Source organism: Corvus cornix, chromosome 6 (assembly GCF_000738735.6).
Source record: "Corvus cornix cornix isolate S_Up_H32 chromosome 6, ASM73873v5, whole genome shotgun sequence".
In the NCBI taxonomy this organism is placed as follows: Eukaryota; Metazoa; Chordata; class Aves; order Passeriformes; family Corvidae; genus Corvus; species Corvus cornix.
In genome coordinates this window covers 853,844-996,880 of record NC_046336.1, presented here as the reverse complement: position 1 = coordinate 996,880, position 143,037 = coordinate 853,844, and the positions used below count along the sequence as shown (strand labels likewise).

At 51.7% G+C, this 143,037-nt stretch overlaps 1 protein-coding gene across 1 annotated transcript; it reads right to left on the bottom strand.

Annotated features, from left to right (window-relative positions):
• Window positions 1–78,195: 78,195 nt before the first annotated feature.
• TCERG1L (transcription elongation regulator 1 like) lies at window positions 78,196–127,752 on the bottom strand (the record flags this gene model as incomplete). Its single annotated transcript, XM_039553973.1, has 13 exons — window positions 78,196–79,136; window positions 80,583–80,701; window positions 82,839–82,928; window positions 85,850–85,985; window positions 86,789–86,858; window positions 89,973–90,127; window positions 92,416–92,504; window positions 93,576–93,670; window positions 97,701–97,826; window positions 116,070–116,234; window positions 124,931–125,111; window positions 125,973–126,119; window positions 127,663–127,752. Coding segments are annotated over 13 exons (1,620 nt in total), but the record flags the coding sequence as incomplete, so codon positions are not given.
• Window positions 127,753–143,037: the final 15,285 nt, after the last annotated feature.

Here is a 143,037-nt window from a genome sequence, read left to right as displayed (position 1 = left end):
TGGAAACTGGAAATGGAACCTGTGCAATCCAGGGAATTGTGAGTGGAACCTGTGCAATCCAGGGACTATTTTTCACGGAAAGGGTTCCTCAGGCACTGGATCAGAGTGCAGGGGTGGAGTCAGCACCCCTGGAAGGGTTCAGGGGATGTGTGGATGTGGCTCTTGGGGCTGTAGTTGGTGGTGACCATGGGGGTGCTGCTGGTTGGCCTGGGTGACCTTGAAGGGCTTTTCCAACCTTAACTACTCCAGGATTCTGTGATTCCATCTGCTGGAATGCCAGTGATCTCCCAACAGAGCTAAACCACCCCAGTGTGCTGTGTACTATCCAGGGCAGGGGTTCTGGGCAGCGTTTTTGGCATCCCCAGGGGCTGTGGGAGCTCTGTGGTTTAACCCCAAACCAGTGAAGCCTCGTTCCCTTCATAAACACAATTCCAGCAATGAATTCCTCATATTCCATGCTGAAGTGTTTCCATGAATTCACAGGAGATGAAAGGATATCCAGAGTCTCTCTGGAGACATTTTAGAACATTTATGAAAACAATTAATGAAATTAAATCCCATTAGTTCTGGATTGGCCCTTGACATTTGTCACACTGAGAACTCCTCTGAGCTGGGGGGACACCCTGACTTTCAATAATGTCTGATGGCTTTTCTCCCTGACTTCTTTGTGTTATTCCTCCTTGTACAAGTGGCACTGAGCTGGCAGGTTGTGTTTTTATCTGGGATGCAGTCTTTGCTCTGGGATGCAATTTTCAACCTGCCCTCTGCAGCCATCTCTCCACATGCCCCCCTGTCACTGGCACCTGTCAGCACATGGTTTGTGTGCTCAGCCATCAGCTCCAACACCACAATTCACCCCTTTAACAACAGCACAATCACAGAGCTTGATTTCAGTGCTGCTCAGTGGCTCCCTGCATGTGTGGAGGGAAGGCTGGCCTGGTGTGTTTAATACATCCCAAAGTTTCTCAGCTCTCTGCTGGACTCTCACCCCCAGCACCAGGGACAATTGTTATGGAGCTTTCTTGGGATACAGACCTTATTTCTCCAGGCAAACAAAATTCAGGGAGCAATAACAAAACTGCATTGGCCAAGGGGGTTTTCCCAGCTGATGGAGTATTGGAACAGAGCAAGTGTCCCACTGAGCAGGTGGGAGAGACCTCTGGGGCCTGAGGGTGTATCAGTACGAGATGTTCTTCAAAATGACACCAAGCTTTATTAGAGAGCTGGACATGAGGATTGGAGAAGGGTCTCTGTACCCAGACCTGGCACAGGGTGCCCAGAGCAGCTGGGGCTGCCCCTGGATCCCTGGCAGTGCCCAAGGCCAGGCTGGACATTGGGGCTGGGAGCAGCCTGGGACAGTGGGAGGTGTCCCTGCCATGGCAGGGGTGGCACTGGGTGGCCTTTAAGGTCCGTCCCAACCCAAACCGTTCCATGATTCCCTGATTCTCTGACCTTCCCTGCACTGAGGTCAGATCTGTAATTCCCTGGATCCTCCTTCCAGCCCTTCTGGCAGAGTTTGCCCCCCTGGCCACCCTTCAGTCCCTGGTGAGCCAGGACTGCTGGGAAATGATTGATTGAAGATGATTACAGACAACATAAAAGTCTGACTTTTCTTGAAGAACCAAAACAGAAAATGTGTCTTATCTCCTACTTCTGCAGCCTCCTCCGGGTCAGGGCTCAGCTCAAAGCTTTTTGTGGAGATTTTCCTGTGATCCCAGGATTCTTCTCCTTTTTTTTTGTCTGTCTCCAACTTCAAACCCAGCAGCCTGCACATGTCCTTTCCACATGCCTTTGTTTTTGGGGTAAGCCTGTTTATCTCCAGACTGGAAAACATGATTAGCACCACTCTCCTGCTCCATAATGGAACACGATGAATCAAACCCACTGATTTAAGGGCAAGACAGTGGGACTTTGAGGGAGGAGGAAGTTTTTCAGTAGGTTAGGGGGGGAAAAAAGGCTGGGAAAGAATAAAGAGGATAAATCGTGGTAGATAAATTAAAATGAAAAAGATCAGCTATTATGCAAAACTCTCCTGGTGCACATCATAAACGTTTGCTTTTTTATGGAGTCCCCACCACTGCAAATGCACTGCTGGCTACGAGAACATTTTAATAAAGGCCATTAAAACTCATTTCTCTGATATATATTCTAAAGGGTAAGAAATGCTGAAATCATTTATAATGCTTATTACCACTGCTGGAACAATCCTTAAAGGTCTCTGGCAGGGAGTTCCTCTTTGGGAGGCTTTTATTGGGGGAAAAAACATTCCCTGGAGCCTTTGGTGGGGATTTGAGCTGGGCTTGGGGGGCTAAGCAGGCTGGGACTTGGGGAGTGCAGGTTGGGCAGAGCTGGGGCTGGGGCTCCACTGGAATATTCTCCCTCGGGAATGTTTAGGATGTCCTGGCTCTGCAAAGCTCCAGGAGCATCCAGTGGAACACAGAGAGGAGGAAAAAGCAGGATAACCTAGGGAATATTCCCTGATTTCCCACGGGGCTGTGGGATGTCAGTGGGGGGGCATTTCACCCCCAGTTTCCTGGGTATCACATGTTAATTAGTGTTAATTAGTGGAGGGGCAGCTTTGGCTTCGAGTGCAAACACTTCCTGAGGAGCTGAGGGATCCCCCAGGAGCTCCCATGGCGGGCACTGGTCGTTCCCTCATCCTTGTGCCATCTGTGCCAGATTTTATTCCACATTGATCCTCCCTGGGTGGGAACGCTGGGATTTCCTGCGGCACAAACCCCTGGAGAGGTGCAGCAGGATGGGATGGGGGTTGGAGCTAATCAGGGTGAGACAAAGAGCAGTTTAATCCCATTAAATAATGTGTTTGTGTTTGAGAGATCCCATGGGAGCAGCGAGGAACTGAAGGAGACTAAACCCAGCTTTACCTTGAGGAATTGTATAAATGTGTCTGCTGTTGGGTTATTCCTGCACCTTTTCATGCTTCCTCACATATTTCTCCTGGGGAAAAGGCACATTGTTTGTTCCCAGGGATATAAAAAATCAGGGATATCTCAGGAAAAACTTCCAGGGGTCACTGCAGGCGGGTTGGTAAATATTGCACGGCTGCTGAATGCTCATTTGCTGTAATTAAAGCTGAGGGGCAGCTCGCAATTAGTGATGGGGAGAGGGGAATCAGAAGGGGCAAAACCACTCAAATTATTTATTGCAGATATTTAGACCTTGATCACGCAGAGCCTGGGGTGTCTAAGGGGTGTTTGACAGCGAGCTGGGGTGGGCTTGGCTGTCAGCTGCGAGATTTACCCTTTTTTTGAAAGTTTGAGTTTAGAGGTGCATTGTTTGTGAGCAAAGGAGGATCCCCCCAGCCTTTGGGGCTGCTGGTGGGGGAGAACAGGGTTTGGGGATGGGCTTGGCTGAACAGTTGGCCTTGATGGTCTTGGAGGCCTTTTACAGCCTAAATGAGCCTGTGACTCTTTAATTACAGCTCGAGCCTGTCCTGACGTGGATCTGAGTGGGGATTTGGGAGCTGTGGTGTGTGGAGACCATCCCTGGGTGACACCAGTGCCTCTCGAGAGCCCAGCGCAGGGACAGCACCAGAGTTCAGCTTGTGCAGCTCCACCTTCCCCAGGAACCTTGAGCCGTTTGCAATTCCAGCAACAATCCTGGCTGTTAATTTGGAATAAATCCATTTTTTTGGGATACTGTGCAACCTGAGTGCCTTGAGCTGTGACAGCCTCACCAGCCTCTGCCAAACCTTGTTCCAGGTGCTTTGTCAGCGTTTCCTGCACTGCCCTTCCACAGCCTCTCCCAAACCAGACCCCAAATCTCAGCTTAGGCCCACAAAAAAGATGAGGAAAAATATCCATTATTGCCACCCTGAACTTTAATTTTCTCTAATAAGCCCCACAGTTCTGGCCATGTGAATTTAACTCCCCCTCTGTTGGAAGCCCAGAAGGAGAAATAATCATGGATGTAGAGACAGATCTTGTTCTGTGCTGGAGGGATGCCAGAGCAAACAAAAGGATGGGTTTAGCCTGGAGGCGTTGGCTGCTGCAAGGTGAGAACCCCTTGTGTTTGCTGAGCACCACGAGAGCCCCAGCAGCTCATTTCCTCTCAGCCAGTGCACAAATCCGGGATTCAGCAGGCAGGAAAGCAGCGCTGGGTGCTGGAGTTTGGGATGGAGCCGGGTGATCTGCCAGAGTGGAAATAGAGGGAGGAACTGGAACTTCTTCCTGACACAGCACAGCAGGCTGGGCCAGAAATGCTGAGCAAAATTATTTAAATTAATTCAGTTTCTCAAAATGAACCCAGGATTTTTGCATTAGATTGAGTTCAGACTCAACACAATATTCCAGGAGGATCTTTAAGGTCCCTTCCAGCCTGAACCATTCTGGGATTTGATGATTCTGTGATTTCCTTTTGTTCATGTCTCCACCAGAGACCCACCCACTCGGGAACCTGACCTGGCTTCAAGGAGCCCTGGAAACTCCCTTAGGAAACGGAGCCCTGGGGTCCTGTGCCACCCCCACGGCTCTGACAGGCTCATCTCTGCCTGTGATCCCACTCTGTAGGATTTACAGCCTGGATGGGAGAAGGGAAATGAGATGCCAGTGACATGGAAATGAAGGCAATGAACTGCAGAGAAATGTCAGGTGAATTATTTCAGAAATTTCCTCCGTTTCACCGTGTCTTATTCCCAAAGTGTTATTCCAAAGTGTTGCACCAGGCTGACCCTTTAGGCACTGATGTTATCTCAGCTTCCATCTGCCAGGAGCGACATGGCCAGGCTGGAGTGCAGCAGGAGGGGAGCTGGATTGAAATCGTGGATGTGTGCAGGAAGCAGTGCAGAGAACAGGCTGAGAGCCTCTTGTAGCACCCCTGCTCCGAGCTTTGGGATCAGCTGTGTTAATAACTCACCCAGCAGTGCTCTGAGCCAGGAGATCCAGGCTCTGCATGAGCCTCCTGCTCCTCCAGGATCGCTCCCCTCCCTGCCAGGAGCTGCTTTGGGCTGTGTGATCCCCTGGGATCCCAGAGGTGATCAGGGCTTTAACACTGACCTCGGCGTGCAGGGCATGGGCCCAGGATCCCAGCGGTGCCTCAGGGGGATGGCCCTGCTCCCGAAATCCAGAACTGCTCCGTGTTTCAGAGCTGCAGCACAGCTTTGGTGTCTCCAGAAGAGCAGCAGGGGAATTCTTGCACCTTGGCTCCTCCCGGTGTGGATCAGCAGGACACACATCCCATCCCATCCCATCCCATCCCATCCCATCCCATCCCCTCTCTCTCCCAGGCAATGGGAATTGTATGCCCTTAGTGGGTTTTTTTATCAGAGGTAGAGAGTCCTTTATTTAGGGCAAAACCACTACTGAGCAGATGTTTTAGAGAGAAGGTGAAGCTTTCCTGGACTCACAACTCCCTTCTTCCCCCAGGGTCTGGCTGGTGACTTTAAACCAAAATAATTCCAGGTTCTGCATCCCTGAGCCCTCTTCCCTCCCCCAGGCTCTTGCTGTACATCCCAGTGATGTTTGAGGGCACTGCAGCTGCTTTGGGAGAGCACCCTGAGCTGTTCCAGGCTCCCTGAGCTCTTCCAGGATGGCCCCTCAGCCCTTTCCTGGCCACTCAGTTGTTTTCCAGCAGGTCCATGGGTTTTGGTGCTGGTCTGGGTGGCCCCAGCAGCGCTGAAGTGCTGCTGTGGAGTGAGGCTGCCCCGTCTCATCCCTACTGCCTGCTCAGAACTCAGGGATGCAGGTGAAAAGCCAGGGGATGATGTTATTGTAGCTCCTGATGCTGAAATCCCATTTTAAATGCCATTATCTTTGGTTTTATTGCTCCAAGATTATTACAGCAGTCTCGGATTGTAACGGCCAAGTGGGAAAATAAACTGTGGGAACAAAAGCATGGAGGGAATGTCCAACAGCGCTTTGCAAGGATGGGCTTGGGCAGCTCTGGCTTCCACTGCTCTGTTCAAGAGCCATAAACCACAGTCCAGATTCCCAAAAAAACCCTTTAAATGTGGCACAAAGAACACCAGGCTGGGGTTTACAAGATTTCTTTAGCTGAGGGAGGAAGGAAGGAATGAAACCACGCTCTGAAAACTCTTAATGAGCTTCAGAATTAGCAGCAGATAACGAGGCTGGGTTCTACCTCCTTCCCAGCAGGTGTTAAGCAGCAACAGGACCCCACTGCTGAGCCCATTTGCAGGGAGTTTGTGCCCCCAGTGCCCAGGTTTCATCCACACCAATAACAAGGGACTCACCTGGAAGCTTCTGTGTGACTGAGGAAGGAGGAACACAGAGCCTGTGCAGAAATACTGCTCCTCTGGGGCAGCAAGGGGCACAGCTCAGGAGTTTGCTCCCTGCTGGTCTCTCCTGCTCTCCTCCATTGGGATGTTCCTGGGTACTTTGTAAAGCCTCATGATCAAGAAGTCTTAAACTAAAATAACTTTTTTTTTTTTTTGGATGTTTCACATTTAAAATTTGTCTCTGTTGCACCAAGGGATGATGGGTTATGTAATTTGGGACTAATTTAGGACTAATTTTTTGGGCTGACCAGAGTTAGTTTAGGACTAACTAATTTTAGGGCCAACATTTTAGGATTAATATTTTAGAACCACCTTCAGGACTGCTTAGGTCTTTGTTGCAGAATGCTTTTGGAGGAGACTGAGTTTTATGTGATCAAAGTTTCAGGATGATCTTGGAGGCCTTTTCCAGCCTTCCTGACTCCATGACTCTGGATCAAAGGACATGGTGACCTTTTTCCAAGAGTGGTTTTCAGTCCCAGTTTAAAACTTGGAGCTCTTTGTCTTTGGGATTTTTACACAGATTTTTTTCCTCTCCTTCTTAGATCTGTTTATTCTTGTTCATTTGAGGGTTTATGGGATGTTTGCCCCCAGTTTTCCTGTTCCAGCCAAAGCCAAAAGCTTTAATTCTGTTTGGGTTGCTATCTCCTGCTCTGAGTTCCTGGGACAGCTTCCACGGCCAAGAGCTGCACCTGCTCTTTATTTGCTCTCTGTGGTGAAGCCCCACTGCTCCACACAGAATTCCCATCATTCTGAAGTGAATTTAGTTGTGCAGGGAAATATCAACACATGGATCAGCTCCAGGGACGTCAGTGGGACGGAAAAAAACCGTGGATTGTCCAGGCAGAGCCTGCTTCCACGGAAAATGGATGAGCACTCCCTCCTGCACCTGTCTGCTGGGCATTTCTTGATGGAGGTATCAAAGCAGAATCCCCTTCCACGGGAGAGGCTTCCCTTGGGACAGAACCCATCCGCCTGTGAGTCAGTGAGAGCAGGAGCACAACAAACAGCCCCGCAGGCCTGAGCAGGGGTGCAAGTGTGGAGCGAGGCTGTTTACTCCTACTCAATTCTGCTTTTTGCCCTGGCAGGCCCAGCCAGGAGGGAACCCAGCCCAGATGGATTTGTGGAACAACACAGCCAGGAGAAACACGGCTGAAAATCTGCTTTATAGACCTGCTTGGGTCCTCAGCTCCTCAGGGCTCGACTGCGCCGAGGTGGCAGCAAATAACCAGCGTTTCCCCTTCTAATCCCTCAGGATTTAAAAAAGGTACTGAAATCCTTGGTTTGCACAGTTTCTATGGGTTTTATTTTATTTTCCCCTAGACAAGACTACCTGTGTCGAAAAACTCAAACAGCATTGGACAGATCATCCGCTGGACAGATCATCATCCCCCAGCTGGGCTGGAATTGCTGTGTCCCTTCTGGGATTTTGGGATTCCCTTCTGGCCATCCCTACCTGTGTTCCCAACACCTCCCGGGCACGGAACCCCCTCGTGCTGGGAAGACCCCTCCATCCCAAGGAATTTTTTGCAGGGTTAAAAGCACAGCACTGGGACAAATCCCAATGTTTTAGGGACGCATGGAAAAGGGCTGCAAAGAAAGGCACAAAGGAAAGGAAATTCCTACATGTCCCTTCTGTTGGAAATGTTGCTCTTCCCCAGCTTCCCTGCCTGCCCATGAATTTCCTGAAGCTGCTCCCCTTTTCCCAGGTTGCTGGCTCTGCCCCAGAGCAGGAAGGTTGCTGCAGGTGTCAGCTGCAGGTCAGGGCCCTCCAGAGCTGCCACAGCCTTGGGAAGGCTGCGCTGGAAGGAATTTTTTGGATTGTAAAGGCAAGCCCTTGGAGGTCAAATTCATATTTGTCCCTGCACCCTTCCTTCTTGTCCATCCATTCCCTTCCTGGGCATCGAGTGGAAAAGATCCCCTGTGAGCTGTAATTACAGAGTATTATGGGATAATAACTCCCCTGCCAGACAGCTAAAGACAGGCACAGGGCTAATCCATCCCAAAGCAATATCCCAGCGCAGCCTGGACCTGGGCCAGCCTGGGAGCCAGGCCCAGCCTCCCTGACACTGATTAACGGGGTTTGGCTGCTGCTGGATGGAGAGCAGACACTGCTTTATCCTCCCAGGCCACCCTGGCACCCCAGCCTGGGCACGGTCCTGCTGGAGGGAAGGGAGAGCTGGGACAGACACACCAGCACCTCTGGAGGCTGCTTCCCAGGAAGTGGAGGCACAAAATTGCATTTCTGTGGTTAGAGCTGAGCCTGGAGCTTGGCAGGACTGAGCTCAGCCCAGGCTGGAGGCAGAGCTTGGATCCCCCAAGTGCCAAATTTACCCTGGGACAGGGCTAAAACTGTGGGGATTGGGGTAGGACAACAGGAATGGGCTCAGATGGCACCAGGGGAGGGTCAGGCTGGATATTAGGAAAAATTTCCCTGTGAAAAAGGTGCTCAGGCATTGGCAGGTGCTGCCCAGGGAGGTTTGGTGTCCCCATCCCTGGAGGTGTCCCAGGAAGGCCTGGAGGGGCACTCAGAGCTCTGGGCTGGGGACAAGGTGGGGATGGGGCACAGCTTGGGCTCAGTGGGCTGGGAGGGCTTTTCCAGCCTTTATTCTGGGATTCCCTCTGTCCTGGGGGAGGATCTGCTCCCAGCCCTAAGGACAGCACCGGGGTCAGGCAGCGGGAGCTGCAGCTGCAACCTAAGGACAAACTGGGAAGAGTTCCGCTTTCTTTACTAAAATCACCATCATCACCATCATCATCACCATGATCACCATCATCATCACCATGATCACCATCATCATCACCATCATCACCATCACCACCATCATCACCATCACCATGATCACCATCATCATCACCATCACCATCCTCATTACCATCACCACCATCACAGTAACAACCGTGTTAGACGGGCACAGCAGCCCCGTCCTGCCGCTGGTCCCCAGCTCCCCACAGACACCGCTGAGAGGCAGAACGCAGCAATTTGGGACAATTGATGGCTCAGGCCGAGCTGCAGGGGTGGGAGGGGACAGGGGACAGGGGACAGGGGACGGGGGGAGGGACATCCCCAAGTGCCCGGCTTTGTTCTCCCCGTTTGAACCCCGCGTGCAGCAATGGCTTTAAGGGCTCTTTGTCACCCCCACCCAGCACCGGGAATTGTCCTGATGGAATGTGGGAAGGAGTGGAAGAGGAAATGCTCCTTCTGCAATTCCCAACATCCCAGACCATCCAACCCCATCCAGAGCAGCTCTGGGACTGCTCGGGTACTTTTGGAATAAGTGGATATTGCTGTTATATTTCTGTCTGCTGGATCGGCCGAGTGACAGGCAAACAGAAAATCCATTAGAAAATTTATCTGTGTACTGCTGTTGGGAAGTGGGAAGAAAACATCTTTTGATGCTTAGATACAAGGAGTGTGATGTTCAGGGAGGAGATAATCCCCCAGGACACGGCTCCTGCTCAGTCCATCATGCAAGGACCCGCAGCTCCGGGCTCTGCTCTCATTTCCTGCTGAGCTCGTGCTCGTATTTACTGTGCAGACAAAAGGGAGGGCACCAGTGAACCTTTATGCCAGAAAGGGAAGGATTTCTTAATAACTGATAGGGCATAAATCCAGGGATGGGAGGGGCTGGAGCACATATTGAAAGGTCCAAGCAGGCAGTGTTTGGTTATAATTTCTGATTAGGAAGGAGGGCAGAAAATGAGTGTTACAGTCACGGTTCGTTTTTATAGGATGGAAAAGGAGGGGTTGTGAGACACTGATCTGCAAGGATTTCCACCCAGCAGGGCTGCTGCAAATCAGATCCTCTGCCACTGCCAGAGGGGCCATGGAGTGATCCCAGGGCTGGAGCCTCTCTGGAGCCAGGCTGGGAGAGCTGGGAATGTTCAGCCTGGAGAGGAGAAGGCTCCAGGGAGAGCTCAGAGCCCCTTGCAGGGCCTAAAGGGGCCCCAGGAGAGCTGGAGAGGGACTGGGGACAAGGGCTGGAGGGACAGGACCCAGGGAATGGCTTCCCAGTGCCAGAGGGCAGGGCTGGGTGGGAGATTGGGCAGGAATTGTTCCCTGGGAGGGTGGGCAGGCCCTGGCACAGGGTGCCCAGAGCAGCTGGGGCTGCCCCTGGATCCCTGGCAGTGCCCAAGGCCAGGCTGGACATTGGGGCTGGGAGCAGCCTGGGACAGTGGGAGGTGTCCCTGCCATGGCAGGGGTGGAATGGGATGGGCCCCATCCAGCCTGACCTTGGGCACTGCCAGGGATCCAGGGGCAGCCCCAGCTGCTCTGGGCACCCTGTGCCAGGGCCTGCCCACCCTCAATGTGGAGCTGATCCTGCTTTGATCAAAGAATCAGGGAATGGTTTGGATTGGGGGGGACTTTTCAATGTCATTTCTCACACCCCCAAAGCAGGGACACCTTCAGCTGAGCAGGCAAGGTGGGGACGGATGGGCAGGAGAGGTTGGGCAGGGACATCTCCTCACCCACTGCCACCACCCCAGCAGGAGTCTGCTGATGCCTCAGGAGGTGCCCAGGTGTCCATGCTGGGCTCTGTGGGAATGCTGGATATGGCTCCCACCCCTCCTTGCTCCCATCCCTCAAATCATGTCCTTGAACCCTTGAGAATTCTGAGGTTGGGCTGTGGGGCCCTCACTGCCACCCCCTCCCAACCCAACAGCCACCAGGGCGGCTTGAAGCAAGGAAACCCCAAACCAATGCTGGCAACTCCCCTCTGCTCTCTGTTCCACCTGCAGCTTTTTCCCTGGAAAAATGAACGGATTGTGAGGCAGAATAACATGATAAATCAAGCTGCATTTCTGTCCTAGTGGCAAAGGGAGAACACGCTTTCTATATGCTGAATATATTCATGGCTTCTATTACAGTAACGTTCCTTAAATTGATGATATTTATCAGTTGGGGAAAACAAATTGTTATATACAGGAGAAAATAATTAAAGGGGAGGGAAGAGCGATGGTGGCATCCCAGCAGTGGGGTGTGGAATGTCTGAACAGAAATATGGATGTGCTTTGGGTGCGTGTCAAGGAGAAAGGGAGAGAGAGGGGGGTGTTTCCTGCTCCAGTTCTAGCTCCAAACTCTCTTTGACCACAGTCACACACGGCCAGGATGAAATTCCATCTCCAGCAGCCTGCCCGGCCTTTACTTCCTCTGACTGGGAGAAGAAAAACTGCTCACAGGAGAGTTTCTGTCTCTCTCTGCAAACCGTGAGTGCCATCCACGCTGTGCTCCAGCTCTGTGCCACTGGGAAAAGGGGAGAACACAGCCTGCAACTTGAAGGGATCACTACAGCGAGGCCCAGGGAGGCTCTTCCATTTATTTAAGGGCCCCATCAGCTTTTCCAGCATTTCCCCTCCTTTTCCCAGCTCAGAGAAGTTGTCTGTGTTTCCCCAGGGTGAGAATTCCCGTGGAAATGCACAGGTTGGGAGCTGCCTGCTTCCATCGAAATGGGTTGGATCCCATTCCATATTCCTACAGCAAGGGGGTTTCAAGGCAAGGAGAGCACATCTGGCAACATCTGGAGTGCAGGAGGTGTTGCAGCATCCCTGTAGGAGTCCAGAAGGTGGCTCATGGAATGATTTGGGTGGAAAGGGACCTTAAATCCCAACCCAGTGCCAGCCCTGCCATGGCAGGGGACACCTCCCACTGGTCCCAGGGCTGCTCCCAGGCCCCAATGTCCAGCCTGGCCTTGGACACTGACAGGGATCCAGGGGCTTCTCTGGGAAATGTGTTCCACACCCTCTGGGTAAAGACTTTCTTCCTGATTGAAACCTACACCAAAAAAAATGGGAATGTTTAGAAAACTTCTCTCCAGCTTCTCCAAACTCTCCGTGCTTATTTTTCACTCGAGTTCCTTTGCAGATGTTCCTCTGCACAGAAAACAGCTTGTAAACAGGGGAAAAATGGAAATTTCCTCAGTGCAACATAAATGGGAGTGATCTACAGCTCTGGATAGAAAATATTCCGTGTAAAACTCCACTATTTGCAAAAGCAGATGTGACTCTGTGTTCTACATGGAACTCACACATTCCATTAAGGAATATATAATGTTGGCATCACCTGAAGGGAAAGAAGGGTTTGCTTGAGTTAATAGAGCTGGGGAAACAGGTGAATGGGTTTTTGCAGCTGATGGAGCTGCTCTGGAGGAGAATAATTCCTGGGCACGCCGTGCAATCCATCACCAGCTCGGGGAGAGAATGGGAATTGGGGAAAAACATCCATCCACGAGGAGAGCTTTTGTTGGAGCTCGGCACAAATGGCTTTGTTCCCTCGTGACAGCAGCACAGGGGCAGCCCTGGGTTTGCAGGGGCTGGCTGGGGTCACCCCGGCAGGGATGGCTAAGGGATGTGTGGCACTGGGAGCACAGGAATGTGCGTTTTCCTCACTTTTCCCAATTGTTTGCATGTGCAGCTGCAGTAACTCCTTGAAGTATTTGGGATGTTCAGCCTGGAGAAAGGAAGCTTTGGGGTGAACTAATTTCCAGTGCCTGAGGGGAGCCTGGGAGAACAATGGAGAGGGACTGGGGACAAGGCATGGAGGGACAGGACACAGGGAATGGCTTCCCTGTGCCAGAGGGCAGGGCTGGATGGGAGATTGGGCAGGAATTGTTCCCTGGGAGGGTGGGCAGGCCCTGGCACAGGGTGCCCAGAGCAGCTGGGGCTGCCCCTGGATCCCTGGCAGTGCCCAAGGCCAGGCTGGACATTGGGGCTGGGAGCAGCCTGGGACAGTGGGAGGTGTCCCTGCCATGGCAGGGCTGGGATGGGATTCCATTAATGTCCCTTCCCACCCCAACCCTCTGGAATTCTCTGATTCTCTGCTTCCACGATTTCTCTTTTTGGTGAAATCACATTTTAATTGTCCTTCTGCTGCCCAGGCCCATCTCATACAGAAATCCCAGCAAGTGCTGACTTGCTCTTACCAAACAGGAAGTTGTTATCAGGATCCCAAATGTAAGGGAAGGATAATGGGTCAGAAAGGAGATATTTATGGACTTGAGTGTTTCTAGTGCAGCACTTTGCACACAATTGAAAAATGATCAGCCTGACATTAAAGCAAGCCTGGTATTAAGGCAAGGAAGGCAATAATTTTTAACTAATGGATTGTTCCATTTCATTTACATATCTTTTCCCAACAATTTTATGCTTAAAAAATCATTGCCCTTTTGAATTATGTGAGACTCTTTTGACTGTGAGGCTCCAGCAATTTGCCAGCCTCATGTGTGTAATTAGTTTAATTAGCACTACAGCTTTAATGAGAGGATCAGTGTCTGCTGTGTGCTCTGTTCTTTCCTGGACAAAGTGAAAAATTGGGTTTCTTAATCAGTTGCATCTGAAGAACTCTGGGCCTCGCAGTTTTCAGAGAGCGCCTGGAGACAGGGAATGTGTTTGGGGTTTTCTCCGGGTTCTTTGCTTTCAGTCCTGTCTAATTCCTCCAGTTCTGCTTAATGCCATTATTGATGATGTGGGCAGGGGATGCAGGGCACCCTCAGGGAGCCCGTGGGGGATTTCAGCGGGCTGGGATGTGGATCTGCTGAGGGCAGGGAGCTCTGCAGGGGATGTGGGCAGGCTGGGTCCATGGGCTGAGCCCCGAGGGGTGAGGGCCACCAGGGGCAAGTCCCGCACGGGGGTCACACCAACCCCATGAATGCTCCAGGCTGGGGCAGAGGGGCCGGAGAGCTGGGCAAGGCCCTGGGGGCTGGACACGAGCCCAGGGGTGCCCAGGGGCACAAGAGGCCGATGGCCCCTGGGCTGTGCCAGCCCCAGTGTGGGCACAGCCCCAGGGCAGGGACTGTCCCCTGTGCCAGCCCCAGCAAGGGACCCCTGGGATCCTGGGGCAGCTCTGGGCACATCCCACCAGGAGAGCCCTGGAGGGGCTGGAGCGTGTCCAGGGCAGGGAACGGAGCTGGGAAGGGGCTGGAGCCCCAGGAGCGGCTGAGGGAGCTGGGAAAGGGGCTCAGGCTGGAGCAAAGGAGGCTCAGGGGGGGACCTTGTGGCTCTGCACAAGTCCCTGACAGGAGGGGCAGCCGGGGGGGTCGGGCTCTGCTGGCAGGGAACAGGGACAGGAGGAGAGGGAACGGCCTCAGGCTCAGCCAGGGCAGGCTCAGGGTGGGCAGCAGCAGGAATTTCCCATGGAAAGGGTGCTCAGGATTGGCAGGGGCTGCCCAGGGAGGTTTGGAGTGCCCATCCCTGGAGTGTCCCAGGAATTCCTGGAGGTGGCACTCAGGGCTCTGGGCTGGGGACAAGGTGGGGATGGGGCACAGCTTGGACTCGGTGATTCTGGTGGGCTTTTCCAGCCTCAGGGATTCAGGGATTCTGTGAGAGCATCACGCTCTGGTTTTTGGCTCAAATATCTGCATCCACCTGGGCTGTAGTCAGGAAATGTTCACTGGACTGAATCTCTCAGCTGTTAAAGTCTCTTCCCTTGGCCTTTCCAGGCCTCCCCTAATTATTAATTGTCCTCCAAATAAACAGTGTTCTTTTCTCCCGTGAACAGTGGTGCGTAATGGATGTGGAGAAGGAGGTGCAATGAATCTTCTGAAGGCAGGGAAGGATATTTCAGCAGCCCTGTGAAAGCCTGACATTGAGAACAACTCCTGGGGAGCTGTCAGGGGGACAATAGGAGAAGCATTAAGGATTTTTCAGGGTGTCATTAGCTCTGCTCTTAGCCCTGATGAGGCCCCGGTCTGGACATCGTTGTTCTGTTCCACAATAGAGGAATTGGAGTGGCACTGCAGGCGTGGGACCTCCCAGCTCCATTAAAGCAGCGTTAAGGCAAAGATCATTGTCTAAAAGGCAGGAAATGATAATAATTCTGCCGGAGCCTTTTGGGTTTGTTTGTTCTTCTGTCACTTGGTTTTCAAAGGGAGAAACACTCAGCAGAACCTCACAGCTCAGGCACGACGTTAAGAAAGGACCACTCCCCCAGAACGAACATTGTCATTTCTACAGCAAATTGTGCCTTTCTTCGTGCACCACACTCCTCTTTCCTAGGTGGTTGTGGCACCTTTGAATTCAGGTTTGCCCTTGTCAGAAAAACTATTTAATGTCCTCAAAATGTTTTATGAGAAACAATTTTAAGCAACCACAACACACAGAGAGAGACAAAAATCAGCGTTCTTCTCCAGTTCTTTTAGAAGGAAACTTTCAGAAGGGAAGGTGTGGCTGCCCCTGGATCCCTGGCAGTGCCCAAGGCCAGGCTGGACATTGGGGCTGGGAGCAGCCTGGCACAGTGGGAGGTGTCCCTGCCATGGCAGGGCTGGCACTGGGTGGGCTTTGAGGTCCCTTCCCACCCAAACCATTCTGGGAGTAATTTCAGCTGTTTTGGTTCAGAGGACCCTGGTTTTCTCACCTAGCCAACCCCACAAGTGTTTAATCTCCACGCCTTGACTGCACACAGCACCCTCTGCGCGGAGTCTGCGATCGTCTGCTCCAGAAAGAACCCTTTTAATGGCAGGAGGAAACGGTGCCCATCAGAGCAGGGTGAGTGCCTCATTTCCCGGCTGAGGGCCAGGCTGCTGGGGCAGGTGAGCTTTTACCTGCAGGTATCTGCAATAAAGAGGCACCAAGTGCCGCTCACGTTCCTGTGCTGGCAGAACTCATCGAGTGCTTAATGTGCTGCTGCTGCTGCTGGTCTGGGAGGCTCTGCAGCGGGATCTCACTGCTGGCCTCGCTGCCCTGGCACTGAGGGGCTCTGTGCTGCTCACAGAGAAATGGGGAAGGATGTCTGAGCCCCAGGAGCGGCTCCCCAGGCACCCCTGCTCCCCAGCACTGCCCACTGGTTTGGTTTTCACCTCGCTGCCTGCGTTACCCCTCTGCATGCTGAGGCCTCAGTGATGCCGTGAAGATTTTTTGCCTTTTCTTTTATACCCCTGTTATACCTTTTTACAACTTCTGTATTCTCAGTGCTTTTTGCCTACATTCTTGGGCTTGTTTGTCAAGCTGAGAGACTCAACATTTTAGAAGCTTCGTAGCCAGGGATCAGTATGCCCCAGAGCCCAAGGTCCTCTCCAGAACACATTCTGTAAACCAAGATAGAACCATCCAGGGGAAGGCTCCTTGGGGAGGGGGGCACACTTGAGCCTCTCATTGGGGAATCTTTGATAAATCTGCTAATTAGTAACACCTATAATGTCATACCCGATCTTTTGGGGTGGGCATTTGGCGGGGTGCATTTCGATGCATATGACCTGGACGTGTGCCGCTAAGGATCCTTAAAATAAATACCAAGGTAAAATCCCTTTTCCCCTTCCAACCGTGTATGACTCTTGATTTTAAGACCAGGAAAAGGCATCACCAGCACCCGTTTTATTGATGTGGGCCAGAGAAGCTGGCAGAGGAATGCAGCAGTAGCAGAATGCAGCAGCCAGAGCTCATGGTTTCGCTTGGCTGTGGAGCATCCTGCTCTGGGAGGGAGCAGAAATTCACCCACAGCTCTGCCCTCCACCAGCCCCAGCCTGCTCTGGGAGGGAGCAGAAATTCACCCACAGCTCTGCCCTCCACCAGCCCCAGCCTGCTCTGGGACGGAGCAGAAATTCAACCCACAGCTCTGCCCTCCACCAGCCCCAGCCTGCTCTGGGACGGAGCAGAAATTCACCCACAGCTCTGCCCTCCACCAGCCCCAGCCTGCTCTGGGAGGGAGCAGAAATTCACCCACAGCTCTGCCCTCCACCAGCCCCAGCCTGGCACAGAATCCACTTCTACAGCGGAGTTTGGGGCTGATTCTCACTAAACTCCAGCTCCTGTAAATTCCAGCTGGGAGGGTCCTCCCCCAGTCAATCACGGAGTGTCTAAAAGGGAAACCAAAGGGAAATAGAACATCAGGGCTACTCCCAGATGGAAATGTTATGGAAAAAGCAGGAAAAGTTCCCAGACACTTCTGAATTAAGGTGGTGGAGAACAACCAAGGAGAGGAAACCTATTCGAAAGCTTGTTTTTGCCTGATCAAAACTCAAAAGAAGGGTTTTTCCTCATTTAATATGTTTTTCCTCACTGCATATTCCAGAGCCAGGCCCAGACTTTCCTAAACCTTCAATAAGAATATTCCAGATGTGCCTTTGCCATTTTACACAGAGATGCAGAACACAGGTAAGGAGAGCTGTTATTCTTTTCTAGCTTCAATAATGCCATTAAAACTTTGTAACAGGATTGAGTAAATGAAATTAACTCTTATTGAATGGAAAGCAACAATCTTAGGGCACGTGCAGTCCAGTGAGTATTTGAAATCAAGTGAGATCTACAAGAGACCATATAATTTCATATTTTAAAACTATTTATACTCTAATTGTAATCAAATGGAAATTAAATTGAAAACAAAATGTTGGTGCTTTGGTGACCAGGTGAGCAAGGCTGGGGGCCTTGGAGAAGCCAGGAGCTGTGGTGGATTGGGTGCTCTGAGCCTTCTGACCTGGGACGTATTTGTCCAATTTCTTATCTAAAAAACTCTGCTCATTTCTCTAAACTAAACATTTAATTGCTATGCAGGAAATCCAGCCATTCATGGCCTTTCCTGAACAAAACCAAAGGAAAACATTTCAGTTTCCTTTTTTCAGGATTAATGTTTGCTGCACAGGTATTTTACTAACCCAGGAGCTGTCCTTCACCAGGGGATCAGAGGGAGCAAAGGTTTTGTGTCAGTGGGGTTTGTTGAACCAGCTCAAGTTATTTGTGAGACAGTTGCGGTTCTGAGCCCCTCAGAGTAATTAAGTGCCCAATTAAATTAAGATGAAAACTTCCTTGATAACCCCCAAATCATCAAATCCTTCTGTCAGCAACATCCCCAAATAATTCACACTGACTTTGGGGAAAGTTTGTCCGAATTGCAGGTTTAGCAGGAGGCACAACTCTCCTGGTTGGAGGACATTTAATTTCCAAGTTAAAGAATTGTTCGGTAAATTTCCAATTAGATAATTGTTCAGTTAATTTCCAAGTTAAAGAATTGTTGTCTTTTGCAGAGATCTTTCCTCAAGGTCTTTGGACAGCAAAACCTGGGCACCAAGCGCTGAATAAAACCCTGCCTCCCACCCTCTCAGTGCTGCTGAGTAACACCTGAACCCTTCCAGCAGCAAAACCTGCATTTTGTAGTGGGTTTTCTCTCAAAGCTTTAATTGCTGGGGGTAAGGAATATTGGAAAATTCAGGAATGCTGCACAAACAGGATGCCCAGGGGAGCGTGGAAGCAGCAGGGAGCTGTGCTGGGTTAAAGCCCAAAGTGGGGCTCCTTTGCTGCCTCTTCACTGATTGCCCCAAACAGACCCAGATGGATTTTCTCCCCTTTTGCCTTCAGGGATCCTTTGGCAGAGCAGGATGCTCGGGAGTATCGGGTATTTCACATGTACAAACCCATTTTAATCAAATATCTGAAACTCCTGGAGCACTTTTGTGTTGGGAGCAGCTCGGGCTGTAAATAATTGGAGCATTAAGGAGAATTTACACCCCTGGGACGAACCCTGGAGGATTAAAACCTCCTGGAACCATTTACCTTGAGGAAAATGATAAAACTTCCCAGGGCTGATGGTTCCTTGAGAGGAGATTGGAAGCAGAGGCTGCACTTGGCGTGTCCTTATCCGGTATCAATTCCAGTTCCTCCAAAGACATCTGCTTCCATTATTATGATATCCCTGCCCTTTCCTGCCCTTGGAGTATTGGAATTGTGGCTCTGGAGACAGATTCAATTAACAAAGCAGAGGGATGCTGACCTTTCCCAGGTTGTTATTCTAGCCTTGATTTCCTTAAGGGGGAAATATTTCTTTCTTCCCTGTATAAATATGAAATAACAAATAAATAACCAACAATTGATTTTAGTTTGGGAAAAAAAAGACAAAAAAGAAGGAGAGGAAGGAATGAAGTGGTGGAGCTCAGACCCTGCCTTGGCTGAGTGGCTTCAGGAGTCTGCTCCGAGTAAGTTGCCATCTGTCACCATTAGAGAGGTGCTGGAGGATTTCTGGAGCAGTTTTTCCAGGGAATTATCTTTACTCAGTGCCTGCCATGGGTTTTCTAACTCTGGGGTTGGTTTCCTGCAGGGAGAGGAGAAAATGTCCTTTCTGTGGCTCTTCCACACGTGACAGACCAGGGCCTGGCACTGGCACAGCTCCTGCCAGGCTGGGGATGCAGGATGGGATCTGGGAGCAGCACAGGAGGGTTTGGATTTGAGAGATTGGGCTGGGAGGTCACTGGGGCTGGGGCACAGCCCAGGCTCCTGTCCCTGCCCAGGCTCCTGTCCCAGCTCAGGCTCCTGTCCCAGCTCAGGCTCCTGTCCCAGCCCAGGCTCCTCTCCCAGCCCAGGCTCCTGTCCCAGCTCAGGCTCCTGTCCCTGCCCAGGCTCCTGTCCCAGCTGAGGCTCCTGTCCCTGCCCAGGCTCCTGTCCCTGCTCAGGCTCCTGTCCCAGCCCAGGCTCCTGTCCCAGCCCAGGCTCCTGTCCCTGCCCAGGCTCCTCTCCCTGCCCAGGCTCCTCCCCTGCCCAGGCTCCTGTCCCAGCTCAGGCTCCTCTCCCAGCCCAGGCTCCTCTCCCTGCCCAGGCTCCTGTCCCAGCTCAGGCTCCTCTCCCAGCCCAGGCTCCTGTCCCAGCTCAGGCTCCTGTCCCTGCCCAGGCTCCTGTCCCTGCCCAGGCTCCTGTCCCTGCCCAGGCTCCTCTCCCTGCCCAGGCTCCTCTCCCTGCCCAGGCTCCTGTCCCAGCTCAGGCTCCTCTCCCAGCCCAGGCTCCTCTCCCTGCCCAGGCTCCTGTCCCAGCTCAGGCCTCCTCTCCCAGCTCAGGCTCCTGTCCCTGCCCAGGCTCCTGTCCCTGCCAGGCTCCTGTCCCTGCCCAGGCTCCTGTCCCAGCTTCAGGCTCCTGTCCCTGCCCAGGCTCCTGTCCCAGCTCAGCCCTGTCCCAGCCAGGCTCCTGTCCCAGCTCAGGCTCCTCTCCCAGCCCAGGCTCCTCTCCCTGCCCAGGCTCCTGTCCCAGCTCAGGCTCCTCTCCCAGCCCAGGCTCCTGTCCAGCTCAGGCTCCTGTCCCTGCCCAGGCTCCTGTCCCTGCCCAGGCTCCTGTCCCAGCTCAGGCTCCTGTCCCAGCTTCAGGCTCCTCTCCCTGCCCAGGCTCCTGTCCCAGCCCAGGCTCCTGTCCCAGCTCAGGCTCCTGTCCCTGCCCAGGCTCCTCTCCCAGCCCAGGCAACGGGACCCTCCGGGGTCGTTATCAGCCTTCCTTATCAGCCAGCCCAGGACAAGATGATCTCAATTCCTTCCCATCTTCCCCCCAAATCAGGGAACGGTTCCCATCTCTTTCCCTGGGGTTTCTGCAGCTCTCCAAAGCAGGGAGTTGGGGATTGATGGAAATCAGACACAGAAATAATGACAACAACAACAACGTGTATTATTTATAGATCACAGAGTCCAGGCTCAGAAAACAAACAATAAAGCACAATAAAGCAATTTTCTATTGCTCAGCTCTAGCAGACAAGCAATAACCCTTAGAGGTGTTTGGATGACCACTGTCAGATCCAAACGAGACATGGCAGCACTTCCCAAAGTGTGTTTGTGTCCTGATGAATGAAAACAAGCAGGGAGGAAAGTTGGAAATGTGACAATCCACAGCAGCACTGTTAATTTTCTACGGCTTTGTCATTTGCTTGCAGAACCTTAATCTATTTCTAGTGTGGCTTTATGGTTCCTCCTTCTATCAGAGCTCCAGACTGCAATATTGCGCTCAGTGAGCTGAAATAGCTGTCGATAGAAAGGCAGCTCCTCATCAAAGCCCTGGGAGCCTGCTGTGGGCTTGTTATGTACACTGGGATTACCTGAGGAAACATTGCATGGGCTAAAAAATGGGCTTTTCTTTTTTTTAGAGAGAGCAGACATCAAAACTTCTGAATTAAAAGTACAATTTTTCCTGCTCTAATTCAATAGGGTGCTTTACCCTCTCACAAAACTCATCTGCAAGCGGGGAAGGAATAATCCCTTAATGAGAAACAAAGAAGGGGAAATGCTTTATTGGATGGCTGGACTTACCTGCTCCGAGCTCTCCATCTCTAGGACTGGTGCCTCATCCCCTCTCCTTTACAGGGTGTTTCCACTCCCTGGACACCATGCAGGGATCCCACACATCCCAGCCAGCCCTATGCCCTGCTTTCTCCCTCCAAACCACAGGTTTTAGGACAAAGGGGTTTTGTACTCTTAGGAAACCTTTAGGTTTTGTTGGACGGGGCTTGGAGCACCCTGGGGTGGTGGGAGGTGTCTGTGCCCATGGCAGGGCTGGGAATGGGGGAGGTTTAAGGTCCTTCCCAACCCCACCCGTCCCAGGATTCTGGGATTCCATTATTCCTTTGGGAAAACAAACCCTATAAATTGGTCAAATGACCCCAAATCTGCTGTGCCAGTGTCAAACATCAGCTTCCCTGCCCTGCCCCTCGTCCCAAACATAAACTGGGAGGCAGGAAAAGCAGGCCAGGTTAAAGGAGCAGCTGTGCTGTGGGTGCCTCCACCACCACCCCAAGGCGGAGGAAAAAAGATGTGGATGGTGTGGATGGGAAACAGAAGTTTGGTGGGCTCAGGGACACCCTGACATCTACTCTGTAGGAATTGAGTCCCTGCCTGTGTTTCCACCCTGCTGCCTGTGATAACACAGGACTGTCTGCTCCCATCCTGGTTTACTCCAGTTCATCCATATCCCAGTTTTCCAGGTCATTGCTTCTGTTCATGAGCTCCACAAGGCGGATGCAGAGCACCTCTAAGTGTGAGAGCTGCTCGGAGCAGGCTGAGCAGCACCAGGCAGTGGTGCCTATTCCAGGCAGTGCAAATGTGCTGATTGCCTCCCGCATTCCAGGCAGGGAGAATCCAGCCATTAGCATTTCCACAAACGGGCTCGGGGTTTTTCCCATCTTATTTCCCATGCAGTTCACTGGTAGAGACTGTTCAGGCTGGAATGGCTGAAGGAACTCAGCCTCGATGCTGGAAGGGGCTCCCTGGATGGATCCTAATCAGGCACTGATGGCTTCACTGCCAGGTGCCCCTGGAAAAGCCGGAGCGCTGTACACACCAGCGCTGGGAATGTGGGCGTTCCCTCGGATTTAATGCCAGCATTCCCTGCTCTAGGTGGGATTCACATGCAGGAAAGTCAGCTCTGTGTCTGCCTGGTTTTCCAGGAAGGGCTCAGGGCAGAGTTCCTGGAAAGCCCCGGTGCTGCTGAGGGAGGGCACTGACCCTGTAGGAGCTGTGGGGCCTGGCCCTGAGCTTCCTTGGGAATATCCCAGCCAGGCTTTTGCATCCTGAACATCCCAGGTACAGCTGGTAGAACCCACAGCCTTTAACTGGTCATTGCCTCACTGTTTCTTCTCTCTGTTAAACACGAAGAGTTATACTGGAAGAGCATCATGGAATAAGCTGAGCTGGGAGGGATCCCAGGCTGCTCCAAGCCCTGTCCAGCCTGCCTTGGACACTTCCAGGGGTCCAGGGGCAGCCACAGCTTCTCTGGGCAATTGGAGCTATTCCAAATGCTGAGCTGCCATTAACCCATTGCCCCCCTGTCGTGGCCCAGCAGCTGCCCCAGAACCCCAGAGCTGCCCCAGCAGGGGAATATCACAGCCCTGCTCCAGCCCTGCATCCCTCATTGGCCATAAACTCCTGGTTTGCAGGGACGGGCTGGCACCAATTCCTTTCTCCTGTTATCTCTGTGTTTTTACTGAAGGCCCATTACTGGCTTTAATCAGTGAAATGAATTTGTTAATGAACTGCCTGATAAGCTTGACATGGCTAATGTTGGGAGGGTTTTATCTCTCTTTTTTCTTTGTTATTGTTTCTTCCATATCAAATAACTAAATAAATACATTAAAAGGCTGCTGCAGCTGATGGCAGCCTGGTCTTTTGCTTCAGGCAAATCATGGGAATAAATTCAGTTACAATTGCTTTGATGGGAAGAGAAGTTAATGGGAATTTCAGTGGCCATATGAGTCGAGGAGGATTTGGGCTGATCCCTGTGCTGTGATGAAGGCAGTGCCACTGCCAGCCTGGCTGGTGCCATCCCACAGCAGGGACCCAGCCACGGCACTGGGACAGGGGTTTGGGAACAATTCCCAAGGGTTCATTTCAAACCATCCAAACACTTCCCCCATCTGAGGAGTCTCCAGGGACAAACTGGTGCCTGGCTCCTGGAATGGGTACAAGCTGGGCTTGGTCTGAGAGGGTTTTCCAGCCCAAAGGATTCTGTGATTCCATGGCTCTGTCTGGGCTGAGGCTCCAGTGGTGGCTTTGGAAGTGCAGTGGGATGGAAGAGTCTGGAAAACCTCACACTGAGCTTGTTCACCTTCACTGTGAACCATGGGCATGGTGGAGGTTCAGTAATGGACTGGGTGATCCTAAAGGTCTTTTCCAGCCTCAGGGACTCTGGGATCCCGTTCAGGCTCATTTTGGGATGAAGGAAGAGGTGCTGTGTGCTTGAAAACCTGGGTCTCCTGGGAGGGAACCTGTCTCAGCGCTTTGTTGGTGACATCTCTGCTTCACCAGAGCATGGGAATGTTGGAGGTGACACCATGGTGTCCTTGGGGACACCCTTGCAGGGCCAAGGGTCCTGGGTTCTAATGCACACAAGGTTTTACGGGCTAAAAGCAGCTCGTGAGCACCTTCAGTGTGGAAATGCAGGGGAAAGAGAGATGTTTGTGAGAGAAGTAAAGCTCAGAGAGCTGGGGGACAGCAGACTTCACCTTGCAAGGAGGAGATGAACGCTGAAGGAGGAGATGGGTTGGGAGCTCCTTTTTGAAGGTTAGGATGGTTTTCCCTTTCCTTTTGTTCCCCTCCATTCATTTCAAAGAGGATCGCCCAGAATAATAATCCCCTTGTTTTGTCTGGCTGATAATTGCATTGATAATTGAGAACAATTGGAATAATCACATTCCAGGGGTTTGTGCGGCAGAGCCTGAGACGGGGCTGCTTTAATCTCCACCGATGCATATTCATGATGCCATTAGAGGTAGAGCTGAAGCGCTCCCAGCCCCATTGTCTGCTTCAAACAAGGCTGCTTTGAACCAAAGTCAAAACAGGCGGTGATTGATTTGTACTTCCAAAGTTCCCTGTTCTCCCTTTGGGGCTGGATCTCTTTATCCATCCCCTCCCTCCCTGTCGGAGCAGTTCCAGCCCACCCCCAGGCTGAAGTGTCTGCAGAGCAAATTCCCGTCCTGATGTTTCCCTTCCATCTCCAGCCTGGGTTTGGCTTTTCCTGCTGCAGCAGAAGGTCCTCGATGTGCTCACCGAGTGTCCCTGCCCTGCTGGGAATTCTGCTGGAGCTGGAATGCAGCCGGGAGCTGTGGCTGCCCCTGGATCCCTGGCAGTGCCCAAGGCCAGGCTGGACACTGGGGCTGGGAGCAGCCTGGGACAGTGGGAGGTGTCCCTGCCCATGGGAATGGGATGAGATCTAACATTCCATGATAGGGGATGTCCCAGCAGCCACTGCCACGCCTTGGCTTCTCCTCCAGCATTCCGTGTGCCACTCCTGATGTTCTAAGCACAGCACATCCCTAATTCCCAGATTATCGTGGGTGACAGAGCTCTGGGTGTTATTAATGAGGACCTTGGGAGCTTTGTCTGCAACACCTGAACAGAAAAAGACGATGAACCCAGGACAAGAGGCCCCTCAGATGTTTAGGACACTTTTTATATTGGATTTCAGCGTTTCCTGGACCAATTTTTAACTAATTTATTGCACAAGATGAGGAAAACTCCCTAAGAAGCATCTTTATGGAACAGCCTCTGCTTCTGAAGGTTTAAAAAGAAATTACTCTAGAAATATGAATATTGACACCCCCCAGGTCACACACCTGTAATTTTGTGGAGTTTGGAATGAGATCTGCTCTGTTTTACCACACTTTGGTCCATTGGTTTTGGCACTTTGGGATAAGGTTCAGTGGACACGGTGGAATTCAAAGGTTGGACCTGTTGGTCTTGGAGGTCTCTTCCAACCTTAAAGACTCTGTGATTTGAAAATGTGTTTTTTAGGAAGGGCAGCCACAGGAGAGCCCCTGATTCCATTGGTGAGAGGGAATTTAACAGTCATAACCCCTGACTTCCCTGTGCTGGGGTATTGTCACTTTGAAATCCTCAGCACAGGGTGGGGAAAATGGGAAAATACGTGGGGAAAGGACATTTCCTATGAAAACTGGCTGAGTTTTGAGTATGGAAACATTGTATTGAAGTCAGCTGAACAATTTACCGGCTGAAGGGACGTAGGAGCTGGGTGAATCATTTAATGGAAATTCCTAAATTAGCTATTTTTGATTCTTTTGTTCACAAATTGTCTCGAAACAGCTCAGGGATTTTCTCAATGAGCTGGGCTGTAGTCCCCGTGCCAGCGGGCCTGGTGTGAAATTTGGCAGCTCTTTTTCCTCCCATCCGTTGGAAGGATGGAAAATGTAGGATTTCTGCATGAGCAGCGTTACATTGGCTCTCCAAATGTGCTCCCCATTATTGTTATTTAATGTTTGCACATAGCAGAGCTCGCAGGAACTGGATGAGGACTCAAATAAAAGAGACAGATTTAAAACATCTTTTCCCAGGAATAGGTTCATTTATGCCTTGTGCAGGGATAACAGCAGGAAGGGGGTGGATAAAGCAATTATTCTCCATGTACATATTGATATTTTTTATGTAAGTTACTGGGCTGAGTGTGAAATATGGGACATAGGAACCATTTCCCTTGGGTGTTTCTCCTGCTTTTTTAATTTCCTTTTTTCTGTACTTCCCCCCCTTCCTTTCTCTCTGGCAAAGCCTCAGCAGAGCAGAGAACACCAAATTTATTGTGCAAAGCAAAGCCTGGCATGTGCCTGTGGCCAAGGCCTCTCTTGTTCTGGATTTATGGTTAAACTGAGGTTTAATCCCTGCGGGATTCCCTCTGTTTGCTCCGAAGGCTGAGCTCAGACCAGGCAATTCCTAAGGGGACACTTCAGGGAAGGGTTTTAACTTTATTTAATTCTTCATGGGGAAATGCTTCCAAGAATTGCTGCTGTTGAAATATAGAGAATTAGAATTTTTTCTTCCATTCTGTCTGAGGCAATTAATTGTTTAATTACTGAACACAGCTTTTTCCAGAGCCTGGATGAGGCTCAATGTTTCTATTTGTTCAGACTCGGCCATTAAAGTCTTTTAGCTCCTGCTTTGAACAGGGAAAAAAATCCTTCAAGGGGGAAATACCTTCCAGTGATTAAATTAAATGATTGTGTGCATTAAAAAGTCTTGAAGGCACATTTACATTTTTAAAAAATAGGTAAACTATTTAAATTAGTCAAGCTATGGCATCCACTCATATGACTAAATCATTTTTAAAGGAATCCCCCAGTTTATTATTTCTTACACATAATTTTGTGTGCTGGCTCCTGAAATCTGTTAGTTTGTCCCAGGAGCTAAATTTTGCCTGATTCAGGGGAAGCTCGGGAGAAAGTTGGAATTAATACATTAATTTTTAATATATTACATGTGTTAGAACATGAGGGTGGAGTGAGTGAGAGGGAGAAAATCTCCTGGATGGGAGGGGAAACCTGCATTAAACCCCAGCTGAAGAGGTGGGATTTGCTACTTGTTCCTATTAACTCCCAGAGAGCTGGAAAAGCTGGATTGATCCATGTCACTTTTGGGCAAAACCAATTAATTTCCAGAGATTTCTCTTGTTCTCAAAGCCTTATTCTCTCAACAAGTCCAGTGAAGCTCAGACAAGCTCAGCTTCATCCTTTGCTTAAAATTCGCTGGTAAAATGGGAGTCCTAAAGGAAAACCCTTGTGGGGATGGAAAGGTCGATGTGCAGGGATCTGTCAGTAGGACCACAGATACCTATTGGCTTTCCCCGTTGTCTCGATGTCAGAGTAAATACTAATCACCTTTAATTAATTAACGACAGATTTAGGACTGGAGGCTTTCGTTCCAGAAAGTACCCCCGAGCCAGGAGCTGTTTTTCTGGCACGTTGAGAGCTCTGAGGGCACTTTCTCTCTCCTCCAGGTTTGCTGTTTATCCCTGTGTAGCAAGGAGAGCCAGCTCTGCTGCTCCTTAGCCGTGGCCACAGCAGGGTGTACAGTCAGAGTGCTGAGACAGCTCCTCCTGGCTGCCCAGAGCCCAGCCCTGCCCAGCACAGCCACAGAGGGACAGGCAGAGACAGAGCCCTGGGCAGCCAGTTGTGTGAAACAGCCTTCAGAGGCACAGTGGCTTTGCTGCTAATGCTCCAGTATCTCCTGGTTTTCAGGCAGGAGAAACTAAACCCTGCTGGTGCTGATGAGACAGTGAAGATTTACTGCCCTTGCTGCAGCACAGTTACCTGTGCTGGATTTCCTGCCCTGACTGGGGCTGTGGGATGTGCAGGGCACCACGCCTCTCCAAAGGCAGCTGGGCATGGCCTCGGTCCCAGCACTGACCCCCACGGAGGATCTGCACCATCAGATCAGGAGTGAATCCCTGACTTCAGCTCTGTTTCCTGACATCTGTCACCCCCAGGGACTCACAGCCAGGGAAGTACTCAGGGGTAAGAGAGCCAGGGCCTGGGGTCACCCACAGGGCTCCTGTGGCACAGGGGAAGGGGAAAATCCATGCTTTAGGCAAGAAAAACAGATGTCCAGAGAGAAGAGTAGTGGTGGTGCTTGGCTTTTCCAGCTTCAGTGATTCCGTGACCCTGTGACTTTTGTATTCAACGTGAATAACTCCAGGATGGGGTAATTTCCCTGTTTTGAGATGTTTGCCATTCCCTAACAAAGCACCTTGCACCAAATACCCTGGAAGGCTTAAAACATGATCCATCTTCTCAATGTATTGCAGGAGAAAGTCTCTCTCTGGGAATATTAGTGACTTCACAACTGGAGCAAATAAATTCTGCTTTCCCTAAGTAATGCAGCTTATGGTGCGGATCTAATTTTAGATTCCCTCTGCTGCCCCTAAATCTTTGCTCCATGTCTTTCCCAACTTGATGGAAGGGCATATTTAATTATCAGGAGTCACATTTGTATGGACAGATCTTTCATCACCAAAGCATATGTCTTTGGGGTTTGGAATTGCAGAAGTCCCATTATTCCTCAGCTTTGAGTAACTGAGCACCCAAACCACATCTGCAGGCGTGTGGCAGAGGCTGATCCAGAGCAGGCACGAGGAGGAGCTGCCTTTGCAAGCACGGCACTGTGTGGGGAAGATATTCCCTCCAGCTTTGATTCCCAATTTTTGCCTGAAATATCAGGCAAAACCTTGTCCCCCTCAGGCCTCTGGGTTACGAATCTTCATTCTCATGGAATCATGGAATGGTTTGGGCTGGAAGGGACCTTAAATCCCATCCAGTTCCCAGTGGGCAGGGACACCTTCCACTATCCCAGGCTGCTCCAAGCCCTGTCCAACGTGGCCTGGATCCAGGGATCCAGGGGCAGCCACAGCTGGTCCGGGTGACCAATTAATACAATTACCATTTGTGCATTTCATCTTAGCAGTGTGTTGGATCTGCTCTTCTCTCTGTGTCTCAGAGTGCTGGGACCTGCTCCTCACAGACATGGGCTGAGGCCTGGGTTCGGCTACAGGGATCTGCTGTGGTGTGCAAAGGGTGGGAAGGAAAAGCCTTTTTGACAGCCAAAGCTTCCTCTGAGAAGGCTGTGAAAAGCAGGGAGTGCCTGTGGTGGTTCCAGTCTCAGTCCCATGGTGGTTCCAGTCTCAGTCCCATGGTGGTTCCAGTCTCAGTCCCATGGTGGTTCCAGTTTCAGTCCCATGGTGGTTCCAGTCCCATGGTGGTTCCAGGTTCAGTCCCATGATGGTTCAAGGTTCAGTCCCATGGTGGTTCCAGTTTCAGTCCCATGGTGGTTCCAGTTTCAGTCCCGTGGTGGTTCCAGTTTCAGTCCTGTGGTGGTTCCAGTCTCCAGTCCCATGGTGGTTCCAGTCTCAGCCCCATGGTGGTTCCAGTTTCAGCCCCATGGTGGTTCCAGTTTCAGTCCCCTCACCTCCCCCTGTGCTGTGTTATCTCCAGGGACTGACCCTGCCGTGGCAGAGGCTCCATTAAATGTGAAGCAGTACCTGCAGGCCCAAAATAATCCAGTCCTTGTCTTTCTGATATTTACCTGGAAGGTTTTTGCTACTTGAATTCTCATGGCACGTTTCTAACAGGCAGGTATGTTTTGATAATTACTCACATGACATTATGACAATCAATAAAAACCAATGAAAACCCATTAAAAAGTCACAGATTGGACATTTAGCCCCAAGTCCTGCTCATTGCCCGGCCAGTGTTTGAGCCTTGTCCAGTCAAGTCCTGATTATCCTCCAAACACTCTGTGCCAAGAACTTCTGCCTCAGCTTCATTGCTCTTCCATTAAAAAGCTGTTCTTGAGTCCATAAATTTATTTTACTCCGACTGCTACATGAAAAGCCATAAACCAATTTATGAGCTGAGAAATGCTCCTCTCGCTGCCACAGCAATTTGACATCTGCCAGCTTTAATTCTGGCTCTCCTAAAGCCTGTGTGTGGTTTGGGGGAGGAAGGGGAGCCAGAGAGGAGAAACTTCATCCCAAATACGAGAGGATGTCTGATAGAGCCACGGAAGGATCTGTTGGAGACAGTGTCTCACAGGCTGCTCTGCTGGCAGGAGGTGCTCCAGGGGTACCTGCTCGGAGAGAGGAGAGGGGTCAGAGGGCACAACCCCATCACCACAGGGTGAGGGACCGAGCCTGCCCTGCACAGGGACCCCTCCTCTGTCCTCAGCTCAGAGCCTGATCTGCTGATCTTGGGGCAATGGGCAGGAGATCAAAACTGGTGCTGGGGTGGTGTCCCTGCACCAGCCTGGCTTCCTCCTAATGACTGCGGCCTCATTAGGGCCCTGGCAGCTTCAAAGGGTTGTCTCACTGTGCCACGAGCAGTGCAACATCCTCCTCAACATCTGAGGCACCCCTGCGTCATGGAGAAGGAGCAAAAAGCAAAGAAGGGTTTGGATGTGAGATCCCAGTTCTGGTCTCTTTTAATCACTCCTGAACTGTGAATTATTTATGCTCAGTTTGCACCTCCTGCAAGAGCTTGTGCTGCTGTTCATGAATCATCTCTCAGCCTTCACTGTGTCCAGACCCCTCCAGGCTCTGCTCCGCCCTCAGCCTCTGCCATGCTCCGTTCCTCCTCTCTGAAAACCCTTAGGATTTTCCAGCTGCAGGACTGGAACCCCCTTTGCCCCCCAAATCCTCCCCCAGACCCTGGGCACCCCCACACTGAGCTGCTGTCTCTGACTCACCGGCATTTCCCTTCTCTGACCCTGCATCCAGCCTGGTCCCTTTTCCTCCTCCAGCAGCCTGTGCTTGGCATTCAGCCCGATCTCACTCCTGTCCAGCCCAGGGCTTTGCCCTCAGGTCATTCACATTTTATTCTGTTGCTGCTATTTTGGTCTTTTCAGTGTCTCTGTGCACAAATTCGAAGGAAGCTCAGGCAGGGTCAGCACCTTTGAGCCCAGGGTGGAAATGCTGATGTCCTGCTCAGCCCCACAGCGAGCGCAGTGCAGGCTGCAGCCCTTCCCAGCTCACCTGGAGTCCTGCTCTGCAGAACTCGCCTTCATTTCCAGCCATGCTTGAAATAAAACACAAATGGCAAGCAAGGAAAACACGATGACTGCTCTCTGGGAGGTTGTGGAAGGAAGAGGAAGCGGAGTTTTAGAAGGATGACAGAATGATCTGGGTTGGAAAGGACCTTAAAAATCATCCCTACCACGGGCAGGGACACCTCCCACTGTCCCAGGCTGCTCCCAGCCCCAGTGTCCAGCCTGGCCTTGGGCACTGCCAGGGATCCAGGGGCAGCCCCAGCTGCTCTGGGCACCCTGTGCCAGGGCCTGCCCACCCTCCCAGGGAACAATTCCTTCCCAATCTCCCATCCAGCCCTGCCCTCTGGCACTGGGAAGCCATTCCCTGGGTCCTGTCCCTCCAGCCCTTGTCCCCAGTCCCTCTCCAGCTCTCCTGGAGCCCCTTTAGGCCCTGCAAGGGGCTCTGAGGTTTCCCTGGAGCCTTCTCTTCCCCAGCTCTCCAAGGGACAGTGCAGGGGCAGCTCCAGTCTCTGCTCTCTGGGACCAGGACAGGACCATCCCCTCCAGAAGGAAATCCCAACAGAGCTGAAGCTCCTTCCCTGTGATCCGAGCAGAACAAGGCTCTGAGCTGTTCGGACACAACCTTCTGTCAGTGTGCTGTAAAAAATACTCACAAGCCAGGGGAACAACCGTTCCTCATTCTGTAATTTTCTGTCTGTGGTGTTCTCTCAGTTCCGTGTCTGCTCTTTGCATGTACCTAATTTGTCTTTATTAGCAGAGCAAAGCAAGGCTGATATTTACACTTCCAGAAATGCATGCAAGAGACAAAGAATAAATGCTGGATTTTGACTCATAAATAAACCTTTTCTTGTAGTCAGTGCAACAAGACATTGGCATTTTCTTGGTAACATCCCCACTGGAAACTGTGACAATATTGCCAAGCATCAATAACTGCTCTGGAGCTCAGTGCCTTGAGAAACGTGCTGAAAATATGTAAATTTTAATTATAAGATACAAGTTTAAATTTAATTCAACTTAGTTGCAATCCACAGTCAATGCTGCAGGGCCATCAGTATTCTCCTTTGTTTAGGTCACATTCTATTTTAGGGAGTAAATACGGGGTTCAAAGGTACTTAAGTGCTTGATTCTTCTTTATTTCACCTGGAATCAGGAGAATAAATTCCTCAAGGGCTCAAATCTACTTTCTAATTTATTATTATCAACGTCATTCAGCAATCTGTGAAAAGATTATAAAGTTCTCACATTAAAAATCCAGGCTGTTTCCAGGGGAGCCTTCTCCTCAGGGCAGAGCCACCTCTGGCTGCACTTGGCTGTAAATTCGAGTGCAGTGCGGGGAACACTTTGGAGCGTGAAGGGTTTTACACAGACCCTGCAACCAATGCCACCCCAAGAGCCCGGATTCCTGCCAGGTTCTTGGGCTGGATGGCTGCTTGTAGAGCTCAGGAAACACAGCCTGGCCCTGCAGCCAGCTCCCAGCTCGGCCGGGAATCTGTGGAACAGCAGGGCATAAAGTGAACGCCTCAGCTCAGAGGAGAGCACCAAGCCCGGCTGGAAGGAGGTCCTGGGGTGGTGCCTCCCGGGAAATGCCCCAGCACCAGGTCTGCAAACCCCCAGGAGCTGGAGGAGGAGATGGAGAAGTTCCCATCAGGGCAGGGACAGCAATGCCTGCGGGAACAAATGTCCTCACTGCTCTTGGCTCCAGACAGGAAGAGCCAGAATTTTCTGAGGGTTGTGGTCCTGTTCCGCAGCATTTCCAGCTTTACTTGTCCCTTTACAAAACACTTGGGTAACTCTAGAAAAATAGCTGAAGACACCCAGAACTTTCCCCCTTCGCTGCCCAGACTGATCACTCCTGGCTGGGCAAGTCTAGAGGGGCTGGTCCCTGGCCGAGGTGACAAGGGATGGGACAAGAGGAAACGGCCTCAGGCTGGGCCAGGGGAGGTTCAGGTGGATATTAAGAAAAATTCCTTCTCAGAAATGGTGGCCAAGCCCTGGGCAGGGGTGGAGTCCCCACCCCTGGAGGGGTTTCACAGCCCTGTGGAGGTGGCACTTGGGGACGTGGGGCAGTGGTGGCCTGGGCAGTGCTGGGCATGGTTGGACTCCATGATCCTAAAGGTCTTTTCCAGCCTAAAAGATTCTATAATTAATCTGTGGGTCCATCTGTGTCCTGCCCTAGAGTGTGACTCCCTGGATGCCACCTTTAGACTGAAACTCTCTTTTCCTGTCCATGGTGCTTCCACACAGCTGAGGTGTCTGAAAGGGAAAGTGTCAGAAATCTCTGAAATACACATTTCAGTGCTGTTGTTTTTTCTCCCCTTTTATTAGAACCCAAAGAAAAGGTGACATCTGCTCCATAGTGTCTGTATTTTAATCACCTGTGAAAGGCTGAATTAACCACCAGCTAATGAGACTTGACAGTTTTACTAATATTAGAAATGGGATTGAAGGAGGAACAATTCCCACGTATGTTCTATAGATATTTGAAATATATACTTGAAATATGTCCTGGAAAATATGACTGCAGCTTTCAAACCATGCCCGTCATTTCCTTGATAACAGACATAAAGTTCTCATTTTCTTGTCAGCAATTAATCAGCAGCCGCAGATAACTGGGTGTGCTGGAAAAGGGAATTCAGAGCAGGCAGGTGACACACAGAAACTAAAGCACACAGAGTTGTGGGAAGTTCAGGAGTGAAACATTCATTTATGGCCTGCAGATGCAGGAGGGCAGGGCTGGATGGGAGATTGGGAAGGAATTGTTCCCTGGCAGGGTGGGCAGGCCCTGGCACAGGGTGCCCAGAGCAGCTGGGGCTGCCCCTGGATCCCTGGCAGTGCCCAAGGCCAGGCTGGACACTGGGGCTGGGAGCAGCCTGGCACAGTGGGAGGTGTCCCTGGATGGGCTTTAAGGTCCCTTCCCACCCAATCCAGCCTGGATTCTGTTGTTACAGAAAACCCCCATTACCAAGCCCTGTGGTCCTGCAGCCATGGCACAGCTCATCTGTCCTCACCAGCGCAGCTCTGCCTTGTCTCCTCTGACCAGAGACACCAGAGTTCACCCACAGCGGGGAATTTGGGTCGTTAAAAGCCAACACGAACTCCAGCAAAGCCCTTCCTGCATTACCGTGGAGTAACAGCTCCGAGCACTTCCCAACAAACCCGTCAAGGCTGGTGCTGTTTCCCACACAAACAGGGTGGGAGCTCTCCCAAGGGCCTTCCCATGGAGTTCTCTGGGAGGTGGGAATGCTGCCAGCTCCTCGGCAGAGTGGCAGAGTGTGGGTTAGGGAAGTGGTGTTCGACTCCATTTGCTGTAATTGCAGGGGTAATTGAGAAGAAAGACTAAACTGATAGGTCAGATCTCCTTCTCCAAGTAATTATGTGTGATTTATACCGAGGGTGCAGTGGCACAGAGACAGAAGAGTATGTAAATTTTGGAATGATTTCCTAGAGAAAATGATTAGAAGGTTAACAGTAGCTTAGCATCCTAAAATTAGAAATTATTCTAAACTCCGTGCGTTTGGGGAATTACCTCTCCCGTGGAAATGTATATCCATCTCGTTAGAGGCAATCTGGGAAGCAGAGAGGCTTTTTGATTACTGTAAATGGCTCTGAGAGAGAAGCAGCTCGTGGCTGGTGGGGGTGACAGGGTGTGCCCGTGGCCTCCTGCACAGCCTGGCTGGCCAGGGCAGGACACGGAGCCTCTTCCCTCTGCCCTGCCCCTCATAAAATATTCCCAAGGAAACAGCCAGTCCAGGGAGCTCTGGGCACTTCACCCTCTCAGCACTGAGTCCCCTGCAAGCAGAAATCCCTGCTGCATCTTAAACCAGGAATTTTTACCCCTGAGCCACCGCAACTCCCCTGTTGGTTGATATTCTCCTCACACACCACTGGACTGAAGGAACTCTGGGCCAGGATCACACGAGAGGGGTCAGAAAATATTGCTGAGCACCTGGGAGCTGCTGGGAGGTGCTGGGAAGCAGAGGGAGCTGGGGCAGAACATCCACGGGATGGACAGGGCACAGGACAGCCCCAAAATCACACTCTGCCCATGAACTGTGGGGTTCTCCCAGCTGCAGCTACAGGTGAAACCTGAAGAAGAGTTCCAGAAGAGTTGCAGAAGCTTTTCATTCCCCCAGAGCTCTGGATCGAGGGATGCTGCTGAGATGCTGCGTTCAGGTCTGTAAGTCAGGAGGGGCAGAGAGGGGAAAATGTTGCTTGTGAATTGTAAGGCTCGTTCTGCCTTAAAAAAAGATCAATGAGAAGGAAATAAAGCCCTCAAAGGATATTCCTGTGCTCCCAGGAGGGGAGTAAAGAACTCCCTGGAATCAAACCACACCAACCTTGGTGTGCACCCAGAGCTGGGATTTGCAGTGACCCAGAGAAGTGGGGAAACCTCAAAACAAAAACCCCCTCACATTCCCAGGGTCTTCCCTCTCTGCCTGCAAGAAATTCTTCGGTGCTTGGTGAAGTCTGTGCTCAGGGGTGGAGCACGGGGCTGGAATTCATTGTAGAATCCTGGAATGGTTTGGATTGGAAGGACCTTAAAGCCCATCCAGTGCCACCCCATGGGCAGGGACACCTCCCACTGTTCCAGGGTGCTCCAGCCTGGCCTTCAACTCTACTTCTATTTCTTAAATTTTTCAGTGAACTGGGAGCAAATTTAAGAAGAGAACTGAGAGCTAAGCTTGCCAATTCCCTTTGCTCCTGTGTACCTTTTGTAGCCTCATGGTAAAATGGGAATAATATTTGTATGACCCTTTCCCATGCATGGGCTGAAATGGGCTGATGGGAGCCAAATACGAAGATGTTCCCTCTCTCTCTCTCACTTTAGAAGGAACACTCTGCTTTGGAGAAAGTTTTTATTATCATTGAATTCTCGAGTTTTGGAATGCTCAGCTCCAAGATTTTTTTATTAAACTCATCTGTCAAAATAGAAATCCTTTCTGGAGAAGGCTGGGCTGTAAAGGACATATCCGATGGATGTGTGAATATTATGTCCATAAATGTTTGTTAGGAAGATTATTCCCAGCTGATATGACAAAGAGATGAGAAATTAGATCACAAATCTCATTAACGACCCAGACACTGAAGGAGAAATGAAGCCAATTAATGTTGATGGGACTTGTCAGGAGAATGTCATGGTGCTGCTCTTCATGCCAGTCACACACCCTGAGCTGAACAACCCCACCAACGACGGCTTCCCTCTCCTCAGGAGCAAGTCTGGGTGGATAATGATGGAATCTTGGATGGATAATGCAGGAATCATGAGTGGATAATGCCTGCTTTTCTCCACTTCCATGGAATTACCGCCGTTTCCATGAGGGATGTTATCCCGAAGTTCTGAGAGGCAGAGGAGGCAGCAGGGCCAGGTCCCCCTGACCTGGCAGAGCCCCTCCACTCCCGTCCTCTGCGGGTACTTAAGGGGAATTAAAGCTCCGACTGCTCTGTTTCCATGACAACTTTTCTTTCCGTGAGAAAAGCCCTGCAAATCACGGTTTGTGATTTGAGCGCTCCGTAAATGTGGCCATTAAGCATCATCTCCTTCCTACTCCGGGAAAAGCAAAGCAGGGAAACGCAGCCTTTTAAGTCTGGATATAAAAGGGACTTTTCCACCTGAGAACCAAAATAGAAAACCGGTGGAAATGGTCAAAATGATCAGACTGGAAATCTTATTTATGTGTGGAGATACCAATGAGATTTACACACGAGTTACATCTTCAGCTGCAAGGGGGTGGAACCGGGCAGGGCTGGTTTCAGGATCACATCCCTGTGCCAGGTGATCCAAGCTGGAAGGGAACAAACCAAGGGTATGAAAGGAATTAACTCGTTTTTTACTTTAAACAAAAATTCCGCTTTGGATGGAGGGATCCCAAAGCCCACCCAGTGCCACCCCTGCCATGGCAGGGACACCTCCCACTGTCCCAGGCTGCTCCCAGCCCCAATGTCCAGCCTGGCCTTGGCCACTGCCAGGGATCCAGGGGCAGCCCCAGCTGCTCTGGGCACCCTGTGCCAGGGCCTGCCCACCCTCCCAGGGAACAATTCCTGCCCAATCTCCCATCCAGCCCTGCCCTCTGGCAGTGGAAGCCATTCCCTGGGTCCTGTCCCTCCATCCTTTGTCCCAAGTTTCTCTCCATCTTTCCTGTCAGCCCCTTCAGGCCCTGTGAGGCCACAGTGAGGTCACCCCAAAGTTTCTCCTCCCCAGGCTGAACAACCCCAACTCTCTCAGCCTTTCCTCCCAGCAGAGCTGCTCCATCCCTTGGATCATCTCAGGTGATCATCACCTGCCTAATGCAAATATTTGTAATTTAATACAGAAATGACTGATTGCTTCAGGCAGTAAAATCACCTTTCTAATGGCTGCAGAACGGAATGAGACTCTGTAGAAGTTATTTTTCAAAAGTAGAATAAAAGACAGCATTTATATTTATATTTATATTTTACATGGGATTTCACAAGCCACTCTAAATATAATTCAAAACAGGTGAGAATTACCAGAAAGTTCTATAGACTGTGGTATCAAGTGATGTTATTTAAGTTCCCTGTGCTGTTTCAAGGTTTGGATTGAATATTTGGGAAATTTCCTTCCCCAAAAGGGCTGTCAGGCCCAGGACAGGCTGCCCAGGGCTGCTGAGAGATGCTGAAGCTGTTCCTGCCCTACCCACAAAGCTCAGCTGGTTCTCCAGGAGCAAACATCTCCCAGGATCTCTGAGCACTGCCATGGAAATTCCCATTCCCCAGGTTCAGCACGGCACTAGGCATTAATGCAGGAGTTCTCTGCAAATATTTGTATAACAGCTCGAAGGTGGTTGTTTCCCTGCTCATTTGGCAAGAGGCCGGCTGGAAATGGGGTGGAAATGAACGATAACCTCGTGGAGCAGCTGTGCAGGGAGCGGAGATCAGTTCAGGGACACCATTTGCTTTAGGTCCTTCACGTGGAATTAGGGTCATTACTGTGATTTAGCAAGAGCCATGTGCAGGTACACACAGGAACGAGAGAAAATAACATTTCCAAGGGTTATTCAGCAGTGGGCCGCAGAATACAGATGTTGGATGGGATATATTTGCACTAAATTGGATTGTGGGTAAATCAAGGACTTGATCTTACATTCAGGGTTGGAATCCTGCTCTGAGCTCAATGGGAAATCCACAGGCTCTGTTTCACTCTTGCAACTCATTCGATAAATGTTTTGGCATCCCTGTCTGTTCTGCTGCCTTAATCTTCCCTTCTAGAGAGCAGGAATTAGCATTTGTAATTTATTCAGCGGGGGAAACAAGGAGCGGCTGGGCACAGACCGGGAATGCGATGCCCCAGGGATAACCCAGGGGCTGAGTCAGCAGCGGGAGCATCCACAAAGCAGCTCCTGTGCTGAGCAGAATTTAATGGGAGAGATGGCAAAGAGTGGGCAAAAGCTTTTACCTGTAGTGCATTGAAGCAGCTGTGGGACTCCAGTGGACCTGCAGACCATCTTTGTAGCACTCTGCTGTCCCTAAATCCAGCACTTGCTGAGGCAGCAGCTCAGCCACGGCCTGGCCAGGGGAATATTTTGGGTACCTGCTGCCAACCAGAGCAGTTTTCTCTCTGCTTTTGCCTTACCTGGGGCTGGGCAGGACTTGTTGGGTGCTGGAGTAACATCCAAGCTGACAAAATTTACTTTCCCTCTTCAGAGGTCGATTCTCCCCTCTCTGAACTTGTGCAAATTCATCCCTGGGCTTACTCCAGAATCCTCCTGTTGTGGTGCAGGTGCCCTCCAGGCTGAGCCCTCTGCTTCCCCTGAGCCACATCTCTGCACTTCACTTCGTGTTTAATTGTAATAAATGTAATGGAACCAGCAGCTCTGGGTGGGGAGCTTTATTTATTTTATTTTATTTATTTATTTCATTTATTTTATTTATTTTATTTATCCGAGTGGGATAAATCAGCCTTTGCCTACCTGACAGGAGGCTGGAACTGGGGGGAATGGGCTCTTGGAGGGAACAAGGGACAGGATGAGAGGAAACTGCCCCAAGGTGCACAAAGGGAGGTTTAGATTGGAGATTAAAAGAAAATTCTTCATGGAAAGCCCTGTCCAGTCCTGGCACAGCTGCTCAGGGAAGTGGGAGTCCCCGTCCCTGGAGGTGTTTATAGAATCAAAGAGTTTTTAGAATCATAGAACACTTGGGTTGGAAAGGAGCTTAAAGATGATCAACCCCTGCCGTGTTAAATAAGTCACTCCTGTATCAGAACTGAGCAAATCCTTCATGTGCATCATCGCAGAAAAGAAACACTGATTAACTTCAAACCCTGAGCGTCCTTCCTGCTGCCTCTCCCCAGCCCGGGGATAAATACACATTTACAGCCCCTGAGCTCGTGTTCTTCACTTTCTTTGGGTCCATTTGATGCTGTGTTAACAAAGTCAGATGGGCATAAAACTGCTCTGAGCGCCAGGCTGGAAATGGTTCTGGGCAGTTAAACCCTGGCTGCGGAGCCTGGGGAAGCTCCTGCTCCCAGGTGGGGCAGGACTGGCCCTGCTGCTCCTGGAGCTGAGCAGGGCACTGCAAATCCATCAAATCCTGCTGCAATCAGAGCCGGGGCCCTTCCAGGTGCTGAGAGGGGGGGATGGCTCTGCCCAAAAATCCTCCATGCAAAGTGCCCATTAGCTCAGCTGAGAGGCAAAAATCAATCCCACAAACCAGTGACAAACCCCAGCTCCTGCACAGCCTCCCTCAGGCTGTGGCTGCTGGGCTGCACCCCCACACAGAGCAAATGGCATCGGGGCAGATTAAAATGCACAGCCAGGGCAAATATCCCAAAGCTGCAGCACTGCTTCACAAATGCGTCTTTGGAAAAGGGAGAGGTTTTCAACGATGAGGTTTAGAAAGGGAGATCGTCTTAAAGACAAACGCTCTTAATTCCTAAAGGCACTCAGCTTCCCAAAGTTTCCCTGGAAAGAGGAACTCAGGCCACTCGTGGTTTCTATCAGTGAGTATCAGATTGTTCGGAGGCAGCACCAAGGGACACGGGCAGAGTGGCAGAGCTGGAACTCCTCAGCTACAGGGGGGAATTCAGGGAAGCTGAGGATTCCCTGGGTTTGGTCCTTTAACACCAGCAATTCCAGGTGTTCAGACAGCACCACTTTTCCTAAAATCTCCCTCTTTATGGGCTGCATTTGGCCATTTCCATGTAACTGGTTGGGACAAGAGGCTGTAAAGCATCTCTGCGTCTCCAGCTAATAAAAAGACACATAACTCTTCCCCAGAGTGAAAAATGAAGAGCAAGCACTGAAAGTGATGCTTAATCCTGGGATCTGGGGAGAGGGAGTTTTGTTTCGCTCTTCTGAGGTAATTTGTTTAAACCTGCATGGGGCTGGAGGAGGGAGAAAATTAATCTAATTAGAGACCCTCATTATGTTTCTCTGTATCAGAACTTTGCAAAGTCATAATAGGACATAAAAGTTTTATCTGAGCACAAGGGGGAATGGCTTCCCAGTGCCAGAGGGCAGGGCTGGATGGGAGATTGGGAAGGAATTGTTCCCTGGGAGGGTGGGCAGGCCCTGGCACAGGGTGCCCAGAGCAGCTGGGGCTGCCCCTGGATCCCTGGCAGTGCCCAAGGCCAGGTTGGTTGGAGCCCACCCAGTGCCAGCCCTGCCATGGCAGGGACACCTCCCACTGTCCCAGGCTGCTCCCAGCCCCAGTGTCCAGCCTGGCCTTGGACACTGCCAGAGAAATAGAGAATTGTGTTTCTGCAGAAGGAGATGAAGGAAGGAAAGCTCCCAGCTGAGCTGTGTGCTGGGAGGGCAGTAAATATTTCCTCTTTCCAGCATGAATTATTCCTTTCATTTTTTCCCTCCTTTCAGTCTGTTGTAACCACAACTTTATTTAAATGCCACTTTTCTTTCCAGTGTGACTGCAATAATTCCTTAAAGAACATATTTTGATCGCTTGCCTATATGCTCAGGATTTCTGTTTGCTCCCATAATTGCTCCTTAATTATTTTCCAATTGCTGAAACAACAGTTTTCACAGTTTATTAAAAAGCCTTTTTGAAAGCATTCCCCCAAGGCATTGTCAGGGTTTATGACTGTCACGAACAGCCAGAGCCAGTGAATAATCAGCAGCAGGGGCTGGTGGCACTCACGGGGAGTGGTGAGGCTCAGGCAGAGAGCACCAGGAAGTTTCGTGTCAGCCTGGATCTCCTTCAGTGCAGGAGCACAGGCAGCTCCCAGATGTCCCAGCCACTCCCTCCCACCGAGATGAGCCAAGGGATGGAGCAGCTCTGCTGGGAGGAAAGGCTGGGATGGGGTGACCTCACTGTGGCCTCACAGGGCCTGAAGGAGCCACAGGAGAGCTGGAGAGGGACTGGGGACAGGGCATGGAGGGACAGGACCCAGGGAATGGCTTCCCAGTGCCAGAGGGCAGGGCTGGATGGGAGATTGGGCAGGAATTGTTCCCTGGCAGGGTGGGCAGGCCCTGGCACAGGGTGCCCAGAGCAGCTGGGGCTGCCCTGGATCCCTGGCAGTGCCCAAGGCCAGGCTGGACATTGGGGCTGGGAGCAGCCTGGGACAGTGGGAGGTGTCCCTGCCCGTGGCAGGGCTGGCACTGGATGGGCTTTGAGGTCCCTTCCAAGCCCATCCAGTCTGGGATTCCGTGCCCTGTGCCTGCTCTGAACACCCCGCACTCAGCAGTCACATGGGCCCACCTGGGAGGAATTTTGGCTTCACTCATTCCCAGAGGTGCAGGAGCTGATAGAAACACGTGGACGAGCTGCTGGAGACACTGGGGCTATTCCCGAGATGAATGGGATCCTGTTATTGTTTGGTATCACTTGCTCAGTTCCTCCTGCACTGAAAGACTTCACGGGGTCACCTGGCACAGTGTCCCACCGGGCTGTTGTCACCAGCAGCCACCACGGAGCCGTGTCCCTGTCACCTGGCTCTAACAAAGCCCCTCCTCCCTGGGGAGCAGAACCAGAAGGGAAGTGCATTGATTCCAGAGTCCTGGCATGGATTGGGTTGGGAGGGACCCCAAAGCCCACCCAGTGCCACCCCTGCCATGCCAGGGACACCTCCCACTGTCCCAGGATGCTCCCAGCCCCAATGTCCAGCCTGGCCTTGGACACTGCCAGGGATCCAGGGGATTTACAGAATAAACTTTGTATGTTCAGCACTTCATTCATCCTCAGCTGTGACTTTTCCAGCCATGGTGGAGTTTTCCTGCTTTTTCCCATTTCTCTGTACTGGGATAAGTGCAGACATTCCTCCTGCAGCCCAGGAACAGCTCAAAGCTGTTATTTCTGGATCAGCTGATTCTGCAAACGGCATCACAAGTGAGACAGTTCTCAGTGCATCACCTCCCTGTCAAAGCAACAGATGCCTTATTTACCCAGGGAGCACACTTGGAAAAAACTGGGATTTCACCCAGGAATTGGCTCCTGACAGTGATGGTAGTTAAAGGCTATCACAGGAAACATTGAATTATCAGCTCAGGCTGCAGAACTGCAGTGAGATGACAGAGAATTCTGAATAATAATGGATAACTCCATGCTGAAATCAATGCTATTAGACTGCACTGATGTAGGGACTTCTTTTATCCATAAAGTGCAATTAAAAATTGAACTGAGGAGCTTTAATGTCGGGATCTCTGTCAGGTGTGTGGCTGTCAACACCTGAACTGACAAATGTGAGAATGCAAAATCCCTGCTGTGAAAATGCTCAGCAAGTCCTGTGCAGAGTCAGTTCTCTATTAGAGGAGCCCAGCTGGGGGGTGAGATCCCAAACCTGGCTCCACGAGGGGTTTCTCAGCCCACACTCGCTGTGGGGCACAGACACAGAGCAAGGCCAGGTCCCCGCAGTCCCCTCGAACAGCACGGAGCGGGCCTGGCCGCGTTCATCTCGGTGTCCCAGCATTTCCCACCCCGCCAGCTCCCCAGTCCCTGTGCTGCCGGAGCAGACGGGCATCTGGGGCAGGAGGGAGCACGAGGCAGTGACAGGGCTGGCTGGGAGCTATTTCTGTTCCAGTAGGAAGCTTTGCTGCTCCCCAGCACAGGCTGCGGGGTCTGCACCGAGCCTCACCTGCCCGAGCCCGGCACTGAGCACAAGGACCTGGACCTCCTCCAGACAGTGTTTGGACAGCGCTCTCAGGCACAGAGGGGATTGTTGGGATGTCTGGGCAGGCCCAGGGGTTGGACTGGATGATCCCTGTGGGTCCCTTCCAGCTCAGGACAGTCTTTGAAATTAAATTTCAGAGCCCCCTCTTGGTACCAAATAACACAAACCTTACCTTGCTCTAAAACAACATTCTCACTTCAGCAGCAGTCCTATCTGTAACAGCGACATGCTTTAGGGGATTTTTCCTATTCCACCCTAAAAAATGGTGACTCAAAGCCATGATGCCACTTCACCAAGTGCCCCCTCTCACAGAGAAGAGCAGGGACACCTCCCACTGTGCCAGGCTGCTCCCAGCCCCAATGTCCAGCCTGGCCTTGGGCACTGCCAGGGATCCAGGGGCAGCCCCAGCTGCTCTGGGCACCCTGTGCCAGGGCCTGCCCACCCTCCCAGGGAACAATTCCTTCCCAATCTCCCATCCAGCCCTGCCCTCTGGCACTGGGAAGCCATTCCCTGTGTCCTGTCCCTCCAGCCCTTGTCCAAAGTCTTTCTCCATTTTTCTTGTTGGCTCTTTCAGGCACTGGAAGAGGCTTTAAGATCCCCCTGGAGCTTCTCCTCTCCAGGCTGAGCACCCCCAGCTCTCGCAGCCTTCCCTCCCAGCAGAGCTGCTCCATCCCTCTGCTCATTTGGTGCCTGGCTCCAGCAGCTCCAGGTCCTTCCTGTGCTGGGCCAGGCTGGGGCAGCTCTGCAGGTGGGGGCTCACCTGGGCACAGGGGCAGAATTCCCTAAGTCATGTGGAGGCAGTGGCAGAGCCCAGCTGTCAAAGCAGAGCCCCAGGAAGGCAACTGAAGCGTTGCTGAATCCCAAGTTTTCCCCAGCAGCCGCTCCAAGCACTTCCCAAGGCTCGGGATTCATTTCCAGGCATGGAACTGAAGACAATAAATCGCCTTCAGCCCCCAGCGCAGCACAGAGCCATCAGAAGGGGGATTTGTGCTCAGACACTGATCTAATGAAGAGCAAAGCCCGGCTCTGGAGAGAGCAGCAGTTATTTAACAGCATCATTTGCTGTGCCTAAAGGTGACAGAGCAGCCCATGTCACCGAGCTCTGAGCTGTGATCGATGGCAGCCCCACGCTGCTTTTATTGGAACAAATGCTCTGACAAGCCACAGTAATGTGATTGTATCTCTGGCTGCTCTGTGTTCTACAACTCCAGATCACTTCCAGCCTCCTGCAGGAGACGGGCAGTCATTTCCTGCAGCAAATAAAATAATTCCCTATTACTCTCTGTTATGAAAATGCCATTTCTTTTTATTTGATAAAGTGACTTCTGTTTAGCATCTTCACAAAGCAGAAGGGTTGATGGGTTTCATGGATTTTACTCTGGTTTCTGCAGGTTTAGTTGCACCTGTTAAACACACACATCCATAATTTCCAGGATATTGCTGGTGTGGGGACTGGGGGGTACCACGCCGACACAGAGCATTAACTCCTGCAGTGGTTCTGTGAAGGGATGGGAATGCATCTCCCTGAATAACATTCCTTTGGACAAATCATCATTGGACGAAGCCAATTTAAAGGAAATATAACTTTGTTATTCAGTGTTTCAAAACAAATGCCAACCAGAATTCCATGGAATAAAATTGCAAAAAGGAAAGACCAGCTCTGTTGGAAGAACAAAACGTGCCAAACGTGCCAAAACTTTTTAGGGCAAGTAACACATCCTCAGCACCGAGCACTTGGCCGTTCCTACAATCACTTTGCAGCCCTGAGCCCTCCCCTGGCAAAGCTCTACCTGCATTATTGCCTCCTCTCTGCTCCTCAAAGCTCTTGTACAGCTCCAGAAATGATTCCCAAGCATTTTAGCTTTCCCAGACAAGTCTGGGAGAATTTCTGTGTCCTCACAGCGGAGGTTGGGGAAGGTGGGGCTGTCTCACACGGAGCGGGGCCGGAGCTGGCACCAGGCAGCTGCTGCAGGAGGTGCCAGAGGTGAGCAGGGAGCTCCCAGATGTGCAGATCGTGCTGGCAGGAGCCTGCGGGACAGGCTGCCTCATTACAGGGGATAATTAACGGCAGCTGCCTCCATAGTTAATTACTGCCAGCAATTAAACCCGGAGATACACTGCAGCAGACACCCAGTGAGAGCTGAGCTGAGCTGAGCATCGGCCTCACCTGGGCGAGGTCTCCCTGCCGGCCTCAGCAGACCCTGAATTCTCCCCATGACTTATAAAAGGCTGGGTTTCCTTTCCAGGACATCGTTTGCATCCTCTTATCCCAGAATCCCTGAGGCTGGAAAAGCCCCCCAGGGTCACTGAGTCCAAGCTGTGCCCAGAGCCCTGAGTGCCACCTCCAGGAATTCCTTGGACACCTCCAGGGCTGGGCACTCCAAACCTCCCTGGGCAGCCCCTGCCAAGGCCTGGACAGCCCTTTCCATGGGGAAATTCCTGCTGCTGCCCACCCTGAGCCTCCCCTGGCCCAGCCTGAGGCCGTTCCCTCTCCTCCCGTCCCTGGTCCAGGGGATGGAATCCCAGGATCGTTAAGGCTGGAAAAGTTCACCAAGCCCAACCATGAGCCAGCACCAAACCCTGGCCTCAGGTGCCTCATCCCCAGGGGTTTGAACCCTTCCCGGGCTGGGACTCCACCCCTTCCCTGGGATGCTGCTCCAACACAAACCCCACACTGCAGAGAAATCTGTGCACAGATGGTGCCAAGGCAGATCCCGCGGCTGGGAGCTGAAACCCATTCATCACACACACTGAGATATTTCACATTACAGCCTTTGATACAGGAGGAAACAAGGAATGTGTTCTGTCCCTCAGGAGGGGGAAACAAAGAAGTGTAATAGTTCCAATATTAATTTAAATATTGTTTGTTGCCCACAACAGCTTGCAAAATACAAAGAGACCTCAGCGGGGCTTGAACGCTCTGGTTTAGGAAGCTGCACCCAGGGTAGAGTTTATGAAAAATTAAAATTACACCACCAGGATTTTCTGATAAAAATCCCTTACAGTCTCATCATAATCAATGGGAACATTTGTCATCTTTAAAATGTTTTAGGTTGTATTTTCCTGAGGTTTATCATCCTTAAGATTCCCTTGGGAAGGGCAGAGCAGTGACAGCGTGCTCAGGAGAGCTCCGGCTTAGAGCCAAATAGTCCCATTAAATATAATCAAATATATTCGAATATTATATGTTAGAATAAAATCTATTCCACATAATAGATATATGAAATGAAATATAATCAATGAGCAGCACATTTTCTTGCAAGCACCAGAGTAAGGCAGAGCAGGGAGGGACAGATCCCTCCCCTGTCCTTCCCAGCACTCCGTGGCCCCCCAGCATCCACCCAGGCTGAACCCTTCCCTCTGCACAGCTGGGCAGGCTGGGGAAAGGAAAACTTCCTTCGAAGATTGTCTCTGACACCCAGGATACAACAAATCCCTTTATGTGCAGGACTTGTGGCTCCTGACAGCACAGGATAAGGGATTTTCCATTGTTCCCAGAACCAATGTATCCCAAAATTCCTCCCTCTCTGCTGCCACTGACTCCAGCTGCCGCCTTTCCCTGCTCATTGCCCATCCCAGAACTTTTCCACACAGAAACCTTTCTGCTCCCTTGCAGGAATCTGCCTGGAGGCCCGAGCCCATGGAATTCCATGCTGGAAGTTGCCCCCATTCCTCCCCGTCTCCCCACAGCTGCTGTGCAGGAGCAGCAGGAGGCCCCAGCACAGGGCACTGAGGTGATGAGGATCTTTAATCTCCATAAATATGGCCAGGACTTATCTGCTCCATCCTCGTTCTGCCACAGGGATTCAGGGATGAGAGGCCTGCAAATGTTACCTCTCCCAATAAAACCTTGTGACTACCAGAAATCCTTAATTTCCCACTAGGAAATAAAGGAGATCACTGGGGTTTTACTTAAGGCAACTTAATAATTTTATTCTGAATGGTCATTTGATGTGCATGTTCTGATAACATCCAATGATCCCCGACCTCCTCCTGCAGCCACAGTCACCAGAACAGCCCGTGGAGCTCGTGCAGGACCCCTGAGACCCCAAAATCCACCTGGATCTGTAGGAGCTCCTGCAGCTCCCACACCTGCTTTGGAGCACGACTTTAAATCAGATTTTACACATTATGGAGCAGCTTTGCCTTTTCTAACTTTGTATTTTTTGTTCGAACTCTGGATTTGGATTTAAAGAAATCAAAGGATCCCCTGAAAAGCTCTAAAAAGAGAAGCAAAGGTGCAAAGGAGAATGAGAGGCAATAACCAAAAGCTGCAAAGTTAATTCCAACTGGGCACAAAGAATAAAGCACTGGACAATGAGGGCAGTTAAATTCTGGAAGAGGCTCCCCTGAAAGACTGGACAAACTCAGCATTTTTGGAGATTTTCCAAGGGCAGCTGGCAGGGTCCTGACAAACCTCCTGCATCCTTGGAGTTTGCTTTTTGGGGAGCAGAGCGGGGACCTGCATCCTGCTTCCAAACTCTCCTCCCTATGTTTTCACAGTCCTTCCCAAGGAAACTCCAATGGGCAGGGGAAAGGTCTCCCAGGTGGGAGCAGGTGCTCAAGGCTGGGGCTGGCTGAGCCCAGGTTTATTTTAGGGAAGACTTGACCAAAATGGAGAAGTCTCCACTCGAATTCTATCCAAGAGCCAGGATTTGTCCCAGTGCTGCCCCACAACGCCCACCTCGTTCTCCTGCTGCCAGTTCCAATCTGTCTGTGAGCCTGGGGCTTGGATGAGCTTCCAGCTATTCCAGGACTTGGAAATGGGAATAAAAAGTGATTTTCCTTGCTCAGAGATTGCACAGGACACTGCCAGGAGGAGGTGAAGGATTGCTGTGCTGCAGAGCAGCCCCACAGCAGGAATCTGCAGCTTCCAAAGGCCCAAGTCCCTCCCCACTTCTCTCCTTCAGGAATGGGACTTTGCCTGGAATGCTGCTCTCACTGTGGGTCAGGTGGGGCCTCGGTTATTAAATATAAAATGTGATCCTAACCAATGGTTTCTCTGGATTTTTTCCTGGGAGAGACACTGAATCCCACACTGCTCTGGGCTAGAAGGGACCTTCAAGCCCATCCAGTCCCACCCCAAGGATCCCAGTCTGGCATTCCATGGGATCTATTTCCAGCCAGGTTTCTTTGCTCCCCTCCTGACTAATCTCTGCACTGCAAAAGCCACAGGAACCGTGGGACATGAAAGCCACTCACAGTTAATGAAGGGAGGCCGTGATCAATGAACACAATTGGGTGTCAGCCTTTTAATTCCCCCAGTTAAGCCCCAGCTGGTTTTTAAAATGAGAGAGAGAGAAACGGCTCAAAGTCCCCATTAATGCCCATCAGCAGCACTCTGGGAAGGAAGGAAGAAAAACGACCCTGTTTTCCATAGCCAACATCCTTAAACCACTCATTAGTCTGGGTAAAACTGAAATATGGGCCTTGGAGGGGCTGGGATGCAAACCAGGGGAATAACAGCACAAGGAGCAGCTGTGGCAGCACTGGGAACATGCTGGGAACACCTCAGCCCATGGACACCACCGCTGCTCCTGCCTCAGCCAGCAGGGAAGGAGCAGGCTGGACATTGGGGCTGGGAGCAGCCTGGGATGGTGGGAGGTGTCCCTGCCCATGGCAGGGCTGGAATGGGATGGGCTTTGAGGTCCCTTCCAACCCAAACCATTCCGTGATCCTGGGGTAGATGGGGAAGGGGCTGGGGGTGATCCCTGCCAGGTCCTGGACCCCCACACCCCATGGGACCCCCAGCCTGTGGCAGCCCCTGGGTGCGAGCTCAGGGCTGGGTCTCCAGAGGCCTTTCCCTGGAGGGAGGAGGTAAAAATCCCCAGTTATTCCCTGCTTGGGTTTTTCCCCTGTGTCACCTGGAGGCTGCAGTGGTGGGAAGTTTTAGAGGAACAGCTCCAGGAGTGAAGGTTTGTCTGCCTGCAAACTGACATCTTGCTCTAGGAACAAAGAGAGGTTGTAGAAGCTCTGATTTGTCTTTTCAACACACATTTCCACCAGGATACTCGCTTGAAATATGTACAGTCTCCTGAATATGTGGGTGTATATAAGTGCACAGAGGCCTTGCCCCACTCACTTCCACTCTGATGACTGATGCCAGCTTTTATTCCCTTTAGCATTCCAAGCAATCACCCAAGGAGTCACAAATAATAGAAAAACATCAGGCCCCAAAAGTTATCTCACTTATCCCATCGGAGAAATCCCTTTTCTTTGTGCATTGCTTTATCTGCTCCGAAAAAAATTGCCTTAAAATGAGGCAGAAAAACCAAGTGGCTTTGGGCTTATCTCAAAGTGCATTACTGATAATTACAGGGTTTCTGTTTCAGCCTGAGCTGTCCTGGCTGAGGATGAATTTGTTGTGAAGGGAAGCAGGAGCTGGAACTCCCCCCTGCTCCATGCTGGCAGAGCAGCACAAAATTCCGTGGAATGTGTTCGGAATTCCAGCAGCAGAGTGAGTCTCAGCAGCAGGGGAGGAGCAGTTAAAGTGATTTATCCATGGCCATCGAGGATGCAGTTTGACAGCTCAACCCACGAGCTGGGGAAGCTGCAGTTGGAATAAATGGAAATGAGAATGAATAAATAGTGTTTTACAGGGGAAGCAAATGGACAATGGGGAAGGACCTCGGGCTTTTAAACCCTGCCTGCAGGAATATCACTTCCACCTCCCACAACTCCCATAAGATTCTTATGCCAAATCAAGCAGTATTTTTGCCATCTTAGGAAAATAATGTTGAAAGTGCCCATGGGCTCTGTACCTGCTGCCAGCACCGTGTGTTACACTGCCACAGACCTCCACAGGTCTGGCAGCCCTCAGCCCACTGCAGCTCTAAACAGCCCTGCTCAAATATTAACTGACACCTCTCCTGAAAAATAAAAAAACCAGCTGGTTTCCCCAAATCGTTCAAAATCCAGGCATGACTGGATCCCCACCAATTCCCATATTGCCACTGTCACCTCCCCGTGCTGTCAGCTCACTTAAAAAACCAAAGTCAATAAAGATGAAACTACTAAAGGAGCAGGAGGCTTTTCCTTTGCTAATATGCTCTGCCTTTAAAGCAAACATAATTTTACAGCACCTTTAAATATTAACACATTTGGAGTGTTTGTTCCATGTTGAGCACAGTCAGCAGAGACAAGCTGAAGCACGAGGAAAGGATTTATTGAGGGCTTTTTCTCCGGCAGAGGTTTATTCCCTCTGCCCCACCAGACGCTGACGGCAGCTTCCATGGAAAACGTGGATATTGAGCATTTATTGTGTCCAAGGAAAACTGAACATGGCACTCAGGGCTCTGGGCTGGTGACAAGGTGGGGATGGGGCACAGCTTGGACTTGGTGACCCTGGAGGGCTTTTCCAAGCCCAGTGATCCTGGCATCACATGAATTTACCTGCGACATTCCCTGGATCCAAATTCCTCCCCTAAATCCGAGTGAAATGACTGCAAACCAGGCACCACCCACTGACCTTCCCACCTGCGCTCCCTCCTGGCTCCCTTTCCCTCTTTCCTGAGCTTTTTATAGCAATGGGGTTAATGAAGGCACCATCAGCAGCTCGGGAGCCCAGCCCCAGCCCCGTGGCAGCCCTGGCAGAGGGATTGAGCTGAGGGGACACCGCTGATGCCATTAACGGAGCTCATCGGTGATGGAAGGCTGGGGGAGGATGTAAACACTTGTTTGATCCCCTCCTCACACTCATCCACCCCACACAAACCCACAGCAAGAGGGAAACGTGCCCTGAGCGACAGAGAACAAACCCCCAAAGTGGGACAGGAGAGTTCCCTGTGCAGGAGTGGCAGCTCCCAGTTCCAGCCCAGCAAAGCCCTGACAGTGACTGATGGGAGATAACTCAATAAAGATCCTACATTTTTTGGAAACTAATGGGTTTCATTAGGCTAAAAGGCATCATTCATGCCAAGTAATTTATATTGCACAGGTAATTTAGGTAATTACCTCAACAACGAGGTAATTTATATTACACAGCAAACTTGCTGCACTCCCCCCCCCCGATGGATTTGCTGTTGTTATCCTTTGTTAAACGACACTGAACCTTCCCATAAAACCTGGAACGGAGGCTTTGATGGGCTTTGTGTATTTTCACATGGAAAACAGCTCCTGGGCAGGAGTTGTAAGCCTTGCACTGGTATTCTACTGGGTCTTATTATTTTCGGGAGAGGATTTATGGGATTGCTTGTAGCAGGTAAAAGCTGCTCTATGCAAACATTCCCTGCAGCTTTCTGAGGAGGGATCTCCTCCTGTTCCTAAGGTCAGCTGCTCCAGAGTTTGGAGCTTGGGCAAGGGCAACCAGGCAGGGCCAGAGCCCAGAACAGGCACCTCCTCCCAGTCCCAAAATCCCAGTGCTGGGCTGGACTCCATGATCTTGGAGGTCTTTGCTCATTAACACTCCTGATTTTTGCTGCAGCTGAAATGTTTTGGTATCTATCAAAATGTCCTTGCCTGACAAAAGAAAGCTAAAAAATTCTCCCTGGCCTCCTTAACAAGCCCAAAAGATTTGGGAAACAGGATGGGAAAGAGCCAAAGGCAAAATAGAAATAGGATTCCTTGTTCTAAAGGAAGTCCTTGAATGCCACTCTGCTGGCTTTGGGCCACGAGGTGCCACAGAAGGGCCACCACAGCCACCTCCTCCCCCTTTGTCGCAGCACCCCGGGGAGCAGAGCTGGAGCTGGGCTGGTTTGGGTTCCCCATCCCATCCAACCCTTCCCATGGATCAAAGCCCAGCACGGAGCTGTGTGTGAGCACAGAGCGAGGGAAGGTGTCTGCCCACACCCAGGGGGCATTTGGGACACAGACTCTGAGCCCCTGCAGCCAAAAAAAACAAGTTAAAAAGGAACCTGTCCCTCGTGACAAGCTGCCAGTTTGTGCCTGATGAGTGCTGAGGAGCTGAGCCCTGCTTCCTGACAGCTACCAAATTAAACTTTGGGCTGCTTAGGAGGCTGCCAGTCAATAAATCCAAGTGTTTTAGAGGTCCAAGGCTGTTCCTCCTGCCTGTTAGACAGGATGGATGATTTGGTCTCTGGGAATCTGGAAGCACCAACCCCCTTGGCTTTCCTTGTTTCTGGATCATGTTTATGTGGCCACTGAGGGAGATTCTGTGCTTTAAAAAGAACTCAGGGACTGTTTTTTGCTTGGGCTGAAATAACTCTGATTCCTGCCCCCACCCAGGATGGGAACAGGGCAGGAATTCACGGGTGAGTCCCCCTTACCTGGGGTACCTTCCCCACGGGAGTGGTGCTGCAGAGACCTTGGAACAAAACAAATCAGGAACACCTGGGCAACTACAGGGACTGTCCTGTGCAGCAGGATCACAGGATCACGGAATGACCAGGGTGGAAAAGCCCTCCCAGCCCATCGAGTCCAAGCTGCGCCCCATCCCCAGCCCAGAGCCCTGAGTGCCACCTCCAGGAATTCCTTGGACACCTCCAGGGATGGGCACCCCAAACCTCCCTGGGCAGCCCCTGCCAAGGCCTGAGCACCCTTTCCATGGGGAAATTCCTGCTGCTGCCCACCCTGAGCCTGCCCTGGCCCAGCCTGAGGCCGTTCCCTCTCCTCCTGTCCCTGTTCCCTGGCAGCAGAGCCCGACCCCCCCGGCTGCCCCCTCCTGTCAGGGACTTGTGCAGAGCCACAAGGTCCCCCCTGAGCCTCCTTTGCTCCAGCCTGAGCCCCTTTCCAGCTCCCTCAGCTGCTCCTGGGGCTCCAGAACCTTCCCAGCTCCGTTCCCGTGAGTGCCCAGGAGAATTAAAAAATAATTAAAATTAAGTATAATTAATTAGTGTTTTAAAATGAAAAATAACACTCTCAAAAGCACTTCAGAACTAAACCCCAAGGATATCTGAGCAGTACCTTTCTGACCTGCTTGAGTGCAGTCTAAATCTCAGTTTTGGTGCCTCTCCCTATTTACAGGTGCAGCTGGCTCAGTGGATTTCCTCAGCCTGAACAATTCTTGTTACAGCAGATTAATAAAGACATTCTCTAAATCAGTCGTGAGACAAATGACAAGAAAACTCCCCAAATTAGGCTTAATAAAAAAGTCTGAGCCGTAATGAGGGCATTTGGGGATTCCCTGTGCCAGCTTCAGGGCTGTTCCCAAAGATTACCTTATCAGGCACTTCCACGCAGCTTTGTGAGGTTCTTCTCACCCAAGCTGAGACACTTTTGGTTGGAACCGACCTGTGGTTCCAATTTGAATAAGTAAATTGAATAAAGGCACTTCAGCAGAGCCTCAACAGAGAGGCAGCAATAAATCCCAGGTTTTTCTGATTAGCACAAAAAGGCAACAGAGGGAGGGATGAGGGGAATATCCCCATTCCCAGGCAAAAAATCAATGTCTGGAAAGAGCTGCAGCATGTCCTTGACAGTTCTGATGACATGACAGAACAGCTCTGACTGTGCCTGGATCCAGCCCTCAGCTCTCAACCCAGTGCTGAGGCTCTGAAATTGGATAATGAGGCCACAGTTTCCCTGGAAGTTGCGGGGAAATTGAGGCTATGAGACAATTATGTCATATTTGATAAGGCTAATTGACATTTCAGAGCAGGACTTAACTGAGACTGGAGTTGAAGCTTTAGAAAGTGATAGAAAATAGTTAAAATGTGGCTTAAAAAAAGAATCAGTGCTATTCAATAAGTTCCACAGCAAACTGGGGTGTTTGGAGCTGTTATTTTATATGAAATACACAAAGAGTACATGCAATTCCTTCCCAATATCCCACCTACCCCTGCCCTCTGGATGCCCTGTGAAGAGCAGTTGCAGCACAAACTGACCATGTGTTACTTACATTGACCATAAATTGCGTATTAATTCAATAAAAGGGATTTAACCTAAGTTCTTATAATGCAGCAATACTGAATGTGATTTCCCTTTGTAAAATCCTCCTTAAATCCTATTTAAATCCTATTTATCTGAACTTTTTGTAGGAAATATGCAGCCAGGTGAAGGCTCCTGGCTGTGTACATTGATATTTCCCCACAAGCACCTCACATCTGACAGCTGTGCTGCCTCATCCAGGATTTCCATAATAATCACTGGATTCCTTGGAGCGTGCCACAGATCTGAGCAGACAGATATTCACCAGGCCTGGAAATTCAGGAGGATGAACCTGCTCATTTTAATCTTCAGAAAGAGAAACACCACATGCAACCACCCTGCTTGGAAACAAACCCAAGAGGTTTTCTTTACTTCAGGGGAAATAATGTAGTGATGAGGACAGGAATCCGTCACTTTGCTCGGAACAAAATTCATCATCCTGCAGGAAGTGAAGGCACCCCAAAGAGCGTGTTGGTAGATGAAGAACATGGTTTGTGTGAGTGTTCCTTTAAAATCCTTCACTCAGAAATGGTGAAAATCCAAAGTTCTGAGGAGTCCTGAGTACAGCAAAAGCTGAGGAAAAAAGGGTCTGGATTTACCTGATGTGAATTTTGGTAGCTGCAAGAGTCAGCTGGTATCACAAAAAATGGATGAAATGTTGCACCCCCGGCCCTGGAATGAAATGTTAATTAAGGGATTTCTATTTCCACACCTCCCCCCTGTTTTCCTGTTACCTGGTGGCTTTGTTCCCGCTCCGCTGGGGCTTCCCCAGCTCAGCCCCAGCTCTCCAGGCTGGCTTTTGATGTGGTGCTCCAGCAGCCTCCTGGAGATGTCAGGATCTTGAAAGAGAAGTAAATTCTGCTGTGTGAAAGGCACTGCTGCTGGAGGGCTGGAAACTCCAGTGACTCCAGGAGCTCCTGACCACTCCGAAAAGGACTATTTATTTATGGATGCAAAGCAACTTCCAGGGCCCTCCACTGCTTTGTGTTCCCTCTTTTCCCTGCTCACTGAGCTGGGATGGCACCTCCTGACACATCTCTAATGACCAGGCAGGAATCACACAATGTATGTAAAGGTAAATTCACACCCCCACATCACCCAGTGATGTCTGCAGGGATTCTCCAAGGATTCCAACCAGCTTCCAGTCGGGAGCTGGGGAGCAGAACGAGGCCACCCACCAGTGGTGCTTGAGGGAATGAAGTGGAGAGGGGAAAAGGAAACACTGCAATAAAAAAAGTGCTGTTTGTAAGAAAATCAACCATTATTCCTGATTATTATTGGGAACGCTGCACATCTGAACTGGCACAATGGTTGTCTGTACCCACCTCAGAAGGTGCCCCTGAGCCTCCTTTTGTCCAGGCTGAGCCCCCCCAGCTCCCTCAGCCACTTGTGGGGCTCAGTGATGAGGAGGGACACGGTGTCACTGTGGTGAGACACTGTGGTGTCATTCCCTGCAGGTGCCATCCAACTCCACCCCGTGCCAGGAGGAGCTCCAGGAAGAGCTGGAGATGCAGAACTGCAGAGAATGCACCTGCAGAAAAGGGGAGAGGATAAAACAAGGTCAGCTTGGAAAGCTGCTCTGTGGAAGGTGGCCCTGCCCAAGGCAGGGGGTGGAATGGGATGGGCTTTAAGGCCCTTTCCAGCCCAGTCCAGTCTGGGATTCTGGCACATGTCCCAAAAGCCCCTCCTGCTCCATCCATCCCTGAGCTCAGAGCCAGCCCAGCCCTCAGCCAGGTCTGAGCAGAGCTGGGCCTGTTTCCAATTTGTGTCCAGCAGGAACCCTGTGATTTCCTCAGCTGGTACAAATGGGATGAGCAGCAAATCCCCTTCGCAGCCTCCTGTCCCCGCTCTCAGCACCGTGGGAAGCCCCTCTAATATATTCAGTTATTAAGGCCCGATTTAGCAGGGGACTTGTGTTTTGTAAGCCTGAAAAAACAGCAGCACAGGGCTTGTTTATGAGGAGGATAAACAGGAATTGAGAGTGCTCTTGTAATGTTTGGATCGAGTTCTCCTGAATAAAAGGAGAAAAACAATTTATTGTTGTTTGCTCTGTAACCAGCCTGAGCTCTTTTCTCTTCCAGGGAAACCAATTAGGCCTTTCAACTGTTTAAAGAGGGGAGTGGGGGAGTTGTGTGGTCCATGAAAATTCAGCTCCCTGGTTGTCCTTCTGCTCCTGCAGGTCCCCTTTTCCAGGGAAACCCATGCAGGGAATTTCAGGGGCTTGTTCTAAAGAAAATATTCCCAGACTCCTCTCAAGTTGCCTTCTCCAAGGTCCATCCTCCTTCTCCTTCAGGTCATGAGGCCACCCTGGCGCGATTCTGCTCCATGAAATATTGTAATGCTACAGACGGTCGGGGTGTAATTAGGGCTGGGCAGGAGCAGGTTAATACTCACAGCTAATGGGAGGGCTGTAATTAGTGCTGGCCAGGAGCAGGTTAATCCACACCACTCTCCTGGTGAGAGATAAAGATGCTTGGTGGCTCCTATCACTCATCCCACTGTCCCTCTCCATGCTGCTGTTCCAAACCAGTCCCACTCCTCTGCATTTCAGCCTCTGCATCCTCTGACATTTATCTTTCAGCTCCTGCTCTGGACTGGTGCTCTTTTTATTTATTCCATCTGATATTCTCAAATCAAGCAGTGGATCTTCAAAAGAAAACCTCGATCAAAGTGCAGCTCCAACTGGGCCTGGCTCTGGCCAGGTTAAACCCATGACTTTCCCTCTCTGATGAGAGCATGATCATGGAATATTTCACTCTCAGGTCTGAAGGATATTCTGGTGATTGATAATTTTCCATTTCATTCCCATTCCCTCTCATCTCCTTGGACTAAAGTGAAACATTCTTCTTTTTTAAGAGAGCCTGCTTTGATGTTGCTGGGAACTTTGGGTTCAGCTAATTTGGAAAGATTTAATATTTATTTTTCCTGCTGTTATCCCTGGCATGGAGATACCTGCACTGGCAGCTCTGGAATAATGGGGTGGTGATTCTGTGCCAGCACACGAACAAGTCTGGGACATTTTGGGAAGATGGAAGGAAGTGGGAAAAAGCTTCAAAAGGCACTGAGATGGGGCAGCAGCATCATGTCCAGCATGGTGTGCTCATAAACAGACATTTGGGAGGGTTTTAGGAAGTTTGGTAGCCACAGCCAGGGATCATTGCTGTGCATTAAATTATCATTGTAATAAGGAAAAACTCCAGGAAAGCTTCGACTCAGGAATAATTTCTTCAGGTCAGGCCTTGGCAGGGGCTGCCCAGGGAGTCCCAGGGAGTCCCCATCCCTGGAGGGGATGTCCCCATCCCTGGAGGTGTCCAAGGAAGGGCTGGGGGTGGCACTCAGAGCTCTGGGCTGGGGACAAGGTGGGGATGGGGCACAGCTTGGGCTCAGTGGGCTGGGAGGGCTTTTCCAACCTCAAAGATTCCTCAATGATTCTGGGATCTCTGGCTCCTGGGATGAGGGTCAGTGTTTGCAGTGCCTCGAAGGAGACCTGGGTGCATTCAGAGCTGAACCTCTCCAGAAGCAGAACACCTTTTCTGGGGCAGTTTGGCTCTAAGAGTTTAGGCCTGAAAACACACAAAATAAGTGCAGGTTTGGAGCCTGGAGAAATCACTGGATAAAACAACCATGTGAGGAAAAAGCAGATATCAAATGTGTTCCATGTGGAGATTTACACTGCGTGTGCTCCCTGATTAAAGCACAATTATTGCAGTTTCTGGAGCATAAACACTCCCACGACACCACTTCCAGGGAAGGCACAGAGTCCCCGTGGGAGCCCAGAGCACTCCAGGCTTTCCCTGCTGCCGTATCCCAAACCCCAAATCATTCCTTGTGCTCAGAGATGGCATCAGTGGGAGAGGGGTAACCTCACCTTGCACCGCTGGGCCAGGTTTGATCTGCCATCCTTTATGGTGGAGAAAAACTGGAACCTGTCAGCTGTCTCCATCCTGAATGTTGGCTGACTGGAAAGCACTCAGAGACAAATCCCATCTGGATTTTTCCAGTAGAGGGTATTAAAAAACGGACACAGCAGCCAGGCAGGACGTGGTGCTAAAGATTCTCCGTGTGACAGGCACTGCTTGAGAGCAGAAAGCCCAGGAGAGGAGGGTTCTGGAGAGGATTTCTCCACAGGATGCTCCTTCCTGCATTTTCCCCTCTGGTTCCAGCATGGATAAGAGCCTATCTGTCTGTGCCACCTGGGAGAGGAGCACTGCCACCACCCCAGGAGTGCTGATAAGAGAATCCTCTTACATTTCGGAATTGCTGGGAGAGGAGTTTCTACTCAAAGGGTCAGGAGTTTTCCAGTCAAAATAGCCTCTGATAACAAGGAGAAAATTGGAGTAAGCCAATATATCTTGTTGCTACACAGCCCTTCACTGAACTGCCCATATTTCCATCTGCTCAATGTGATGGATTTATTTCCCGAGCTTTGAGGGCATTGAGAATTTGTATTGAGTTTTTATTTGGAGTCATTTATACAGCCCAGTGACAGCCTAATGGGAATCGGTGTGAGCGGAGCAGGATGATGGAATCACAGAAGGGTTGGGGCTGGGAGGGGCCTCAGAGCCCTGGGCTGGTGACAGGGACCAGCTTTGATGAACAAACCCTCCTCTGTCCCTGATTTCCTGATCTGAACCTGCCCAGCTCCTGCAGCGGGATGGAACCCTGAGCTGTGTGGTTGTGTCTGAGGGAGGATGCCTGCAAAGGAGCTTGTGCCCAGGCACAGGAAATACAGGAATTTCAGCAGGGTTTCTCCAGATTCCCATCACACAGACAGCTCCAGGGAGCTCAGAGGGGGAAAGCAGCAGTTTATGTTCTGGGAATGTGCTGGGAGCCCCCTCATGAAGCACTTGCAAAGCAGCTGCTGATGGGCACGGGCAGCCTGGCTGGGCAAGGAACTCTGCAGAGAAACCTCACAACTTCTCCTCAGACTATGGGATGAGGACAAGTGATGGGAATTTCAGGCCTTCCCCACAGAAAACACAATATTTGCCTTCAGAATTGAAAAGCCCAAAGCAACCCAAGATGCAGGGAGCAGTTTTTCAGTGCCCTCGTCCCCCGGCACCTGCCCTGGAGGAGCCAGGCAGCAAACACAGAGCAAATTAATTCTGGGCACATTGCAAAGGAAAGAGCAGCCAACAACCTTTCTGTGGTGACAGATTCTGCCATTGCAGGGGTGCAGGAGAAGAACAGCAATGCAGGACTTTGTTTCTCCACAGCAGGAGAAGAGGCCAGCTCATCATCCATCTTCTCCATCCTAATCTGAGCAGCAGCTGCCTGTCCTGCCCACCCTGAGGTCAGCAGTGGAAATTCCATCAGCTGGAGCCTGTTTGGAACAAACTCTGCCACCCAGGGCCCAAAGGCACACGGGAAACTCAGCCTGGGCAGGCAACAGAAGGGCCCTTGAACCAGGAAGGATGGGGAAGGAAACAGCAGCATTTATCCCTGCTGCCTGAGGTGTGGAGGAATCCGGAAGATTTATGAGCAACACGGATTAATCTTGGAAACTTTAAAGTTCAAGTCATTATTATTGTTCTTTGGTGAGGTTCACGTGTTTCTTTGCAGAACAGCTGAATTCTTGTCCAAGGTTTGCCCCGAGGCAGCACAAACCTGCTGGCAGCCGGTCCAGCCCAGCTCTGACCATCAATAATGCTCCTCCCGTCACTCTGCTGCTGCAGACAAAGCTCTGTTCGAACTCAGATCACAATGAAAATGCAGCGATCACAAAACCTGGCCAGAAACCTGACCACTGGCTCAGGCAGCAGCTCTGAAATACGGAGCTCTGCTCTGCACACAGCTGGGAATCGCTCCCAGGACACCCCGGGCTGCTGAATGGGAACGCTCTGTGAGTCCATGAAGAGGAGCACGGTGAGCACGGTGAGCTGAATTCCAGAATTCCAGCCCACGGCTGAATTCCAGCCCACGGCCCTGGCACGGAGGGAGGCAGCTCAGCTAAAATGTGGGTAGGAGAGGGAAGGGAAACCAGACCATGATCGAGATGTACGGCAGCCTTAATTCCAAGTTTGGAAAAATAAATTTAAGCTAATTTGCTAAAGATCGTTTAATGGCTTGGGAAATTAGTTTTCCTGAATTAAGACATTATTGAATCCTTGTGTTTATGAGTTTGGGAACCTGGCAAAGCCCAAAGCTCAGTGCCTGAGCTTTTTCTGCCTTCCTACTGCAAATTACACAGCATTGTAAAGGGCTGTGTGTGAACTGCGCTGGGACAGCCGCTCTTTGAGCACCAAAACTGCCCCAAAAAGGTGGGGTAGGGGCTGTGGGTTGGGGTGGAACCTCCCACCAGTGAGAGCAGGGCTCAGGCTGGGCACAAGCCCAAAGGGGGACAGTGGGGGACTCTTCTTTGGAGGCAAAACCATGAGACTGCTCCTGGCTGGATGTGGTGGTCCCAGAATCCCAGACTGGGCCAGGCTGGAAGGGACCCAACTCCCTCAGCCTGTCCTAGGCACAGAGATGCTCCAGGCCTTCAGCATCCTAAAGGTCTTTTCCAACCCAAGTTATCCTGTTATTCTATGATTATCTTCTAGAATTTTCTTGACAATTCCATGTTTCCAGCCTGTTTTTTTTCCCTGGATGGAGGGAATCAATGCCTCGTGCAAACCCATAAACCCACCTGCATCCCATAGTTCTGGCTCCAGCTCCGCATTCCTCCTCCTCAGAAACCTCATTGCAGCTAAATGCTGGAGTGGCAAGGGTAATAAAAATAACTCCATAAAATGCATGAAGAATTTCCTTTTCCAAAGATCAGATTTTAAAGGAAAATACCCATTAATTCTGCGCTGTCTGGGCAGTGACACTGATGTGATTCACGGCTATTCAGCTGCACAAGGCTGAGCTCTGTTCTGTGGGAAACAAGATAAATCTTCCGATGAGCCACCAATGGCTGCATGATTAATCCTTGTTATCCTTGAATGGAATGCCAGTGGGTGGGAAGAGAAGAGAAATATCCCACAGAAGGGGAAATGGGGAATCAGATGGACTCAGAAGTGTCCCAAGGTTAATTAAAGAGTTTCTTTCTCATGTCTCACACAAAATGTGATGTTCCAGGGCTGATGCTGGGGAACAGAAGCCATTCCCTGGGTCCTGTCCCTCCATGCCTTGTCCCCAGTCCCTCTCCAGCTCTTCTGGAGCCTCTTTAGGCCCTGCAAGGGGCTCTGAGCTCTCCCTGGAGCTTTTTCTTCCCCACATGAACACCCTCAGCTCTCCTAGCCTGGCTCCAGAGCAGAGGGACTCCAATTTTCCTGATTTCAATTTCAATTGGTGCACTACTTGGGATGAGTTCCAAATGAAAAAAAAATAAAAAATTTAAAAATAAAAAAAGGAAGTTCAGGCCTGCCTGAGTGTTTGGTATCAGCCTGGAGTGTAACTGGAGGTGGGGAAGGTTTTATAGCAGCTCTTTCCTGCCAGATCACAAAAGAGGCTCTGCCTGCCCCGGGCTCTGATCATCACCTTGGGCCGGGTTTGAGGAGTGCCCTGGCAGGAGAGCTGGATCAACAGCGCCGGTGGGATGTGACTCCATGGGGACATTCCCTGAGAATTCTATCTCCGAAGGCCTTGGAAAGCTGCCCTGAAAGCTGCATGGACAGGCACAAGGGGGAAAGGACACCCCTGTGCCCGTGCTGGCCCGGGGACCGCGGGCAGGGCCGGCAGCCCTGTGTGGGGGCACAGCGAGGGCTGCGGGGTGCAGCGCCCCGAGGGTGGGCTTTGTCTGCGGGTTGTGACCACTGTGGTGGCACCTGGGGACAGCTGCCAGCCCCTGCGGCTGCCAAGGAGCTGTCGGCTCCGTCAGGGAGCGGGGAGGCTCCTGGCAGGCTGCGAATGAACATTGACGGCCATTGCGGTGCGGCCTGCGCCGGGGCGGCACGGGCTGCAGCCACAGCGAGGAGCAAACAAACAAACCTGAGCTGCTCCCTCCAGCTCCAGTCCCCGCCTTTCATCTCAACCAGACATTTCATCCCAGCCAGACGTTTCATCCCAGCCAGACGTTTCATCCCAACCAGACGTTTCATCCCAACCAGACGTTTCATCCCAGCCAGAGGTTTCATCCCAACCAGACATTTCATCCCAACCAGACGTTTCACCCCAGCCAGAAGTGTTCAAAATGAGGGCGGTGGCAGCGGGGCTGTCCTGGCACAGCTGCTGTTCCTCGGCTGTCGCCGCTCCCAGCAGTGGAAAACTCCCAAATTCCGCGGAGAGAAGGAGCAGATGGGAGCCTCGGCCAGAGCTGGGGGTAAAGCAGCAGCTCCACACTCGTGGGGATTCCAGGGAAACAGGAGCACTGCTGGGGTTCCTCTCCTCTGAGCCCAGAGAGATTTCAGGAAACTTCCCAAGATTTCATCAGAAACTCCAGGCCTTTCACTCCTCCTCATTTACAAATCAAGGGCAAGGCAGGAGTGGCCAAGATTTTCTGCGGTTTAAATTTGTGCCTTTGCTGTGTGAGCTCTGGAGAGGTCTGAGTGAGGAAAGTACTGATGCCACGAATCCCTTGAAACCAGGCAAAGGTCAGGAAAAACAAACTCAGGACACTCAGAGGGGACCAGACCAGTCCAGGTCAATGGGCAGGGCGGTGCTGGAGGAACCCAGCATGCCAAAAACACATCTGTATGAATTTTGGAAGATTCCTTGTAGGGATTAGACCTGGGAACCATTTTCAGGTTCATGTGCTCCCTGTGTGGCATTGCTGGTTGCAAATACCAAGGATTGCATCCGACCTGGTGTAGAATCTTTGTCCCAGCCTAAATTTGTATTTTTTAAATCAGAGTGGCCTTGCCTGGAGAATGCACTGAGTATTTCTCAGAGCCTCAGAAGAGCTGTGCAGGCAGAAAGTTGCCATGATCAGTCAGGATATGAAAAATCAAAAAGATGGGATAGCTCTATTCAAGAGGACATAAATCACAGGGGATTCTGTAGAGATTCATGGAATTACAAAGAGAAGAGCAAGAGACATCAAACCTGACACTTGATCTCTCTTGCTGAGTATAAAACACCAATTTCTAACACAGAACTGATTTTCCTTCTGACTTACTTTGTTTGACTGAAGAAAAAGCCTTCCACGGAGCAAAGCAGCCTCGTGCAGTGAGATATGCATGGAAAAGGACCTGACAGATCATCCTGGGAACCCACAGGTGGTGCTGCCTCCTGCCTGCAGCCACTGCCCTCCCTGGGAATGTGCCAGACCTGGGCCCGGGGATGCTCTGGAGCTCCACAAGATCAAACAAATAAATAAATGCCATTAAACCATCCCCTGTTGTAGCCCTGGGAATGTCCCAGCCTGCTGGGCTGGGTTAAAGCAAACAAGGCACACAGACCTTCGTGCCACAGTCTAATTCTATGATTAACTAATTGGGTTTGGAAGGACTAATGCCAGCTAAGAGGCTTTTCTTCGGCACAGCCGAGTGGATGATCAGAGGAGATCAACACAGCAGTGTACGAGTCAGGCCCCTGGAAATGTGTTTGTCAAACAGAGCTTGGCTGGGCTGCTGTACAGCCCAACAGGTTTAGGAGCTCCATGTTTAGGGAAGTCCCAGGAGCATCACAGGATGGAAAGAATAACCAAAAGGTTGTGCTTTGATCAGTTTTTATCTGGGAGGTGTCAGCAGCATCTGCCACACCTTCCCCACCCACTAAGGGGCCAGGAAACTTCAGCTCATTCCTTGGACACCTCCAGGGATGGGCACTCCAAACCTCCCTGCGCAGCCCTGCCAAGGCGTGAGCACCCTTTCCATGGGGAAATTCCTGCTGCTGAATTCAGCTCGGTGCAGCAAGGGGGAAAACATCCCTCAGGACACCTGGCAGCATCCTGCCACACACTCCTTTATCCATGCCTTGGGAAATGATTCCCTTTCAGCTAAAAGAATGTGAAATCCAAATTAGTGCCTGTGCCCCAAACTGCCAGTGCATGAATTAGCATGAGTTAACCATCCCTAAATCACATTCTGCTGTTTATTCCATTTTGCTCATGATGTCATTTTTCTCGCCATTACAGTCACGGAAATAAATGATTTCACTTCTGCAGCCCCACTCCGGATAAAGCAGTGCTCTGGGAAGGATGGAATATTTATGTTAATCAGCTCTGTGCCTGCCCTGCCATTCCCAGCCCTGCTCGTTTGTTTGTGGTGCCACTGCTGATTACCCACTTTGGGAACAGAGTGCTGCAATCACGGGGGGCAGACAGCAGCTCCCTGCCACGGGGGGCTTGGATCAATCTCCTGATCACAGCTGAAATCAATCTCCTGAATAAATTCCTGTAACTTTTCAGTTTGGGGCATTCATTAATTAATGTTACTGATTGCAAGGAGAGGCAGGTAGAGCTTGAATCAACATAAAGAAGCACCATGGACAGCGTGAATGCAGACCAGAACTGGGGCTGCTGGAAACACAAACTGAGGGATGGAAGGGCTTTGGTGTCTCCTAATTCAGCACCCTCTGAAAAGGAAACCCTGCTCAGCCCCAGAGCCAGAGATCCCACACAGCCTGTTCATAACTCAGCGTTTTCCTGCTGCTTTGCTCACGCTGCTGCTTGGGTTGTTCAGTTTGTTATGGATTTCTTTGTGCTTTAAACCCACCTTGAGCAGAATGTCCCCCAAGGAGTCTCCCAGCACGGAGCCAGACTGAGCCCTGGCTGGGTTTGGGGTCACACAGACAAACCCATCCTGCTGCTCCAGGGGCTGCTCCTCCCCAGGATCCTCCCAGCACAGTTACCGGGATGCTGTGTCTGGAATGCAGGGCTGAGGAATTACAGGTGCTCGGGTACTGCCCAGGCACAGCACCTGGAGCTGCTCCCTCTGAAATGGGGTAACTTGGGGGGGTTGGTCACAACACCCTGTCACCCCACACCTCTGTGCCTCACCAGGAGAGTCCCAGAAGCACAGGATCACTTAGGAAAAGACCTAAAGATGATTGAATCCAGCTGCTCCCCAGCACTGCCCAGGCCACCACTGACCAATGTCCCCAGGTGCCACCTCCACAGGGCTGTGAAACCCCCCAGGGATGGGGACTCCCCCAGTTCCATTTTAATCAGAAAGCCCCAATTAACACCAAAGACCGAGGCCAATGCCCCACTGCCCATCTCACATCTGGATTTCCCTGCTCCTCCTCACCAACCTTTGGAGATCCCTCTTCCCACCTCTGCCACTGAGCAATATCCACCTGCTTCCCACAGGAACGAGGGGTTGGGATCCCAGCTGCTTCCCACAGAACAAGGGGTTGGGATCCCAGCTGCTTCCCACAGGAACAACGGTTTGGGATCCCAGCTGCTTCCCACAGGAATGAGGGGTTTGGGATCCCAGCTGCTTCCCACAGGAACGAGGGGTTGGGATCCCACTGCCCAGGGAGTTCCCCAGAGCTGAGCAGCCCTGGCTGCAGCCAGAGTCCACCTTTGCCTCCAACACATTCCAGCCTTTCCAGCTGCTGCAGCAGTGAGGGATTGAACAGACACAGGGAGGACTCGGTGCTTTCCATCAGCTGGAACAAAACAGGATTGGAGGCAGGCAGAGCTGATAATTAGAAAATCAACTCAGTCTCAATAACAAAGCCCAGCAACAGAAAGCCCCAGACAGAAGAAGCTGGAATGAGAGAAGAGGTTGTTTCATCCTCTCATTCCTTTTATTCACAAAGGAGAAAATCGCTCTTTCCCTCAGAATTTTGGTTTTGGAGGAGTAGCCGGTGGGCAGAACAGATTCCTTCGTGCTCCCTGTGTCACCTGGCCAGGCTGGAGGCTTGGAAAGGCCTCTCCAGGTGAGCTCCAACGGATGCAAAAGTGTAAAATATTTCCTACTCCAGTGTAAACCATGGATCCCAGTTCCAGCTGTGCCCAGCAGGAGCAGCCAGCTGGGAAAGCCCGTGCTGGAAGGAGGGCACAGCAGGATACAGCAGGGGAGGACCCCACCCCTCCTGCAGCCCCTTCTGCAGCCCCACACTGCCCATTTCCCTCAGCTCCATGTGCTTTGGGCATCCCGGGCAATGAGCCAGAAACAGAATCCCAGAATGGTCTGGGCTGGGAGGGACATCGAACCCACCCAGTGCCACCCCTGCCGTGGGCAGGGATCCCTCCCACTATCCCAGGCTGCTCCAAGCCCCAACCAGCCTGGCCTTAAACTCTATTTTTTTAAATATTTCAGATCTGTGTTTTTATCAAATTTGACTTTTCCATGCTCCGGTGGGACCTGCTCCATCCCCACGACTCCTCCCAGGGACCTCCCAGCGATTTCCTTCATCTCACACACAAAGCAACAGCCCCCAAGCGTCTGCAAGAACGACCCAGCAGCACATTCAATAAAAGCTTTCCCTCAATTAGTGGCTTTCTCTCAATAATTATTTGCCTTGTTTTGAATTAGGGACTGGGACTCCACTGATCAATTGACCGATTGGAAGATTGATTCCCACCGTTGTTCCTGCAGTTTGGTTTTCCCGGGATGATGCTTCTCCACGATTTTCCAGCTCCTGCAGCCCCAGGGGAGGAGCAGCTCATTCCCCCACACCCGGGGATGCAGCAGAGCCTCTCCTGCTTTCCAAAGACAAGGGTTAAACATTAACAGCTAATTAATTTAGAGATTGATCTAAACACTGGCACAGGGTGTCCAGAGCAGCTGGGGCTGCCCCTGGATCCCTGGCAGTGCCCAAGGCCAGGCTGGACATTGGGGCTGGGAGCAGCCTGGCACAGTGGGAGGTGTCCCTGCCATGGCAGGGGTGGCATTGGGTGGGCTTTGAGGTGCCTTCCCACCCAAACCCTTCCATGATTCCATGTTTGTGCCGTGTGAGTGTCACACCCAGCCAGTGTGTTTGTGCAAAGACTTTTAAAAAACTCTTTTTAAGCTTTTCCCAGTCCTTAAATATCCCAGCCCTTGTCCCCTCTGCCTCCTGCGTTTTCCCTTTGCTGTCCCTCCCCTCCCCAGGGCTTGCAGGGGATGTTACTCCACGCTGTCTTTCCCAACAGAGGAATCAAATCCTGATCCAGAGGGTTTCCAGGGAGCTGTCCCAGGTTCAGTGTGAGCAGATTGGGTGTGCAGAGTTCATCCCTTGCAGGCACATTTCTCCATGTGCCGTGAGGGGATCAGGCTCTGGGAGCCTCACAGCTCCCAGTCACACTAACAAACATGTCATTGTGCTGGGCACACCTCTAATGCCCCCTGAAAAATACGGGAGCCTGCACAGGAATTCTGGGCACCTTCTCCAAGGAGTGAGTGAAACCCACTGGAGCTGCAGGACGGGGCAGGATGCAGCACATTCCCCCACACTGGGAACACGAGAGGGCACCTGGAATCCTGTGTCCAGTTCTGGCCCCTCACTGCAGGACAGTCCTGGATGGGCTGGAACATGTCCAAGGAAAGGAACGGAGCTGGGAAGGGGCTGGAGCCCCAGGAGCGGCTGAGGGAGCTGGAAAGGGGCTCAGGCTGGAGCAAAGGAGGCTCAGGGGGGACCTTGTGGCTCTGCACAAGTCCCTGACAGGAGGGGGCAGCCGGGGGGGTCGGGCTCTGCTGCCAGGGAACAGGGACAGGAGGAGAGGGAACGGCCTCAGGCTGGGCCAGGGCAGGCTCAGGGTGGGCAGCAGCAGGAATTTCCCCATGGAAAGGGTGCTCAGGCCTTGGCAGGGGCTGCCCAGGGAGGTTTGGAGTGCCCATCCCTGGAGGTGGCACCCAGGAATTCCTGGAGGTGGCACTCAGGGCTCTGGGCTGGGGACAGGGTGGGCATCGGGCACAGCTTGGACTCGATGGGCTGGGAGGGCTTTTCCAGCCTCAGGGATTCTGGAATTCTGTGACTCTGTGTGATTCTGGTGTCTGTGCACTCTCTGTGCACTTCCTTGCCCCTTTCCATGGGGAAAGGGGCAAGGAAGGCACAATTCTCATTAGCTGAGACCAATCAATTGTGGGATCAATTGAACAATCTGCTGAGCTGAGGGAGCACAGACCTTGCTGACTCTCCTTTACTGCTCCAAGATAATCTGGTTTATTGCCAAACCCTTATGACCCTTTACTTAACTCAGAAATGGGGAGGGGCATTAAAACTATTTCCCATTTGCTTATTTACAGTTTTACATTAGATTAGATTAGATTAGATTGTATTTTTCATTTGTGAGCTATGGCACAGGGTGCCCAGAGCAGCTGGGGCTGCCCCCGGATCCCTGGCAGTGCCCAAGGCCAGGCTGGACAGGTTTGGAGCTCCCTGCAAGCTGTCCAAGAGCACCCTGAGCCAGGTGAATCCTCCCCTCTCAGCTGGCTGGGACAGAGCCCTCTGTGCTGCTGTGGACTGAAACAGAGGTTTTTTCCTGGTTAAATGCCCTGGAAAAGTGCTGGAGCCGTGTGGGTGCAGGGGAGCAGCAGAGGAAGGAGCCCAGGCCCTGCTGCACGGCACTGCCAGAGCATGGAAAGGGCAGAACACAAATCCCAAACCCTCTGCTACAAAGGGGAGAAGCCCAGCCTTGTTCTCCTTTCTCACTGAAGCACATTAAAAGATTAACGAGGGAGGTGTGATCGCCAGGAAAAGGCACAGGGATTTCCATTAGGCAGTGCCTAAGCCCGAGCAGATCAGCAATCCCAGCAGTAATAAACCAGCTCCTGTGATCCTCGCAACAGACACCAGAGCCTTCTAGCAGCCCACAAGATTAAAGAAATTACTTCCATAAAGCACGATCTGCTCCCCTTGCTGGGCTTGGCTTAGTCAATCAGGGAGGAATACTTTCCCCTGCTAAAAAGAAACTTTTACAATGACACTTCCTTGCAAAAATGAGACTTTTCAGTGATAAGAAAATCCAATTTCCTTTGATCTGGCTCTGCAGAGCAGTGACTGCAGGCTGGGGGGTGTAAACCTCTGCTCAAGCCTGCCCAGGCTTAACTCAGTCCCTTCTGGTTTCTGCTCAAGGAGGAGGAGAGTCCCTCTCCCAGCACCTGGATATCAGCACCCTGCTCATTCCAGCTGCTCTGCCCTGAGCCTGCACTGGATCCCAAACTCGGCACTTGCCGACAGCTACAGAGAAAAACTGTAATTCTGGGATGGAGCAAACTCCGTTATGTGTGTGAAAGAACAGGAAATCCACGCAGAGATGGTTCCGGGCAGGTCCATCCCTGGGAACATTCACAGCCACGTTGGACAGGACTGGGACACCTGATCCAGGGGAAGGATCCCTCCTCACTGCAGGGGCTGGAACTTGGTGACCTTTCAGATCCCTTCCCAGCCAAACCATTCCACAATTCCACAATTCCATGACCTCAGATGGTGCTTTCCACCCTCGGTCCCGTATGGGAGGTGTCAGGAACCTGCTCCAGAGACCCCCAGGATTCAGCCAGCTCTGTCCCAGCACTGGGCACTGCCAGCGAGCCAAGTGACCACTGCCCGGCATTCCCACTCCATGGCATTCCCACTGCCCAGCATTCCAACAGCCCGGCATTCCCACAGCCCAGCATTCCCACAGCCCAGCATTCCCACAGCCCAGCACTCCCACAGCCCAACATTCCCACAGCCCAGAATTCCCACAGCCCAGCATTCCCACTCCATGGCATTCCCACTCCATGGCATTCCCACTGCCCAGCATTCCCACTGCCCAACATTCCCACAGCCCAGCATTCCCACTCCATGGCATTCCCACTCCATGGCATTCCCACAGCCCAGCATTCCCACTGCCCAGCATTCCCACTGCCCAGCATTCCCACTGCCCAACATTCCCACAGCCCAGCATTCCCACTGCCTGGCATTCCCACAGCCCAGCATTCCCACTGCCCAAAATTCCCACTGCCCAAAATTCCCACTGCCCAGCATTCCCACTCCATGGCATTCCCACAGCCCGGCATTCCCACAGCCCGGCATTCCCACTCCATGGCATTCCCACTCCATGGCATTCCCACAGCCCAGCTTTCCCACAGCCCAGCTTTCCCACAGCCCAGCATTCCCAGGCAAGGGCAGGAGGGACACGAACCAGGACATCCATTCCAGCCCAAGATGAGCCGTTCCCCCAAAGGCTCTGAGCAGGGTTCCTGCTGCTCCCAGGCCTGTTCAGTCAGGCCCAGGAGCCCCCAGCTGCTGCCATAGCCGTGTCCCAGCAGCAGCCAGGGAAAACCAGCTCTGGAAATGCTGTGGGAAAGGAGTCCAAAGGCAAAATTCCATTTGCCTTGTGCCTCCCCTGTCCCCCTGCAACAGCTGGGAACTCCTGCTCAGCATCCTCTGCTTTGGCATTTAACCATTCCCCAGCCAGGAACTCACCAGGGACTGTAAATATCCGGGAACAGCTTTGGGATGGTCCCAGAAGTGCACGTGGGAACACAGAGCTCCCTGGATAACAGCTCAGAGGCATTTCCTGACAGGAGCTCTCCTGCTTGCAGAGAACAGAAGTAGCTTCAGTGGCAGGCTGAGAAAGCCCTTGCTGGTTATATGGGTTTATTATTTCCCGAGCTCCGGTTAATCACCCTTTTGGAGCTCTGTTTGCTAATTGAATGCTTCCCCTTCCATCAGGAGCTGAGGGGAGCAGGAGCTGCAGGAGATGTTGATTGCACACATGGATAAGGACACGGGGCTGCTCAATGAGCCTGGGAAATGAGAGATGTGTATCCCCCCTACGTCAGCCACGGGCTTCGTTATCCCTGTTCGGGGGCAGCTCCTTGGCAGGGGCTGGGATGTGGGAAAGGAGCTCCTCAACCCCCCAGCCCCATGCTGGGTGCTGCACTGGGCAAAGGCAGGGCAGAATCCTGGCATGGTTTGGGTGGAAGGGACCCCAAAGCCCATCCAGTGCCACCCCTGCCATGGCAGGGACACCTCCCACTGTCCCAGGCTGCTCCCAGCCCCAATGTCCAGCCTGGCCTTGGGCACTGCCAGGGATGCAGGGGCAGCCCCAGCTGCTCTGGGCACCCTGTGCCAGGGCCTGCCCACCCTCCCAGGGAACAATTCCTTCCCAATATCCCATCCATCCTAACCCTCTGGCAGTGGGAAACCAATCCCCCTCATCCCATCACTCCATTCTTTGGAAATTGTCTCTTTCCATGGTTTTTGTCGGCTCCTTCAGGCACTGGAAGGTCACACTTAGGTCACCCCAAAGCTTCTCCTCTCCAGGCTGAGCAACCCCAGCTCTCCCAGCCTTCCCTCCCAGCAGAGCTGCTCCATCCCTCTTGATCATCCTTGAGTTCCTCCTCTGGCTTGGCCCCAGCAGCTCCAGGTCCCTGCCGTGCTGGGCCAGGACCGGGGCAGAATTCCAGGTGGTTCTCCAGGAGCTGTACCAGCAGTGCTGGGAGGAGAGGGCTTTGCTGAACAGCCAGGCGGGTTTGGAACAAAATCTCCCTTTTTGTATCCCCCAAGCATAAATTATCAGCTATAACACATAATTGTGGGGAGACAGGGAAATGGTGGTGAGAGAGGGAGGAAAACAAAAGTTAAATGAGTTAAACTGTAAACACAAACAGGTTTTCAAAAGGATAAGTGTGAAGTAAATGAACCAAAACTGGCTTAAACACTGGGGAGAGTGGATAATCGAGTTCAGGAATTAGAGTGAAAAACCAGGAGCTGCAGTTTAGAAGGACATCCACGGGGCAGAATACAAAGAGATCAGGAAAGTTGAGTCAAGCATAATCCCACCCTGGCAGGGTTTGTGCTGGGCTCACAGCAGACAATCTGCTGGGCCCTGTTACTTGTTCTCCTGTGGGTTTGGCTGCTGTGCTGCTTCCCTGCGTGGGGACGGCTTTGGGATGGGCTGTGGGACACAGGGAGCTGGTGCTGGATCAGGGCACAGCCCCAGATGCTCGATGGAAGCCAAGAACACCTTCTTTCCCTGGAACATTTCCCTGCATTGCTGGGAAGATGCAGGGATGTGCTGCGAAGGGATACTGCCTATTTTCCCATGACAAGAGTCGTGTCACAAGCACAAGGCAGAAGCAGAGCTGCTGAATATTTCACGGGAGAGCCCTCGGCAGCACGGGAGACAGCGGGAAGATGGCTTGGGAATGATTCTGCCTGTGGAGTGCCAGCTGAAGGTGGCTCTGTTTATTACTGTTTGTTAAATTTGGGAGTGATGTCACTGCACTCAGATATTTATGGGATTTATGGATCCCATATCCATTTGCTGTAGAGAAGGGGTCACACTGGGTATAAACCCAGCACAGGGCTGGGGTAATTCCCGTCCCTCCCAGCAGCAGCTCAGACCGCCCCATAAAACCCATGTGTTCAGCACAGTCAGAATAAATGCTTGTTTGTAGAAATAGGAATAAGAGCCATGTGCCAAACCATCTGCTTGTGTCATTACTGTCACGGGGGCTGAGTGACTCCAGGCTGCCAACCCTGAGCTCCAGCACGGGCTGGCACCACTGCCTCGGGAATTATCGAGGGCAGCAGCCACCATGGGCTCCCCAGCTTCGTTTGTTTTCCTTGGCTGGCTTTTACTTAATTGGGAATCAGATTGGAGCTGTCTGCACTAACCAGGAACGTTTCTGGTTCCCTGGGACTGGGAGCAGCTTGGTGCAGCAGGTTTCCCTGGCAACCCTCAGATGCTCATATGGAAGTGTGGCCCTCGGTGCCCCACCCAGGGCTGATCCCACAACACGTCCCAGTCAAGGAATACACTGCTTTTTCCTATTCCTTAAGATCCAGCTCCTGTTGCTGGGAGAGGACTGCTAAACCCACATCAAAGAGCCACTGGGAGGAAGGTGGTGAGATTAGACACGTAAAGCCTTGTGTTCCTGAGTGGAGGAACACTCCTCACCTTGTCTGCTGCTTCGAAATAAACATATTAGAGAAAAACCCTTCTCCTGCCCAACACCAGCAGCTCCAGCTGGAGAACACAAAGGTTTTATCAGCACCAAGGTTTTATCATGGACAGATAATCACCAGCTCCTTACACAGCCCAGGCAGCAGCTGACAACTCCAAGAGGGAAATGAAATCCTCCCAGAGCAAGCCTCCCCAGCGGGATTAAAGGCATCGAGGAACAGGGGCTCATGCAGTGAGAACCCCTGCCCAAGCCCCCAGGAATGTGCTCTGGGAGGAGCAGGAGGATCCGGGTTTGTGGCTGGTGCTGGGATGGGAACCTAACATCCCCTCTCCTGAGCTCTCTCCTGGCACTCTGCATAATCTCCCCTAGAATTCCCAGGGTACAAAGCAAACAACCTCACAGCTTTTCTGGTTTGCTTTTCCCCAGGATCCCCCTCCCAGGGCAAAACTTTTCTCCAGGTAGAGGACAAGTGTGGAATACTTAAAGACACAGCAAAGTTGAGAGAAAAAAGAGAGGGACAAACAAAAACCAGGCGGGCCCCAGGATGAGCGTGGTGGGGAGCACAGCCTTGCTGGAAAGGGCAATCCCTTCTTTTCATGGAATGTTCCTCACTGGATAACCCTGGGGAGGCTCACAAAGCTGTCCAAGCAAGAGGTGGTTTTGGGAAGAGCTGAGGCCAAGCCATGGGATAACACAGGCCCAGAGGAGCCTGGAATGGGAGGGAAAGGACCTTAAAGGCCACCCAGTGCCACCCCTGCCATGGGCAGGGACACCTCCCACTGTCCCAGGCTGCTCCCAGCCCCAATGTCCAGCCTGGCCTTGGGCACTGCCAGGGATCCAGGGGCAGCCCCAGCTGCTCTGGGCACCCTGTGCCAGGGCCTGCCCACCCTCCCAGGGAACAATTCCTTCCCAATCTCCCATCCAGCCCTGCCCTCTGGCACTGGGAAGCCATTCCCTGGGTCCTGGCCCTGCATGCCTTGTCCCCAGTCCCTCTCCAGCTCTCCTGGAGCCCCTTTAGGCCCTGCAAGGGGCTCTGAGCTCTCCCTGGAGCCTTTTCCAGGTGAGCACCCCCAGCTCTCCCAGCCTGGCTCTAGAGGGGCTCCAGCCCTGGGATCACTCCATGGCCTCCTCTGGGCTCTCTCCAGCAGCTCCAAGTCCTGATGATATTGGACCCCAGTTCTGGACTCACCACTCCCAATACACAGAATAATTTACAGAAAAACCTGACTCGTGCAGCTCGTGGAAGCAGAGAGCAGGATATTCCTGCTCTTCGTTTCATGACTGGAATTTGTAGTTTCCTCTGTTTTTTAAATTAAAAGTCAAAATGGATTTTTTCAAAAACTGCCCAAAGCAAATACTTTAATTTTTAAGCAGTTCACTGCTCTGCTTTTCCCAAAGCATCCCAGGGCAATGGAGTTTCTGGTGTAGCAATTTCAGAGGCTGACATGGAGCAAACTCTCACTGTTCACTGCTGAGACCTCAGCAACAGAAAGCAGCGGCAGAGATCTGAAAGATTTCCTCATTTTTAATTAGTGAGAAGCCAAAGCCCCATCAGTGCCTCACCTGGGCTTCTCTCCTATCAGTGCCAGAAAAGAGGGACCATCAATTCTGCTGTGCTGAGACCATTCCTGGCTCTTCAACTCATCACTGACAGCCCACACCCACCCAGGGACTGCAGCACCCAGAAACTCCCTTTATTTCCAGCAATTCCCTTTATTTCCAGGGTAGCAGCCCCAGGTGTTGGTGAGAGCCCAGCAGGGGTGGCAGGAGCAGCAGCCCCAGTGGCAGCACTCCAAACGTCACCTCACCTTCACCAAGTGGGGTTCCCCAGCCTGGACCAAGTGCTCCACGTCAGCAGATCCCACTTCAAGGGCACCGGAGACCCAAGGAAGGCTCAGGGCTGGGTTCAGATGTGCTGAGGTTGCCCTGCAAAGGAAAGGGCAGAGCAGCTCTTCCCCAGCGCCCACAGCCCTGAGCCAGCCCCATCCTGGACAGTGTGGGGGTGGGAATTATCCCAGGGGAGAAGAGTTGCAGTGTCCCTTAAAGGGACTGCTGTGGGGCCAGAGTAACACCCGGGGAGGGCCAGGGCTGGGAGCTGCTTAGAGCCAGGGAATCCCAGAACTGGCGAGGCTGGAAAAGCCCTCGGAGCCATCGAGTCCAACCAGCACTGCCCAGGCCACCCCTGCCCCGAGTGTGTCCCCAGGTGCCACCGCCCAGGGCTGTCACAGCCCTCCAGGGATGGGCACTCACCACAAACCGTGCAGACCTGCTTCCTTTGGCCACGGGCAGCTTTGGGCACAGCTCCCTCCACTCCCGGCTCTCCTCGCTCTGGGAATCACCAGTGGCTGCTGCAGGAAGAGGATTTGCCCTGGGTTTGTAACACCTCAGCTACACTGGATATTTTAGACAACATAGGGGCAGCTTTTGTTTCAAAATAAAGCCATAAAAACACCCGGCTGCAATTTGTAAGATCTGTGCAGAAGATCCAGACACATCAACCTCCAGCTGACTGTGTTTGAATTATTAAATCAATATTTTATTCTTTTAGGAGGATAAACATCACATCTGAGGGGAAAATTATTTTTAATACAAACAAAACACGGGCCTTGAAAGTCCCAGCCTACTGTGCCTACAATGACAGCTCCTCAGATGGAGAAGGTCTTTATTAAAAATGCTCTTTAAAGTTAAATATAATCTTGTTTTGCAGGCAGTGCCTGTTCCAAGCAGAAGCACAGCTTTGCTGTGATTCCAGGGAAAGACTTCTCTCTTCAAAGGAGAAAAAGGAGAAATACATTTAAAAGATATTTTGTTTTGTGGGGTAAAGCCTGACCTGAGAACTGAGTGGTTTGGGTTGGAGGGATTTTAAGCCCATCCAGTTCCAACCCAACACCTGCCACTGTCCCAGGCTGCTCCCAGCCCCAGTGTCCAGCCTGGCCTTGGGCACTGCCAGGGATCCAGGGGCAGCCACAGGGCTCTGGGCATTTTGATGGTTAATCCCAGCTGGTGTCATTGGTTCCAAACCAATGATGGCCAAATTGATTCCAACAGGAAAATGGGGAAAAATTCATTTAGAAAGATTTAGATGAGTCCTTCCAGCTCAGAAACTTTCCAGTAGGACTGGGGACTCCAGTGTCCTTGAAAAGTTGCCTGAAATGTGCACCTCAAATAAGCAGGAGAATTTACAAGGACAGGGGTTTTTCCTCTCTAAATAGATAACAAGCTCAGGAAGAAGAGGAGTGTTCAGAGGATGTTCAGTGAATTGGCAAAGATTTCTTCGCCTTTTTTTAATCAAACCCTTCATTTTTACCAGCAACTACCTCCAGAATTACCAGCTACAGAAGGCACTGGGGGGAAGGAGATGATATTTAAGGTCCCTTCCATGCCAGACCATTTGATGATTTACCTTGGAAATTGTTCTCAGTGTTAAATATTGGCAAATTATTCACTTACATGGAGAAGGAGAAGGAAAGGGGATGGGGCTGTGGTCTGCAATGAAGGTGAGAGGACAAGATCAGCTCTCTAACTGTAAAAAAAACAACAAAAAATATATTCTTGATTTTTCTCCCAAAGCCAAACCCTGCTGAGCACCTGGATAAGGAAATACAGCGGATCAGAAAGCAGTTGTAGGCTCCTCCCTCCCACACAGGAGAGGAGGGAAAAAAAGTCCAATTTAGAGCAATTTTGACAAATATGAAGCATCCAGTCAGGGCTGAACCCAGTGCCCAGTTCCCAGCCAGATCCAGATCACTCCCTGCAGAAAAACTCCATCCCCTTTCCAAGGAAAAACACCATTTCTGCATTCCCAGTTTCTCCCTGTTTTCCCTCCCTGTGTGGAGACTTTAAACACAACAGCCTCAAGACAAGCACATGGAAGAAACCCATGGAAAACTGCCGGGATCCAAGAGAGCTCTGAGAAAAGCCAAGTTGCCAGAAGTGAATTCAGTGGGAAAAGCCAGGGGAGAGGCAACAATTCCAGGTGCCAGCAGCACTGCTGAGGTGATGCAATGGATGGATATTCCATTGACACTCGGGGCATAAATCAAGTGAAATTGCTCACAGAAGCAAACCCAAAGCATCTCACTGTGAATCCAGAAGAGTAAATTCGGAGCCTCCTGGGAACTTTGCCATCATTTGTTTTCATTTCTCTGACTTCTCTTCATTTCTGCTCGGGATTAGCTCCCCCAACAATGATCACAGCAATAGGGAAACCTGCTCCCAGGGGATGGGATCAAAGCAATATTTACCAAAGTAAGCCCAAGCAAAGAAATCAAAATATGAAGAACTAAGTTAAACCCAGTCACAACATACTTAAAAAAGAGAACCAAAATGGCTTTAACTCTTGCTGAACCACTAAAAAATCTGTTGCCTTGTTGGGAGACTGAAAAGGAGAGAAAAAGCCATCCCAAACTCACCAAACCCTCCCAAAAATCATCTTTAGTACACCTTCACATTGCCCACTTTGTTTGGAATTTGTTCCCTAAGGATTTTGCCTTTTTCCTAAATAAACAAAGCCACATAACATTATCACCTTTGATTTTTCCTCCTATTTATCTTGGGTTCAGGCCAATATAATCCAGCTAAGGATGTAAGCACACAAATTGCTCCTCACTCACACAGCGTTACCCAAGCAAAGTCATTATCAGCATTTTATTGGCACGTGAAGCTAAAATGAACAAGCTCGAGCCCTTGGCAGCCCTTTCCACCTTAATTTAGCTTTTAATTACAACTCCCCTCATTTCCAGTGTCTTTTCTCGGGCAGGCAAACCCCGAGCTCCATCTGGAGATAGCCGGGGCTCATTCTCCTTCCCAGTGATCCCAGCAGCTGCAGACAGAGCCACTCTCCGTGCCCTGCACTGGGTGTTTGCAGAGGTTTCAGGGCTGTTCTCCCTGTGCTCTTGGTTGAACTGAAAACCATTAAAAACATCCCAGTCTTTGAAATGTTTTCTTTTTCCACCTTGAAAATGGTAAAAGAGCAGATGTCCAAAACGCCCAAGGCACTTACCTGAGCAGAACATCCAGGAGATCCGTCAGGGTATGAAATCATGGAGCAACCGATGGAAAACACGGAGCAACTGGAGACTCCAGCAGGAAGCAAGGAAAGCAGCACCTGAACCTGGCCTGTGACAGGTGGCAAGGCCTGGGTCAGCCCTTCTCCTTGCACCTCCCCACCCTCACAGCCAGGAATTCTTCCCAATATCCCAGTAACCCTGCCCTCTGGCACTGGGAAGCCATTCCCTGTGTCCTGGCACTGTGAATTATTCCAAGTTCATTTTTCCACAGCAGCAGGAAGTTCCTTTATCTCTGTGACTATAAAAACACCCAGCACACACCTAAATAAAAATTACTGTGAGTTAGAGAAAATATCCCTCTCACTCCAAGGAAGCAGAAACCCATAGATTTAAGGAGCATTAACTTAAAATTTAGGTCTCCTGAGAAAAACATGACAACCACAGACAGAGCACATTTGGAGCAGCACAAAGGCAGAGACGTCCTGATGTTCCTCCAGCCATGACATCCTACCTGTGTAGCCAGCATGACTCTTTTGCTCCCAGCATCCTTGGATTTCTGATGGATGTCAATGGAATTTGCACTCAAATCCTGAGTGGAAGGAGCCCCCTCTGGTTTTCCATCTCTCCAGTAAAAATCACAAACCCTGTGTTATTTTACCCATTATTTCATGGAATCCCAGAGTATCCTGAGCTGGAAGGGACCCACAAGGATCCAGTCCAACCCCTGACCCTGCACACACACCCCGACAATCCCACCCTGTCCCTGAGAGCGTTTTCCACTTGAGCTCTGGCAAAAATCTCTTCAAAAAGTTTCACCCCTGAGATCCCCCTGAAAACAGGTTTGAAATGCTCCTTAATTACAAAAGTTAAATATTTATTTATACAAATATGATGAGAAAAATCTCATGCAGACTCTTCACACACAGGAACAGAACCCAAATCCGACTGGGATGGCTTCACCAAAGAACTGGGGTTGGAAGGCTGAGGGGGCCGTGGCGCTGTCCTGGAGCACCGCCCACGGGAAGTTCTGGATCAGAGAGTTCTCCTATGGAACATGTGCCAAGATTTTCACACTCTTCACCAAGATTAACAATTAATAGCTGATTACTACTACTCAGAGGACTGGACAGAGACAGATGAGCAGCGGGAGTGGATCCTGCAGACCACCAGACCCCACACACTTGGTGGAAATGCAGAGTTGCCAAAAGATTGCTTGAGATAATTCCCCTAAATGATGGAAATGCCTTGAGATTGCTCTGGATGGCATCTGCTTCTGCTTAATTATAAACCTGCATTGGAGTCATAACTTGTGTATATTACAAGTAATTTGCATAATTAAAACAATTAAGGGATCGACGTATCATGGCAATTAGAAATGCATCAAACTCTGGATGTTGTACAAAAGAGAGCTTCAATATGAAACATTAATTCTTTGAGAACAAAATATCCTTCCCATTCCTGCAGAACAGCCTTCCCAAATCCAATGGATGGCCCATAAACTCCATTTAGAGGCATTTTCCCTCGGGATCCCCCACTCCTGGTGGTGCTGTTGGACCCCAAGTGCTTCATCCTTCCTCGGAATCCCTTCCCACAGCCACAGCCCGGGCTCCTGTCTTTATTGCCAGTTTCAGTTGCTTTTATCTCATTTTCCGTAGCCTTATCCTGTTTTCCTTGTCCCTCTTTTTGAGAATAAGAATGAACTGGTTGAAAAAATGCTCCTGGTCCTTCTTCTTCTGGACGAGGCGGAAGCGCTGATCGCGGCCGTACTTCTCTGCGAATTCCTTGAAGGTTGTCCTGTGGGAAACAGAGATGTTGGGAACCTGGGACTCGGCCAGGCCACCCCCAGGCTCCTGGACCTGGATCCACACCAGAACTGGGGGGGGCTCTGGGAATGTTTGACAGGAGTGGGATGGTAAATCTGGGATGAAGAAGGGCCAGACCACGCCAGGGCTTTGGACACCTGGAGCAGCCTGCAGTGAGCAAGGATTACCTTTGGGATTTGGAAATGGGTTGATGGTTGGCAGGAGGCTGCTGAGCCACTAACACCACGCTCACAGACCAGTGACAAGGAGTTTTTATTTGAACTCCTGGATATTTTGTATTTCCAAGGCAAGCTCTCTCCTAGCAGGGTTTTCTACCTTAATTTCCTTTCAGGCTGCATTCCCAGCTCCTTTCCCCAAGGCGACTCTTTGCTTTTTATTGGAAATATTTGGGATTTATTTCTCTCATTGTGTGCCTCAATCAAGGCAGGGAAAGGAGCTTCATCGGTGCTTCGGTGCCACGGGCAGCTCCCAAAACCCTTCAGGGTTGAAATGCTCCCTGGCCTCTGGGCCAGCACAGCTTTTCCCTTGGGGACTGGGAGTATGAGTGCTGGAAGCAGTGTTCGGGTGGGCCATCAGCCCAGAATATTCCTGGTTTTGTTGTAAAATGCTTCTTCCCATTACAACACTTGCTGCTTGTATCCATGTGCCCACACAGCTCATGCTGAGTAATTATCTGCATGTTTTAGTAGGGAAAACTAATTTCTGTGTTCCAGCAATTTAACAATGTTTATAATATGCACCCCTTATTTTCATGTGATTTACAAATGAGAAAGCACTGCCCTAAGCACTGCCCCTGCCCCTGTGTGAGTCTGGATCCGTCACTTGAAAAACAAAGTGAAAAATAAGTTGTGCCTTGCACACTGTATTTTAATTTAATCACAGAGCTGTAGAGTCACAGAAGGGTTTGGGTCAGGAGAGACCTCACAGATCATCTTGTTCCAACCTCCTGCCATGGGCAGGGACACATCCTATGAATTTAAAGCGGTGGCATTAACAGGAACTTTGTAAACTTGTGTTTCTCTTCCACCAAACCCCAGGACTAAATATAATCTCTGGGTAACTTCACCTGCATGTGTGATATAGATGAGATTGAACATCGTGGTACTGATTTTCCATAAGTAATGTGTGTTCTATGACCACAGCATACACAGGAACACAAAATAAACGTGCTGTGCCAAGTACTGCACATCCTGAGGGAGAGAGGAGAGGGAGAGGGACAGAAAGAGGGAGAGATGGATAAAGAGATGGAACATTTCCTCTCCCAGGAATACAACAAAATATTGGGGAATATCAGGGAAGAAATGCCATCCCAGCATTAGGACAGGCATGTTCCACTTGCTGTGAAGCGTTCCGGGCTGAAAAGCTCAGCCTAAATGACAAAGCTGAGCTTCCCAACCCTTCCTAAGGCAATGCCCACCTTGGGGATAACTTGGATTCTTCCAGAAGCTTCTTGAATTCTTCCTTGGCCAACAGCAACTTGTTCTTCTTCTCTTTGTACTCCTCCCTGATCCGGGTCTTGACAAACTGCTCAAAAATCTGGCCAAGGAAGGGACACAAGACAAGGAGTTACTGAGAAAGCCTTTGGGCTGCTCCTGCCTCACCAAAGAGCTGCAGCCCCAGCGCCTGCAGTCCTCACCTGCCCTCCCCACGTGTCCAGGAGGTGTTTTCATTCCATCACCTCCAAGGCAGGACGGGGTCTGTGTCCTGCCTGTAATGGGGTATTTAATTAAATGGTAACACTGTTTATATTAGCCCCAGAATCCCAGAATTCCAGACTGGTTTGGGTTGGAAGAACCTTAAAGCCCACGCAGCCTCACCCCTGCCATGGCCCATGGGCCCAGGCTGCTCCAAGGCTGATAAAATGATTCCACGATTCCAAGAAATGTGTCTTGATTGACTCATCATGGTCCAGGTGTTGTCCTTGCCCATTCCCTGACATAAATCCCAAACTCCCTGCTCAGGCTCTTTAGCAGCACTTTCCATCCTGGCAGCTCCTCATACATTTTCATTCCTGTATTTCCTTATTATTTCATTTCTTTTTTTTTTTCCTTAGGAAGGAAAATATTGGAAAGGGAGTAAATGAAGATGTATGTGCCCCGTCCTCTGGTAAATACCTACAGGAAGCTCTCTGGAGAACCACAGGACAATATGGAATAAATCCATTTTTCATCCTGTTTATTTTAAAAATGGACAATTCCGTATTCAAAATTATTCTTTCTGCAGGATGACAAAAGACTTTTAAGGAAGAGAAATAACCACAGAACAGCAGTGTTCACTGCAAGATCCCTGCATCTCCCCTGAATTTTGTAGCCTCATCTGCAGACTTTGGGATCCCTGGTGAAAATTAATGCCCAAATTATCCAGGCAGCAGAACTCCACATCCCTTTGGAGCTCCCCAGAAAAACCCAAGCCTTGCACAGAGCCCCCAGCCAGGCGCCAGTGCTCTGTCCAGTGGGGTCTGTTATTGCAAACCGCAGCCCTAAATCCTGCCAGACTCCTGGAAAATGTCCTGAACAATGAAAATTCAGCAGTGTCTCTACAATATTCCAGTAATTCAGGGTAGAACCGTTACCTTGAGGCCATTTCCCTCCCTACTGCCAGGTTTCCCAGGCTCAGGAGTTATTCCTGAGTCCCAAAGAACAGGATCCCTGTGTTCCAACCTCCTCGTAGCACTTGCTTGTCCAAGGAGACAGCACTGGGAATCCCAGGATAGCCCGAGTGGGAAGGGACCCACAGGGGTCCTGGAGCCCAACTCCCAGATGCCCCAAAATCCCACCCTGTGCCTGCTGAGCATCACTCCCGCTGGCCAGAGCCAAACCTATGGGCGTCCCCAGGGAGTCCTGATTTTATGGAATTCTTTCATCCTCCCGAGACAACTGCTCCGGGATCCAGGGCCATGTGGGAGGTGTTTGTGAAACAGAGATTTAGAAGAAACATAAAGATTTTAGTTATAGGCTAGCTGTGTTGAGATTAGTTGGACTAGGAAAGAACTTGGGCTCAGTGAGAGTTAATTAAAATAGTTAGGAGAGCTGGACCTGAAACGGGTTTTAAGATGTTAGTAACTGATTGCCAAATAACTGATGATCTGTCATTTGTATGTTTGCTTAGCTGTGCTAAGAACGAGAAATAGAAACATTGATCAGTTGGTGTAGGGAACAAGGACAATTACCAATTTCCTCCCCTGGTGGGAACCCGTTCAAAAGTCACGCAAGAGGAAACTTAGAGGTCACTAAAGTAATTAGGATTGTTAAAGTTCAGAGAGGCAAAAAGGTCAAAATGAGGAAGATGAGTTACTTCATCTTTCTTGGGACCACTGACCCAATTCAAGACCACTGACTCCATTCAGGACACACACTATGCATGCTTAATGACATTTAAGCTCATTTCCATATGAAGCGGAGAATGGGAGGTGTTAATGTTATGAATATGCATTTGTATTTTGGATATTCATTATATTTGGAAATAAAAAGTGTCGTGTTGGCTTGGCTCGGGGCCCTGCATCTGAGGGAGCTATCCCACGCAGTGCCCGGTGCCAAATAAAACATGCACTTTCTAACTCTAAACTGTTAGAGAGTTTTTGTCCGTCTCAGTTGGATATCGATACTAGATCAATATTCATATCTTGGTAAATCATTTGCTGCAGACAGGGCTGGGCTGGGCAGCGCTCACTCACCTGCTTCCTCTCCTCGGGGTTGAGCAGGAGGTACCGCGGGTCAAACACGATCTTGTGCAGCTCCTTCTCCCACGTGGAGAACGCCGACACCTGGGAGCACAGACAGCGGCGTCATGGAGATTTAATGAGGGTGGGGAAGGAGCAAATGCTCCGAGGTGAGCACAGAGAGGAGCTCCGAGAGCTGAGGAACGCTGGGCAGGGTTCTCGGGGCGGCTGAAGGTGAATGTGAATGTCTGTGGCAGAGCCCTGGTCGCCCCCACAGCGCCAGGAGTGATTCGCTCCAGGACACCTCAGCGAGGCTCCGGGAGAGGTCCCCCCACATCTGTGGTGGAAGGAATCCACAGCAGGCAGGGAAATGCCAGTTTGGGGTGCTGTTTGTGCAGCAGAGACACCGATTCCCACTAAAGGAACGTTCACTCCAGAGCTGGAATTGTGACCCAGCTGAGGCACCCGGGGAAAGCTGGCAGTGAACATCTGCAAAGCACCGCATCCCCACAGCCACTGGCATGGGAACACCACATCCTGCAGGGCTGCTGCCAGCTTCGTGGAGTCATGGAATCGTGGAACGGTTTGGCTTGGAAGGGACCCCAAAGACCACCCAGACCCATCCCCTGCCTGGGCAGGGACAATTCCCACTATTTCAGAGGCTTCTACAGCATCTCTGGTAATTTGCTGGCTACAGAAAAATCTGAAGGAAATAAAATATTCTAATTACTCCATCTAATTACAAAAGAGTGAATTCACTAGAAAAACAAGGATGTGAAGTATAATTAAACAGAGTAATTAACACTCCAGCAGGAAAGCTCTGATGAAGCAAAGTGACTTTAAGTGGACTCGTTTTCCTCTCAGAGTGGTTTGAGATTGGAAAATCCAAAGCTCTGGCTGCCTCTGGGGATTTGAGGCCATGTGCCCACAACATCCCCTTCCCACAGCCTGAGGTCCCCTCCTGGTGCCCTCCTTGTCCTGAGCTCTGGAGTCCCCAGCACCAGGAATCCTCTTTTCCTGGTGTCTTTTACACTCTCCTGGACATCAGTTTTGTTCCCACACCCCAACTCTGAGCTCCAAGCTAATTAAGCTCAGACTAATTCATCACATAACCGTTTCAGCTGATGATTTTGTGTTCAGCAATTATTACATTGCACATTTGGCAGACGTCACCTAAAATAACCTGGTATTTCACTTCACACACAAATCCCCCTCTCTCCCCGGGACTGAGAAGGGAAAACCTTGAGAAAAAACACCCCATGGAATCCTCTCAAAAGTCTGGAGAGCAGCCCAGCAGGGAGGAGACTTTCCTGGAAATGCTGGCTTAGAACGTGGATACTTTGATGCTGTGAGGGGAGGGAGCCAGGAAGAACTTTAAATTTTCCTCTTTCTCTTAGAATTGTGTGGAAACTTTGAAACTTCCAGAAGAATATCCAGATTACATTTTGACACAGGAAAACTTGCCCCAGACTTCAGAATAAAGAGTGCCTGTCTCTTGGAGCTCCCCCAAACCCTCATCTCTTTTTAAAATGTTACAATCAATATTCTTCTGTTGACATAATTTCTGTAGGAAGCTGCAGAACTCCACTGGCAAACTCCATCTGCTCCGGGCTCTTTGCGATTCCATCCAGCAACTCCTTGAGAGACAACAGCATGAGGAGGAAAGGGCAGGGGATGGTCATTAAATAATGAGATTTAAGTGGCATTAATGGTCTCCCTGTGCTTCAGCCATGCCAAGCAGCTGATGCTGAGCTGGACAGCTCAAAAATGCCCAGGGCAAGAGCAAAGTAACCTCCTCTCTCCCCATTTTTAAACAACAGCAAAGCCAAACACCGAATTTCCCAAATTTCTTAATTTTAGGAGCAAATCTTACATAGAAACACCTGAAGATCCTGTTCTAGACCATCCCTAATTCTGCCAAATATTGAATTACTGCCCCCGAGTTCAAATCTGCCAGCAAAGTCTGCACCCAGGGCTCATTTATGGCCCTTCTGCATTTCTGAAGCACAAATAACAAGATGTATTAATAAAGCAGCTCTGGCGTGGAGATAATTTGCTGCTGAAGCTCTAATTATCCCCCTTTAAAGCCTGCTGATTACTGGGATAAATTTTGTAGGCTTTACTGCCTGACAACAGCCACCTTGGGCTGTATTTCCTTACAGGAATGACATTCCCTTTATGGAATACACGTGGCAACGTGGGGGGAGGCAAAAAATCTGCACCCACTGCTCATTTTACACCTCCCTGTCCTCGCTGAGCCCAAACCCAGAGCGCTCCCTGTTCCTGCAGCTCAGCACAGCTGGAACCATCTGCAGAACATCCTTTCCCAAGGATTTTTGTAAACATTAATGGCTTTATGCTGCCAGAGGGCAGGGATGGATGTGGCACTGGCAAGGAATTGTTCCCTGGGAGGGTGGGCAGGCCCTGGCACAGAAGAAGAAAAGAACTCAGAGCAGCTGGGGCTGCCCCTGGATCCCTGGCAGTGCCCAAGGCCAGGCTGGACATTGGGGCTGGGAGCAGCCTGGGACAGTGGAAGGTGTCCCTGCCCGTGGCAGGGGTGGCACTGGATGGCTTTTAAGATCCTTTCCAACCCAAACCATTCATGATTCCATGACTTTGCACAGCCAGTAAGTGAAATTGGCTCCCCACTGCTGGAATCACTGGAATTTGTGGTGCTGGACACTCAGGAGCTGCCCAGGACCACTCCTGATGTGTGAGGTGCTGACCAGGACACGTCCTTTGCTCTTTGGGGTTCCTGTAGAGCCCTGGGATGGGCTGTGCCCACAGCCCCGTGCCCTGCTGAGCCACTGCCTGCTGCAAGAGCTGCTGCCTCTGGGTATCCCTGGGTGTGTCTCTGGGAATCTGTCTGGAAAGGGCTCCCAGTTCCCGCGGGTGGCAGCGGGGGAAACGCCACCGGCAGCGCCAGCAAGGCCCAGGGCCCGGGGACGGGATCCCCACCGCCGCCGCCTCCTCACGGGGGCTGGCTGCAGGAGCACGGTGTGTCCCGGGAAGGGCACCTTCCTTACCCCCCTCTCCAGCAGCATGTCCCTGAAGTGCGTGATGCGCTCCTCCAGCGGCGGCGAGCTCCGCGCGGCCGAGCCCTGCTCCCCTCCGTGCCGCGCCTCGGCACCGCCCGGGCCCGCGGCCGGGCACTCCTCGGTCCTGTGCGGGGCAACACACACGAGAGGCCAGCAGTGGTCACTGGGGGACGCGGGTTAGTCCTTTTAATCCTCCCCGGGCCCTCGCAGAGCCTCCCCCACGTGGAGTGGACGCTCACAGATGGGAAAGGCCCCAGAGCTGCGGCTGGGTACCAACCGTGGGCTGGAGGCAGCTCCTGCTGAGGGAGGAGCGTCACCGGGGCCGTCGGAGGGCTCTGACACCGCAACTGAAGGTGCAGCAAAGCCACAGCTTCATACAGCCCTTGCCAAGGAGGGCAGACTTTAAAGGGCTCTTTTTCTCATGCCAGAGATGACAATAAAGAATTCAATTCTGCACATCTACAATAATCCACCACAAACCCTGTGCCTGCCCACTCGGAAGGACACCCGGAATGGATCTGGGAAGTCTGCACGCCTCAAAATTGCTTTTTCAGTCGTGACTTCAGGAGAACTGAAGCACACGTGGTAATAAAGGTCAGTAACAGCAGCACCTGGGGCCGGTTCTGGGCCTGCAAACCTGGGAGCAGGGAAAAAACTGCTGCACTTCAGTGAGGGAAAGCTTTTATCCAGTGCCTTTGGAGTAACTCCACAGCCTGGTAGCCTTGTCTGTAACCATTGCAAAGGAAGAGTTACCCAGACAAAAATGAGAAACAGAGGTTACAGAGAATCCTGGCTCTGGTGAGGACTGGGCACCTGAAAATGGCTCCCATCATTTACCCACACAGAAGAAAATCTGCATTTAAATTGCCCTTCTTTGTACCAACCCTTCTCACCATTAGACAGAGACAAGAAAACGTCAGAACTTACTTATTTCTCTTAGTTTTGATGCTCAGATCATCGTTTTCATCCCCTGGACAAGAGCTAACACACTTGTCTGCTGAAAAGAAGTAAGTCATTATCAGATTTGAACAAGATAAATGGAAGTACAAATTTCTCAAATTGACTTCTCTTCCCTTGTCTTTGCAGCTCTGGTATTTCCTGGCTTTCACTCCCCACAGAGGGTTTAAAAAATAACAAGTATTTTATAAAATCCTCGGAATTGCCTTCATCCAAATGGAAGCAACAGCAATAAAGTGACCATTTTCAGTCAGCAAAATTCCTCATTCTTCATTCATGACATGATTGCTTTAAATCTTGTTATTGTTTCACCTGATCCTCTCTCCTCCCTTCCCTACAAACAGCAGCTAAAGACATTCCTGCAAGATCATTTCCATGCTGGCACTGAAGGATTCACTGGAGGTGACTCCCAGCAGAGCTTCCCTCCTTTCCCACTTCTCTTCCTCCTATCAGCCAATCTAAGGCTGCTTTCCCAGGAATTCCAGCAGCACCTGGGGAGATCCAACACCCTCCACACTCCTGAGGCTGCAGAGCAGCTCCAAGGCAGTGTCACCCCCTGGTCTGACCTGAACACGGGTCCCTGAGGCACTCAGAGCCTGGATCTGCAGTCACAGACAAGGGGAACAAACACTGAATTCTGAAATGGCTTCTCCTCACCTCCACCAGCAGCAGCTCTCACCAAAGCCCAAGGGACACAGCACCAGCAGTCACATCCCTGCAGTGCCTGCACTGAAGGGTCCCCAGCACCTGGGCTGGGAAATATTCATGTGCTGTTTCTAGGGATGGGCTTCAGACTCTTGTCTGAACGCCAAAGGGTCCAAAGGATCTGCAGGAATTCAGTAAATGACATCATCACTGGTTTTCAGTAGGAATTCTACCAACTGTGTCCAGGGCCAGGCTGGACACTGGGGCTTGGAGCAGCCTGGGACAGTGGGAGGTGTCCCTGCCATGGCAGGGGTGGCACCGGGTGGGTTTTGAGGCCCCTCCCAACCCAACCATTCCATGATTTGATGACTCCATAATGTCCCTTTTCGTTTAATTAGCTGGAAAAACTTCCTCAGCCTGAGCACCCAGACAGGCCAGGAGCAGCTGAAGGAAGAGATCAAAGCAGATAAATTGCTCTGGGCCCTGGGAGGAGCTGCTCCTCCCCTCCAGCCCCATGGGATGGCCTGATGGGAACCCATTAGGGAAGAGCCACATCAACCTCCTGGAACAAACACTTGGTGGAGGAGGAGTAATTGATAAATGAGTAATTTTTCATTTATGCCCAAATTTAAAAAGCACTTGATCCTTCAGCGGAGACAGCCCAGAGCATCCCATGGATAACTTTGCTTGACATCTTTTATTTTCAGATGTTTGATTTGAAAATTCTAATTAAAACTCAGCAGCAGCCACTCAGCTAAATAAATGTGGGAAGCATTGCTGGGCACACTCAGCTCGTTGGTGTTATTTATTTACTGAAGATTACAAGCTCAGAGGAGAGGTAACAAATAATCCCCTCACCTCAGAGCTGATCTACACTAATTATAACCTGCTCCAGCACTCAGCAACCACAAGGCCCAATTACAACAGGGAAGATTAAGACTACTTAACAACAATGAAAGTCATGGCCATAAAAAACCAGGAGCATGAATCAAATCTTTGTGGTAGAGATAATAAATAAGAAGGATGGAACACAGCAAAAAATAGATTTTTGAAGTGGCACCTATCAGCCCCGATTTTAAACTCCTCAGTTAATTAATTACAGAGCAGGAACAATGACCCTCAGCTTTGTCTCTGGCCATGCCTTGGCAGGAATTCACTGTGCTTTCAATAGATCCTGCAATAAAAGCTCTGTTTCCACCCTGCAGAATGAATTCCAGCAGGTAGGCTTTGGAGGAATTAGATACACAGCTAAAGTTCTTCCAGCCATGCACAAAAATTGTACAGCAATATATACACAGGCACCTGCTGATGGAAATTCCTAGAGAAAAATGGAATTACAGGCTGTGTGGATAAGGAGGACACAGACAGAGAACCCTCCTTGGAGCTGCTTTTCTCTGACAGAAAAGCTGATAATGGATCCCTTTTATCTCCCTGCAGGCACGGGGTTGTAATGGTTAACTGGGGGTTTGCAGGGGTTCTTTGGGGTTTGCAGGGGTTCATTGGGGTTTGGAGTGGTAATTTGGGGTTTGGAGTGGTTAATTAGGAGTTTGCAGTGGTTCTTTGGGGTTTGCAGGGGTTCATTGGGGTTTGGAGTGGTTCACTGGGGTTTGCAGTGGTTATTTGGGGTTTGCAGGGGTTAATTAGGAGTTTGCAGGGGTTCATTAGGGGTTTACAGCAGTGGATCACAGCCAGTGCCCAGCCCTGCTGGCCTGAGGGGACAGGCAGGTCCTGCAGCATGCTGCCTGGCAGTGCCACCACCCTGATTCAGTTATGAAACACTGCACTTGCACACAATGACAAAAGCCTCGCTTCTTTCCCCCTCCGCTCTTCTCCCTCACCACTAGAGAATTCCAAGCAGCAGCTGAAGGATGGTGACTGTTCTTTCTCCACCAAAACCAGAATACTGAAGAATTCCAAGCAGCCAGCCAAGGCCAGGAGCAATTCCAAGGACTGCCGTGACTGATGTCCCCCAGTAAGGGACAGCAGTCCCAGTAAAGCCAGTGTGAAGCCTCAGGAGCACTGGCACAGGACAGAGCAGCTCCCAGGAGCAGGGGAGCCTTTGCACCAAGCCTCTCAGTGCCCATTAGAGATTCACTGCTGGGATTTTCCCTCCTCCACAGCTTGGCTGGATGATCATTAGCCATGGAGTGTGTGCTCTGGGAGCAGCTGAGTAATGCACTGCTAATGCATTCCTAATGTACACCCTGACTCGGGCAATAAAACACACTGTGCCTTCTGAGAGGGATTGTATCCATCAAAGATTCATCTCCTAAAGGAAGCCACCTGCTTCTTCACTGCCAGGAAGGAGAAGGCTCAATCCCCAGCTCAGCATTCCAGTGAAAACAAGGATTTTGCAATGCACATCAATTTCCACGCAATCCTCCATCGGGAATCTCCCCGGGACACCCACTCTCACTCCGGGTCTCAAACCTCCACCTCCACACTCAGCTCCAGGTTCCAGGGGCTACTGGAGTTTAGGGAGAGGCCCCCAGTGCCAGGGTTTAGTTACTTGCTGCAGCCTCCAGCTTGCGCTTGTGCGGGGGGTCCTCGAGCAGCCGCTTGATGTCCCCGCGGTGCCTCAGGTCCAGCGGCCGCTCCCACACTGACAGCTGCATGGTGGGGTTGAAGAAGAACACGCGGTCATCTCCAGTCCAGACTACACACCTGCTCCAAGCGATAAACCAGCCTTAGAGCGTGTCCAGCGACAGGAACCGTGCCCGCAGCGGGGGCACTGCAGCCCTGAGGGGCACCCCGGGGACACTGCGGGGAGCCCGGCCTGGCCCTGCCCTGCCCTGCCCTGCCAGCCCCCCGGCACCCCAGGCAGGGAATGCTGTTCTCACCCACACACGGGCACAGACAGGGCTGAAACAGCCCCAAAAGCAGCAGGTGAAACAGTCTGTCAGGGAAGGGCAACAGGACCAGGTGAGGAGAAGGCCGTGGTGCTCCCAGCAGAAGCAGCCCCAGGGAAGGACATTCCGGGTTCTGGAGCCGTGGCTGAGAGCAGCCAGGGGCAGGAGCTCTGGCTGTGGGGCTGTGTGGCCCTTGCCTCAATGCCACAGGCTGGCAGGTGGCCATGGGAGCCTCACCTGCTGCACTGGCGGGGAGAGGTGCAACCACAGCATCCCTGTGCCATCCCTGTGCCAACCCCATGGCATCCCAATGGCATCCCAACAGCTTCCCCATGGCATCCCCACAGCATCCCTGTGCAGCCCCCATGGCATCCCAGCCAGCTCCCACCTGCTCTGACAGGTCCCCCTGCCACCCCAAATCTTTAGGATGATTTTTAGGGCTCTGTTTGGGATCTGCTGAACGTGACCCAGCTCTGCAGCAGCAGCCGCGGTCCCTGGGCTTGGCCAGGGAAATATGCACGGCAGCAGTTCAGCTCCTTGTCCTGACATTCATTTGGAATCAGCCAAAATAATATGAAAATAACTATTGCACCATCCTTAACAGACATTCAAAAACCTGGAGATGTACGTCCCTAAATTTATATGTAAATAAACAGAATTTCCATCTCAGGCTGGCGCTTCCTGAATCCCAATGAGAACTAAACCCATTCTGAGACACACACACTGCTGGGAGGAAAATGCTGCTGTCTCTGAAGCAAAATTACCTGGAAGGAACCAACCTCATAATTACAAGCTCTGATGATTAATTGTTATTAAAAGCAGGGTTCAAAGCTGGGTTTAAAAGGGTCTGGTCCAGGTAAAAGACTGGAAACAGGAAAAGTGCTCCATCACTGCAGGGTACTGCCATAAAATAACCCAACACACCCCGTGTAGGGCAGGGAAGATCCCATAAAATTGGCTGCACAAACCCATGGAAGTTTTGGCATCCTTGATTCAGTGACATGCACATGATAAATATCTTTACTAACCTTTCTGACATATTGCCTATGTAACTATGTAATATATAGTACACATCCTATAAACACTACATGAATACTCCACGTCTCTTCATGCACAATGGTGTGGATCACAAACCACTGGGTATCTATCTCACAAGAGAGGTTCTTCCTCGAGTTGGAATGATTTGGAAGAGTTATGGGACTGTGGGAAGCTCTGTTCTCCCAGAAACCCTGACCCAGCAGGCCCTGGAGAACACCAAGGGGGTGGACAGGAACAGTCCCAAACCAAGGCTCCAGAAATACCACAGCTGTTCCAGAAGGAAGGGAAAAATCCAGGCATTTAGGTGAAGAGACAGACTTGGCTGGTAGGGATGGATGGGATATTGGGAAGGAATTGCTCCCTGGGAGGGTGGGCAGGCCCTGGCACAGGGTGCCCAGAGCAGCTGGGGCTGCCCCTGGATCCCTGGCAGTGCCCAAGGCCAGGCTGGACATTGGGGCTGGGAGCAAAGATCCCATGGATGTCAGCCCCTAAATAGAAACTAATTATTATAGGGGTGAAGGAGACAAAAATCCTTCTGTCAACCTCTCAGGGCAGAAAGTGCAGAAGGCTTTATCTGCTTAGAAATGTCACAAGAGCTTTGGTGACATGACAACAGCTCATGTTGTCACCTGATGGGGAATGTGCTCAGGGAACCTGGACCATGAGACACAGCCTGTGTCAGACAGCCTGCAGCCAACACCAGCTCTGCAAGACAGGCAGAGTCACCCCTGCCACTGAAAGAACTGGGAGAGAGAGGATCTGGCCTCAAAAAGCAACCTTTTCTTTTAAATCCTGGTTTTCCTCTCTGCTCAATCCAAGCACCACCCAAGCTGAGACACAGCGAGGCAGAGCCCAGCCTGCAGATCCCAGGGATCTGGCTGGTGGTCGTGGCTCCCCCCCCCAGTCTCCCTAAGGCTGTGATTAACGAGGAAAAGCTCTGCCAGGCGCTGCACCAGGAACCCAGCGTTGCTGCTGAAGCCCTGGCAGTGTTTTGCCCATGCCCCAGCCCAGGACGGCACTGTGGGAAGGGGGTGGCACTGGGGAAGGGCTCTGGCACCTCCTCACCATGGGGATCCCGGCACTGGGGTGGACGCCACGGGCTTGTTCCCGTTGGAAGCGCTGTCAGCCTCACTCACGAGTTTGAAGGAGTGATCCTGGAGAGACACAGAGAGGAATGAGTTAACAAATAAAGCTGGAGCAGAGAACTGTTCCTGGTGTACAAATCACCCCTCGGCCTGGAGTGGGTCACCTCAGGGCCAGAATTCCAGGAGAGGCTTTATGGACAGCCAGCTGCCTCTGGAGCAGCCCAGATAAAGGGGAAGGGCTAAAAATGCCTCCCCACTTAGAGCAGTGTAAGGGACAAAGCAGCCAACACCTTCTGTCCACACCAACGGGTCCCTTGGGAGAGTGGGATGAGGGATAACTCCAAGTGTGGCTCTGACCAGGACAGGAACGAGCCTGGGAGCAGCGGGGGCTCCCCAGAGCCCAGGGAGGGCCCTGTGCCAGCTCTGCTCCTTCCCTGCTCCTCTGGGACTGCTCAGGGACATCACCACTGCCAGGGTGACTGATTGTCCCCCAGCTGCACCTCTGTCCCCATCAAACAGCAAAAACACGTTTGGAGCTGCTGGAGAGTCCAGATGAGGCCACAGAGCTGCTCCCAGGGCTGGAGCCTCTCTGGAGCCAGGCTGGGAGGGCTGGGGGGGCTCACCTGGAGAAGAGGAGGATCAGGGAGAGCTCAGAGCCTCTTGCAGGGCCTAAAGGGGCTCCAGGAGAGCTGCAGAGGGACTGGGGACAAGGGCTGGGGGGACAGGACACAGGGAATGGCTTCCCAGTGCCAGAGGGCAGGGCTGGATGGGAGATTGGGAAGGAATTGTTCCCTGGGAGGGTGGGCAGGCCCTGGCACAGGGTGCCCAGAGCAGCTGGGGCTGCCCCTGGATCCCTGGCAGTGCCCAAGGCCAGGCTGGACATTGGGGCTGGGAGCAGCCTGGGACAGTGGGAGGTGTCCCTGCCATGGCAGGGGTGGCACTGGGTGGGCTTTGGGGTCCCTCCCAACCCAAATCAGTCTGAGATTCCATGGGGAGCAAACCAGCCCTGAGCATCCCTCCCCTGGTCCTCTGACAGTGACAGGGCTCCTGCACAGCTCCAGCCAGGCCAGTCCTGACCCTGACCCGAATTTGTGCAGCTCACAGGTCCCAGGAGGCTCTGGAAGAAGCTCCAGCACAGACCTTGTCACTGTCACTGCCTGTGGGGACACTCTTCCTCTCCGTGTGCAGAATCAGCGTCGGGGGGCAGGAGGCTCTGCTTGATTCCTTGCCATGATCTGTGAGGGGAAAGGAGCTCTTTTAATGTGAAATAAATAAACCCACAACAAGCCAAAACTGGTGAAGAAAACCCAAACTGCTGCCTGTGGCTCTGAGCCTCCTCCTGCCACTTCTTCCTCCTTTATTCACACACCCCTTGTGCCCGGGATGCATCTCCTCTCCAAACACCACATTTTAGTGGAACCCATTCTCAGAGCCCAGGGAGAGGCTTTTACTGCACTGAGTGTGGTGTCCTGCCTTCCCAGAGCCCCCACGGGACACCCTCGGGCACACGGGCAGAGGTGGCTGGGCAGGGCTGGGTTCATGGTTGGACTCAGGGATCTCAGAGGGTTTTCCCAGCCTAAAGGATTCCCCAATTCTCTGATCCTCTTCCGCCTGGGGACCACGACCCCCAGATATCCCCTTGCTCCCAGCCCCCAGATCCTGCTGTGCTCCAGGTAACCTCTGTGGGAATCCCCAGGGAACGCTGGATTGATTCCCACTGGAAGCAGGGAAAGAACATTTCCCTCTCTGTTACAGACGGCTGTCTCCATCCTGAAATCCTAAACCCTAAACCATCCTGAAATCCTAAACCCTGAAATGTCTGCTGCCTACAAAAACTGTGTGTCGATAACAGAGAGGCCTTGAGGGACAACAGGGAAAGGCAAGAAGGCAGCAGGTGTGAGACAGAGACCCAACCATCCCAAAAAAGGAGTTTGCACAGCAAGACATTAAGAAATATGGCATTTTCTTAACTTGGACATCCCTGGCATTGTCCCAGGCCAGGCTGGACATTGGGGCTTGGAGCAGCCTGGGACAGTGGGAGGTGTCCCTGCCATGGCAGGGGGGGAATGGGAGGAGCTTCCAGCCCAAACCAGTCTGGGATTTTGTGGTTCTGTGGGGAAGATTCACCTCTAAATGCTACTCCATTAACTTCAAAATCACTCCGGGTACAGAACAGGCCCCCATTTGACTCTGCTTCCCTTGAATATCTCAGAATAATAAAACATTAAATCCATGCCATTTTGCTCAGAAGATGACTTCTCCCTTTTTATGGGGAGCAAAAAAGAAGATTTACAAACCAGAGCCATTAATTTCCACATTAAAGGAGCCAGGAGCAGGGAGCTGCTGATGCACATCAAAAGGGGCTCTAAATTCATCTTCCTTCCCTGGATATCTGGTAATTGGGAATCAAAGCTTTTCGGGCACCTTGGTCCTTGAACACAAGGAAGTCACACTCGGTGTCAGTGTCCACCTCGGCCTCCCCCTGCCTGGCCCCTGGGAAGGGAAGGACAGCACTCAGCCAGGCCTGGCACAGAGGGGTGGCACAGGGCCACTGCCAGGGCCAGCCCCGGGACCAGCACCTGCAGAGGCCACAGGCAATGGCCAGAGGTGATGTTGGTACTTTTACAGTCATCACTGGTTGCTGGTTTGAGAAGCAGCCAAGATATTTCATCCACATGCAGGCACACAGGCATGAGGAACAGGAAAACATTCCCTGGCTTTGGAAGCATTAATACAAACCATGGAATCCTGGAATGGTTTGGGTGGGAAGGGACCCCAAAGCCCACCCAGTGCCACCCCTGCCATGGCAGGGACACCTCCCACTGTCCCAGGCTGCTCCCAGCCCCAATGTCCAGCCTGGCCTTGGGCACTGCCAGGGATCCAGGGGCAGCCCCAGCTGCTCTGGGCACCCTGTGCCAGGGCCTGCCCACCCTCCCAGCCAATAATACACAGATGTAAACGGCCAGATTTAAACTGAAATAGGAGGAGACCCCAAAGCACACTCCAGGAGCTCTGGACTGTGGAAAGGAGGGTTCAGCACAAGGTAATTGCCTTGGTCATTTATTAATGAAGATGAGGTTGAGGCTCAGGGTGGGGAGGTGCTGGTGTGGGCACAGAGCCACTCTGCCCCTGAACCTCCCACAGCTCCTGAGGGAGACAGACACTGTGCTGCAGCACCCGAGGCAGTCTCTGACCCCTCCTGAAAGCTCCTCTCCTTTCCCCTCCTGTGAAAGCTCCCTCCCAGCCCCCTCCCAGCAAAGCCAAGGCCCCAGGGCGACCCTTGGGTGCTGCAGCCCTCGCTGCACCCGTGGGTGAGCTCCTGCAGCAGGCAGCTCCCTGGGCATTCCCATGTGGAACACGCTGCCACAGCATTTTGGGCAGTCAGCACATATAAAAGAAGATGGGAATAAAAAAAAACCCCAAATAAAATAAAATAACAAAGGAAAGTCCTGAAAGCCCCTGTGCACAGCAGGAGCCATTTAGTTTTACACCTGCAGTTGAATACTGAGTGCTTTCCCTAAATACAACGTAAAGAGGAAAATAATCCAAGGTTGTTTCTCCTTCCCCAGGCTCAGGAATTCCCAGTGAGACCAGGGCAGGAGCTCCTGGCCCTGGAGTGGGGCTGGCTGTGCCACAGGGCCGTGGAGCCCCAGGGGAGACCTCCCCTCCTCTGCCCACGCTGGGCAGGACCAACACGAGGTGTTCACTGGGGCACACCTTCACCCAGATTTACTCTTCGCTCATTAATTAACCTTTTCCCCCCTCTTAAGTGCACAATGAAGCTGCAGCCCAACAGTGAAGCCACCACAACACATTCCCAAGCCCTTTTTTGCCCCCAAACTCAGCAGCTCAGTCAGCACTGGTGAGTTCCTGCTCGGCTGCCGGAGGATGAGCCAGAGATGGAGATAAAGGCTCCTGATTAAAGAGGCTTCTCCCAGGCTCCACGGCAGGTGCAGGGACATGAATAATTCACAGCATGGCAAGGAAAGGTGAAGCAGCAAAGCTACCTTGGGTATAGCACAGAGGATGTTTGGTATGATCACAAACACCTCAATAAAAGCAGAATTAGAGAGGGAGGGGAAGAGGGAAGATGGATTCATGCCATGAGGAGCTGTGGACAAGGCATAATAAAAATTTGTTTTGTAAAAGTATGTAGAGGCCAAACCTCCATTAATCTCAAAAAAGTTTAAATTTTTGATTTAAGTGCTCCTGAGAACTGGATTTATTCAGTGCACACATCCCACACTGTGGGGTTTACCCTCCCCCAGAATCTCCACAGGTCAGTTCTGTCTCTCCCCACAACCTCATTGCTCTGGTGTTTGAGATCAGGCTAAAACCTTCCCTGGCTGGTCCCCAGCTCATCCTCTGCTGGCTCTTACTCAAGCCAAGGGAGGCACTCCAGTGCTGGCCCCGTCAGCCAGCCCCTGCCCTGCTCCAGGCAGTGGGGTCCCACCTTCCCCCCTCACCACGGCTCCAGGGACACAGCTCCCACTCCAGCCCCTGCCTTCTCATGCTGCTTTCCCCTGTAACTGGTGTTTGTCTGCTGCTCTGACCACTTTTGCTGCCCTCCAAGTGCTCCTTTCCCCTCTCAGAACAACTCTTGAGCTGAGCTTTTCTCCTCCCTGCAACAATCACTCCCCACCCTCCCTGTTATTGTTCAGGGGATTTGTAATGGGAACAGGAGAGCAACACAGACAAATTCTTTGTTGGTGTGGATTCAAGGACAAACTCATTCCATGGTTGGGTGTTCCAGGCACACATCCAGCACTGCCCAAGAGGTGCTGTTTGCCACTGCCCTGGAAATCATGGAACCACAGCCTGGTTTGGGTTGGGAGGGACCTCAAAGCCCATCCAGTGCCACCCCTTCCACTATCCCAGGCTGCTCCACACCCCATCCAACCCCTGGACCCTTCCAGGGCTGGGGCAGCCAGAGCTTCTCTGGGTAACAAAGTGTAATCCCCGGGGTGAAGGATCAGATAGGTCATGTCTGAACTGATCCCTAGCAATTCCTCATAAACACCATTTTTTTCCACAGAACAGTGCCAGGAAGGTGCCCTCAGGGCCCCATGGTGCCTCAAAGGCGACAAGGGTGGCAGCCCCTCCTTGGCTGAGTGGCCCCAGGTCAGGCAAAGGAAGCACCAGCACAACCCCAGCGCAGCAAACCCATCAAACCCAGGGTGATTCCTCGGGGACCCCATCCCTGCAGGACACAGACACGCCACAGACCCCCCAGCCACGGAAGCAGGACATGGGGCCAGGACCCACCTGCTCGTGCCTGATCCATCAGGTTGGTGGCCATGAAGGTGACGGCGGGCGCGGACACGGCGGTGACACGGGTGACCTGTGCTGGCACCAAGGGGCCCACGGCAGTGTCCAGCCTGGAGGCAGAACCTGGGAGCAAACCACAAGGAAAGAATGGCATTTTTCCCTAGCAAATAAAAATTCCCTTAAAAGCCTCAGCTTTTTTGCCCCGGCTCTCAGCACTCGAGGCCGTGGTCAGTGGTGAACACGGTGGTGCTGCACTGGCAGCTGCACTTGGGGATCTCAGGGAGCTTTTCCAGCCTGAATGATTCAGTGAATTCATCTGTTAACACAGCTCCCTGCCCCCACTGCAGGGTTAAAACAAGGTTTGTGTTCAGCTCAGTTCCTGGCGATGATGCCCACGGATTCTCAGCCAATAAACCGTCCCAGAAACTTAAAATTAATTAAATTGCGGCCCTCAAAATAAGAATTTGCCAGGACTGATCAATGCCCTCCCAGCAGGTCACAGCAAGATCAGTGTTCTCATTTTAAATAACACCCCTCTGGTTTCCACTGTTATTCATCACAACTTCTTTGTGTCCCACTCTGTCCATGGGAAATGATTTTGCCAGTAATTTCAAAGTGCAGCTTTACCCAGGGGCTCACAGTCTGCTCGGACAAGGCCCAGAGCAGAAACCCACTGCTCTGCTCATGTGCATTATAGGACCAGGCCAGTTACACCAGGCTCCTCAGTCTGCACAATTCCTGGCTGGCGCCACATCCGAGGTCACACCTGGAGCCTTCGTTTCCAACTAACTGGGCACAAGTTTTTCAGAAGCTGAGCCACCCAACACCATCTCCTGCCAGGGGAAGTCCAGGTGTCCCAGCAGCAGTCCCCACGGCCCATTTACAAGCCTCCACTGCCAAACTGTGCAGACACATCCCTGCTTTAAGGCAGACTCTGGCAGTAACACAATTCCCAAGCACAATCCAAGCTGCAGGATTTCCTGCCCCTTCCTTTCATGAGCTATTCATGAGCTGTCAAACAGTTCCCACCCCAATTTCTCCACATTTCAGAATAATATGGATCATTTCTGAAATGTTCAGTCTGTTAAAAAAACTCACACACTCGGAACCCCTTCACAGATCTGTGTCCCTACAATTCCAGGTGCCAAAGCACAATATTCCAGCACAGAACCATGGAATCCCAGAAGGGTTTGGGTGGAAGGGACCTCAAAGCCCACCCAGTGCCACCCCTGCCATGGCAGGGACACCTCCCACTGTCCCAGGCTGCTCCCAGCCCCAGTGTCCAGCCTGGCCTTGGGCACTGCCAGGGATCCAGGGGCAGCCCCAGCTGCTCTGGGCACCCTGTGCCAGGGCCTGCCCACCCTCCCAGGGAAGGATTTCCTTGGGATAGGGGGAGATTAACTACAAGCAGTTCTGCAGGAAAAACATGAGAAAAGGATGATCAGAAAATAATTTTGTTATTACTTTTTTTTTTTTTTCCCCCCCAACACTAATCCAGCATCAGAGAAATTCCCGTGCAGCTGTGGCTGCCCCTGGATCCCTGGCAGTGCCCAAGGCCAGGCTGGACATTGGGGCTGGGAGCAGCCTGGGACAGTGGGAGGTGTCCCTGCCATGGCAGGGGTGGGATGGGATAAACTCGAATGTGCCTTCCAACCCAAAGGAGTCTGGGTTCTATGAATTCTCTGCACCCAGAACTGGAATCATTTCCATAACTTGCATAATTATCTCCCGCAATCCCAGCCAGCACTCGAGACGAGCTCTGCTCATCCCCTCCTCGGCTTCTGCCGCCTGTTCAAACGTGACTTGCCATTATATAATTTCAGCTGCTTCTTTATGTTGATTTATTATCCAATCCAGGAACAATATCAGTGCATCTTTTGATGTGATGGAAGCAATTATCCCACGGCTTCCATCCGCATCGGAGTCAAGTATATATAAATATATATTTATATACACATATATATGCATTTCATACATGCAGATTGAGTTCAACTGCTTATTTTAATTATAACTGCTGCTCACCAAATAAGCTGGAATGATTTAAGGCAATCTTAACCTTTAAGGAATAAATATTTATGCTTTGGAGCTCTTTGTGCTTATAAAGAGCAGTCTTTGCAACGGATGGCTTTGGAATACAGATAAAGCCTGGATGAAGTTGAATGTCACGATGCAATATCAGCCCCTGGTCTGAACTGAACATAACCTGGGCTGGAATTACACCTGAGTATGAACCCACACTCCGAGTGCTTCATGATTAAATTCCAGCCAATTTTACTCTAAAACAATCCTGAGGAGGGGAGGGAGGAGGAAAGTTCTTCCCTCTGAAGTTTTGGAAGATGCAGAGCTCGAGAGGCCTGACGAGCACGGGGCCTTTGGAGAGCATCTGCCCATTCTTGAGATGATTTCAGTCATCTCCCAGCATTTTCCAAACACAGAGCCACCCACACTGCCATTAACTGCCACAGGGACAAAGGAGACGAAGGCAGAAGGGGAAGGGCAAGAAATCTGGGGATCCTACTGCAAATGATCCACTGCCCTGATTGGTGTCTGCTGATGGAATCCAGAGGGGAGATCCAAGGCTGGACTGGCATCCCCAGCCCCTCTGCCCGGGGCACTGGGGCCCCACAGCCCCACCTCCTCTGTCCCTCTGGCAGCAAAAACCTTCCACAGGGACAGGGGGCTCAGCCAAGGGGCTGCTGGAGCCCCAGGGAATGTCCCCTCCCTGCTCCCAGGAAAGGGCAGCTCGGGGACGCCGCTCTGGCCAAGCTGGGCACGGCCACAGCCACACTGGCTGGACTGGGAAGGGTGCAGTGGACACACCCAGCCCCCAGCAGATGAAGTGGCATTTTTGCACAGTTGCTTCAGCACTTGAAGAAGAAAATGGGAAATTCCCCATCCTGTAAATGACTGGATGTACCTCAGCTCCAGCAGGAACCAGGAGCCAAATCCCACAAATTAAACTGGACAGTAGAGTTTTCCCAGAACAGAAAACCAACATTCCCACCTTTGCTAACAGGAATCACTGCACAGGAAAAACAATGGGATGCTGGTCCTGGACTGCACCGCAGCTGACTCCAGCCATGGAGAGCTCCTGCTCCTGCAGTAAATTTCAGTTCGTGCCTTTCCCAACTAAGCCAAGGCACTTCATCCTCATATTAAAGCTCAGCTCAGCAAGGGTTTAAGCCCAGCTTTTCTCAGTGTGATTCAAGGACGGATGGGCTTTAAGGTCATTCCCAGCCCAGACCACTCTGGGATTCTGAGACTCCATTTTAACACCAAATTACAAAACTGGGATAAAGAAATGCATTCCTCTGCAGAGGAATCTCCCCCAAATGCCTGGAGACTGCTGGAAGGAACAGAACCTTGAGGAGAGGAGTGGAGCCAGGCACTCATCAGCTCCCAGCAGCGGGTAATGAGCACGGCTGGGCTGCAGGGCAGGCACACACCAGCCTCATCCCGGAGCTGCAGGATGCTGCCCTGCCCTGTGGGAACAGCCTTGGGAACAGAGATGGGAGAGGTCAGAGGGACAGGGGTGAGCAGGGCTGGGAAAGGTGACAGGGCCAGGGGTGAGCAGAGCCAGGAGAAGGTAGGAGGGGAGGGTGCTCCATGCCTGACACAGATTTATCCCCCGGTCACTCCGGTGTCTGCCCCGTTTTCCAACCCCGCTCAGCCACCGCTGGCACTGAGCTCAAGGCATTAAAATGTCTGAGAGGGATCTGCTCCTGGGCACTTCCCCCAGCCCCTGTGGGATGTGAGGAATGCCTGCAATTCCCAGCTCTTCGTGGGGAGCTCCGGGAGCCAGCGCCGGGAGTGAAAATCCCCTGCCCGGTGCTGCAGGGAAACCACAGCTCCTCATAAAAACCCCTGCCAGCATTTCCCACTTAACTCACTCCTGCTGCCTCTCCACGTCTCCCGCGGGATTTGGACTTGAACTGAGAGAAAGAACCAGGGGTAGAGTTCAGAGCTGTTGCCAGAGAAGATAATAACCTTAAGCACTGTGTGATGAGGGTGATGCAGGTCGGGCAGAAGCACCAGCACAAAGCTCCTGCCCGAGGTGAGCCAAGCCCAGCAGAGAAATCCAGCTCTGTGCTGGTGAGGGACGTTCCAGGCAGAAGAGACCGGGATGCAGGATGGTGTGGGGAGAAGGAATCAGAGTAAATCCAGATCTCATCCAATTCTGTCACCACTGGAACATTACTCTGGAGGAATTTGCCCGTTCCCAGCCCAAGGTGGATGACACCGGCACCAGCTGGGATCAGGGAGTCCCAGAGTCACTAAGGCTGGAAAAGACCTTTCAGACCATCAAGTCCAACCAGCACCACCCCCATGGTCACCATTAAACCATGTCCCCAAGTGCCACATCACAGGACTCTGAAGCCCCTCCAGAGGTGGTGATTCCACCATTCCCTGTTCCAGAGCTTTACACCCCCTTCCATGAAAAAACATCCTTAATATCTGATCTAAACCTCCCCTGCTGTGGGTGCCCTGCCCCTCGTGAGGAGCCCCCTGTGCTCATCCTGGTGCAACCAAAGTGTTCGCAGCCCCAGGGAGGAGTTTGTGACATCCTGGGCCATGAGCAGGCTGTTTAATGGAAAAGAGCAGTGAAATCAGCAGCTGCAGCCACCGTGTCCAACAGCCTGGCCCAGAAATGCACCCCATCATTTTTACTATTGCCAGCATTTCCTGACCCCAAAAGTTACTGGAGATCAGGGCCCAGGGACTTGCTTCATTTAGAAGCACTGTCTGTCCTGATGAGATAATTTGGGGCATTCCTGCCTATCTGCAAAGGACACGAGAAGTCTCTTTGCTTAAAAAAAAAAGGAAGAATTGAGCAGTTATATAAAAAAAAAAAGAATCGACTTTTTACTAGGCAGGCAGCCTCCTTCAGCTACACACAGCCCCCGAGCCCTGCTCCCCCTTCCCCTCAAGGACACAGCACGCTCCTCCTCAAGGCAGTTCTTGTTGGGTAAACACAAGGCTGCCCAGGAGCCACCTCTGAGAAATCTTCCTTCCTTCCTCTGTTTCTTTGTAAGGCCCAGACACGTTCATTAAAAATATTCAGCACTTTCTGAATCTGATTATGCCCTTCCCTCTGCCTCAGACCTGGGAACGTGTGGTGTTTCCTGAGCAGCAGCTGCCCTTGGCTGCCTGCACAGGGGCTGCTGGGGAGAACAGCTTGGTACAGCTGGCACAGCTGGCACAGCTGGCACAGCTGCTGCAGGGCTCAGCACAGCTGCCCTGCCCTCGCTGCCCCCCCAAACTCAGCCCCAGGCTCACTGGGTGAGCTGGAGCTCAGCTGGTGCTCCCGGGGTGATGGAGAGAGCCCAGCACCCTGCAGTGCTTTGGGATGCTCTGTGACCTCTCAGCCCAAACTGGGGCTGGGAAAGGCAATCCCTGCTTGCCCCTTCTCCTGGCACCCACCCCAGAGGGGGTCACAGGGCAGGGGTGATGGGTGGGCACAGCTCTGTCCCAGCTGGCACCTGCCAACAGCCTCTCGATCCCAGCTGGAAACGGGAAATTGAACAAACGTGGCAGGGGCAGACAAGGGTGGTTTGGGCTGCTTAGAGAGAAGGACACACCAGACAAAAACAGCATTTACACCACAGAATCCCGGAGTCCCAGATTGGTGTGGGTTGGGGGGACCTTAAATCCCCCCCTGCCATGGCAGGGACACCTCCCACTGTCCCAGGCTGCTCCAAGCCCCAGTGTCCAGCCTGGCCTTGGGCACTGCCAGGGATCCAGGGGAGTCCCATGGACCACTTCCATCAACAGTGGGAAAGAGGAGGAGAATTTTATAAATCAGACTTCTCTGGTTTCTAAACCCAAACAGAAACAACCCTCGAAATTTTGGCAGCATCACTGGTTTTGGCAGAATCACCCCAACTGCTTTGCACTTCCTTATCCATGTTTCCCGTGGTTTATTTTTGTTTGGGCTTTTTTAAATTTTTTAATTGAAAAAAGAGTATGTGAATTTCTACTGAAGAGCTCCTTTTCTACTGCACTGGAAAGTAACAAAAATAATCCATTTGTGACCTGGGGTGGAGCACAGGAGAATGACAATGAGCTGGATGTTCATTCCTAGAAAGGCAGAGCTCTCAGCAGGGATGGCACAGCGTGGCACTGGCACAGGAGACTTGAGGCCATCACAGGGACTGGGAGAAGCAGGAGCTGCTTCTGGGTTTTGGCACAGAAATGCTTTGTGTTTTTAGTTTAAAACTGATGGTGTAGAAGCCAAGTCACCCCATCCATCAGAGGAATAAATTGCCCTAGAAGGAGGTCAGAAAATTAGTGAAGGGTCTTCTGTCTTTGGTGAAATGAAAAATGAAAGCATGAGACGCAGAACTACAGCTGGGTAGGGCTATATGCACAGATAAATCAGTGCAGAGCAGAACAGCAATACGGAGAGACATCACCTCTCTCTTCCACAGGATACTTCCCACCCTGGCAGTGCCCAAGGCCAGGCTGGACATTGGGGCTGGGAGCAGCCTGGGACAGTGGGAGGTGTCCCTGCCATGGCAGGGGTGGCACTGGGTGGGCTTTGAGGTCATCCCCACCCAAACCACTCCATGATTCTCGATCCCAAATCCTGCTGGCTCCGAGCCCGACCCTGCACCCTCCCCAGCACAAGCAGGAGCTGCACTTTTGTTTCTGCAGGATAATTCGGAGCTTTCATTTCAATATGCATTGCCATAACCACTTCAGGAACTGGTAAATGTTGGAGTAAATTGCTTATTGGAGCGGGAAGGGAAGACAGGAGATAGGAAGTCAGCAAGAATTCCTGAAAATCTGCAGAGTCAGGACTAAGTGACAACGAGCACCTTCTGCAATGAGCTGTGCTGGGGGAAAATTTCCCTCTCCACTTTCTCTTCTCTTAACAACCTGGTCTTTTGCAATTTCCACCAAATGAGCAGCAAAACGAGGAAAGTCACAGCAGCTTGAAAAGCAAAGTGAAATCAAAACAAATCAAAGCCCCTGAAAGCTGAAGTGTCACATTCAGCCACATTTTACAGTTCTGTCCTGTGCTACTGATGCTTGAAACACCAAAATCAGCCAGGGAAACGCCCCCTGCCCTGAGGGAGGGAGACATTGCAGGGGTTGGACAGGATCGACCTTTGAAGGTCCCTCAGCCCCAAACTATTCAGTGATTCCATGACAGTGACAGCCCCACACCCCAAACCTCCTGGGTTCAGGGGCACAAAATATCCCCCAAAACCCTGTGAAGTCTCCTGCTCCCCTCTGCCTTCAGACAGGGACAATCACGGGGAGCCACGGCTCTGATTGCTCTTCAACGCCTTGCTGCTGCATTTGGGAAACCTGCCGAGTCTCAATCGAAAAGATTCCTCAGAGGAATTATTGTAGATGGGGTTCAGCATCCTCATCTCTTCCCTTTTGGGGGGAAATGGTTGTTCAAGCCCCTGTGCCCACCCCAGCACAGCCCTTGCCCAGCCCTGACCGTGCTGCACCTTCCCTGGTGCTGCCCTTGCAGCCCGGAGATGCCAGGCAGGAACTCCCCCCTTTGTGCCAAACCCCAGCGTTGGCTTTGACTGGAAAAAAAGCCCAAAGTGCCACGAGAACTCTGCAGCTCTGTGACCAGCAAAAGCCAACAGAAAGCATTTCCCTGCTTTCAGTGAGATTTCCGATGACAAGAGCTGTAAGAGCAGGGCTCACAGTGACGGAATTAAACCCGACACATTTAATAACAAGAAGAGCAGGATTATTAAACACCATCCGAGCCTTGCTTGGAAGAGCAAACGATGCAAATCCTCACAGGCTCAGCTCATGTCCCTGGGTGGCTGCTGAGCTGCCTCAGCCCTGCTCCCCCTGCCCCAGACTCTGCCTGGGCTCAGATCCCACAGCTTCAGGCTGCAAATACAACTCCTGCTGGCAGCTCTCTCTCACTGCTCTTATTCTGAAAGATAAACAGGCAAGGAGTGTTTGGACAACACTCTCAGGTGTGGGGGGATTCCCAAAGCGTCTGTGCCAGGCCAGGAGCTGGGCTCGACCCCTGTGGGTCCCTTCCAGCTCAGGATGTTCTGTGATTCTGTGATCCCAGAGTAAAACTCACCTTTACTCACTGATTTTTTCCTGCACAGATACTAAGCTGAACTGTGAGACCCTTCCTACACTGGGAGCCCAGGGAAAAGCAGAGAGCCCCCAGGGATGGCTTCTCCTCGAGCCTGGTTTGTGCAGAGAGGGACTGGATAGCAGCAGACACCAGAATATACACTGGGAAGCACAAACAAACCATTCCTTTGGGCACACTTCTGGGATTATTTGGAATTACAACAAGTTTCTCTGAGTTACTGAGCTGCTTTGTCAAGGTGGGAATGGCGCTCCCTCAATGGGATCCATCACTTCCCAGGATAAACCAGTTTCCACCAGTTATCACCACACAGCCCCTGCCTCGCATCTGCTGCTCCTCTTGCATCAGCACCTTTCTAGTGAATATGCTCCTGATTTTCAAAAGTCTGCACTGAGAAAGAAGTATCAGGGTGGTTTTACTCATTAAAAAGAAATCTTGCCAGAACTGTGCCCAAAAAGGAGGCAAATCTCTCCACCTGAGGCCTGGATCCCATGCCCAGATGACAATGACAGTGACATTTTGCACACTATGAACCAGTACTGAAACAAAACACACTGAAACCTCCCCCAGCTGACCTGGGCTGGAGAGGGCAAAGGCACAAGAAAAGGCAGAAAGGAAGAGGGAAAATGATGGAAAGTCTCCAGCAGGAAGAAATCCCCCTCAGCAGGACAGAGCCCATCATGTCCCCGAGGTCCAGGAGTGGGAAGAGCCTGGACATCTCCTGGATCTGCACCACACAAGGTCAAACCAAGGTCCCTGCCTCACTCCCTGAGTTATCTCCACAAATGGGACGAGATCACCACCAGGTAATAGTTAATCAATTAATTACTCTGTTCCCTGGGAACACTGCAGAGGAAACGTTCACCACGGCAGCGACTCCCCCAAAGCAAAGGTCACTGGGCTCTGTCCTTCCCAAAGCCCCTGCAGCCTTCTAAAGCCAAGAGTGCAGTGGATCTGATCCTCTGGAAAGCAAACACTGTGGGAATTCAGAAAAAATAAACCAAAGCCCCCTGTTCTCCAGCCTCTGCCTCCACAAACAGAGCAGGACAGACAGAGCTCCTGCCAGGCATGGAAACACTGGAGCTGGATTTGGGACACTGCACGGACAGGGAGAGCCCTCCCTCGGTCCAGGGAGTGATCCAGGCTGCTCAGGGTGTGGGGTTGGCAGAGCCCATGGCATTCCATCATGCCCTGGATTTACCACCCACATGAGCACCGGGTGAAGCAAAGCCAAGCTCTGGTGTTCACTGAGGGAAAAATCCTAGGATTATTTATCCTGCTTCCTAAAAACTCTGATCCTCTTCTGGGCTTTGTGTTAAATGCTATGGGATCATGGAATACCCTGAGCTGGGACCCACAGGATCATCCAGTCCAGCTCCTGGCCCTGCCCAGACCCCCCAACAACCCCACCCTGGGCATCCCTGGCAGCGCTGTCCCAACGCTCCTGGAGCTCTGGCAGCCTCGGGGCTGTGCCCATTCCCTGGGGAGCCTGGGCAGTGCCCAGCACCCTCTGGGGAAGAACCTTTCCCTGATATCCAACCTAACCCTGCCCTGGCCCAGCTCCAGCTGCTCCCTGGGTGCTGTCCCTGGCCCAGGGAGCAGAGCAATATAAGTCATAATTAATATTGTATTAAAGTCTCAACAATTCCAATTTTTCTGGGATCTCATTTGGAGGATCCCTCCCTCCCCATTCCCGTTTTCCCAGGCACAGCTGTGGCATTCCCTCTCCAGTAAATCCCAAGCAGGACACAGCCCACGCTCGGAGCAGGGACTGCAGCATTTCTCCAGCCGTGGTTTCTGGGTGTGGAAAACTCCACCGAGCTCTCCTCAGGCCCTGCTGCATTACAGACCTTAATGGAGTCTCCAAATTGGGGGAAAAAAGCTGGTATTGGATTTTTGGCCAGTTCCTGAGAGCAGCAGCGCCTGACCCGGGAGACCTCCCAGACACAGGGACCTCCTGAGCAGGGAAGGGGGCAGCCAGCGCCGGGTAGAAGACTCCTCTTGAATTATTCATGGAGCCATCACAGAAAATTGGAAAATAAGGATGGAGGGCCCCAAAGCCACAGCAGGAATTGATGCTGAGTGTGGCTGGGCACGTTTGGCAGGGGCTGGGACTCTCCTGGGCTGTAGCAGAGGTTTCCCAAGCCCAGGGAGGGGGAGGTGGGACCACCCTGCACCCGAGGGTGCCACGGAGCCAGGGAGCCTCTGCCCACACCAGGAGAAAAGGGGATGATGGTGATGATGACCCCACACCCTCCATCTCCCACAGCCCTTCTCACTGCTCCATCCAGTCCCATTTCCCAAACTTTTATGATTCGTTTCCAGCCTCATGCAGGCTCCAGCACCAAATTTCAATCTCCTCTCTGGATGGGACGTAATTCTGAGAGAATACACTGAATTATGCAGCATCAAACCCTCAGAACTGCCCCTCGCTCCCCATCGTAGCAGAGTAATTATTTTTGCATGAACCAATCCTTTGTGTTTCAGAGTGAAATCTTCACATGCTCATTTCTGGGAGGATTTGAGCCAGAAATTAGAGGTGGAATTTTGAACCCACTCAAGCAGAAACCAGGAATGTGCCTCTCGTGCTCAATTTTTATGGTGGTTTCTGAGTGGAGGTCTAAGGTCCTGGGGTCTTGAAACCACAGAGGGGACTCAACGTGGAACAGGGGCTGGCAGGAGGGATTTTCTGGGAATGACAGAATCCCAGACTGGTTTGGGTTGGAAGGACCTTAAAGCACCTCCCATTCCCTCCCCCCCAACACCTCCCGCTATCCCAGGGTGCTCCAAGCTGGCCTTGGTCACTTCCAGGGATGGGGCAGCCACCAACACCCCCAAGTGCTTCTCCTTTCCCCCCTTCCACCATCACCACATCCTGCATGTGCCAACAGAGCTGCAATTGCAATAAAATCCAAGAAATTCCATTTAGTGCTCTGGGGAACATCTACGGCACACTTAAAATTGGGAAATGTAATTAATTTCCCTTATTTATATTCTGGCCAAGAAGGAAGGTTCATTTTACCTCGTTACATTTATTTACACTTTAGTGGGGCCTGATTGAGGAACCCAGGAAACATCCACAGCCTCCAAAGCAAAACTGGGTACAAACACCAGGAAAATCCCTGTGAATTTGGTTCCCACCATCCAAGGAGCTGAGCAGGAATAGCTTTTTGACTGGAATAATAATAATAATAATATTACAAACCCTGAGCTCTCAGCATTGCAGAGCCCCCCATGTTGTGCCATGATGCCCTGGAATTTCCATTCCTGCATAATAAACTCCCAATCAGGTATTTCTATATCCATTTTGATTTCCAAGATGAAGTGTAGCAGTGTTTTTGAATGATTCCAAGGATGTTTCGTGGCACAGGGTTTGCTCAGCTCTCAGTCCCCTTGGCGAAACGTTTGGAGAAAACTGAGCCCTCAGCCTTCCAGCGTCCCCTTCTATTCCAGGGAATGCTGAGATGATTGCCTTGCCTAAGACACCACACTGAGAGCTGTCACCAGGACATACAGGACCCTGCAGATGCAAATCCAGAAAGTGGAGATTGGGGAATTTCTTCCTCCATCAGGTTTAGTTTTGCACTGAATCCACCTCATATCCAGCCCTGATTCAGGACTGAAAATTCAGGCCAAACATTGGGAATATACTGGTTGAAATCCACTCTGTGGCTTTGTTTTACAGTATCAACACCAGCCCCCAAATAGCTGAAACACAAACTTGGCTGAACACACAGAAAATAATTATAAAAGATGCTTTTTTTCTCCCTGGTAACAAGCAAGACAAATGCACACAAAGCAACGCCACTCCCATCTTTTACAGGGACCTCAGCAAGATTTGCTCCCTTGTTCCCCTCTCCAAGTCCCCCAATACTCCTGTGGGCACCCCCAAGCAGGACACAAAAGCTGGGTCTGACCATCCACTGGGAATTACTCTGCACCCCAGCACCATTCCATTGAGCCTTGGCCACACGTGCAGAGCTCCTAAGGGTTGAATTGCACAGATAAATTTAAGGACACAGCAGAAGCAGCCGCCAAAACAAGGTGTTCCCTCAGCTCTGATTTAAACCTCATGGAATTCTCACAGGAATTCTCATTCATTCGTCTTCTCCTGGAGAGGGACAAGCAAGGACTCTTCCTGGAATGATCCCATCATCCTTCCAAGGCTTATTCCTTTGTTTCACTCAATATGGTTTTTCCTTCTAAGACTTCTGCTCCCCTAACAGGAAGTATATCCAGTCTAGTGAAGACTTTTTAAGCTACACAAATTTCAACTAAATTTGAGTCTGCAACAGAAAGGGAAAGAGCCTGATCTGCCCAATCCAGCCCAAGTTCCTCAAAGGGACACCGGGAAAATGATAAACTCCCGTATCAGTGTTACCCCCCCAAGTCCCAGCAGTGATGACAGCCCCAGCCTGCACACCTGGCCTGGCTCCTGGCTGGGGAAAACCCACCTGGCAGGGATTTTAACAGTGGAATTGCTGCTCCTAACAGTGAAACCTGATTTAAGCACTGCACAGCACTGCACTTCCCACAGAAAAACCCAGCTCAGTGTTTTAACAAGCAGTTAAGGATACAGTAAATTAACTCTGACTTTCATGACATTTACCAAGAGCTGGGCACGACTGAAAGGATTTGGGCTGTTTGTCTTCTGTAACTGCCACTGAAGTATTGATATTTTTCCCTTTGTCAATACCTTGCTATTACATCCCAGCACTGAGAGGCTCCTGTGGTGCACACCACAAAAGCAGCTCTTTAACCATGAGCGTGGCCCAAACGAAGCAGGACTGAGGTGTGACCTTCTCCTGATGTCCAGCCCGACCCTCAGGTCCTGTCCCTGCTCCTCAGACATCCCAAAGCCCCTGTTTGTATGAAGTGCACCGTGATCCATAAATCCAGTCTGGTCCATCCATGCATTTGCATCAATAAACTCTCCATGATGAGTTTCCAACGTGGATGGTGCAAAAATGTGCAATATCACAAAGCTGTGCCTGATCTCACCCTGCCCGTCCTGCTCCTGCACTTTGCCTGGGTAACCCAGAAACAGCTGAGTTTTCACACTCTGAGAACCATCATCCCATTCCTTACAGGGTCTTAATTGGGCAGCTGAGCACTTGCAGCTTCCAGCAGAGACTCACTGTGCAGGGAGGAGGGGATTGGTGCCATTTCAGTGTGGTTCTGGGCATTATCTGAGCCCCCTGTACGAGCTCACCTTCCCTCACACATGCCAACACAGATAGGGAACCAAAAAGTGATTTTGTGCTGAATATTAGCTGGGGTAGGCAGTTATCACTTTAATAACTATAAACATTCATTTACTTGCTTCGTTACCCAGCATTAGAGCTGGGCAGATCATTTACAACGAGCCTGTTACAGCTACTCAGCATTCCAAGCCGAGCTGTTTCAGTGCCAGGCACGTGGGACACCCAGCAAGGCAAAGGAGAAGCCTCCTCAGGAGAGAACATCACATTCCTGCTCGGAATACTGGCGATCTTTCCAAAATTGTTATTTTTTGCTCCCCTAATATCTTGGAATTCTGGTGTACAGAAGGGCTGGACTAATCTGAACTGAGAACTGCACCAGGAGAATTCCCACAGAGTGCATCCTTAAAGGATGGGAGTGAGCCCAGCAGAGAGACCGGCCTGGCAGAGCCAGCAGGAACCATCCCAGTGCCCAGAGCTGCACCAGCTTCCCAAGCACTTACTGGATTGCAGCTTTTAATTAATCTCATTAAGAGAAGGAAGGAAGGAAAGAGCTTGGAGTTCCCACAGAGGCTGGAAAAATGTCCTCAGCACAGCCCTCCCAGTAATGAGCTGGCAGGGAAGAGGTTGGCCAGGAAACATCTGGGAAAATGCTGGAACATCAAGGCCAGGCTGGACATTGGGGCTTGGAGCAGCCTGGGACAGTGGGAGGTGTCCCCACCATGGCAGGGGTGGCACTGGATGGGATTCAAGGTCCCTCCAAACCAATCCATCCTGGGATTTTGTGATTCCATGAGGATCCCAGGCTGAGCTCAAGGATTTAATGGGAGGAACTCCACTGCCCTGTTACCTTCCCGCAGCACCGACCCCTTCCCAGCTTCTGTGGCCACTCTGGGACAGCCTCTGCTTCTCTTTGCTGTTTCCTCCCAGCCCCACCTGAACCATCACTAATTGTGCTCTGAGCCGTGGTTCAATCAGCAGCTCCTGCTAACGAGGGACTGACAGTCACCGGACAGAGCTCGGACACAACCCTGGCACCGAGAGCCGGGGTCAACACACAGCATTAAGGTGCTGAGAGGAAAAAGGCTCAGCCACTTCCCAGCTGTTCTGTGGCAGCCTAAACTGCTACATTTAAACCCTTAAATAATGCTGAGAGCCAGGGAACAGGTGGCAAATGGATTATATGGCAGATGGTGCCTTTTTTAATATTTGTGCTCACTGCTAATTTACAGAGTTCATAACCACAGACTCATCTCTTACCTTCTTCACTCCTATCACTAAAAACCTGCATGTGAACAAAATAAATACCCACTTCTTTCTGCAGTAGCTGCAAAGTGGTATTAGAGATTACCAGACACTCCATTCCTTAATTACTGCAGGTAAGTGCTCGCCTTCGCAAAGTTTAATGCATTTAGGGGTTCTTTGAGACGGCTTTCAAAGCCTTGGCGTGGCAGTGCTGGGAAATGCAGTTTCCTCCCCCAGCAGAGCGCAGGAAGATGCAGCACAGTGAGGAGCTGCAGCTCCACGAGCTCCTGTTTAGTCTTTATGTTAAACCTGGCACAAAATCCACACTCACGGCCAGGCTGTCATTAAATATTTAAGGGAACATTTGCCTGGGAGATGCACAAGCAGCACCACCAGTAGATGCAAAATGAAGAAAGGAAATAAAAGCGATACCAACCCAAAATGGGGCTGAAATAGCAGTGCTGGAACCTTCTCCATTCGCCTCACTGGTGGGAGAGCAGAGCACGGAAGTGTTGGGCCAAGGGCCCTCTCACTGCACAGAGCCTGAGCTGGAGCCTTCCAATGTCCAGCCACACATCACTCCATGGACAGGTTCCTCAAGCTTCAATGTTTTATTCCATATAAAACAGTGTTTTATGTTGCCATTAAAGCCGGGGGTTTTATGCTGCTTCTTTCCCATACGTTTATTTCATCATTACAGGTTTTTCTAAGATCAGCACAGCGACAAAATAATCCCCAGGAGCACAACTGACTGCAGAGCCAAGGCACAGCAACCTGCACCAGCCAGCACATCCCACCCCTGCCTGCTCAGCCCCATTTCCCAGGAATCCAGCTGGGATCCTTCACAGCATCCTGCCAGGGAAAGGCTGCACGTGGCTTTAAATTCCCTAAATATCCTGTGCTCTCTCATAGAGCTTTCTTCTGATTCTCCTTCACAAAATGTAAAATAAATTGTATTAAAATGAACTTATAAAAATGACCACTGCATTGTGCACACTCTCAGTTCCCCTGAATTCCTGGTGATTTGCTTCAAGGGAGCTCCAAGGAATTTCCTCTGTGAGGGGGCAAAGCAGCAGAGCCTGGATCCTCACCTGCCCAGGGCCCTTCCCACACCTCCCCCCTTGTGGCACTGCCCTGCTGTTCCCAGGGTTACTAATTAGGCTGCCAGAAATTAATTGTAAGGCTGCAAAACTGACCATAATCAAAGGTCTAAAAAATAAGTATTCACTTCTAAGACTATTGATCGAGCAAATCCCTGTGATTAGGGACACTGGACTACACAAGGTAGGAATGGGACACCAGCCTCTAATGGAATCAATTAACTGGGGATAATCACACACACAACGTTCAGCCTTCCAGGCACCCATAAACATGGAGGCTGAAGTTGGAAATAATTTAATTTTGGGGTTTTGAAGTTCATTGCTACTGTGTGAACATGGCCTTTCATAAACTTTAGGCTAGGGGAATGTGGGAAGGTCGTTAACCCCAATTCCACAGATCATTAACCCCAATGTCACATTCTGGGTCACACGTGGATAAGGAAAATGCAGCCTCTCCTCCCTCACAGGGAGGAATTCCTTCCCAGTCTCCCATCTACACGGACCATCCTGCAGTTTAAAACCATCCCCCTTGTCCCATCACACCTGGCCTCAGCACTGTCCCAAACTGTGCGTGTGGGATGCAGCCCAGGCTGGATTTAGGCTTTCTGCACCTGCTTTTCCCCTGCTTTCCCTCCCTGTCCCAAGCCTGGTCCCTTCCCCAGACCTTCCAAACCCTCAGCCCTTTTTGCCAGGTCCTGTGGCTGGACCTGCCCAGGCCAAGGACACCACAGAGAGGTCCCTGCCCCGAGGGCACCCCAAGGCTCCTTCCCAGGGCAGCTGTGCCTCAGGCTGGTGGTGACAAAATCCAACCCTAACACCTTTCATCCTGTCCTCCTCCAGCACAGCAAAATGAATCCTATAAAATTGTTTTATGGCAGCTCTGCAAAGGCCCCAGCCTTCCCTCCAGAGATGGGATAAGAGAGAAAAACCAGGAGCCGAGTCTCAGGTTTATTGCTCGTGGATCAGGCGCTCCCAAGCTTTCTTTCCTAAAAAGCTGCTCTCCATCGTGCAGGACAGAACGCCCCCAGCGTGGGTTTGCTGTGAGTGACTGAGAATGGGATGGCTGCTGAGGCACTCAGGGTGCAGTGTTTGATGGCCCATCACACACCCAGGGACAGCGCCGGGACAATCTCCTGGCCGGGCACGTTTGTTGTCACAGAGCCCAGGAGGTTCTGGAGGGACAGAGATTCCTGGAATCACCACTGTCCCAGAGCCCAGGAGGTTCTGGAGGGACAGAGATTCCTGGAATCACCATGCCATCCGTGCCCGGCTCTCCCAGCTGCACATCAGCTCCTCCCCACACTGAGAACAAGTCTCACATGGAATCCTGCTTTCCAGATAAACAGGGATTTTGTCCTCCTTTGGTTTCTCCTCTAAAATACTCCTAAACAGGCAAAATGTTTTCTAGGGGTCAAACAGGATATTCTCTGGGAAGCAGCACCAACGCCCTGTCCCACAGCAGCATTAATTCTGCTTTCTGCTCTTAAGTTCAGCACCAGTGTTTTTTGGACTAAGTACAAAACATTTTCAGCCATTCCACAGAATCCCTGAGGCTGGAAAAGACCTCCAGGGTCATCGAGTCCAAGCTGTGCCCCATCCCCACCTTGTCCCCAGCCCAGAGCCCTGAGTGCCACCTCCAGGAATTCCCTGGACACCTCCAGGGATGGGCACTCCAAACCTCCCTGGGCAGCCCCTGTAAAGGCCTGAGCACCCTTTCCATGGGGAAATTCCTGCTGCTGCCCACCCTGAGCCTGCCCTGGCCCAGCCTGAGGCCGTTCCCTCTCCTCCTGTCCCTGTTCCCTGCCAGCAGAGCCCGACCCCTCCGGCTGCCCCCTCCTGTCAGGGACTTGTGCAGAGCCACAAGGTCCCCCCTGAGCTCCTTTTCCTGCCCCTCACTCCTCTGGGTCAGTTTGCTCTTCCCAGCCCTGATCCCAAAGCCCTGCTCACACCCCTGGGATTTCTCCGGGTGGCTCCTCGGCAGGAACAAGAATCCCTGAGACCCATTTCTCATTAAAAGCTCTCCCATGAACACCAAGCCAGAACTGCACCTTCTGCAGAATTCACTCTCCCTGTGCCTTGCTGTGCTACGCTTCAATTACCAAAAAGATGGAACAAGCACCCTCATTTACATTTTTAACTTAATTGGCATATAACTGTTCTAAAAATAGCCTCAAGCATTCCAAGCGCAGTTACAAACATCACCCTAAAGGCTTCCAGTCAGCCAGACCTGCCCAGCCAGGCAGGGATGCCCCAGTGCCTCCTCAGCTGCCACCTCCAGGAAGTCTTCACTCAACATCCAGAAAAGAGCGATTTTTCCAGGCAGCAACCACACCTCAGCCTCTGGGAAAAGACCCAGGCTGCGCTCTCCCAGCACGTTTGTAACACCAAACACCCAGAGAATCTGCTTGGGACTTCACCACGCTGAGCAGCCAGCCTGTGAGTGCCCATTGCAGCTCAGGATGTGCCGCTGGGGCTCAGAGGTTTTCCCACAGAACCCCCTGAGATGAGGGAGGAACCAGCTCAGTTCACTGACTGCCCCTAAACATGACCGGGACACGACCATGACAAACATCCATGGAACCCACTCCTGACACCCAATCCCAGAGAACGCCTCCAAACCCCTCCAAACCCCAACTCCAGCCCCAGCTGCAGCGCTGCCACCCGAGCCCTCAGCACCCAGCAACAGCCGCACACAGCAGCTCTGTGCTGCTCCTCGGGGCCACGGCAGGGACCTTACCTGGGAAGGGCGAGGCCAGGAGCGGGACTTTGATGGGGGACAAGGTGAGGAGGTGGCAGGGCTGGAGGCTCAGCCCCGGGGGGCCCTGGGGGGCCTCAGGCTCCAGGGACACCAGCGCCAGGCTCTGAGTGCCAGCCGCTGCTTTAAGGCTGTTCTGGCAACCACCTGTGGGAGAGAGAGACACAGTGAGCGTGAGCTGGAGGGGAGAGCAAAGGCTTGGGGAGAATGACGTGCTCAGCACGCTGAATTTTGGCACCAAATGGAACAAGATGCAGCATGTCCCACCTGGCCTGTGTGCCCCCTCAGAGAGACACCAGAGCCTGAGCTGGGGTTATATAGAATATAGCTGTATTTTGGGCTCAGTTCTGGTCTCCAGAGCTCAAGAACCACAGAACCACAGAATCATTTACATTGGAAAAGACCTCCAGGATCATTGAGTCTAAATCTTGACCAATCCCCACCTTGTCCCCAGCCCAGAGCCCTGAGTGCCACCTCCAGCCCTTCCTTGTACACCTCCAGGGCTGGGCACTCCAAACCTCCCTGGGCAGCCCCTGCCAAGGCCCGACCTCCCTTTCCATGGGGAAATTCCTGCTGATGTCCAACCTAAACCTTCCCTTGAAGGCCCCCATCTTGAGGCTGTTTCCTCTCATCCTGTCACTGGTTGCCCGGGAGAAGAAACGAAGAAAGGAAGTCAAGCAGCTACTGGAGAGGGTCCAGCAGAGGCCACAGAGATGATTTTGGGACTGGAGCATCTCTGAGATGAGGAGAGACTGTGGGAGCTGGGCCTGGTCAGTCTGCAGAAGGGAAGCTGAGAGGGGATCCCATCAATCCATACAAATATCCTCAAGGGCTGTCAGAGGATGGTGCCAGACTCTGTTCAGCGGTGCCAGAGACAGGACAAGGAGCAACGGCCAGAAACTAAACCACAGCAAGTTCCAGCCCCACATGAGAAAAAACTTCTTTCCATGGAGGGGCAGAGCCCTGGAACAGCTGCCCAGGGAGGGGCTGGAGTCTCCCTCTCCAGAGACATCCCAAACCCTCCTGGACACGTTCCTGTGTCACCTGCTCCAGGTGACCCTGCCTGGGCAGCGCCCTGAACTGGGTGATCTCCAGAGGTCCCTTCCAACCCCAGCTATTGTGTCACTGAGATATTTCTGAAGGACTCCCAGAGCCCCTTTGCCAATTGTGATTCCAAAGCCCCAGCTCGTGGCTGGAGCATTTTCAGCCATTAAACCCCACAGATGTGAACACATCACCACAACCCTGAGGGACGAGGCAGCAGTGACTCACACACAAACTGTGCAGGATTATTAAATTTAAATGAAAAAACTTAATAAAAAAGCCAAATATTTGAACACATGGAACACAATTATTCTCAACTTTCCTAAGTGTAACTGTCTGATGTCAAATCTGAATTTACTCCTTGCTGTATTAGGCACCCACTCTTCCCTCACCTGCCTGGCTGCTCTCCTGTGTCCTGCACACAAACCAAGCTCTACATCTCATCTCCTTCATCCCAAAAACACAACAGGGCACTTCATGGAATCACTGAGGCTGGAAAAGACCTTCAGGATCATCAAGTCAGCCTGTGCCCCATCCCCACCTTGTCCCCAGCCCAGAGCTCTGAGTGCCACATCCAGACCTTCACTGGACACCTCCAGGGATGGGCACTCCAAACCTCCCTGGGCAGCCCCTGCCAATGAAACCCAGGAATCTCCCAATTCAAAGTTTAAACACCCTTCAGGCCCTGCCCCATTCACTCCCCAGTCTGACACTGGCAGGGAAGACCTTCAGAGCTAAATATTTAAATAAACAAGAACAGGAGTTGTGAAACTCTTGAGCAGTAAAGCAGATCTGACAAACAGCAGCTGTTCCTCCCTCCACAGCAAGCTCAGGATTCAAAAATTAAGCAATCATCAGCTTATTATGGCATCCAGCAAAGCTCCCAGCTCGGGTGCAGATCCTGCAGGCAACGGGAGACAACGGTGGCCCCACAAATCCCCATCTGGTCCCACTCCTCACTCCAGGCATTTCATCACCCTGAGGTGTCTCTTTCCCTGTGTATCCTGGCAAGGAGCACAGGGAGTGGCTGCTTGGGAAGGGTGACTGTGGGGTGAGGGATGCAGCCCCCCTACAACAGCTCCAGGGAGGAGAACCGCAGCAGGGACCTTGGATAACATCAGGGAATGGTTTGGGTTGGGACGGACCTTAAAAATCATCCAGTGCCAGCCCTGCCATGGGCAGGGACACCTCCCACTGTGCCAGGCTGCTCCCAGCCCCAATGTCCAGCCTGGCCTTGGGCACTGCCAGGGATCCAGGGGCAGCCCCAGCTGCTCTGGGCACCCTGTTGCCAGGGCCTGCCCACCCTCCCAGGGAACAATTCCTGCCCAATCTCCCATCCAGCCCTGCCCTCTGGCACTGGGAAGCCATTCCCTGGGTCCTGGCTCTCCATGCCTTGTCCCCAGTCCCTCTCCAGCTCTCCTGGAGCCCCTTCAGGCCCTGGAAGTGGCTCTGAGCTCTCCCTGGAGCTCCCCTTCTCCAGGTGAGCACCCCCAGCTCTCCCAGCTTGTCACAACCCTTTACAAACAATTATTTCCCAACAATAAGCCCTGCATTAGCCAAACAGAAGTAACGTATTTTCAGTGTCACCAAAAAAGTCCATTATTTCTCCAGTATTCCTCCATGCCAAGGAGCACCTGCAGGTGCACTAAATAACAGGCACACAGGCCACAAAACCCCACAAATATTTAAGTTTTCATCATTCAGCAATGGATAAATGAAAACAGATTTTCTGCCAGAGTGACAATGGAAATTAAAAAAACAAAATACGATCAGTGTCCAACTAATCCAAGCTTAAATACAAGCTTCTTGTTCATTCACCTGGGAGCTGGAACAATCCTTCAGTGAGGTCAAACACCTGCCCTCCCAGAGCCTGTGCTCATTCCCAATTCCAGCTGTCTGCTGCTGGGAAAAACCCACAAAACATCTCCTGTAGCTCTTGTGAAAACGAATGCTGTCTGCAAACACGACTTTTCTGCGGCTTCCTGCAGGGCACAAGAGCAGAAAGGTTGTTTACTTCTCATTTGATTCTTTTATTCTGGAGAGGAGGATGTGATTTTCCCAAAGAGGGCAGGAAAACAGGAAAATAATGTGAGCCTGGGCTGCCTGGCCAGCCGGAGCCTGCGATGAGCAACGCTCCTGGAGCTGGGCTTCCTTATTAAACTTTCATCAGTCCCTTATTAAAGTTTCATCACTCAGTTGAAAGAGAAGTTTGGGTGGTTTCCCCTCCTTTGATGAAGTTCTCTCTCCTGCTGAATAATTCTGGGGAGGAAGGACCATCCCTGTGGCTGTCAGTGCTGGACAGGGAGCACGGGCAGGGGTTGGCGGGGCCACGCTCCTGCTCTGCCTCAGCTCAGCAGCATCCCACAGCTCATCCACTCAAACACAATGCTGGATTTGCCAAAGCCTCTGGAAGCTGGCCCAGGACTCCTTGAGAGCTGAGGGCTTCCATGTGAGAAGTTCTCCTCAGAAACAAACCAGGTCTTGCTGTAAGTTTTTTTCAAAAAGGCTTTGAAAGGATTTGAGAGTTACCATTAATCATCCTGCATTTACAGGGGGAATTTCAAAAGTCAAATGCCATGAAAAAAGGAGTAAAATTCTATCACTGATATTCCAATGAGGGGGAAAATGCAGGATTTTTTCTAGCAGTGGTGTTTTCCACAGATCTGTTTTTGCCAGGCCATGGTACATCCTGGCAGTGAGGTGAAAACTTGTCCTCTGAATCCCAGAGTCCCTGAGGTTGGAAACGCCCTCCAGGATCACCGAGTCCGAGCTGTGCCCCATCCCCACCTTGTCCCCAGCCCAGAGTCCTGAGTGCCACCTCCAGGACTTCCCTGGACACCTCCAGGGATGGGCACTCCAAACCTCCCTGGGCACTTCAGTGTTTCTGTTCCAAACGTCACCAGCACCCCCTGACAGCAGTCCTGCCTGAACAGCAGCTCCCAGAGCCTCTTGGGAGGACCTATGTGCCTGCATCCAGCCCAGCTCCTCACAGCTCCACAGCCCCCCCAGCCCACCTGATGGCTTTAAGCAGAATTTTCTGTATTTTTAAGTAGGATTCTCTGCATTTTTAAGCTCCAGGACTTAAAGCAGCATTCACTGTCCCTTCCTTTGACCTTGGTTGCAGATGGAGCCTGGTGGTGCCCCTGTCACCCTCAACCCCCTTCTGAATGCAAACAGATGTTCCCAGGGGTGTCAAACAGGGGGTGTTCAATGTTTATGGAAAGCTCTTGTACTTCACAACCTGCCTGGCGTTGGCCCGAGGGAACGTGGCACCTCCTCCTTGCACTGACCTGGGGTTCTGAGCTGAACCTGGCTCAAAACTGAGAGGGAGGCACTTCCCAAACGACACCAGAGACGCCCATAGGGCCCGGGCAGGGGCAGTGACACGCGTTAGGTGAGGCTGTACCAGTGACACGATTCTGCAGGTGATGTAATAACGATGTATTAGACAGGAGGGTGTGCGGAGTTTCAATGGATCAATCTGGATTTTCATCCCACTGCAAAGGAGAACACCCCGATACCCCTGCGAAGGAGAACACCCCGATATCCCTGCAAGGAGAACACCCCGATATCCCTGCAAAGGAGAACACAGGGATATCCTGCAAGGAGAACACCCCGATATCCCTGCGAGGAGAACACCCCCATATCCCTGCAAAGGAGAACACCCCGATATCCCTGCAAAGGAGAACACCCCGATATCTGGGCAAAGGAGAACACAGGGATACCCCTGCAAAGGAGAACACCCCCATATCCCTGCAAAGGAGAACACCCCGATATCCCTGCGAGGAGAACACCCCGATATCCCTGCAAAGGAGAACACCCCGATATCCCTGCAAGGAGAACACCCCGATATCCCTGCAAGGAGAACACAGGGATATCCCTGCTTTCTGGATATCCCTGCTTTCCAAGGAGGAAAACAGCTGATGGCACTGCCATTGTAAACCCAGGAACAGCCCCGCTCACTTTTCTGCTCCTAGGCAATAAATGCAAATCCCTGGCTCCTCACAAACACCCCCTGCCCTGGAAGCACCGGGAGAGCTGGATTTATTCACCAGGAGGTCTCAGGGTCAGGTAGGATGATGTTAAGGAAAGGTCAGAACCACCAGCCCAGCCCATAAAGACATTGCTCGTGGGTTTATTTCTGTCATTTAAGTGGGAAAACAACCGTCACTCAAAGTTTCTCTTGATTTGGAGAGATAACAGGAAAAGCACCAAAAACCCATAAACTTAATAAGCAAAACAAAAAACTTTGTGAAGGCTGTGATTAAAGCCAAGCATTCCCAGACCTAATAAAGTGCTCAGCTCGGCTGTGCTTGAATGCTCCACAAACAAAGAGAGGTTTGATGGCTTTGCAGGGACATGAATGGGGTCCTGCTGTGCTATTCTTGGTCCCCAAACAGGGAGCAGCACACGCACTTAACTACAAGATAATCCGATTTGGGAAGCCAAAACCTGAGTGCTCGTAAATGCAGATGTGCTTCAAACACTGAGCTGGGCTTAGGAAATACAGGAGGTCAGAGGTCCTGGGTCACTTATTTCATGAGAAAATAGAACCCCAATCTAACACAGAGCAGCCCTATTTAATTCATAGATCTGTAAACTGGAATTAACAAACTGGAATTACCAAACTGGAATCACCGAGCAAACTGGTTTTTTCTGTGTTTGGATGTGTATCTGCATATCAAAGGCAGTGCTGCTACTGGCTGCAAGAAACACTGGCTCGGTTCTGTAAAGGGTACTGGCATTAAGAGAAAGAAAAGACATTAATGAGAAGGATCCAAACGTCCCACACGACATCCTTGTCTCCAAGCAGGACAGACAAGGAACCAGATGAGCTTTAAGGTGCATTCCAACCCAAACCATTCCATGGTTCCGTGAAACCCTTCCCAAACACACACACAGGAACACCCCCTTGGCAAGGGAGCACTGGTGGTGATGCTCCTGAGAGCCAGGAGTGCCAAACTGCACCAGCACACCTCCGAATGACATCAGGGACAGTGAAAGCACCGAGTGTCCTGTACCACAGGGCTCCTGCTTTCACCTGATGGGTGCCACCGAGGGGTCCTGCCAGTGCTCCCTCACCCCATCCAGCAGCCCTGAGCTCACAGGGATGTGCAGGACACACGGGGGGCACAGGGACACACCTGGCCAGTCCTGACCCACACAGCCGAGAGCGCCGTGCAGGAGACAGAAACCTGAATCCTTTCTTTACAGAAATACCAATCACAGCAATCTGAATCCTTTCTTTACAGAAATACCAATCACAGCAATCTGAATCCTTTCTTACAGTCCTCTCTCTGCAGAAACATCTAAATGCTGCCTTCCTCCCCAAAGCGCCTCCCCCTGCACACATAAACCAGGCTATCATTGCCAGGGAAAAGGCCACCCTTCTCCTCAGAAACACTCAACACAGAGTACATAAATTCACGTTTTGCAGTTTGTGAGAGAATAATAACTGCTGCTTCTCACAGTAAATAACACCTTGGAGTAGCTGGAGCTGCAGCTGTTAAATTATGCACATTACCCTTCGCCAGCCTCTGTGCTCACTCCTTTATCTGAGGAGCGCTGCAGCTCCATTGAGAAAACAATTATATCATTACTGATAACTGGGGAAGGCAGAGCCGCCGTAGGAGCAGCTCCCGAAATGAATCCTGCACAGAAACCTGATTAACTTCCCTTTTATCCCACTTAACTGAGCAATTTTTATTACTCTTCACATTAAGTGCAAGGATTCCATAGGAAACACCTCCAGTGCTGCCATAACACCTGGAGAAGCAGCTCCTGGTTGTGGCTGCAGGGCACGGACCGGGCCACCCTGCAGGAATGGCCACTTGTCCCTCACGAGCTCTGGAGTCCCCTGACAGCCTGGGATGTTGGACTGGCACCAACCACAGCAACCAGAGAGGAGATCTCAAGAGGGATGGGAAGGAATTCTTGACTGGCCCTGGCACAGGGTGCCCAGAGCAGCTGGGGCTGCCCCTGGATCCCTGGCAGTGCCCAAGGCCAGGCTGGACATTGGGGCTGGGAGCAGCCTGGGACAGTGGGAGGTGTCCCTGCCATGGCAGGGGTGGCACTGGGTGGGCTTTGAGGTCCCTTCCCACCCAACCCAGTCTGGGATTCCATGACTCTGTGATTCCATTATTTACAGAGATGGCTGGGGGGATTTGTGCTTCTCCCTGCCCTTCTCCCACCTCAGAGGTGGAAGCCAGCACTGAACCTGCTGCTGTGCTGGGGGAAGAGCAGGATCCAGCTGCAGGGCTCCTGAGCAAACAGCCATGGGCACAGGCATGAAACCCTTCCCCTCCCGGTGCTCCCTGCAGCCCACAGACGTGGCACCAGGCTGGCAGTGTCCCTGTTCTGCCTGGCACTGTCCCTGAGCCACTCCCAGGAATGCTCTTGCCTTACATCTGACACTTTGCACGTGATAAAATATGCTTGTGCACATTTAAAATATAGAAATATTTTAAAATACTGACTTTTTTAGACATGCAGAAACAGGAGGGGCTGTGGGTCCCCTGCCCAGACCCCCTCCCTCACCAGCACACCCATCCTTACAGCCCCTGCTCCTCCTGCCTGGGAGCACAGCTCGGTGACTCCCCAGGCAGCCCGGGCACACAGCTGCTTTTATGGGTAATAAATACCAATAAATACTCTAATAAATAGAAATGGATTAATGACAGGGTCTCCCCTGTCACAGCAGTGCCTCCTCCAGCTGAGCCCCAGGCAGTCCTGGCAGCAGGAGAGGACAGCTGAGCCATAGCTCTGCTAAAACACCAAAACATGGACCCAGACTGAATGGGCCAACACGTTCCAGGGCATTCCCTGCTAATTAATCAGGCTGGCTAACGAGCCCAGGAGCCAGGATCTATTCCAGCACACTCCAAACCTCAGCACTGATGGCAAACACAAGATCCTGAGTGCTGCACAGCTCTGAAATACAAACTACTTTGGGGAAAGGCCATGGAAAGGGAGCCTCAACCCCTCTGCTCTCAACCCCAGGGACAGCACCTTCGCTCTGAGGAGGGCAGGAACAACTGGCAGCAAGCAGTAATTCTAATTCCCACTTTAAGAGTGTATTTAGGGGCCGAAGCATCAGTGGCGCTTTACTCCTCAATCTTCTGTACAGAACAACTGCTATTTTAATTTACTCCTGCAGCAACAAAACAGAGCTCCAACCCGACTGGAATGCATGGTCTGCTCTTGGCCAAGGGTAAATGTTCTTTTCCAGGTATAAATCTTGGTTACCTAAAGCATCACAGAATATTTACACAGTTCATATTTATATTTATAGCTTTTAGTTCTTCTGTTAAGTCACGCAGATTAATGGAATTTATTTCACAAATGACTGAGCTGTAATGAGATGACGGATCCACTGCTCTGCTCTCCTGCTGGCTGTCTGCACAGACCCCACCAAACTCTTAAAATGAGCAGACAGCAGAATCCTACATGGGCTGTGCCACAGAATCACAGGATCTTTCAGGCTGTCAGCGATTTCTTGTTTGAAAAATAAACTCAGTAGATGGGGAGTGGTTGGTCCCCTCCTTGCAGAGGTCACCAAGCAGCTACGGAACAGCCTGGCACAACCTGCCATAATTGCACACGGCCTTTTCCTTCTCTCAGAGTCATTCAGAGGATGACCTGCACTTGGCCATCAAGAGTCTGCTCAAGCAAGAGATTTTCAGCTGAATGGAAGCAAACCTTCACTTTAGAGAGCAGCTTTGCCTCTCTGGGGGACGCATTAAGGGAAAAACACCAAGAAACAGGCAGGTACTTAATTATTGATGCACTTATATCCTGACCTGGGATCAGCTGAGGGGCCAAGACGAGCGTGGGCAGTGGCCTGGAGGCAGCAGCTGGCCTGGCTACAGCCATGGCTACTTGATTGCTCAGCAGCAGAGGCTTCTCAGCCCCCTGGAACAGCCTGGACTCCTCAGGTTGGATCCAGGCCGAATCCAGGGCAAAGGCATTGTTCAAGTAGATCTGTCCAACAGAAAGAAAGAAAAATGTTACAGTTTGAGATCCAAAATTCAGAAATACAAGTGTGAATGAAGTGTCTTTAACTCAATGTTACAGCAGGCAGTGCCTCTGCTGGGGACAAACTTCCCAGACCAGGGGGGTTTCTGCTCCCTCCCTGCCAAGGCTGAATTGAAGCGACCACTTAAAAATTAATTGGCTTTGACATGACTCATCAGCTGCTGCAGCAGCACAGGAGGCAAGGAATCACTGAGGGCAGCGTTGTCCTGACACAGCCGCTCTGAGCGACCCCGTCGGCACCAGGATCACGGCCCCAACCGGGACATGGGGATGAGGGACAGGGCAGGACAAAGGCACAAAACAGCTGAGGTGCAGCAGGGGACAAAGGCACAAAACCAGGTGTTCAGCACACAGCTGGCAAATGGGCAGATGTGGGGAACGGAGGTGGGATGGGGACACGGGACCCCCCGAGGGACACCCTAGCACCGGGGGTGTGGCAGCGCCCACGGTGACACCGCTCTGCCAGCGCTGGACTGTGGCACCCCTTAGGGACAAACAGTGGGAAAAACAGGGAGAAAGGGGAGATGGAAAACCCCCATAACCATGTCTTGTAGGAAAATGAAGACATTCTACTCAAAGGAATAAATACTAAAGACATTTTAGTCTCATTAAAACTCGGGAACAGTGAGGCTGTAACTGCTGCTCCATCACCTGCCCCTTCCAACATTCCTCCCCCGAAGGGTTTTCCTGACAAACACCGACCTCTCACAGCCCTCCCCAGTTCACTGAGCCCACAACACTCTTCAGCTTAGGTACTTCATATGCTCCAGCCTTAAAAACCCTTCAGCACGCCAGGACCGCACTTACTTTGCAGTTGGGCAGCCTTTTATCAATCCAGCTCTTCCCGGCGTGAGGCGGCACCGTGGCTGTGTACACGGGCGGCAAAACCGGAACAAACTCCACGCTGGAAGAAGGGGAAAATCCTACGACCGGGGAGTGAGCTCCAAATAGCCACTTCAGAGGGAAAAAAAACCATAGGAGGAGGAGTTAACAAAAGGATTTTACCCTGAGTAACCGATGCTTTCCATGATTTCCTAATCCGTGACGGATGAGCACGGAGAATGTCAGGAATGTCCCTTCAGCCCAAGGGTTTGTGTTTCTTTGGGCATCGCAGGGTGAGCAGCGAGCGGCACTGGCGGCACAGAGCGGTTCGGGAAGCCACGAACCCAAAACCTGGAGCAGGGCAGCACCGGCAATGGCTGCAGCCGCCAGGCAAGCGGGGCTTCCTCTGCTCACACTGAACCTCACACCGAACCCAAAACAGCACCGGAAAGTGCCTTAAAACGCGTCTGGAGAACCGAAGGGAACGGCAGAAATGTTTTTTTTTCTCAACTTAAATTCGCCTGGCAAGTGGGTTCCCACAGCAAAACCACCTCTGCAGGTTCGTCGAGTGGTCTCCCGCTGGGGAATAATTGATGTTCCCGTTTCATTAGAGCAGCACCGACTGTTTTCTCCCGAACCACAAGAGACGCTCGAGCTCGAAAAGGCTGGAAATCATCACACCGAATCGAGCGGACACCACAGCGCTCACAGCTCGCGTTTATTTTTACTTCTGTCTACCAAAAAACATGAAGCCGAGGCAAAACTGCGCGCACAGCTCCGACCCCTCCGCTGTGACGGGACGAACACGCGGCTGCAGGCTCCGCTACTGCGAGCAGCCTCATGGCAGCAATTAATAATTGAAATATTCATCAGGGAAAGCACTGGCGCGACACGTTGGTTCCAGTGACACGGCTCAAAACTTTCGTCTGTATAAATATTCACAGAGCGCACAGCGGCGATGCTGCCCCGGCTGCCGGAGCGCGCCCGGAGCATCCCTCCCGTTCCGGCTGCCTCTGCGGAAAGCGCATCCTGCAGCCAGCAAGGAGCCGAGCCCCGCCGGAGGGACCCCCGGCCGCACCGAACGGACCCCCAGCCCCTCTGGCAGCTCCTCTCCTCCCGGAGAAATCCTCGCCGCACGTTTCCAGAGCCGCTGGAAGTGCCGCGCTCCAACACGCGCGGGGCCGTGACCGGCGAGCGAGCCCGCGGGGCGCAGAGCATCGGGAAGGGGATGCAGAGCCCGGGGAAGGGAGAATGCAGAGCCCAGGGAAGGGGGTGTAAAACCTGGGGAAGGGGAGATGCAGGGCTCGGGAAGGGGGGGGTGCACAGCCCGGGGAAGGGAGATGCAGAACCCGGGAAAAGGGGAATGCAGCGCCCGGGGAAGGGGGGACGCAGAGCTTGGGAAGGGGGGGATGCAGCGCCCGGGGAAGGGGGATGTAGAACCCAGGAAGGGGACATGCAGAGCCCGGGAAAAGGGGGATGCAGCGCCCGGGGAAGGGGAGGATGCAGAGCTCGGAAAGGGAGAATGCAGCGCCCGGGGAGCCCCCCCTGCCCCGCGGGGTCTGTCCCGCCGCCGCCCCCATCCCGCCCGGCGCGTCCTCGCCGCGGGCAGGGGTCTCGGTGCCGAGGCCGGCGGCTCCGGGAAAGTTGTGTCCCCGCACGGCGGCTCCGCCCTTACCTGGCCGTGCAGGAGCGGCTCCGCGGCCGCGGGCAGCAGCGGCAGCAGCGGGGGCTCGGCGGGGGCCGCGCCAGCCCGGCCCGGGCCGCACCAGCGCGGGGGGCGGCAGCAGCAGCAGCGGCGGCGGCGGCGGAGGGGGGGCCCCGGCGGCGGCAGCGCCCACCCGGAGCAGCCCCGCGGCCGCGGGCAGCACCCAGGCCCAGGGGGGAGCGGGGGGCTCGGCGGGCGGCGGCCACAGCAGCGGCGGCGGGCGCGGGGCGGCGGCCGGGAGCATCCTGCATGGCCCGGGCCAGGAGCGCCGCGCTCCGCTCGCCTCCGCCGCCCGGCGCAACTCCGAGCCCGCGGCACCGCGGGCAGGCTCCGCCCGGCGCGGGGGGAGCGGGGCGGGGGCGCGGCGGGGCCGCCCCGGGGAGGGGAGGGATGGGGGAGGGACGGGCGGAGGGACGGAGCCCCGGCCCCGGGGCAGGCTCCGGCGGGAGCGCGGCCGCTGCCGGGGGTCGGCGGAGGAACGAGTGGGATTTTCGGCGTCATCCCCCGCGGCCGCAGGTGCGGGAGGCAGCCCCTGCCCGCGGGGGACGCGTGGGGATGGCAGAGACGGCTGGGGTGCGCGGCACTGCCGACACCCCCGACACCCCCAACCTTCCGGAGCCCCCCTCACCCCTAAAATCCCCCGGACCACCCAACCCCCTCAACACCTCCGACCCCCAAAGCTCCCCAACCTCCTCGCCGTCCCCAGAAGCCGCAGCCCCCAAACCTTCCCGACCCCCCCAATCTCCCCCTTTCCCAGGCCGTGCGAGTGCCACGGAGTCAGAGTAGCAGCAGGGTCGGGTATCCCACGGCTGCCCCCTCAGCCGAGACCCTTCTGCCGTCAATGAAAATGACATGGATTTAAGCTGCCAGAGGGCAGGGTTAGGTGGGATAGTGGGAGGAAATTCTTCCCTGTGAGCAGGGGCACAGGGTGCCCAGAGCAGCTGGGGCTGCCCCTGGATCCCTGGCAGTGCCCAAGGCCAGGCTGGACACTGGGGCTGGGAGCAGCCTGGGACAGTGGGAGGTGTCCCTGCCCATGGCAGGGGTGGCACTGGGTGGGCTTTGGGGTCCTTTCTAACCCAAACCAGTCCGGGATCCTGGGAATTTCCTGGCAGACCAGAGGAGAGGAGCCTGGTGCTGCTGCTGCTGCCTGAGCACCTCCCTTGTCCTGTCTTGTCCAGTCCAGCCCAGCCCAGCCCAGGTGATTCCGGGCTGAGCGCCCCAGGGCCAGCAATGTTCCCTTACGACCTGTGGGTTTGTTTCTGCTGCTGTCTCCTCTCTACTGTGAAATGAAGGAGATGAGCAAGCCTCTGCTGACGGCATCACAGCTTCCAGCAGCTCCAGCAAAAAATTAAAGGGATGAATAACAGCAAAATGGGCTGAGCCTGAGTTCACAGAACTCACAAATGTTTCAGCTTCATGGTTTAAAATCGTTGCAGAGGAGTTGGATCTCCCATGGCAGCAAACAACCTCAGTAAAGGTAATACCTCAGTAAAGGTAATACCTAAGAAGTTTTGGAATCAAATGATGATGATCTGTGGCTACGCACGAGATCAGGGAAATACAGTGCTTCTAATTACCCTGAGAGACACTGGGAAATGGAGACTGGAGTAAAGCACAAAGCGACAGAAATCTGATGAGCAGAGGATCACTGCTAAATGTTTTAGTGTGTGGCTGTTTGTACAACTCAAAACCACATCCTGGTAATTGGGACTGAGCAGAGGAACAGAAACACAATGACAAAATCAACAGCAAAAAACCAACAAACAGAAAAAGGGCTGCTTCCTGTGAAATGCACTGGTGCTTGAGGAGCTGGGTTTGAACGCAATGGGGGGAAAAGGCACCTGAGAGAGTTCATCAGCGTCACCTCTGGTGCACACCTTGGCCCTTGAATACTGCAAAGAGCACTTTAGGCAGCCAAAAAGCCAATTTAGCACTGAAATAAAAGGTTTAGACCCACCACCTTCATTTTTAAGTCTAAAAAATGGGTCTGAGCACTCCAAAGAGACATCCTTTTTGTTCATATCTGCATTGTAGATTTCTCTCCCTGAGGACACTCTTAACCACTTTTCCTCATGCCGCGGTTGTGCGGTGAGACAGTCTCGGGTAATGACCAAACTTGCTGATGTTGGTGCACTGAACTGTTTCAAGGAAGGGCTGCTGTAGGTCAGCAGCCGTCCCCAGGGATCCATGTCATTTGGGGCGGTGGCACAAACAGCCCAGATCCCACCCCGCATTCCAAAGGCATCCCGTGGAACACCCTGAGTGCAGGTGCACCTGTGGCCAGGGACGTTTGAGCCTCTGAAGGTGCCTGGAGGTGCCAGCACCGGGGTTCCCGTGGGATCCGTGGCTGCTGAGGGTGTCCGTGGTGGGTGGTGCAGCAGCTCCCGCTGCTCCTCGGAGCACAAGTCAAGCCTCCACTGAGCAGAGCCCCAGGCAAACACATCAAATCAAAGATTGACATCAAATGACCCCTTGTTTTGGCTCCTGGCATGTGAAATACCCGGTCTTTGATGTGATTTTTGCTGAAATCCATTGATTTGCACGAGCCCTGTTACAACCCCATTAACAGATACCAAAACAAGAGGAGGTAAATGAAGAGTAGCTTCAGTGCAATAAAAATCACCGCAGGAATACCTGTGTGATGCAGGACTTCAGCCTCCCCAGGAGCCCTTTTTCAGTCTCTGGGACGGTGGGAATTGCCTTGGGCTCCTCGGGAGCCTCTCCCCCCTCTCTGGCAGGAGGTGACCTCTGGCAAACTGGGTGGAGAAAAGGATGGAGCAGCATTCCTCCTGTAAAATTCCTTCTGTAAAATATCTGTTTCCATTCTATTGGACTTCAATCAATTTGTTTTCTGGTATTTATACAATATTCACAAGCTGGTTTTATCCAAAGTTGGAGTTATTGATACCAAAACTTCAACCTCTGGTAGTTTAGGAAGGAAAAACAATCGAGGGATCACTGCCCTTCAGTTCCTGGCCAGCTGAAGGCAGAACAAGAAGGCACAGGCAAATACAGGATCCCAGATTGGTTGGGGTTTGAAAGGACCCTAAAGCCCACCCAGTGCCACCCCTGCCATGGGCAGGGACACCTCCCACTGTCCCAGGCTGCTCCCAGCCCCAATGTCCAGCCTGGCCTTGGGCACTGCCAGGGATCCAGGGGCAGCCCCAGCTGCTCTGGGCAACATCTAAATTCATTCACTCAGACCCTGAATTTCTTCTAATCCTGTTGGATGCAGAAGTCAAAGACACTTTTCTTCTTTAAAACCAGTCCAGACGCAGGGTGAGGCTCGGCAGGGTTTGCACACAGGAAGATCACTTCAGGTAGCTGTGAGAAGAAACAGAAAACATTCAAACCAAAAGAAATACAAAAAAAAAAGAAAAGACATCTTTTGTGTGTGCATGAGAGAGAGACGGAGAGGCTGGAAACATTCTCTTTGTGAATTGGAGAATAAAGAGCACAGTCAATCCAGGGAGGGTTTGCTTTGTAACAGCTCCTTGGAACACGCCTCCAGTCCAGGGATTTAACCCTTCTGGGGAGGCAGTCCCAGTGCCACTCCACAGCAGCAGAAAGATCAAAGAAAACCAGGATAAAGATATCTGCCTCTGCCCCCCTTTGTACCAGAGCGCTCCTGAGAGCACACACAGCTCTCTTGGATCTGGGCATCCACTTAAAAGACTCCAGAAAAGTTTCCATGCTCAAGTGGGAGCTGAGCAATCGGTAGATGCAGCAACTCAGCTCCTCTCTACAGCCAGAGATGGCTAAACCCACCCTGAATTCCCACCTGGAATTCACAAAGCACACCCAGGGATGCCCTCAGGGAGGAGACGCCAGGGAGGTGGGTGCCTCCCTCAAACACGGGCATTGTTGATGCCAGTGACCCTGGCACAGGGTGCCCAGAGCAGCTGGGGCTGCCCCTGGATCCCTGGCAGTGCCCAAGGCCAGGCTGGACATTGGGGCTGGGAGCAGCCTGGCACAGTGGGAGGTGTCCCTGCCCATGGCAGGATGGATGGGCTTTGAGGTCCTTTCCCACCCAAACCAGTCTGGGGTTCCCTGATTCCATGGATCTGCTGCCCTCGGGCTGGTCCAGTGCTCCAGAAGGGCCCCCAGGGCTTCCCTGGGGCCAACACTTCTCCTTTCCATGGGAGACACTCCTGGCAGGCACTGCTGCCCACAGCAGAAAGAGACAAATTTCCTCATTCCCTCCCATCTTTCCAGAGCCAGCAGACTGTCTGGAGGACTCTGTGGATCTCCAAGGAGACACTGCAGAAACATAGCGTTCTCAGAGTCAGACTTGCACCTTTCAGCCCTCCAAAACAGCAAGACACAAGTGTGGCATCAAGAGGAAAAGACGGTCTGCAGCTGCTACAGCCCCGGGTGTTTCCAGGGATGCTTCCCTCATTTACATTCTCCAGCCATCCCTGAAAGCCTGGAGAACTGGTCCTCTGCACCACCACTCATCTCATAAGCATTCCAGGAACCTCAGGGAGCTAAGGAAGAAATTCTGAGCATTGCAGCTTCTCAGTGGAGTCAGATCAATGAGTTCACTCCAAATAACTCATCTGGAAATTAACTCTTTCATGAATTTCAGCAGAATATTTGTGTGAGAAGCCCCAGACATCCTGCTGTTTCCAGTATGGACAGGGACTGCTGCTCCTTGAGCCATGGTCATGTCATCACAATTCCAGAATCCCTGAGGTTGGAAAAGCCCTCCAGCATCACCGAGTCCAAGCTGTGCCCCATCCCCGCCTTGTCCCCAGCCCAGAGCTCTGAGTGCCACCTCCAGGAATTCCTTGGGCACCTCCAGGGATGGGCACTCCAGACCTTCCTGGGCAGCTCTGCCAGGCCTGGACAGCCCTTTTTGGATAGAAATTTTCCCCAATATCCACCCTGAGCCTCCCCCGGCCCAACCTGAGGCCGTTCCCTCTCCTCCTGTCCCTGTTCCCTGCCAGCAGAGCCCGACCCCCCCGGCTGCCCCCTCCTGTCAGGGACTTGTGCAGAGCCACAAGGTCCCCCCTGAGCCTCCTTTGCTCCAGCCTGAGCCCCTTCCCAGCTCCCTCAGCCGCTCCTGGGGCTCCAGCCCCTTCCCAGCTCCGTTCCCTGCCCTGGACACGCTCCAGCCCCTCCAGGGCTCTCCTGGCAGGAGGGGCCCAGAGCTGCCCCAGGATCCCAGACCCAGCCTCAGGAGTTAAATCCATGAGTGCAGGGAGGGGATTCATGGGCACTTGTGCCTCACACAGAGGGGGGGAATCATCCCCACCTCTGCAGTTCATCCATTATCCCAAGGTAGAACACATGGCTTTGGCTCCTTAATTAGGTGTTTTTACCTCCCCACATTAACGCGATTATGTCAAAGCTGATTGCAAATTTTAAACTTCACTTTATCAGCCGAGCAATTACAGTTTTATGGGCTTTATCCTCTTTGCAGTAACTTTAATACACTTTTGTTTCCTAATTATTTCCCTTCCCAGATTATTGCTCTTAAGTAACATCACCATTACTCTGGATTCAGGGCCCCAAATCACACACCACACTTCCTCCAGAACCACTGCAGGAACCAAATGTGGGAAGAGCAGTGTCAAGTTACAAAAAAAGGTACCAAGAGCTAATTATTCCATCTGGAACCCTTCCCATTTCATTTCCCCGGCACTAAACCCCCGGAATGGCTGCACAGCCACTCAGCTGAAATGGGCTCTGCTCTGTTCCCGCAGGAGCATTTCCAGGACGGAGCTTCCCGGCCTCTCCTCACTGCAGCCACTTTTCCTCCCCGCCTAATTACCCACTGCAGGGATGATTTTCCTTTGCAGTCGCTCTGGCTTAGGCCATTTATCCCACCCCAGTCCCTTCTCCTGCGATCCAGGCTTGGCAAGCCCTGCAGCAGGGCTGGATGCTGCCTTTTCCCTCCCCCTGATCCGGAGCTTTCCTGGTCCTGGAGGGGCTGGTGGGCTCCAGGATGAGCTGCAGGACACAGGGACATGGCAGTCCCCTGCCCCAGCCCGGGGCTGCACACCTGGGAAGGGCTCAGCCATCCATCAAGGAATTAGGAAGGACCCAAAGGTCTCCTGGAAACAAACACTTGCATCAAAACCCCTGCTCCAAAGTGCTGTGGAGCTGTGCAGAGCCACGGGCAGGAGGGCACAGCCCCGAGCTGGGCAGAGGAAATGGCTCCAGAGCAGCTGGGGCTCAGCCATGAGGAGAAGGGACTTTCAGCCTGCAGAGGAGAAGGATCCAGGGAAACCTCAGAGCCCCTTGCAGGGCCTAAAGGGGCTCCAGGAGAGCTGCAGAGGGACTGGGGACAAGGGCTGGAGGGACAGGACCCAGGGAATGGCTTCCCAGTGCCAGAGGGCAGGGCTGGATGGGAGATTGGGAAGGAATTGTTCCCTGGGAGGGTGGGCAGGCCCTGGCACAGGGTGCCCAGAGCAGCTGGGGCTGCCCCTGCATCCCTGAAAGTCCCAACTGGCAGGGGCTGGAATGAGATGTTGTTTAAGGTCCATTCCAGCCCAAACCATTCTCTGGTTCTGTGATTTTTAAGCAACTTTAAAAAACAATTACTGCTTTTTTTTTTTTTTTTTTTTTTTTTGAGGAAATACCCTTAAAGCCACTAAAAAAATCGCTGTTACTGCTCAGCAAAGACTCGTGATTGACCTCAAGCATTGGATTCTCCAGACTTGAACTCTGCAAATTTAAGACAAAAGTTTTACAATAAGAAGCACCCCAAGCCAACCCCATGCCTGGCATGACAGACTTGCCCCTTCCCTCTCCAAATGGAACAGCTGGGGATGGGGAAAGCGGCCTGCTTTGGGCCTGGGCTGGAAGGGGGACTAATAATGACTAAAATCCTCCCTTCCTATTAGAAAATTCCTCTGCTCTGTTTAATTTAAAAATAGCCTGAGCAACTGCTGGTAGTGCCATTCTACTAGAGAGGAAAAAAACAACTGAGTTTCTTTTTAGGGTATTTTTGAGCAGATGAAAATTGAAAGAAAAAAGAAGTGTTTCAATGCAGGCAAAGCTCAATCGACAAGCAAAGTCCTAAAGGGAAAAGGGAATCAATTCCAGAGGATCCTGCTGGCAGATGACAATTCCAGCTGCCACGGGAATTCTTCTTAGTAATGAAGTTCTCTGTCCCTTGTTGTGACCCTCGAGAAAGTGAGGGGAAGGTCCCTGAGGTATCGCAGTCTTTTGTGGGCTCTTTTGGGCTTTGGCTTGGGGCTTTTTCTTGGTTCCTTTAAGGTTTTCCATGGGCTTTTTCAGAGAAAACTCAATATAAAAAATACCCAAACCTTCAGCCACAGCAGAGTTTGGTTCCCCAGGTCTCTCAGGTGTCCCCATGAGGAGCAGTTTCTGTAACTCCCCAGGTCTCTCAGGTGTCCCCATGAGGGGCAGTTTCTGTAACTCCCCAGGTCTCTCAGGTGTCCCCATGAGGGGCAGTTTCTGTGCCTGCCCAGGCTGTGAGTGGAGCTCAGCCTGCCCGGGGCAGGGCGAGGGGACCAGGGGATGCTGTTGCACTGCTGGGAACACTCAGGACCCTGTGCCAGGCCTGAGAATGTTGGTCAGAGATGGGAGAGAAAACCCCCAACACATCAAATGAAAGGAAAACACCCCCAGCACTCCTGTGACAGGGAAGTGTGGCATTTCAGGCAGCTCCTCTTAAAACCAGTGCCGTTAATGCATTATCAAACTCTCCAGTTTGCTCAGTTTCTGTAGCACAAACTGCCAGGAGCACAGAACATTTCATGCTTTCATCTCCCAGAAATAATTTGACAGTACTTGAGGATTTGATCGCTCTGATTACATTATTATTGTTTGTTGAATACCAATAAAAGCTTTAAAAAAACACTTTTCATCTGCTGCAGCAGGATGTGCCATGATGGGCCAGCACAGGGGACATGGGGGATTTTTCTTTTCCCATGGGATGGGGATGAGCAGGAGGATTTCCCCCAAGCTCCCTGAGCCCTCCGTGCTCCACTGCTGGTCCTGGGTGGGCATCGATGTGGGGCCAGTCTGTCCCTGGAGCAGCTGATCCTGATGGATCCCGTGATGGAGCATCCCACATCAGCCTTGGGCTGGACAGCAGTTCACTCTGCTCCTCCAGACTTACAGGGTCATGGAATGGGTTGGGTTGGAAGGATCCAATGCCACCCCTGCCATGGGCAGGGACACCTCCCACTGTCCCAGGCTGCTCCCAGCCCCAGTGTCCAGCCTGGCCTTGGGCACTGCCAGGGATCCAGGGGCAGCCCCAGCTGCTCTGGGCACCCTGTGCCAGGGCCTGCCCACCCTCCCAGGGAACAATTCCTTCCCAATCTCCCATCCAGCCCTGCCCTCTGGCACTGGGAAGCCATTCCCTGGGTCCTGTCCCTCCATGCCCTTGTCCCCAGTCCCTCTGCAGCTCTCCTGGAGCCCCTTTAGGCCCTGCAAGGGGCTCTGAGGTTTCCCTGGATCCTTCTCTTCCCCAGGTTGAACTCCACTCTCAAGCAGCACACAGAACTGGGACCTGCTGGACCCAAGCACTGTGGAAAATGTAAGTTTGTACAGTTTGCATCTGGAAATTGCCCATTCTCCCCAAACACAGAGCGATGCTGGCTGAAGGCCCAGCTGCCCAGGACAGGCAGAGACCCTGCCCTGACTCCTGCCCCAATGACAAGCAACAAACTCTGCAGAGTTCAGAAAACTTTAACAAACACCTCGTTTTTCCCTGCTGATTTGTGACACCCTGCAGGAGCCAGGCAAGCCTGCCCAGCCTTGCACAGGATCCAGGAGCTGTTCAGCTCAGAAGAGCCCTCCAAGAGCAGCTGTGACCCAGCAGCACCCCGGTGCCCTCCCAACCCCTCCCTCCCCACAGCCCCGTTTCCTCGGGCAAGGAGGCTGCAGGCAGAGGCACGAGGCGTGGGATCAGTCTCATTATTTCCCTCCTCGTAGCATTAATTTTGCTCCTTAATCCAAACAGGGCTTTGCGCAGTTATTAAAGCAGTTTTAATCCAATCAAACATAAACAGCACGGATCAAAGGAGGCCCCAGAGGCGCAGGAGCGCTCGGGTAAAGTTCAGCACAGCAAATGCCGAGGCTGTTCCTGCTCACACTGCCAGCCCAACGTGGGGATCTGCAGGACGTCTGTGCCCCGCTATCCCCTGTGCCCCCACGCCATCTATCCCATTAGAGTGCCTGGCTAATCACCAGGGAGCACATGCCAATTAATTTAATTAACAGGCAATAACATTACATCACGCTGTAAAGTGTTTTCAGATTAAATCCTAAATTAGTGTAGAGCACAGCCAGGCCTAGATGGAACCAAAGGGAAAGCTGCTCTTCTCCCTTTCCTTCCGAGCAGCCTCCAAGAACAGGCACAGGCAGAAGGCTGGAAATCAGATTTCATTAGGTGAATTTATGGATTTCATGAAATCCAGAGGTGTTGATTAATCCAAGACCATCTGTGGGCTTCTTGAATCATTGAGTGCTGATACCAGTGCTTGGAATTGGACATGAGAATATTCCCCAGGCCTGGTTATGGGCTCGGCCCTCCCTGGCTCATCCCCCTTGGATGATCAGACCCGATCCAAGTCCAGTGTCCTAAAGGGTGACCAAATCCCCAGCACTGGTCCCTTTAAAATCCTGCTCTGCTCTACTGGAAAGCAGGAAAAACCTAAATCTCACTGCCAGGCCAGCCACGCTGCCCGGGGAAGAGCCCGAGGTGCTCCGGGAGACGCTTCCCTGCCAGCAGCACTCCCGGGGCACGCAGTGACGGGCTCACGCCAGGCCCGCGGGCTCCCCGGAGCAGAGCTGCTCTTGCACTCAAAGGAAGCTTTTCCTGCCTCATTGATTCATTGGATCCACTGATGAGACTCTGGGAACTCTCCAAGGAAGTGTTTTACAAGGAGGGTGGGCAGGCCCTGGCACAGGGTGCCCAGAGCGCTGGGGCTGCCCCTGGATCCCTGGCAGTGCCCAAGGCCAGGCTGGACATTGGGGGCTTGGAGCAGCCTGGGACAGTGGGAGGTGTCCCTGCCCATGGCAGGGGTGGCACTGGATGGGCTTTGGGGTCCCTCCCAACCCAAACCAGTCCATAACGTTACCAACCCCAGGGTTGGTGGGGCAGCGGAGCAGAAAAGTGTCCATTACCCACCCTGAATAATCCTCTGCTTCCTTGTTTTAAAAAGTTGAATTTAAAGAGACATTAAATCTTTTTCCCTTTGAATTTTCCTTCTGATCTACGTGTAGGAATATTTCAGGGGTTGCACTGCACCAACTGGGAAGTAATCACATAAAACTCCTGTCAGAATTTCTTAGTGCTCCAGCTAATGAAAGGACAAATAAAATACCAGCATTATTGCCAACCTTTGAAAGTTGCCTTTCTGAGGAGTCCTTTTTAAGTGCTAATTAATCAAATCAGTGATATTTTTCCAGGGTCAGTGATTCATTACTGCTGCACTTGCCGAAAGTGAAGAAGGCTGAAATATTAAACTAAATAGATCATAATTCTTCCATAGATGGTCAAGCTGTGTTTGAGGCAGGAGCAGCGTTCTCTTGAGTCAAACCCATTCTGAATCACTTTTTTCTCCCTCTCTCCCTCCTTTTGATGGCAGGAGATGACATTAGGAGAAATTATTCCATGAACATCTGGCCAGCACTTGACCGGTGCAGAGGAGCAGTACCAGGGCCACCCTTCCCTGCTTCCAACCCCACAAGAGCCTGGATGGGACTAAGGTCACCACACTGCCACCAAGGCTCACCTCTCAATCCGAACCCTGGGGGGCTGCAAGGCTGTGGAAGGCACAGCTGGACTCAAGGCTGGAAGCAGAAACTGGCTTTTTGCTTGGATGGAAAACAGGGAGTGGATGAAACCTCATTCCAAGGACTTCCCTCCACCCTGGCACTCTCCCAGCTTTTCCAACTGTGTATCCGAAAGTAGTGCTGGAAAAATGGCGTCAAAAGGAAATGCAAAGAGAGCAATGATAGGAAAAGGCAGAGAGAGAGGACTGCTGGGAGATCCCAGAATGGTTTGGATTTGAATGGACCCCAAAGCCCATCCAGTGCCACCCCTGCCATGGCAGGGACACCTCCCACTGTCCCAGGCTGCTCCCAGCCCCAATGTCCAGCCTGGCCTTGGCCACTGCCAGGGATCCAGGGGCAGCCCCAGCTGCTCTGGGCACCCTGTGCCAGGGCCTGCCCACCCTCACCCTAGATTGGATTTCCTCCTAAAACCCAGTCTAGTCCCACCCTCTTTCTCTTAAAGCCGTTCCCCTGTGTCCTGTCCTATCATCAAGAGAGGTAAGAAACAGAAAGGATAAGTAAAACATGGGGGAAGATGGATGAATAAAACACATGAGAAGAGATGATGGGAAGAAAGTAATGAAACACAGAGAACAAGAAAACTCAGTTAAAAGAAAAACAAGTTTTAAACCATCTCACAAATGAACATTTCTTACATGAGGAAACCCAGGCTGGACAGAACTGGAAAGTTCCAGAGGCATCTTCAAAGTCAGGTGAAGCTCTGCACAGGAGGGGTGAATCACAGGATATCTGAGTTTGAAGGGACCCACAAGGATTGAGCCCAACTCCTGGGCAAAGGCAGGTCTGGAAAAGCTCCAACCCCACAGCTGAACTGGGAGAGGGAGGAAGAGCAGCAGAGGTGATGGCAGCAGCACGTTAAATACAGAGTATATTTACAGGTAGATAAGGTCCGTGTGTGATCCCAGAACCTTGCCCTGATCAGCTGCACACGCCCGCCCAACACCAACCCATTTAATTTATCATCATAGTGCTGAGGAAACACACTCAGACATTAACCTAATGCAACTGAGCACGGGGAGGATTTGTCTTCATCAACACAATGGAATATTCAGGTCTCCCAGAGCCTCTGTTGGAGAAAACCTTTGTGCAATCTCAATGCCAATCTCAATGCCACAGAAACACAATTTAGGGGTTGACATTATGAGTTATTACAGGCTATTAGAGGAGGTTTTTTTCATTTCTTTTGTTAACTAATGCCTGTCCTCAGAATCAAAATTATATGCAGCAATTTCTCTCCACAATTGCACAGGGATGATCTAGAGATTGCCAAGAAACAAAAAGAGCCGGTGGGGTTTTCAGGGCAGCAAATGCTGTTCAAAACCTCCAACTTCAACAGTCTTTGTGGCATTTAGGATTTGCCAGACACTCCACACCACCACAGGGAACACTACAAGGGATAATCATGGAATCCCAGAGGGTTTGGGCAGGGAAGGACCCTAAAGCCATGGGCAGGGACACCTTCCACTGTCCCAGGTTGCTCCAAGCCCCATCCAAGCAAGCAACAAACCTTTAAAATCTGTATAAGAAATCAGATGAGCCCAGTGAAATCAGGAAGGGGTTTTTTTCAGGAAGGAACACATAAAAGTTTACTTTTAGTGGAGAAAAAATATTGGCAGTGCTAAAGGCCCTGTGAACCCCCCTGTGTGGAAGGCAGATTTGATAGGATTGTTAAAATTAAAAGCAGAATGTACATATCCCCACTGCTTCTGTAATGATGATTCAAAGCCCTGGAATTGTTCTTTCTGGGTTTATTTCTCCCCGAGCCTGTTTGGAGCAGGTTTGGCTGCAGGCACAGAGACATTCCCACAGCCCCCCATGCAGACAGCGTTAACATTTCCCTCCATGGGCACAAATCTCCTCCAGGCTCTGCTACACTCATGACTGGTAATTAAAAGATTCAGAAAACCTCCAGGACTACACCCACACACCCGAGAGCCACATGGCAACCTGCTGCTGCTGAGCCCTGATAATGGCCTAATTAATTTTCTGTAAGAGAACAAAGTAGAAAAATCACCTCCACAAACCAAGTCCATCTTTGCTGCTTCCCAGCATTCCCATGGCTGCGCTCAGGGAGGATGGACAAACACCCCAGGCCAGGGCAGATGGCCAGAGCTGGGCCGCAGGGGTTGGGTTTGGGCAGAGTTTATGGAGTTGTGACCTGTTCTTTCTTCAGGCCCAGCACCAGCATCCTCCAAGGTCAATCTTGGAATGGTTTGGGTTGGAAGGGACCTGGAAGACCATCTCACATCCCAGTGCCAGTGACAGGGACACCTCCCACTGTCCCAGGCTGCTCCCAGCCCCAATGTCCAGCCTGGCCTTGGGCACTGCCAGGGATCCAGGGGCAGCCCCAGCTGCTCTGGGCACCCTGTGCCAGGGCCTGCCCACCCTCACAGGGAGGAATAATGAGGATAAAGCTCCAATCCTCTGGAAAGAGGGATTGACCCTGAACTGCTGTTCATGCCCAAATTCTCCAGAGGTCACTCCCAACAGCCCACTGGACACGTGGCACCCCCAACATGTGGCACCTGGGGGCTCCTGGGCAGGTGGCACCAAGAGATGGGCGCCTCACCAAGAGTGCTGGGAGAAGGTCCAAATTAACACAACGTGGGAAAGGAAAATCCAAGCTGAAATGTTAGAATAATTTATACAAACCCTTTCCTTGGGCTTACAAATGGTCGTTATCTCCTCTCCAATCTGTGTAGCAGTGGCAGGGAAGGGATGAGAGCTCAGCTGAGCACTTTAGGGTAATGTTATTCATAAGCAAGGCTTATCTCTCTCAGTACAGCTTGCATATTTTTATAAATAACTGAATTCCTTAACCACTCACGGTTTGGGAGCCCAGAGATTCGTGTCTCACCTCATTTCCTGGAGGAAATGGATTTATGGCCACTGTACAGCTGCCTCCTAATTAGTGCGAGGTTTTCAGCCAGCTGGGTTTGATGAACTCTCCGCAATATCGACTCTCCAGGTGTGAGGAGAACAGAGCCAGGCTCTGACACTCCCTGGGAATCCCAGGCAGCACAGAAAGAGGAGGGAATGTGCTGACACAGCACCTTCCTGCTCCATGCTCACTCAAGGAAAACCTCTCTCCATCCTGGGATCAGACCCTGCAAACAAAACCCCAAACATTTCCTTCCCCACATGGACACCATGTCCTTCCATGCAAAAAAGGGGAGAATCCCAGCAATCCTGGAGGTATTCCTGGAACCAGACATGGCAACAGCTTTAAAACCTACACCTACAAAGAGGGTTTTAATTTGCTTTAAATGGCAGATTAAAGTAGGCCACTGTCACTGTGACTTTGTCTACTTCAAAATTTTTCATGGCTTAAAGTAGCAATTTATTGTTTTGTACTGAGAGCTTCCGAAAAGTCAAGCTGAGAGTGGTTCCCAGGGAATAAATCATCTCACTGCGATAAACATTTCCCTTAAAATTGCTTTTTCCACAGTTTATTAGACCTTTTATTTTGGAGGAGGCAGTTTCACAATTTTTTCTCTGTGATTGATAATTAAGCTCGTGTGGTTTGACTATTCCTGTGATTTCAAAGGCAAATCTTCATCTCGCCCACCTGACGCTCACCTACAACAACGTGTTCTATTTCAAAATAAGAGAACAACAGAAGCGGGAAGAATAGGAAAAGATTCTTCATGGAAAGGGCTGCCCAGGCCTGGCACAGTTGCCCAGGGCAGGGCTGGAGTCCTGGAAGCCAAGGCCAGGCTGGATGGGGTTTGGAGCAGCCTGGGACAGTGGAAGGTGTCCCTGCCCGTGGCAGAGGTGGAATGAGATGGTCCCGAAGGTCCCTTCCAACCCAAACCATTCTGGCTTTTATTTCATTTTTTACTTATCTAAGCTTAAGTTGATTAAACTTGGCCAACTTTTTGGTATTAACAAAATCACACAACAGAACTTCCTGCCCTGAGTTCTCCCACACTCGTGCAGAAAGGGCAGGCATGCCCAAGAATTCTCATCAAGAAAGGATTTTTCAAACATAATAGGGAATGGCATCCTTAGTCTGTAATATGGGGAACTGACGATAGCTGCAAGTCTTGTCCTGGCTAAGGCAGGGAATTTAAGATCCAAAAAGTTCCACTCAGACATCCGTAGCCCTCATTTTATGAAGCTGCTTTGCCATCTCCTGCTTTGTGTTCCTCACTGCCTGGCAGCATTGCAGCCTTTTCATACTTAGAATGGGCCATAACCACTGCAATCCAAATAAACCCATCTCACCTTTCAATAGAAACAATAAAAAGATAGATAAGGAACAAAAGCTAAGGGTTCTTTGTCACACGTTCATAAACGAATAAAAGTACATGATGGAAAACTCTCTGAAACAACATCCAATCACTGGTACTTAGAAGAGACACATCACTAATGGTTCATTTAACTTTGCAATATCTTAAACTCCCTCATTTTGTGAAGCTGGAATTATTTATGAGACAGTTTATTATGAGCAGATTAATATTCATTGGACAGTTGGCAGAAGATGTATGCTCACATCTTGGGTTGTTTTGCAGGAGAACAGAGCCATCACTTTGGGAGCTGTGGACAGAGAACTGATTGCAATCA